At 33.8% G+C, this 144,179-nt stretch overlaps 3 protein-coding genes across 6 annotated transcripts; 2 read left to right on the top strand and 1 right to left on the bottom strand.

Moving 5' to 3' along the window:
- Positions 1 to 26,990: 26,990 nt before the first annotated feature.
- Positions 26,991 to 56,737, top strand: LOC143232221 (UPF0598 protein CG30010). The gene is made up of 3 exons (XM_076467382.1): positions 26,991 to 27,425; positions 32,854 to 32,902; positions 54,207 to 56,737. The coding sequence occupies exons 1-3, from the start codon at positions 27,252 to 27,254 to the stop codon at positions 54,683 to 54,685; spliced, it is 702 nt and encodes a 233-aa protein (XP_076323497.1). The 5' UTR covers positions 26,991 to 27,251; the 3' UTR covers positions 54,686 to 56,737.
- Positions 56,738 to 70,475: 13,738 nt separating this feature from the next.
- On the top strand, positions 70,476 to 89,867 carry LOC143232220 (synaptic vesicle membrane protein VAT-1 homolog-like). 3 transcript variants are annotated; one of them, XM_076467379.1, is made up of 10 exons: positions 70,476 to 70,749; positions 74,468 to 74,597; positions 75,810 to 76,025; positions 77,258 to 77,400; positions 78,978 to 79,081; positions 79,893 to 79,948; positions 82,956 to 83,150; positions 84,340 to 84,435; positions 85,527 to 85,644; positions 88,709 to 89,867. In XM_076467379.1, the coding sequence occupies exons 1-10, from the start codon at positions 70,529 to 70,531 to the stop codon at positions 88,717 to 88,719; spliced, it is 1,290 nt and encodes a 429-aa protein (XP_076323494.1). In that variant the 5' UTR covers positions 70,476 to 70,528; the 3' UTR covers positions 88,720 to 89,867. The 3 variants fall into 3 exon arrangements, with proteins under 3 accessions (XP_076323494.1, XP_076323495.1, XP_076323496.1); XM_076467380.1 differs by lacking the exon at positions 79,893 to 79,948 and adding an exon at positions 79,780 to 79,835 and having other exon boundaries at positions 70,478 to 70,749; XM_076467381.1 differs by lacking the exon at positions 82,956 to 83,150 and having other exon boundaries at positions 70,478 to 70,749.
- Positions 89,868 to 101,806: 11,939 nt separating this feature from the next.
- LOC143232219 (cytochrome b5-like) lies at positions 101,807 to 130,091 on the bottom strand. 2 transcript variants are annotated; one of them, XM_076467377.1, is made up of 6 exons: positions 129,851 to 130,087; positions 127,035 to 127,071; positions 122,071 to 122,162; positions 119,517 to 119,546; positions 117,441 to 117,484; positions 101,807 to 102,390 (listed from the first exon to the last, which is right to left on the bottom strand). In XM_076467377.1, the coding sequence occupies exons 1-6, from the start codon at positions 129,971 to 129,973 to the stop codon at positions 102,303 to 102,305; spliced, it is 414 nt and encodes a 137-aa protein (XP_076323492.1). In that variant the 5' UTR covers positions 129,974 to 130,087; the 3' UTR covers positions 101,807 to 102,302. The 2 variants fall into 2 exon arrangements, with proteins under 2 accessions (XP_076323492.1, XP_076323493.1); XM_076467378.1 differs by lacking the exon at positions 101,807 to 102,390 and adding an exon at positions 102,439 to 102,526 and having other exon boundaries at positions 129,851 to 130,091.
- Between the last annotated feature and the right edge of the window lie 14,088 nt (positions 130,092 to 144,179).

Genomic DNA, 144,179 nt, shown 5'->3' with positions numbered 1-144,179 from the left:
TGTGTTATTATTATAAGATGTTACTAAGAATAGTGTTACTTCAGGTGAACAATGTTTCTATAGTTCCATAGCATTTTAACACATCTGCTATGTCGTTTTTACGATAGTAACCATTATTTCAACCAGACAGATATTATAGCCAATAAATTACTTTACATACATTCAAAATTATCCACTACATTACGTATAAAATGCTTTACTAATTTATTATTTCTATAGGTTATGTTTCTATTTTATCTTACATGGCTTACTTTTTACATTTTTTGACGTTTCATATGTAACATGCTTGTCAATAGTTCATTTCTATATTTGTTTTTGTTTTTTTAGAATTAAGCACAAAGCTACACAATGGGCTATCTGTGCTCTGCCCACCACGGGTATCGAAATCCAGTTTTTAGCGGTGTAAGTCTTCAGACATACCACTGTGCCACTGGGTGGGGGCTCATTTCTATAATTAACATATAACATCTGTTTGCCCTGTAAAGTTTATTTATAGCTCATGTTTAGCTCTATAAGTTATTTTGTTCCACTAAAATTTAAACAATGTGTGTAAATAACTGTGCTTAATCATTATTATTGCAAAGAAAAAAACAAAAACCTATATTTTTACTTTTTGTAAATACTTTCAAGGATCCTTGTTTGAAACTTGTTTCTTGTTGACTGAAACTGTTTACATGTAAAGCTCGATAAACTCTGTTTGCCAAAAATTATTATATACCACTCTCTGTAAATAATTCTCTTACCATTGTTTTTGCTATGCATTTGCTACCAAACAATTGTTAAATACTTAATGGTCAGTGTCATTAACACATATACAAACAGTACAGACTATTTCATTCTATTCCTGATACATTCCAGCTGTTAGCAAATTACCTTGACCATCATGTAAAACCAAGTAACGTGTTTGCCTAAGATTAAAACAAGTCATGCTTTCGTTTCTATAAATTGACAGACAAACCTGAAATTATATTCGCATCTTTCAAAACTTAGTTTTGTTACACTATAACATTTAATCTTACTAGTTAACAAAAGTAATAAATATATTTTTTGCAAATGATCATAATTTATAACCGAAAAAAAGACTTCACAGTCATAATCTTAAAAGGACCATTACTTATAAAACAAACAATTATGCTTTCACGTTTTATAAAGTATCAACTTGGTATATGTTTAACTTACTGATTATAGGTTTTGTTTCTAAACCTAATTTGCATGACATGCTTTTTACATTTTCTGAAATTTAATAAGTAAAACACTTATCACTAATTCATTCGTTCTGTTTCATTTCTATAACTAACATATTATACAACATCAATCAACCTGAAAAGGACGTTTATTTAAATCTCTAAATAATATGCCATAATAATTTTATGTTTGTTTTTATAAATTGATCTGTTCCACTAAAGTTTAATTTTAGAGGATATATGTACATAACTATATTTAGTCAATACTATTGTAAAAAATATGTTATTATTTTGTGTAGATATTTTCATTTTGATCATTAAATGAACTACTACAAATAGGTGCTCTTTCCACTTCCATCTGAGGTCATTAACATTGAACACAAACGACAGAAAGGTCAACATGTACAATTACGAAATGACGTGGACGCTTCTTCTATTTTAGATATTTAGTCTCACTCACAGTTCGCGATACGTCGACCTTTTAGCAATAGGCTGATAAGATTCGAAGTTCATTATGGTAGAAAATATTTTATGAAAATAAAGTTTGAACAAGTATTTGTAATACATTGTATATGTCACTAATTATGATTATACATTCATCACTAAGGTATAAATCTCGTATATTTACATTATATTTAATATTGAAAATAAATTGTTAAAAAACTACATAATGATATATTTTGTTTATACTTTGAGGTTACAGTGCAGAGCTGTTACTGCTGCAAAGCAACTATGTTATGCGGGAAAGCTTACTTATCATTATACAATTATTGAACTAGCATGTACTTAAAGTCCCCTCCCCGTTGGTCAACGGTAAGTTGTAGGACGGATAAGCTAAAACCTTGGCTTAAAATCCCCGTTGGGAACAGATCAGAAACAGACCCAAAAAACGTTTTGCACTAAAAAAAATCAATGAAGTTGTTCTGAACGAAATTTGAATGAGTTAATATTAGGATTCATTTTTTCAATATGTTCTTAATGCCACATACAAATACCTGTTCGTCAATATTATGCTCTCTCTTTTTGTTTTGTTTTTTGACTTGCTCTTATAATCCTTTATTGATCAAGTTATACACGTACACAGTGTACACATAATCTATCTTCTATTTTGTTGTCAAGGGTCAACAGAAACACACTTAGTTGTACATGATCACTCTAGCAACATTCCATTTGGAGAGTTAATAGAATAATGTTGCAATATAATTAATCAACCCCATAGCTATCAAGTACTTCAGACATACGTGGCTACATAAGAGGTCATGCAAAATGTCGATAACAAACACATTATTGTGCGATTGAAGGGTGTTTTCCTAACTCATGCATGTCGTTTCCTGATTCTCAGGCTACAGCGCAGAATAACAGCTGGGATTTACTGCGACACAAAAGAGTTCGTGCAGTTCTAGCGAAAAAGGAAAACCGCAAGCTTTAGAATTCAAAAAACACCAAAAAGCTCAACCATGAGACACACCTTGTTGTGACGTCAAAATCGGTAGGAGGCAGAGCTAAGAAGACTGCAATCCGACGCTGAGTATTTTCCCGTTCTGCCTGCTTCTCGCGTCATACGCTTCTTTCTTCGAGCATAAGATCGCATACGAGCAAATCCCCGTCCTCTTAATTATCTAATTTTGGTCAATAAATAATTTCAGATTGTTCTGACTGGTCAAAGATATCACTGATATTAATTAGATTGTTTTAGTTCTAAATATAGCGAAGTTTACATCTTTGATTTAGAGATGCTGTTGTATTACAGGTTTTATATTCAAATATGAAAATCTAACAGTTTTTATAGGTCACACATTGAAACACGATTTAATATCTTGAGATAAAATAAAAATAATTAACAAATAAGGAACCATTTTCTTCACTGAATTGCTGCAAATAGACAAATTAAAAAAATTATTCGAAGAAACCATATTACAAATTGTGTTTAATCATGCTCATAATTTTATTTTGTATTAAATAATTGTTCACTATCAATAAAACACTGCTTTAACATCTTACTTAACATCCTTTTTATTCTCTTTATTCTGAGACATTAAAATGCTTTGACGTTCACAATCCTTCTAATTACCTCCGCCATTTAAGGTGGACGAAGATTGTGCTTTCGCCCTGTGTGTGTTTCTCAGCAAGATTTCTCAAAAATGCTTGAATGGATCTTGACGAAAGTTGGTGCACATTTCGACTATGCAACAGCTTAAAAGTAATTGATTTGTGAGGATCAAGGCCTAGAAATCCACAAAATTCTTATCTGTTAACCTAAGGACTACTTTTTCATACTATTTTTGCTCTATATTTCAGTTAAAAACAGTCATAATTTGATCAGACTTGATGGACTTATATAGAATGTTATTCCGCATTGTCCTGCCAAAAGTGATTCGTGTCCTTTAATAACGATGGACATACGGGTTCACGTTCGTATTTTTTGAAATCCAAATATGATCAATGCTGCCTGATGGAGGTATGCACTATACTGAGTGCCCCTCCCGTTTAAAATATATCACAATTAATTGATATAATATGTTTAGTTGAATTTTAGCAAAAACAAAAGAGTCTCAGCCAAGATTTAAAATATGAATAAAGATCACCATCATGAATCAAGTCCTGAAACGCAATTTATGGACAAAAACCAGTGAGCCATCTTTGCTTTTGATACGATCAAATATTCATAGTTAGAGTATTATCTGATTGGATAAATACTGATAAACGAAACCAGCAACAATGCGTACAAATGATAATTAAGTAACATAAAAAATTAGATAAATTTATGAAGACATAGATGAGATTGCGGAAGCCAGCATGTTTGAATGCATGAACAAACAAACACAAATCAGCCTACAGCCTGACATGGCCAGGTGGTTAGGGTGCTCGACTCGCAATCTGAAGGTTGCGAGATCAAATCCCCGTCACACTAAACTTGCTCGCCCTTTCAGCCTTAGAGGCGTTATTATGGTAGGTCAATCCCACTATTCGTAGGTAACAGAACAGCCGAAGAGTTGGCGGTGGCTGTTGATGACTAGTTGCCTTACCTCTAGTCTTACACTGCTAAATTATTGACGGCTAACGCAGATAGTCCTCGTGTAGCTTTGCGTGAAATTCATAAAAACAAACAAACAAAACAAATCTGCTTTATGAAAGACCTATTCATGCAGAAACTGTTAAAGAAATACATTTTACACTATCATGGTTTAGTAGCTATATTACTTTTGTTTGTAATAAGGAATACTCTAAAAGTTAATATATTCAGAGTATGTTTTCATGAGATAATAATAATTAATTTTGTCGGTTACATTATCAGTAAAATTTTTTATTCTTGTTTGTTTGTTTGTTTTGAATTTCGCGCAAAGCTACAGGAGGACTATCTGCGCTAGCCGTCCCTAATTTATCAGTGTAAGACTAAAGGGAAGGAAGCTGGTCATACAACCCACCACCAACTCTTGAGATACTCTTTTACCAACGAATAGTGGGATTGAACGTCTCATTATAACGCTCCTACGGCTGAAAGGGCAAACATGTTTGGTGTGACGGGGATTCAAACCCACGACCCTCAGTACCGTTTACTTTATGGGAAGTTTGCATCTATGTTTTGACAACATGATACAACACTAATAAATAATAAAGGCTATTGTTAAATTACTCTAAACAAATAATATGTTTATAGTGCATTTTGTTCAGGACGAAACAAGATTCTGTTGCTTTTTACATATGAAAATAGCTTTTACCAGCGAAACCATGGTTGTATTAAAGTAAATATTTGTAAAACGTACACTTGTTTTTGTTATCCTCAATTTTTTAATTAAGAAGTTCCATCAAGTTTCGCTGGTTTTACTGAGAATATTTAGTGCTGAATGTTTTAGTTATGTACATTTTGTTAGAATCTTTAGTGTGACTATGTAGAGACCTCTTTGATTACATGTGTTACTGATATCATTCCACTCTCAACTTCGACGTAGTGACAGTAAATAAAAATGATTGATCATTTTGTATTCAAATGGCTTGCAGTATAAAATATTCGATTCAGCTGAAGATCTTGCGTTATAAAGTAAGATCAGATTTCAGTGTTGTAGTTAGAAGTTAAGCACAAAACTATACAATGGGCTAATTATGCTTTGCCTACCACGGGTTTCCAAACCCGATTTCTAGAGTTGTAATTCCTCAGATGTACCGCTGTGCGACTGGGGAGTCAGAATTCAGTGTATTTCTTAAATAAATCTATTATTGAGGTAAATTACCAGATGATATCATAGTTTCTAAAAAGCAGGAATACAATTTCATAATTTTAGTAGATGGAGACCATAAAAAGTTAACTAGTGCATAGGTTTACATACTGTCTTAATGTTGTTGGAGTTTTTGTTTTTTTCTAATTTACGAAAACAAATTTAAAAGATAAAACATACAATTTTAAAAGTATTTACATTACACATCATTTTTAATTCTACTCATTAGTTGTCCTGTCATTGTGGATATAGATGATTAATTACTTATTCTCTTTAACCAGTTTTTCGTGATCTCAGAACATGATGACATTTTGGTTGCAAGATTTCATCTAATAATAAATTCTTATTCTACCTGCTTACCAATCATTATAATTATGTGATGTGTCTAACATAGATTTTACATATTTTCAGCTACGACGTATTTTTTAATAAGATTATCTGTACCACAATATTTATTATATATTTATTCTGTGCATAAAAAAAGGTTTGTTGGTTAAGGTACTCGACTCACAATATGCGAGTTGAAGATTCGAATCCACACTCCAATCATGCTCGCCCTTTCAGCCGTGAAGGCGTTATAATGTACGGTCAATCCCACTTTTCTTTGGGAAAGGGTAGCTCAAAGATTGTCGATGAGTGGTGTTAACTAGCTGCCTTGTCTTTAGTCTGTCAATTCATAATTAAGAAGGCTAGTGCATATAGCTCTCGAGTAAGTTTGTATGAAACTCAGCAACATAAACTGTGTGTAAAACGTGTTTATATAACAATAAAGTTGTTAATTGGTTTTTATGTGATAATGAATTTAAAATCATTAAATATACTTCATCTCATTTGTTGCTTGATATACGTTATGGTTTTGGTTTGGTTTTGAATTTCGCGCAAATTTATATGAGGGCTATCTGCGCTAGATGTCACTAATTTAGCAGTGTAAGACTAGAAGGAAGGCAACAAGTCACCACCACCCACCGCCAACTATTGGGATACTCTTGTACCAACGAATAGTGAGATTGGCCGTCATATTATAACGCGCCCATGGCTGAAAGGGCGAGCATGTTTGATGCGACTGGATTCGAATCCGCGTCCCTCAGATTACGAGTCGAGTGTCTTAATCACCTGGCCATGCCAAGCTCACACATTATGATATTTAATTTATGAAATCATAAGAAAATAGCGGTCGAAGAACTGAAAATTGCATCTAAATCCGTTCAAACGTGATCATTTATTCACATATACTTCTACGTGTATCAAGTTATGTACCTGTATAATTACAACTTGCTAGTTTGAGTCACTGTAAACTATAATTAATTCTTATAAATGTTAGTAACTCAAGCAGTTCATCTTATCTGTATCTATGCGCATACGAACGTGTAAATAAAAACATTTCAAGGTTGTCTACGCAATTATGGAGAACACGTAGTTACGGTCTTTTTGTAATTACACTGGAGCTCTATCATTTACGCAATAAGCACATGAAGTTATATTTTGAAGGAAAGAACCGAGTAGCTATAATATATGATTCAGTTCAAATTATCTTTTAACTTTTTTCATCTACTAATGTAGTAGCTGTTAATGTTTTGGCAACTGCACTTGAACTTATTTATTGTTAACTTGAACATTATAGATGAAATATTATGGTTACACTTTATTTTACAAGCACACCTATTTTTTGTAACTTGTAAAATGCGTTAAAAGATAACATGAGAAACAAAATGACTGGTGCTCCCTCGGAAAAATGTTGTTATGAATATTCCTATTAAATGCTATAAAAATCATCCATTGCAAAACGTTTAATGTTTTTGTTGCTTTTTGTTTCTGTTTCTAGGTGAAGGGTGTAAGATAGAGTGATTTAAGTGAAACTTGGAAACAAGATAATTTACTATATCACACTTGCTCTTAAAGTGATGTACGTAAAAAAAGTTATCATAAGAGGTAATAAAAAATCAATATTTTTTCCTTTAGATTTATTATACAAAGACGATTTTTTAAAAGCATAAACTACGTGTTTAGTTTCTGTTTAGTTTGTTATTATGCACAAAGAGCTATCTGTGTTATGGCCACCACGGGTATCGAAACCCGGTTTCAACCAGTATAAGTCCGCAGACATATCACTATCCCACTAAAAGACGTTTAATTTTTAAACATGATTGAGTTTGAACTTTTCTGGAAGTATTTATTGTGTATAATTTAAAAAAGCATTATTGTAAACGAAGATTTACGCGTATTTTTAATACTTACAATTGTTGTTATGTTAAGACTAAACATTGATTGTAAAAAAAATACATACGTAACTAAATTTGAAAGCAATAAACTGAACTTTGCAAGCGCAACTCACACGGGAAAGAAATGATCCAATAACGTAATGAACCTTTATTTTTATTGTTATACGACCAAGTTTTCAAACTTGAGCTACATCGATTAATGTATTTCATTTTCAAAATGTCAGAAGTTCTAGTTAAAAACCAATATGCAATAAAATGGAGAGTTTAAAATATTTTGAACTTTCACAGTTAAAGTGATCTGTAGATCATACAAGGAAAACTCGTAACATTTTAATAACATTATCAAAACATTAGTGAGCTTTTGTTAACATCAAATTATCCTTCTAAATTATTATTTTTACATCTCTCACATTTTGCACTCTCTCACTACATTATTATGTACAAATACATGTATATCTCCAGAGATCAAAAGACAGCACAACCAGAATGCAAAACATGCTAATGCTCGAGGGTCTGGGGACATGCGACTATTTTCAAGACAAAAATGTTAAAAAAACAACATTAAATATCATAACTAACTGTATTATAACTATGTAAATTTTTTATACATAGCAAAAATATGAGGTTCGACAGAATCCCTTCCTCTACTCACGTGTCATCCAATCCAGGTTTGAATTTGCATTTTCTAGAGTGTTTCAGTGATAACAAAAGTCATCAATGACACAGAATAAAAATATGAAATTTAATGAATAAAATGAGAGCATAACAGGCATAGAAAGGTATTGTTTTTCAACAATTATTGGACTTGTGTATAACTAAGGACTATTTTCTTATTACATAATTACGTAATGGGCTACTTGCACTCTACCCCAGCGCGGAGAATATTATCTCTTATTTTAGCCTAGTACCCTTAAACTGATTCACCGAGGGACATTACTCGCACAAAATATTAGTTACTCTTCTGACACCATAAAATGTAATACTGTTATATCATTTCGAGTGGATGAAGTGTGGTGATTACACTGGAAAGCTGTACAATATCTTGATAAACAATACGATTTCAAGCCTTACCATTCAGTGCTTTGAAATGACCAATGTACCGACAGTTTTTACATGTTTTACATGAACAATTTCATTCTTCAAACATTCCATTACACTTTTCTCCAAGACTGAAAACGATGTTTTTTTTAAATAAATATTATCGATAATTATCATTTATATCTTTTGTTGTAAAGCACAATGCTACAGAATGATTTATCCCTGTTGTTCCACTATTACAGAATCAATAAAGTAAAATATAAATATCTAGAATATACTTATTAGATTATTTATGCTACAATTTCAAAACCACGAAGATTTTCAACAATAATTAAGGATAATGTTTGTTCGTTTATTTTGACAGGTAATAGAATTATCACATGTGTTATTATTCTTTAGATCAAAGTTTTTTCAACCCACGGGTAGTCAGAATATATCAAAATGTCGTTAACAGATTTTGAAAGTAGGTTATAGTTCGTTTATTTGATTAATAAATATGTCGCAGACCAAATGTTTTTGCATTGAAACACTTTACTGAGTCCCTAAAGGTCATTGATGTTTTAAAATGGGTTCTGAGTCAAAAGGTTTAAGAAAATCGCGTAGACCCGATATGGTCAGATGGTTAGGGTGCTCGACGCATAAACTGAGGGTCTTGAGTTCGAATCCCTGTCACATCAAACATGCTCGCCCTTTCAGACGTGGGAGTTGTAATGTGATGGTCAATCCCACTATTCCTTGAGAAAACAGTAACCCAAGAGTTGATGATGAGTGGTTATGACTAACTATCTTCTCTCTATTCTTGCATTGCTAAATTAGGGACGGCTAGTGCAGATAGCCCTCGAGTAGATTTGCACGAAATTCAAAAACAAACAAACTAAATCGCTAGCGTTTGAGTTGAGGCATGCTAATATTATTACCTATTCCAGTAAAAAGATACATGTCAATCTAGATTTCGAAAATTCTGGTTGAACTCGGTGTAAACTTCATAAGGCACTCTTCCCATATGACTTCCCTGTTACTCTACCGTATATATTTGTTCTCTTAGTGTCCAAACGGTCGAATGTGTTTGAATGACACCCATAGATACTTTTCACTGTTACCTAGTAATGTTTGCTATGTACTGTAATAATCTATACAATATTTCCGTGTTATCTATACACATGCACACAAGTATATAGATAAATCAACTTAAGTTTTACTTCAGTTTACTTAGCCGTTCACAATATATTATTCATGAAGCTATGTGAAAACCTCTTAACGATAGAAAATATATCGACAATTAATTTATTGTTCAATCACTTTAACTAAGGTTTCCAAGTGGGTCACACAAAAATAGAAACATTTAAATTGTTTACTTCCACATATGACTTTTACAAACATGTTTCACTACCACTTGAAAACTCAAATGCCTACAACAATATTCATAAACTATTGTAAAGGCATAAAAGGATGTAACTAACATTTATAGCTAGAATATAAACGATACAACTGTAGAAAAACGTAATAAAAGACGTATTTTTGAATTCATTCCTTATGAATTGCTCTCTTATGTGGTATTAGTTATACATAAGCTCCTTTTTTGTAGACAAAGTCTAAATCTCTAAACTTCCCTAATGCCTTTTCTTTCTTGTGGCTATTCTTTCGTCTCGAATACAAAACAGGAAAATACTGTTATATGGACGTCTGAATAAATAAACGTAAAACATATGATTTATATAAGACAAGGTGTTTAGAAATATGTAAGCCAAAACTGTAAAAACAAAACAAAAAAAACAAGGAGGTAGAAATTCCTCAAAAGAGAAACTTCTGAGGAATCATACGAATTATCTTTATTTCAACAAGTCGTGCAAAAGAATTTCCAAACAAAAAAGGAAAAATATTCATCCGGTTCCCACGCCGTTCATTCCTCCAAAACTGCATGAAGTTTACATTCCATACATGCTTCTCATTCATATAATAAAGAAAATCAGCCATGTTCAGTCCTGCTGATTTGAGGTTGGCATTCCTCGGTTTTCATACAAGCTTCGGCGACCAACTGCAACAGTATTTGACTTTTCGGCTAGAAAATTATATTGTTAATAACTTGCATCCCTAGATCTCATAATCAAAGTAGATAACCAAGTAAAAAAAAAATTGTTCCTATGTAATAACATCAAAAAAAGAACACTACTGGACGAGCTGCTAAGCTTGAGTAACCCGACAAACAAGATAACAACTTGGGTCGTGCAGGTCAGATGCGGATAAAATTTTCTAAAGGCTGTTCTCACGTTTTTCTGATATGGCCCTCCAGCAAACTGAGCACTTGTTCATAATGTGCTAAAAACCTAACTCTGGCAGAAGAAGGTCACTGGTCAAAATGTCGATCTCTGAATGAAGTCACATGAACCATTGCGCTTTTCATTTGATAACTTCGTTCGTTAAATATTTAAGCCTTTATTTCTGGTATACACTGATCACAGCAAATAACATGAAAAGAAAGTACTGGACTAGACTTTCAGATCAATTATATCAATAGTCTTACAAAGAAATTGTTAAGATACACAAGTAAAACGGTAGATGGACAGTGAGTTTACCTAAATAAGCAATTTAATGACACGAAATGACCATTACTCCAGAAATGATGTAATTTTTCTTCTAGTTAAGCAAAGATTTCCAGGTTAACCGAAGTTCATTACAATATGAATCAACTAGAGATGCACTAAGTGTAGCCCATACCTCCACCACGCAGTGATGACCATATGTGGCTCTCAAAAAAAAGGCAAAAATGTATCCATATGTCCATCGTTATCAACAGACGCAGACCACTTCTAGTGTGACAATGAGAAATAATATTCTACATAAGTTTCATAAAATTCCTATTGTTTTAGAATGAGTTATATAGCAAAAACAGTTTGAAAAAGCGGCCCTCATGTTAACAAATAAGAATTGTTTCTATTTTTGTGGCCTTACTGTGACGTTGACCCTCTAAAAATTATTCACTTTCAGGTTTTGTCACAACACCAACTTTCATCCTTATCCGTTTTCGAGAAATCATGCTAAAACACACACGCTCACACACAGATGGATAAAAAATATAACCTTCATCTACCTTCGGCGGTGGAGATAATTAATAAAAAAATTCTTGTCAGAGAAAGTAGTCTCTGTGTTTGTTTTAACTTTATATACAGAAGTAACAGTCAATCTACTTATTCGGATCATTTAGGCAATTTTGTTTATTTTTTGAATTTCGCTGGCCGTCCCTAATTTAGTAGTGTAAGACTAGAGAGAAAGAATTTAGTCATCGTTACCCACCGCCATCTCTTGGGTTACTCTTTTACCAACGAATAGTGGGATTGACCGTAATATAATAACGCCTCCACGGCTGAAAGGGCGAGCATAGTTTGGTGTGACGAGATTTCGAACCATTGTCCTTCAGATTACGAATCAAGCGCCCCTAAACATCTGGCCATGCCGAGCCGCAATTAGTCATGTAGTTGCGAGTGTTGTTTGCTGATTACTTTCCCTCCTAGTCATTAGCTAATAATTTTGGAAGGTTATACCTACAGCCTAAAGAATATCTGACTTGGCCGTTTAGTCCACGTATAGCTTGATAATTTTCATTCCAGTAATATTATGTTTTACCTATTGGCTTAGCAAATGTCTACTGCAATAGTAATTCATTGATTATGTATGTTATGTAAATTAAGCTATTAATATTTGGAGTAAAATTCCTTGAGTAACATTCAGCTTTTAATAGGTTTTCATTCACACCGTAATTGGTCTTTAAAGAACAAGTAGTTCGTTTCAAAGATATACTTTCCATAGAATCCTCTCTCTCGATATTTGGATATGATATGCTCGTACCCTAGAGGGTCAGGTTCTCTTTGACCTCTTCCTCCTTCCCGTACTTATGTGGTCTTGCAGTATTTGATATTGATAATTACCTTATTTTTGGGTCAGACAGAACTGAATATTTATATGGAATCCAATTTGTTTGTTTCTTTGTTTTCGAATTTTGCGCCAAGCTACACGAGGAATATCTGCGCTAGTCGTCCCTAATCTGCAGTGTAAGACTAGAAGGAAGGCAGCTAATTATCACCACCCACCGCCACCTTTTGGACTACTAGTTTGAATGACTGCACATTATAATGCCCTATGGCTGAAAGAGGAGCATGTTTAATGTGACGGGGATTCGAAGGCGCAACCCTCAGATTACGAGTCAAGCTCCATGACCAAATAATTGTCACGCAAATAAGTATATATGTATATATTATACGCTTTATTCGTTTGTCTGTATTTAAGTACAAAACTGTAGAAAGGGTTATCTGTGCTCTACTTACCACGGGTTTCTAGCATTGTAAATCCACAGACATACCGTTATGTCACTAGGAGCGAATTGACACAGATAAACTAAATGCTTCAAGGTGGTTACTTCTATGAATACTGCATGGCATAAAATTCTCGTAGTATATACGGTCATGTGAAAAAGTTAGGACACCCTACGAAAGCCTGCGTATTTTTGTAACATTTTTGGATATATAGATATTTAATCTCAATTTTAACAATATTGAGAGATTATAGGAATATAACTAAACAATTAAAACTGAAGAAAATACTTTTAAGATCTTCTGTAAATGTAATTCTACAAAAATGCAGGGCTGAGTGCTAGAAGTGTTACTGATGGTTGAACTAGCTCATCATAGCTCATCTTCTGTCACCGCAAAGGATATTCTAATTGATTGAATATAAACCTATTCCCTTCAGCCATAGTTAACAGCAACCATTCTACATATTTATATGCACACAGGGATACATATTTGTATGAAGGAAGTACAACGTATCAGTCAAATTTTAACAACATCAGAAAAGAGGCATTGAACTGTTATTTGATAACAAAATAATCCATTATTACATACATTAGTTGGCTATCCCATTCAGTCAGCTCAGGGCAGATAAACGTAACAAACATAAAGTTCACTGTCTGTACTGTCCTTTCAAGAAAATAGTCTCATTATGGACAGTATAGTGAAATCTCACGTCTTTACCAATACCTGACATAGCTCTGCAAGCAATTTAATTTTAAAGTTTATTTCCTGGTCGAAATTTTTTCTCACTGGATGGTGTGAAATTTGCATTTGACTGCTATAATACTTTTTCTGTGATTGCATGAACAGTGATTTTTGCTGTAGTATAACTATTACAAATCAGTTGTCATAGTTTGTAGACAGGAGTGGTCAAAAATGTTTACGGGCATCATATAAGGAAACAAACAAGGGTTTATGATCTCAGTTTGTCTTGGGTGATATTCTTTTTATGATAAATTGTAACACTTTATACAGTGTTGCTGCTCTAAGTATGCCACGACTTTGTTCAGTAAAAGCAGAAATGTATAGTAGTTGTATTAAGAAACTTACTATGATATATTTCTATTAAACTTTCATATAATACCTAAAGAGCGTATGACTGAAGAGAGGTTCAAAAATGCCAACTGCATAACAGTCGTGTTGAAAAATGTGTAAGAGTATACTATCTCGCACTTCCATCTGATCATACAAATAAATGTAGATGTTGTGTACATCAGTACTGTTTACTAGCCATGCTGAATGGTGGCCTTTCATCATTCTGTTATTATACCAATAGATGAGGTTTTGTTTCTTTAGCTACTCATTTTTAAGCTTTTCTACAGGTTTTACATTCCAGTACTTTTATCATGTCAGTTTGCACAAAAATAACAATGTTTATTTCTTAACATAAACTATTAATATACCGATATTTCTGTTTCACTATCGCTTACCAGCCTCCACGTTCCTTGAATAACAGGTTTAGCTGCTGGAGTAGTTAGAAGGAGCAATATCCTCACTTCACAAAACGTGGATAAACTGTGTTCTTTGTCAGTGAATGGCATTTAGATTGAGTCTATATCACATGTATTGCCGGGAAAAGAACTAATACCTCATAATTTAGATTATGCATATCAATGATCATTTCCAGTATGCATACTATACTTTCATTCTATACAAACTTGTACAAACCTTTATATCATTCGTGCACTTGGATATGACTCACGCTCCATTAAAACATTTTCAAAGAACCAAGTATTAATGTATTTTTAGAAGTGCTAAGCTGTACAACTTATTCTTCACGTACCTACTATGTTAACAACCATGGGGTATGTTCATAGATTTGTTGTTGTAATTACACTTTGCTTCCTATTGATATTATAGTATAGATATTCAGTACCGTACTAGAAACAGTACCGAAGTGGTACAACTCCATAATTACACCAACAAAATCAAAGAGTACTCTGGCAGTCCTACCATCAAACAAAAACGTACGTCATATTTGCACAAGAATACTGACACATACCAACTTTGATATTCAGATTGAAGTAACTTTTTCATCAACTAAGTCAGGTTTTTCCATGCTTTACCCATGCTAAGAACTATTTCTTTGATTAAACACAATCCTCATGATCTACCCTCGGTCCTCATTTTATTTGTCCTGACTCAAACATCCTATAGGCACACCACCAGATAGAAACAACTCCTCTCAAAGTGTCACAGTTGTAACAAACCCTTTATGCTTCATTTTTAGTAGGATCAGAAGACTCATGTATCTGGTGTGAAAACTTATTTCTGACAGTCTTTCTGGGATACAATGCAAAGAATTTTCTAATCTATCTCAGTTGCGCTTATAGTGTGGTTAAACAAGTGGCTGATTGTCATTTCAATGTCTTTACCGCCTGTAAAACTGATTTGCAGATGGTCCTGTCCTATTCTGGATTTATTCTACACTTTACGTGTACAGCCATAGTGTTTCACTTATTGCGCAGATCCTAGTAGAAGTACTTGGTGAAATCAAATGCAACCTCATTGACATTGAAAAGAAGACATCTTGAAAGTTTGCTTAGTTAAGACATATTCTGGGCTGACACCTGCCAATAATGATGTTCTCCTCAACCATTCTTGTTAAGGCCGTTTAGCTAATTTGTTTCATTTCATCCGTAGTGGGAAAAGTTAACTTATGTTCTATCTTACCATCACGAAGATATCACAGCCAGTGATTATTCAAAGCTCTTAACTCACCAAAACACATGTTTATGCTTCATCAGGGACTGCAGTATGGACAACGTAGCCAAGAAAACTCCCTATGCAGCTGTTAACATCAGCACTGAATGCACTGGAGCTAGTTATAGATATCAGATAATTTCAATAACTCCTTTCATATAGAATGCATTATATTTAATACTCTATATTTATCGAGTGCATACAGCCATGACACTGCAAATAACTCTCCCCAACTTGGATAAAAATTGATAGGATTCTTTAATTTGCTTTGGTAATCCATCGGTAAAATTCTCATACCAAGACTGCCACTCCTAAGTAGATCATGGGTAGAAGTTTCCTGGAAAGTTACTGCAATACATGCTGATTGACTGTTAATATAGCGCTCCACGTCAAATAAAAACTACTCTTTGCCTTTCTTAGCTTTTCTTTTTTAAAAGTGTCCTTCTAAAGTTAACGTAGGTGCATTTATCTTAACGAAATAGAGAAACAGGTAGAATAAAAGATGAGCATGGTGGAAACACAAAGCAGTTGATGAATAGGAGGTGGCAAATCAATATTCATTTTTCCAATTAAATCTACTTACAACACTAAAATATTTCTTTTCAACCTTTATTTTGGCATATTGTGCTTGAAAATCCTGCGTGTGAGGAAGTCCTGCAATAGCACGAAGAATGAGAATCGAACTGTTATTTAAAAATCTGTTAAAAAGAGTGGCGATATTTCAAGAATGTCTGAATAATTTTGGATGGTTTGTTTTTTTAATTTCGCGCAAAGCTACTCGAGGGCTATCTGCACTATCCGTCCCTAATTTAGCAGTGTACGACTAGAGGGAAGGCAGCTAGTCAGCACCACCCACCGCCAACTCTTAAGCTACTCTATTACCAACGAATAGTGGGTTTGACCGTACCATTATAACGCCCACACGGCTGAAAGGGCGAGCATGTTTGGTACGACGGGGAATCGAACCCGCGACCTTCGGATTACGAGTTGAACGCCTTAACCCACCTGGCCATGCCGGGCCCAATAATTATGAAATGTTTGTTCGTTTTCGAATTTCGCGCAACGATACACAAGTGATATCTGTGCTAACCGTCCCTAATTTAGCAGTGTAAGACTAAACGGAAAGCAGCTATTCATCAGCATCCACTCACAGCACTTGGGCTACTCTTTTACCAACGAATAGTGTGATTTACCGTCACCTTATAACGTTTCCACGGCTGAAAGTGACAGCATGTTTGGTGTGACAGGGATTCGAGCCCACGACCCTCAGATGGCCAGTCAAGGGCCTTAAACACCTGGCCATGTCAAAAAAATACATGTAACGAAATATTAAACAATTATTGTTTGTTTGTTTGGATTTAAGCATAAAGTTACACAATGCACTATAGGTGTTCTGCCCACCATGGGTACAGAAACACGGTTTCTAGCGGTTTGAGTCCGCAGATATGCCGCTGTGCCACAATCAATTGAGAGACAAGTTGTAATCATGAACGGTTCTGATGTTTCATTTGACAATAATTGTGAAACTAATTTATTCCGTACTTTTTACAAATTAAATTAAATTACTATTTTAATTATATCTTACTCAAAGGCAAATTACTTTAACTATTTTTATATCTTTTGTGTTAAAATACTGTTTAATTTTTATAATGACGTATCTGCGCAAAGTGGTGTTATTTAAAGAAATACTTGAAAAAACAAATTGCTTGCTTTGTTTCCACCTTATCTGAATCAGTTTATTTCAATTCGCCTGGGCCCTGCATGGCCAGGTGGTTATGGCACTCGACTCGTAATCAGAGGGTTGCAGGTTCGAATCCCTGTCACACTAAACATGCTTTCCTTTCAGCCGTAGGAGCATTATAATGTGACGGTCAATCCTACTACTCGTTGGTAAAAGAGTAGCCCAAGAGTTGGCGATAGGTGATTATGACTAGTTGCCTTCTCTCTAGTCTTATACGGCTAAATTAGGGACGGCTAGCGCAGATAGCTCTCGAGTAGCTTTGCGCGAAATTCAAAACAAACCAAACCAGTTCACCTACATGTTTTAGCTATACGCCTGCTCTCTATTGAGTGTTGTTTGGAACAAACTATACAAGGGGCAGTTCTTTTGGATGACAACTCCTTTTTTTAGTAATCGCTTCTTATACAAATAAAAAAATATAGGAAAACAGCTTTACATGTACAGATATATCAAGACATAACATCATATTGTGAAAGTGTTTTACATTTAAATATTTTAAGCCATTTTCCAATAAAAGAGACACCATGACAGTACCGAAATATAATCATTACAGTACTGACTACATCACTAATATAAAAGTGCTGAGGCTTTCTGAGTATAAGTAAAAGCAAGAGACGTAATTACCATCAGCAGTAATATTACGTCAAAAAAGTACAAGTCCTAATGATTTAGTTTTATTTGATAACTTATTACTTGTGATATACCAATGTATTTAACTAGCCTAGAACTAGATTTCTTTTTTTAATCAAGGTACTCCATCTCTTAACGACTCAAAAATGGAAAATTAAAGAAATCATTTGAAAGTAGTAAACAGTTAAACTGATGGTCACTATAAAGTATATTTTTCCTCTGTATATCTATTATAATGTTGAAATCGAAAGATATGTTAACAATGTACAATCCCTACAATCCCGTACCCGTTTATACTCTCGTCCCTAAGACATGTGTCCATTAACGGTCACATTCAAACTCTTTCTTTCTTAACCTGATAATGACATTGTTCTCTCCCTATCAATAAACGTGTTAATACAGATACCAGCCGTTCTGAGATACAATGTATAAATATGTCATATTGCAACTAGTCAATGATCCAGTTTACAGGTGAAGCCTATGTTCATTCCTGTACCTATTATATTGAAAAGGTCTCATGTATGTAACTAATTCTTCCTATTAGAACTCATATGCTATTACGAACATTTCTTCCAACTGATCAAACTAATATTCAGAAATGTATAGAAGCCAAACATAGTATACACGGGTCAAGCTAATATTTTGGAATGCATACAAGCGAACCATAATACCCACGGAAACATGAAAGTAGTAACAATAAAAACTAGTTGCAGCTAATAAACAACAGAGTCATATTATTAATCCTCAATATACAACGAGAAAGTTATGTTTCGTCGTGTGTAAAAATGTATGGATGTGTTGTTACATATTATAATTTATTCCGGACGAAGCTCCTATTTGCTATGTACGTTAAGTATTACTATTTCAAATAACCGGACGTTTGAATTTTAATTTAGAAGTTTGTTTGTTTGTTTCGAATTTCGTGTAAAGCTACACGAGGGCTATCTGCGCTAGCCGTCCCTAATTTAGCAGTGTAAGATTAGAGGGAAGGCAGCTAGTCATTACCACCCACCAACAACTCTTGGGCTACTCCTACACCAACGAATACTGGGATTTACTGCACATTATAACCAAGTTAGAAGTTAATTAACTGTTAGTATATATCAAATGTATGGTATTTTACACACAAAATTTACTTTTCTAACAAAATTAAGTTTAATATAAAACAAAAAATAATACAGTTTATAATAACGGTTATTACTAACAATTATTAAAAATAATTATTTATATACAACAGTTTTACAAAGTTACAGACAATACTGTCTTATATCCGCTCCAGAACTGAACAGTTTTTTTTACGATCCAGGTCCACGACAAGCAAATTAATTCTGAGTTGGTACTGTCACATCTCGCTTTAGCTGGCTAACTTGACTGGCCTCACATTGCTGACTTTTACCGATGATGATATTTAATATCCTCGTAGAAATTCTATCGTCCGAAGTAAGTCACTGAAGTTGCAAAGTTTGTAATGTTCGAAATCCATAAATCAAATGGTTCCTGGTCAAATTCTGTAGTTTTCTTATTAATAGGCGTTAATCACAATTATTGCTTCCTTGGCCTGTAGCACACTGACTGTGGTTGGACAATAATATTCTCTTCTTCTCTCGCTATCTGCTTTCTATACGAATCACGCGATACTATAGAACTTTCACCAAAATCGCTAGGCAGCAATACTGTCAATCACTAGTGTTACATACATATCTAATACATTGTTAATTCCTACTCTCAAGAATCTTCTACAAATTATACAAGAACAAGCGGAAAATGTGCAATACGCAGTCAAGAATATACGTCATATCCAAAAAAGAAACAAGCGTAGGTACTAAAATAAATGTACGCCAGTAAATCTGTTACAGTATGTAAATGTATATATATGTATATATTATGACAAAACTATGACTCATGTTATGTATATACATATATATATATATGTGTGTGTGTTTACATCTAAACGTATAATAATGAACGCATGCAAAATTATATGAATAATTTAAACTGATAAGTTATAATATAAGATGATAAAAGCCTTATAACTCGAACGCTTTTGAAAAGTGGACCTCTATTCTGCAAGGTCAAACTGAGATTACATTATTTTTCTTTATAATCATACTAGGTAGAAGTGCAAAACTCTTTGTAAGTGAAAGATCAGACCCGATCAATGCGATTGACGACAATATTAAACTGTCGATCTGGCTGCCATCTATGAGACTTTTACCTGAACTATAAGCCTCTGAGTATTTTCTTAAGGCATTATTTAGTCCACCTCTCTTACAAAAAAATTGTATTACTTAAAGATATTTATTATTTTAAGAATAAATCACAAACATAATTGAAGTGGTTAACCTTATAGATGTGAGCCTACTTACGATTGGTTTTATTTTATTACATCTTAAAATTACAATCAACGTGCATGTTAAACTTTTTTTAAAACTAAAAATATTACACAGGAAAAGGAGAATCAAAAGGATTAATCACTCATGTATGATGGTGAGTAACTATGTACAATAGATTGAATACTTTAACCACATGTGTTTTATGCATTCACTGAATTTGATGTAAAGAAAGGAACCTTATTAAAATTCATTAAATTTTATAATTGACCTAATGTCAACCTGTAATTAAATATTCATCCTGCCTAGCCAGGTGGGTTAAGGCGTTGGACTCATAATCTGAGGATCGCGGGTTCGAATCCTCGTCACACCAAACATGCTCACCCTTTCAGCTGTGGGGGCGTTTTAATGTGACGGTCAATCCCACTATTCGTTGGTAAAAAAAGTAGTCCAAGAGTTGTCGGTGGGTGGTAATGAATAGCTGCCTTCCCTCTAGTCTTACACTGCTAAATTAGGGAAGGCTATCGCAGATAGCCCTCGAGCAACTTTGCGCCAAATTAAAAAAAAAATTGTCCTGCCTTTTCCAGCTGTTATTTTTAGAACATTTTATTTACTACCCTTGAAAAAAACACATGGAACATCCTTCAAATACCTGTATAAATGTGAAGGAAAACCTTAAAATCCCACGAATGGCAATTTTTCTTCAATATAAAACATGATACCATCGTGCATATATCATAAAACATTCCGAAAAGTAACCCTACGTAAAATAATGGCGAAGTAGAATCAGCTCACGAAAGGACTAAGCTGAATGAGATAAGTTATTCTTTAACAATTTTTTTAAGTTTATGAAAATCGTATATTTATACCCCCCAGAAACACAGTATGTCTCTGGACTCACACTGCTAGAAACCGGGTTTCGATACCTGTGGTAGGCAAAGCACAGATAGCCCATTATGTAGCTTTGTGCTTAATTCCAAACAACCAACCAAACATATATTGATATTTTCAACTTAAATGATCAGCTCTAGAACTCAGTTATATCCGCTCGTGATTGCCTGACAGATAGTTTGTTTCTTTGTTTTTAATTTCGCGCAAAGCTACACAATGTCTATCTGTGCTAGCCGTCCCTAATTTAGCAGTGAAAGATAAGAGGGAAAGCAACTAGTCATCACCACCCACCGCCAACTCTTGAGCTACTCTTTTACCAACGAATAGTGGGATTGACCGTTACATTATAACGCTCCCACGGCTGAAAGGGCGAGCATGTTTGGTGCAACGGGGATTCGAACCCGCAACCCTCAGATTACAAGTCGAATGCCTTAACCCACCTGGCCATGCCGAGCCGCGTGACAGATAGAAGACAGCCAATTAGCAACAACCGCAGCCAGAGTAAATATAATTGTATCGTGATGTGAATCTTGGATCTTTCGATCGACAAGCTAATCCAAAAGTTCTACTCAAGCGAAAAGACAACATAGGTACATAACTGTGTATTTTACCGAAGTTTAAAATATATTTTTTACCTTCTCACTTGTGATGTACCTTTACATATTTGCATAGTAGTTCGTTTAATACACAATATTTTGTCACTAAGAAAATCTTACCAATATTTATTTTCATAACGATGTCATTATGAAAGAAAAGAAACAAAGCCATAAACAAGTTTGAAAACAAAGGGGAAAGTGTTGAACGCGCATAAAACTGGAAACAAATGTTAACAAAAAATTATTTAATAATTTCGTAATATTAAATGCAAAATCGGCCGCATTCAGATTTGCATACCCACATTATTTTTGTTTTGGCACAAATCTACACAGTGGAGTCTCTGTGCTTATCTAAAGCGTGTTTCTAGCAATGTGAGTCCGCAGACATTCCGCTGCGCCACTGGGAGACAACATTTATTTAAATTATAAATAGATGAAAGAAAATTATTGCTATATTATTGGTATTACCAACAGCAAATAGTACACTACATTAAAGTATATTACCACTATCCCAGAGCTGTGTTCGTATTTACATGGCCCTTCAGTGAGAACAAAAATAATGTTTCATTCAACCACACTGCATCTGCCATATCCATTGTCAAAAATATCTTTCACTCAATATCAAGGCTCATCAGGCTGAATGCGATTCTCATCACCTTATTATTAATATGTAAGTAAACTCACTTATTCTCAAACTTGTTACACAGGATTTGTAGCTTAATGAGCACTAGACATTCCTTAGAGTATTTACAATTTTCCATATAAATGGTACATTAGGCAATTAACATTTTAATCAAATATTAAAGTTTAACAATTATAGGTTGTAATGTTTCACGATGAAAGAATTAATTCAAAGATAACCAAAGAAATCACTAAATTGTAAAGAAACAAAAACATGAGTGCTTTCGAATGGTCGACTCTTCTTTTTCAGAAGTAAAAAGTTAATTAATCAAAAATGTTCAAGTTTCTTGGTCTTTCAAACTCTATCAAACTGATAAACAAACACACCGTGCTACATCACCTGACACACATTTACTTAATAGACATGAGCCCGCTGAATCTTCTCCAGAATGTCTAACGAATACTAAGTTTAATTTGTGAAATGACGTTTTTCTTTTCATTCATATTATTAAATTCAAAGGTTTTACAAGTTACACTGATAGAAAACCATTGACAAACTATATATGGATAATGAATTTAGTCTCTTAATTTAGTGAAATAAATGAACTGATTAATACCTTATATTTACTACTAGATGTGCTTTTGCACGGTCCCTAAAAGTGTTCTGTTTCAAAAGTAAATAAAACCAAAATTAAGAGTAAAAATACTTTTATTTCTTGCTTTTTAAGCTCATATGTTATGCATTCTTGTAGTCTACAGAATGTTTAATTCTTTGCGTGATTCATGGCATGCATACGTGTTACTGACATCGCAATAGTACAAACTGCAATAATAAACGTCCTTTATATGAAGTTATTTTAATCTCTAGCGACTGATTGGCAGACTACTGGTGCGGGTGGAAATAATGCATCACTGTGTCCTACAGTTTCTATATATATTTTAATCAGGAAAACCTTGGTATTTAGTAATCAATTATGATGAGAAAACCCACTTGTAGAGAAAAATACATATGTAAAACCGGCTGGTATGGACAGAGAAAAACTCTATGTAGAGGAGGGAACAACGTTTCGACCTTTTTCAGTCACAGTCAGGTTTACAAAGAAAAAAGAGGTAATTGACCGATAGCTGACCACATGTTTGTGTAATTGAGTGTAGGAACGTAGAGGGCGTGCTTAGATGTTTGATTATATTTATTAATACAGGTAAAAACTGTTCCTTTGTATTGGTTAATTTTGGGTTTGAGTTGTATAAGTAAGGCTTCTTTAATTTTGCGTTTGTTTATGTTTGTTTCTTTATTTAGTATTTGGGTGTTTTCTATGGTTATGTTATGTTTATTTGATTTGCAGTGTTCGAAAACGTGTGAAGGTGACTTTTTGTGTTCTTTGAATCTGGTTTCCATTTAGATACCCGTTTTGGGTACAGCAAAGATAGCACGTTGTCTAGCTTTGCGCTTAACTAGAAACAAACAGAACTTAGTAATTCAGTTTACCGTGTCGTATGAGCTGGTAACCTACTGAAGCCACCTCTTAAAATGTTGATTTTTTTTTCAATATTTTTTCAGTTGACTAGTGAGTTTCGCCCTCTAGGAACATAATTTTCATCTATTTAACTGAATATGTGTACATGTACATATAGTTTTTCTTCCTTTGATATACTAAACAGCTTACTTAAATACACATTATCCAAATTAACGCATTTACTATTATAAAATTACACTTTATTTATACTTCTGAAATTCGAATATCCATATTTTTGAAGCAAAAACTATTTTCACGGTACTGAAGTACTTAAATAACAAAATGTCTGACGGGAACATAAAAAGTAACTGAATGATGCATTGATTATTCATTAATAATTAAGTGCATAATAAACCCATTATAGAAACAATTCTAGCTATGGTAGTGTTTTTCTGTCTAAAAACAACAACAACAACAACAAAAAGCAAACTTGTAGAAGATCTAAATTAAAATCATAAAATACACAACAGCCTATCCAGGTATTTTTTCTAAATTCCTATGCAGTTGTAGTCTTGACATCCCTATAAACTGATTTTATAACAGAGCTACTAAAGGTATCTGTCACTCTTCATAAAAATGTTGTACTATTAACCAGAAAAAAGGCAGCCAGTCAATTGCACCCTATCACCCGCCATTTCCGAAGTCTTTAGAGTTCTTCTATCACATTGTCAAAACACGTCCATGACAGTGGCTATCTGATGGAGTTTTGTATCAGTTTTACCCTGTGCCTGTGTCCACTTCTTGAGGCAGGGCAAGCCTATTTCAAGAGGTAAAAAAGAACGACAAGAAACACTTGTAAAAGTTATATATGCTATTATATATAATATATATTATATTATATATGCGTGTGTGTGTGTATTATTTTTTTTAAAGTTTTTATAAGTTGCTGATGTAGCTAATCTAAAGATTGTGGGATAACACACTAATACTCTGGTCTGAGTTGATAGTGAACTGCTTTCTTACTCTTTCTTCCGTCTTTGTTCTTTGCAAATGTGATTATTCTTTGCTTTCTTTTTTGGTCTGTATGGACATTTTTGGAAACCCTGTCTTCAGTTTCACGAACCAATGTACATTCAAATAACTAGAAACTGGTCAACAAACTATACTGGTAAGTATTGTGACATAAAACTATTATTTTATTTACTTGTATCATTTGTCTTTTTTTAATTGTCCATTTTCATTATATTACTTTGTAAAACGTTGCTGGAAACTACGTTTTACAAATACTTGATTTATCATCAGTCATGCATCAGTGTACTTGAATATCATGTATGCAAACTAAAAAGAAAACTTTTTCCTTAAGATCTGAGAAACTACAGCAGTGGCACAACATCTTTTATGAGGTAATGTAATTAAAATCATGAATAGTTCGGGTATTAACAAAAGCCAGTGTTGAAATTAAGATTTGAGATCATATTTGAACAGATCTTGTCAAGTGCCTTCTAAAAATATATAGTTTTTATATATTTTTCTGTTATCCAATAAACGATATACCAAATTAACAACATTTTTAAAGGGGTCTTTTTTTCTTCTTGTATCTCTAATGTAGCAGGTTTCAGAAATGCTATACTGAATACAAATTAAGCATTAACAACAAAGGAAATACAACTGAACAAATTAAACAGATACTTTATTCTAAATAATGTAAATAATTTTCAATTTGAGAATGTTCAGCTTCTTACTTTTTTGTGACTTTTTACTAGCTGTTGAAAAAGGACAGGCTTTACAAATATATTCGCGCTTGGCAAGGACACCAAACATGGTGATATACCACACTTCCAATTACTACAGCTAGTATATAAATGGTTAACAGGCTGTATGACGTGTCGTTTCTGAATAGTACTTTTTGTACGTGCACTTTGACATTATTTATTAGTCGCTGTGGCAAGAAGTTGTGTAAATGACCCAAACATATTTTGTTATAGTTGTGGTAAATTTGTTGTAAGAGGTTTTTTTTTCTCTTCCCGATTTGTGAAAATTCCTTACGTGGCAGAAGGAAAAAAAAAAGGAAACAATACTGTTTTACGGAACCTGCGTATCTTAATTATGGCAAATTCATGAAGTTTAAATTCGCGAGCTTATGTAATTTGTGTATTCAGGTTTTAACATAACATGATTTTTTGAGATACAAGAAGGGATTCCTTAGCCCATGGTGGTTGTCTTATACACTTCATTAAAGACACATCTGCTTATATCTAACTTTGATTCCTCAATAACTCGGTAAGCTCTCTCTTGAACTTTCTCAATCCAATGGTGTCTACTACATCTGAAGTTAGTGTATTCCAAAGACTGATCACCTCATTCACAAAATAAAAATTACTAATCTCTAGATAAATAGCTTCTATCTACCATAGCTTTCATCTGTGTCCCCTGATCCTATCACTCTTAATTATCACTGAACACGAAAATATATGATACATTAATGCTATCTATCACTTTACAATTGAACTTTTCGTGTAGATCCACTCTAACTGAAGAGTAGGCCTGGCATGGCCTAGCGCGTAAGGCGTGCGACTCGTAATCCGAGGGTCGCGGGTTCGCGTCCGCGTCGCGCTAAACATGCTCGCCCTCCCAGCCGTGGGGGCGTTATAAAGTGACGGTCAATCCCACTATTCGTTGGTACAAGAGTTGGCGGTGGGTGGTGATGACTAGCTGCCTTCCCTCTAGTCTTACACTGCTAAATTCGGGACGGCTAGCACAGATAGCCCTCGAGTAGCTTTGTGCGAAATTCCAAAAAGAACAACTAACTGAAGAGAAAATAATAACTTTGCGAACAGTAACCTGATCTTACATAACATTTGTTTGTTTGTTTGTTTTTGAATTTCGCACAAAGCTACTCGAGGGCTATCTGTGCTAGCCGTCCCTAATTTAGCAGTGTAAGACTAGAGGGAAGGCAGCTAGTCATAATAACAGCTCCTCCACCTGATAACTAATTTTCTTAGCTTTCCTTGAAACCAAATGTCCTTTTTCTACTCTAAATGAGGCCTAGCAAGAACTATGTACAAACAAACGATAACTGTCTTTGATTTATATTCGAAAACTTTTATGCTTTAGGCAAATATTTTTATAACGACAAACAATATATTCAATTGACTGATTTTGTTTTTCATACCAATTATTATATAGAAATTAAGAATATAGAATATATTTGTTTACTCAATATTAAACTCGTGTGTAACGACGTAGGTAAGTTTTAAACTACTGTTTCTTCGGAAAAAAATACAATGATGTTCAAAACACTTAGAAGGCTGTCTATGAGCAATGTTTGTTCAAATTTCTTTTTGCATTGTAATAAAATGGTTGTGACAACGAATATTAGGGCAATATCATATGTACAAGGACAATCTCCAATGCCAAATACTCGAGAGTATTTTTACTATGTCGATCATCAAGGAATGGTGAGTAACTTGACATTTAAATTCGTGCCCTGCATATTTATGGCCTATATCCTATATTAACAGTAAATATTGATCCCCAAACACGTAGTTTGGATTGAAACTAGAATTGTAATACTGTGTGTTTTGTTTTGTTTTTTCATAACAAAGCCACATCGGGCTATCTGCTGTGTCTTGATTTTAAGGTTGTAAATCCGTAGACTTTCCGCTAAAGCAGCGGGGGACAACTGTAATACTACGTTTGCTTTACCTTGTAGAAATAATTATACTCCTCTGCTTAACGTATGTTAATCGAAAACCGTTTTGTTTATTACAATTTGCAACTGAATTTTATTTTAGGTGATTTTTGTGAATATTTCATAAAAAAATGAAATTTAAAATAACTTTTTTTAGAGTTTATCATTTCTTTTGAGTTATGCTTGATAGACTTCCTGAAAAAGTGGAAGCAGAAATATGAATAAAAATATATTTCAAACAGTTAACATTACACAAGTATAATGAACAATAGTTTTATCTCCCCTTGGTGGACTCAGCAGGTAGCCCAATGTGGCTTTGTAATAAGAAAACACACACATACAATAGTTTTATCCTGTTTATCACTGCTTAACAATTTGAGGGTTTGTCTTAGCCTGATGGCAGCTTTATTTCAATAGGTAATAATCCATCAACTCTTAAATGTACCTGTTTGAAATAGTATTTGAGAAGAAATATTCTGAAAAGCATTTAAAATTTAACTTGTTAAGTGAAATATTCATTTAGAAAGATTTATGAGTAAGTTTTCTGTATTAACATTTATTAGAGAAAGGAAATATGGGTATATATAATTTTTTTCTCCATTAACTTGTGTCATACCTGAAACACTCACTTTCAGAGTTCAAGCTTTGGCCTCCATATCCAGTGCATCTGCCTTATTATCCAAGGTGCAATAGGCATGAATTTTGTGCTTGCTTGAGTAATAAGTAACCACTCCTTAGTCTTTGTAACTAAAAATCTGAAACGTTTAATATAAATGAAAAATACACATATATTCTTATCATCAAATTATAATAAATAAACAAATCTTAATATCAACAAAGTCTACTACTTTACTGTTTCATTTAATAAGACTTTAGAATAGTTTTATTTTTGCATAAGATATAATGTCTAATTAATTTGTTGTGTTAAGTTTTTTACAGGGTCATTTCATTTTTGGATTACAGTATACAGGTTGATATTGTATGTTTTGATTTTCAGACAGCTTGAATTTTGATTTGATACTTTAGAAGAACTGATTGATAAAAGTTGATTGCTGTAGGATTGGTGGATAAGTCAAGAAGTATATTAAACATTTGAGTGGTAGAAATCAAACAATGACAAAATAAGCATTACTCTGTTAGGGAATATGCAATTATATTAATGGAAATCCTCTGTGTCTATTTTAAGACATTTATTGTTTATTATTTATATTAATAATTTAAATTATTTTTGAGTATTTCCAGTTCACTAATGATGTAGGTTAGGGAGGAGTTAGTTATTTTGTTAAATATTCTCTTATACAACATATCCTAAGCCATGAAATTCTTAGTAAATAGCCTATAGTATGAAAGGTGAGTGTTTTAAGAGGTATAAAATTATTCACAAGGTAGGCAGACTTTGAAACATTATTATGTGCAAGGAAGAAGATCTTAGTGTTACTTTTGATATAACCAACAGTATTTTACTAAATGATTGGATGAGGTAAAAGGAACAGGTAGAGTTTTGGCTGTTATTTAAAGGAACTTTGAATTTAAAAACAATAAGATTGTTTCAGCTTTGTACAAGATTTAGGTCTTATTTGGAACATTATTTTCTAGTTTTAAACATGTTACTACAAAGAGGATATAAGACTGTGAAAAATTATGAAACCTTGCAAATAACTGTAAATTTAAAGATCATGATAGTGAAATAAAGTTGCAAGTAATGCAAAATAAATTGTCACTTAAAGTTAAAAGTCATATCCTAGGGAAATTATTAAACCATCTAAGGATGTTAGTGACATCCCAAGCACAAGTATATGATACTGAAAATATAATAAGACCAGTAGTTCAAGTAATTACATTAAGTAACAGAAACTAGACAAGAGCAATATAAAAAATAGATTCACAATGAATCAGAACACTAAAACACAGTCACAGATGAACACTGCAACTGTGCAAGTCAATTTGTGCACCATTAAGAATGGTTCTTGCTGTCCTACACATGAATAAATATGGCAAGCAGTAAGCAAGTCTCACAAAGTTGTTATTGTGAAATAAAAGAAAAACATCCTTAATAAAAAGCATCAATTGTGTGAAGAATATGAACAAATGCAGAAGTTCCTGTTAAACACACCACATGAAGTTGGTTCACTGTTCCAAAAGTACTTATTCTGAGCTGAGATTAAAATGTACCATGTAGATCAACTGTACATACAGTGAATATCAAGTATTGTGAAAGTTCTGTTCAACTCTAGAGTATATATAAACATTTTAGATTGAAACACCTTTTCAAATGACAAATAAGCCATCACTCTGTGTCTAAGATTTACTGATATGGTGATAAAGAACCATTAGAATGTTTGACACCACTTTTGAATTTAGATACAAATCAATGAATACAAGATTTTATGTAACATCAGGAAAGAAGGGCTCTTTGTTAAGTTTTCAGAGACAAACAACATTGGTTTTATGACAGTTATCAGTGCTCATAAAAATGCCATATTTTTCAACTTAAAAATAACATAAAAATACAATAAACTTTTCAACTTTTCTGTCATCACTTATAACAAAAATAGTAAGTATCATATCTACAAAATAAACTTTGATATGATACAAAATTACAAGTGTCTAATGGCAAATTAATACATCAAGGTAAAGAAACAGCAAGGGTACCCATCTTATGGAACTGTGCATTTTGATCACTGTAACTAATATTGTTTGAATATGCTATTTAATTAGCTATGCTCATTGCTGTGTATATCTTGTCATAATGTTGTCCTTTAATAGGCAGGTTCTTCTAAAGCAAAAATCTAATCCATTGTTCAGTCCAAGTAGTAACAATAAATTAGTTTATTTCTTTTTTTTTAACATTTCCACAAGGTTAAACATTGTGGTAAGTTGTAGACAACACTTACAGCCACACTAACTGTAAAGAAAAAAAAATCAACTTACTTGAACAGAATAACTATGCATAATTGCTAATACAGATCATAATACTTTATGAAAAATGCACTGAGTGATTCTCTGTCAACTTTGTAGTTGCCTTTATCTGTCTTATTAACTATCTTCTCTGAACCTTTTATAATCTATCCTCAAAGATACTAAAAAATTGACTGAATCGTTGGAACTTTCTAAACTTGTATTACTAAACCTTTTAACCTTAATATCATCATTGCATTACAACAGCTCCCTTTAGCTAACAAACAAATTACAGCATTAAAAATATATAACTTACAGCAGTACAATTTGTGATGTCGAGAAAACCCACTTGTAGAGAAATATATATTTAAAAACAGCTCGTTTGGGTTGAGAAAATTTTTTACGAAGAAGGTCGAAACGTTGTTCACTCCTCTACGTAAAAAATTTTCTCAACCCAAACGAGCCATTTTTACATATATAACAGTAAAATTTGTTCTCATTTGTATAGGTAGTTTTTTTGGGTCAGTAGTTTTTGCTAATAAATAGTAAACATGTTTCATTTCATTTGAAATAGATCTATGAAGCTCATACCAACATATTTAATATTTAGTGTAGAATTAGCATATACAAATTAACAAGAACCAGCTGCAACACCCCTGCTTGACTTAAAATTAACCTAACATTGACAGTACTCAACTGTCACATACTATATTATTTAGTGATAAAAAATATTCAAAGGAAACTGTAAAAAAAACTTTATCAACTAAATAATTGGAGGACAAATTTCCCCCCATTTGGATCCTTAATGAACTTCCTTTCTAATTGAATATGAAGTAACAGATGTAGTATGTATTCCATTGTACCTCTGACCTACTCATTAAAACAGTGGTTGAAGCTCTTTAGAATAAAGAAATAAGTTTTTTTTTCCTTGAATCTTCTTATAGTCAGCAAGTCAAAAATATTTGTTTAAAGATCTGTCTCAGTTGATCACATATGTAATGAACAAATAAAAGCTTGGAGCATACATCTGAAAGCCATACTAGTGCAGTTTGAGCCATTTTCATTTTCTTTGTTACAGAATGTCTGTTTATCAAATCCTTTGTACAGGTTTGTCATCTACTCTGTAAATATCACACTTAGCTTAATAATTTGTGGAAAAGCTTATTGTGTCTTTCAGAATGTCATGATTCACAAAATCAGTTGGTATAATGCTTTTATTTGTACAAAAGGACAAACCCTGCTAGAAACTCAAACATGTTGGCAAGAAAATAAATTCCATGCTGAAATCTTGCTGAGGATCATGAGTTAGTGCTTTTAAATTTTTTTTCTAATAACAAGATTTCAAAACATTAATAAAATGTAATTCAAACTAAGAGGCTTATAATATCTGAATCTCTGATTATTTATGGAAATTTTTCTCCATCAACAGTTTTGAAATCTAATTGGGTTCTGTTTAATTTTTACAGTTTTTGCAACCCTAATATTTTGATTTTTAGTAATATGATATTCCTTTATACTGATATTTGCCCTAAAGGTAGCAGGTATCTACAAAATAGAGGCTCAGGAAAAACATGATATTGAAATTGGACAATAAATTAATTTGAAATACTGGAGTACAAATAGAGCAAATCTTTTTGTGCAAAATGCAATATGAATTTTAGTTTTTTGGTTAGCTTATAGTATTCTGAATAATTTCTACTGGCTTCTGGAACAATGAGCAGGTTGAACCCAAAACATTTTTGGACAGTGTAAGAACAGGATCAAGAATAATGAAATACTACCTTGAAGTCCTAATGCAGTATCTCATGCTCCAAAGACTATCTCCCTAAGTAGCATTTGTATAAAAATACTGAAAGAAAATAAATCACAATTTCATAATAACGTATACAATCTGTGTATCTTCCATTCAGGTAGTGCATAACACAAAGGGTCATGCAAGCATGAACCTATGGAACAAATACTGCAGTATATATCCTTTATATGAGGTAGTTGATTAGCACAAGTATGTGTCTTTCCCACATCTGGCTTGTAAGGATGCCATTAATTACATATAAAATATCTTCAAGAACATTTAGATTTTTTTTTCTCAATATGTTTCAGTGAAGATGTACTTTTCATTAGTTATTGAAAGATAAAATGTGATGTCTTCTATGAATAGGGTAACATTTGATATTTCCATTGAACATAATGCCTGTTATAGTTTTGTTGACTGAATTTATTTGAAACTAGAAATTCTAACAAAACATTTGATATGCCAGTTTTGTTTATATAAAATTAATTTGGCTTCTTCTCTGCAGCTCTTTTTAGATGATGCTAGAATAAAGAATTTCACATCATGTTTCAAAGGTATGTAATATGTATCTCTTTAGGATGGTGTTTTTCTTTTATAACTGAACTTGTAAAAAAGATTTTCCAAAAATTAATTATTAAGAACCTTAAAGTTTATAATAAAAATCATAATAATCCAGAAGATTATGATGCTTAAAGGAGTAAATTAACAGACCCTATAAATGAGAATTTCAAATACAGTACTGTATCTCTAATATGACCCCAATCCACACCTCATGTGTCTTCTAAGAATTACATATTATTTTTTGTTTTTTTCACTACTATCCATACTTCTTCTTTCTTTATCTATTTGCTTCCACTTGCAGTATGTAGTTTACTCAAATATTACTTTGTCTGATAATATAATGGATATAACCATGTTTCTCGTATCGTCTTGTTGCAGAATCTTAAGGGCAATTGTATTTTGTCACACAGTTCTATTTCTACTGGAAATTTGCCTTGCATTTTTCTAATTTTACACAAATACGGTCGCATTCTAATGACACATTAATCAGCTTATGCTGTTATTCATTACTTATGCTGGTACTGTGAAAGTATTTGGACCCTTTATTTCATGACTGTTATTACTCATTTAACTTTACATTTTTGTTTTTATTGTTATTATGTACATCTTAGAAACCCTACGTTAATGCATGACCCTTTTAGTATGAAAGTTTTAGAAATGTATAAATAGTTTTTCTCTAGATCAGTGGTTAGCTTGCATGGCTTTTACAGTGAAGATTTGGTTTTGAATCTTGACTGAGGAAAGGGAAGATAGTTAATTGCATAGCTTTATATTTAATATAAATACAAATTTATAAATAATAATGCAAATTTTATTTAATATATTCACATTCTTGAATTACAGTAATTAAACAGATTGGAAAGAAATAATGGCTAAACATGTTTACAGTATGTTACAGTACTATGAGTACTTGTAACCTACTTTCTTTCAATGCTTTGGTAAAACAAACTGATAATGCCAAGGTACAAGTTGTGAGTTATATTAGGTTCAGTGGTGGTGGTGGATAGATCACACAATTATTGGCATCTGATAATTTATTTTAGTTAATTTTTCAAATGTTTCATTGTGGAAAAGGAACTCTTAGAATTTCTCCCTCGGTGTGAATTCCTGTATGTGGTGAGGGAACATCCCAGGATAGGTTCTGTTCTTTTAGTTTACCTATTCTTGGATCTAAACATCCACCCACATTTGCCCTGCATGATGACCCGTGAAGGGGAGGAGAGGATCCTGGTGGTTGAGAGGTCCAACCCTACCGCTCCACTTTGACCTTGAATTCCTGTAGACTGGCAGCCTTGGGGTGCCCCCCATGGGTCAGTCGGCTGGTCCACTTGGGCTAGGGGTCAACCAAGTATTAATGTTGGATGTTCTTAACAGATGTTGTGGACAATTGTATCTGATGCTGGTGTTTGGATATAATGCTTATGAAATTCTGACGTTGCTGCAGTGTTCTTGTTTGACATTGCAGTGTGCCCCCTCATAGACCCCCATGGTGGGTGGGGTCAGTGGGTACTGAAATTTTCTTTTTTTATTATGAATCTTCCAAATAAAAACTTAAATGAAATAGTGAAAAAAAAACAGTCCATAGGTAAATGACCATGTCTTGAAGATTCTGAGCAACAATCTTCAACTTCTATAACACTTGTACTTCGTTTTCTTATACTATATTCTCTTTCAGACAAACTGTTAGAATAGATGTCTCCCTTTTTCAATCAGAAGGGATTAGATGGACTTGCTGACTCTCCAAAGTCAGTAAAGAAGCTTTGTTCTGGTGACTTATTGGTGGAAACATCCACATCTCAACACAGTGAACTCTTTTTGCATTCAAAAGCGATTGGGAATATACCTATTGAGGTTATGCCTCATGTTACTTTGAATACATCATGAGACGTTATTGTTAAGAGGGATTTGAAGAACATCCCCAGGTCAGAGATTCTTGCTGGTTTCTCCATCCAAGGAGTTTCTACGGTGAGATGTATCTCCACTTGCAAAGATAGAATTATGATTCCAAACAACGTCCTCATTCTGACATTTACATCACTACATCCATCTGCCACCATCAAGGTAGGTTATCTTAATTGCAAGGTATGGTCATACATTTCAAACCCTTTCAGATGTTTCCAGCGTCAGTGGTTCGGTCACTTGAAGACATCATGTCATAATTCCTTGATGTGTGATCATTGTGGTAGCAAGGGCCACAATGCCTATGAGTGTGAAACAGACCCTCATTGTCTCAATTGCAATGGCTCTCATCCATCCTACTTTTGTTCTTGCCCTAAATGGTTGGAAGGAAAAGAGGTGCAGTGTTTGAAAATGATTCAAAACATTACTTTCTCTGAGTCACGAAAGTTGCTGACAATCACTTCATCTTGAACATGCATGCTGCACTTCATTCCACTACTACTTTTTGTGCCTCCAAAAGAATTGTTTTCAAATCAAATGAAAAGTCTTTTGACCTCCATGGTTAAAAATGTTGATGAATTAACTTCAACACCCATCTCTGTCCCTAATATATTTTCCAGCAAACCCCAAGATCCACTTTCTTTTGGTTCTGGGCATGGACATTTCCTCGGGTACATCTTCTTCTTCCACCTTAAGATGCAAAAAACTCATTTGTTCATGTCCTCAGTCACTGGGAATTGTCTTTCAACAGCAAAGACTTGCCCAATCGACCCAAGACTGGATCCATGAAGGTCAACAGACCTCCCTCGAATAAAGACAATAAAGAAAAAATACGAGGTTTTAAACAGAAGGGCTCTCCACCCAATTCACCTACATTAAATAAAAATGGCCACCTTGTTACAATGAAACTGTGGAGGTTTACGATCTAATCTGGATGACATCAAAACACTGATTGCTTCCTACCATTCTGTTTGTCTTTCCTTACAGGAAACATTTCTGAAACTTGCTGATACAGTCACATTTTGGTAATTTTCTTTGTACAGAAATGACGAGCTGTGTGATGGACTAGTGCATGGAGGAGTGGTACTGTCAGTTGATCAGTATGTGCCCACCCTGTCTTTGCCACTGGACAGACCCTTGGAGGCTGTAGCCATCTGTGTTTCCTTGGGTCATATCATCACTGTTTGTTCTCTTTACTTGCTGCCTGGAGAGACCTATTATCAATCAGACCTTGATGCTTTCATTGGAAAATTGCTGTCTCCCTTTTTAATTCTGTGGGACTTTAATAGACATCATAACCACTGGGGAAATGCTGATATTGATGGGAGGGGTTGCTCCGTAGAACATATGCTCTCTGATCACAACCTTTCTCTTTTCAGTAGTGGTTCTTATACTTATTTTCATGCACCTAGTCAGTCCTTTACTGCTATTAATCTCACAGTTTGCTCCCCTTCACTATTCTCCCACTTTTCATGGAGGGTTGACAATAATCCACAAGGCAGTGATCATTTTTTTATAATTTTGAGAGTAACTGGCCATGGTTGATGCCACTTGACTTGCATGCTCTGATGGAAGCTGGATCAAGCAAACTGGCCCTCTTTCACTGCTATCACAGAACATGATCCTCCCATCATCTGTAAGCCATGAATAGATGACTCTGTGGTAGCAGTAACTAAATGTATTATACAGGTAGCTGCTTAATGTATTCCTAAAACCTCAACATGTTTTCCACAATATTGTCATCTGTGGTAGAATCCTGCCTGCCACATGGCACAGAAGGCTCAAAAACAAACCTGGGATACTTTTCATAGGTATCCCACACTCTCACACTGCATTTCTTTCCAGCAGGCCCGTGCACATGCTCAGCGGGTAAGACATCAAAGCCAGAACAACTTTTGGATTAAGTTCACAACCAGCATATCTTCTACCATTAGTTCCAAAGTCTTATGGGACAAGATTCAAAAGGTCAGTGGGCAATATAATTCTGTCTCCTTCTCAATCTTGCTCTGTAATGACTAGGGAGTAGCTGATACCCAGAGCATTGCCAATAATCCAGGTGAAAGCTTTTGTTGGCAATCCCCTAGGTGTGGATTCCTGTACGTGGTGAAGGGACCTCCCAGGGAAGGTTCTGTTCTATCTGGTTACCTTCTCTGGGATCTAAACATCCACCCACGTGTTTGCCGTGCGTGGCAACCCATGAAGGGGAGGAGAGGATCCTGGTGGTTGAGGGGTCCAGCCCTAACACACCACTTTGGCCTCGAATTCCTGTAGACGGGCGGCCTTTGGGTGGCCCCCCTTGGGTCAGTCGGCTGGTCCACTTGGGCTAGAGTCAACCAAGTACCAGTGTTGGAAGTTCTCAATGGGTGTTGTGGACATTGTGCCTGATGCTGGTGTTTGAGTATAGTGCTCACGAAACCCTGGCGTTGCTGCATTGTCCTTGCGAGACTTTGTAGTGCATCCCCTTGTAGGGCTTCATGGTGGGTGGGGTCAGTGGGTATCGAAAATTTTTCTTTTTCCTATGGATCCTCTAAACAATTTAAATAAAATTGTAAAAAAACAGTCAGTGGGTAAGCAACCACGTCTTAAATACTCAGAACGGCAATCTTCAACATCAGTAACACACATACCTCATTTTCTTATATTACATTCTCTTTTGGAAAAACCTTTAGGGCAAATGTCCCCTTTTTTTATTCAAAAGGGACTAGAGGGACTTGCTGGCTCTCCAAAGACAGTAAAGAAACTTCGATTTGGTGACATATTGGTTGAAACATCCACATCCCAACACAGTGAACTCCTCTTGAATTCAAAGGCAATTGGGGATATACCTATTGAGGTTACACTCCATGCTACCTTGAATTCTTCACGAGGAGTTATTGTTGAAAGGGATTTGAAGAACGTTCCAGAGTCAGAGATTCTCGCTGATCTCTCCACTCAAGGAGTTTCTGCAGTGAGGCGTATCTCCACTCGCAAAGATGGAGTTACACTGCCAACAAATACCCTTGTTTTAACATTTACTTCACCACGTGCACCTGCCACCATCAAGGCAGGTTATCTCATTTGCAGGGTTCGGCCATACATACCAAACCCTCTTCGATGTTTCCAATGTCAGAGATTCGGCCACTCAAAGATATCTTGTCGTGGTTCCCTGACATGTGCTCGTTGTGGAGGCAAGGACCACAATGCCTATTACTGTGACATGAACCCACATTGCGTAAACTGCAATGGTTCTCACCCCTCTTACTTTCATTCTTGCCCAAAATGGTTGGAGGAAAAAGAGGTGCAGCGTTTGAAAACGACACATAACATTAGTTATCCTGAGGCTCAGAAATTGCTGTCCACAACTCCATCTCAGACATATGCTGCTGCACTTCATTCCACAACTACAGTGGGAGTGCAGACAGATCTCTCTGTGTCTCCAAGAGAATCGTTTTCAAAAAAATGAAAAGCCTTTTGACCTCCGTGGTTAAAAAGGTTGATGAATCAACTTCCACACCCATCTCTGTTCCTCCCATACCTTCCAACAAACCTCAAGATCCACGTCCTTCAGTTTCAAATACAGGCATTTCTTCTGATACATCTTTTTCTCCCACCACAAGAGACAAAACAATTATTCGCTCAGCGTCCTCAGTCACTGGATTCCCTTCCACAACAAAACCTGCCCACCCGACCCAGAGCAGGATCCATGGAGGTTGATAGACCTCCTCCGACTAAAGACAGTAAAGCAAAAAGACGTGGTCATAAACCAAAGGGTTCTCCAGCCACTTCACCTACCCGTTCTTAAAAATGGCTACCTTGATACAATGGAACTGTCGAGGTTTACGTTCTAATCTGGATGATATCAAAACGCTGATTGCTTCCTACCATCCTGTTTGTCTTTCTTTACAAGAAACATTTCTCAAAACTGCTGATACTGTCTCCATTCGGCAGTTTTCTCTGTACAGAAATGACAGGTTGTGTGATGGTCGAGTACATGGAGGGGTGGCACTGTTGGTTGATCAACACGTGCCCACCCTGTCTTTGTCACTCAACACACCCTTGAAGGCTGTAGCCATCCGTGTTTCCTTGGGTCATACCATCACTGTTTGTTCTCTGTACCTGTCCCCTGGAGAGACATATGATAAATCAGATCTTGATGCTTTCGTTGAACAATTGCCATCTCCATTTCTAATCCTAGGGGATTTTAATGGACATCATCCCCTCTAGGGAAGTGCTATTATTGATGGGAGGGGCCGATCTGTAGAGCGGATGCTCTCTGATCACAATCTTTCTCTTTTCAATACTGGTTCTTCCACTTACTTTCATGCACCTAGTCAGTCCTTTACCACTATTGATCTCTCAGTTTGCTCCCCTTCATTATTCTCCCATTTTTCATGGAGGGTTGACAGTAATCCACTAGGCAGTGATCATTTTCCGATCCTTTTGCGAGAGACTGGCTGTGGTCGATGCCACCATACCCACGTGCCCCGGTGGAAGCTGGATCAGGCAGACTGGTCCACTTTCACTGCTCTCGCAGAACTTGATCCTGCGATCGTAAATCAGCCATCAATAGACGACTATGTAGCAGTAGTAACTGACTGTATTACACATGCAGCTGCTCAGTGTATTCCTAAAACCTGGACACGTTTTCCACGATATCCTCATCCGTGGTGGAATCCTGCTTGCCACTTAGCATGGAAGGCTCAAAAGCGGGCCTGGGATACTTTTCGTAGATATCCCACACTTTCAAACCGGTTGCTTTCCAACGGGCCGTGCACATGCCAGGTGGGTAAGACGTCAAAGCCAGAAGGAATCTTGGATTAAGTTCACAACCAGCATATCTTCTACCACCAGTTCCAAGATCATATGGGACAGGATTCAAAAGGTTAATGGACACTACAATTCTATCCCCCTCTCGATCTTACTCTCTGATGGTCAGGAGGTGACTGATGTTTGGAACATCGCCAACACTCTAGGTGAATGCTTTTGCCGGGTATCTAGCACTTCTGCTTGTTTCTCCACCTTCATGGCCATCAAGACTCAGGCAGAGCGATCACCTCATTCCTTTCAAAATGACTGTTTCTTTGACTATAATTGTCCCTTTACCCTGGTGGAACTAAAAATGGCCCTTCATCGGTCTGCCAGTACGTCTGTTGGACCTGATGATATTCATTATGACATGCTGCACCATCTATTTTCTGCTTCTCTTGATGTCCTTCTGTTTGTTTTCAACCGGATCTGGCAGGAGAATGTTTTTCCTGATGCCTGGCGCCAGGCTATTATTTTACCTTTCTCTAAGCCAGGGAAAGATCCCAAGATTCCTTCAAACTACAGTCCAGTTGCTTTGACGAGCTGTCTCTGTAAGACATTAGAAAGGATGCTTAATGCTCATCTTGTTTGGTTCCTTCAATCAAACAACCTCCTCTCGCCCACTCACTGTGGGTTCCGTCGACAGCACTCCACCACAGACCACCTAATTCGTCTTGAAACATCTATCAAAGAAGCCTTTCTCAACCGCCAACATCATGTATCAATATTCTTTGAAATAGAGAAGGCTTATGACACAACATGGAGGTATGGCGTTTTGCGAGACCTCCATACATATGGGTTACGTAGCCATCTACCCATGTTTATTAAAAAATTTTTAATGGACAGGAGATTCCAAGTTCGTGTGGGTTTGACACTTTACCGTTCTTTTGTACAGGAACTTGGAGTCCCTCAAGGCTGTGTATTGAGTGTTACACTCTTCAGTATAAAGATAAATGCCATCACTGAACAACTCCCTCTCACTGTTGTGAATGGGCTGTATGTCGACAACTTTCACATCTCATGTCAGTCGTCAAACATGAGATATATTGAGCGACAACTACAAACCGCCCTCAATTGTGTACGGAAGTGGACTCTGGCGAACAGCTTTAACTTCTCTCTCTCCAAAACTGTATGCATGCACTTTTGCCGTCCACGGGGTATTCACCCTGACCCTGAACTTCATATCGGTGAAGTTTTGCTGCCAGTGGTCCCGGAGACGAAGTTCTTGGGGCTTATCTTTGATCGTAAACTGACCTTTATACCACACTTAAAGCAGCTTCGGGTCAAATGCACAAGAGCACTGAACATCCTCCGTGTTCTCTCTTCTACTAGTTGGGGGCATATCGCTGTTCAATGTTAAAGGTATATTGTGCTCTTATTAGATCAAAACTCGATTATGGATCAATGGTCTATGGCTCTGCCAGACCCTCGGCCTTAAAGATGCTGGACCCCATTCATCACCAAGGACTTCAACTCTGCACTTGGGCTTTTTGTACCTCTCCAGTTCAATATACTGTATATACATTGAATCTCATGAACCTTCTCTACACCTTCGCCGTTTGCAACTATCTTTACAATATACTTCGAAACTTCATTTCTTACCAAAGCATCCCACCTGGAAATGTGTTTTCCTTCCTCGGTGGGCAGTACTTTTTCAGAACAGACGATCTGTCATTGCTCCGTTTGGCCTTCGCATCTGGGCACAATTGGATGAATTGGGTCTGTCCTTGGATAACATTGCAGATTCCACAGGTTGGCCCATCCCACCATGGCTTATTACAGCCCCCAAGTGTGACCTTTCTTTCAGTCACCTAAAAGAGGCAGATACTCCAGATTGGAAGTACCGTCTTTTATTCAATGAATATCTTTCAAACAATCATTCAGTTCCCATTTATACAGATGGTTCCAAATCAGGTAATTCAGTGGGCTCTGCTATGGTTTGCTATGGGTCAGTAGTTGCACGCAGAATCCCTTCTACAGCTTCTGTGTTCACTGCTGAACTGTATGCCATATCTCTTGCCCTGGATCATATTGCAGCTGAGCAGTACTCCAACTGCACTATTTATACTGATTCGCTTAGTTCTATACTTGCCTTGGAATCGCTACACGTTAGCTCACATCATATTCTCGCTGATATTCGAAACCGACTGGCCCATTTCTCATTAGCAGCTACTTCAGTCCAGTTTCTCTGGATACCAGGCCATGTTGGTATTCGCGGGAACGAGCTTGCAGACATGGCAGCTAAATATGTCTGCTTCAGCACCATCACTCCTATGCCTATTCCGTACATGGACTATGGTGTTGTCTTCAAGGCTCGGCTCCGTGCCAGCTGGCAGTCCACTTGGAGTGAGCAACGTGACAACCAACTTTTTCAAATCAAACCCAAAATTGGACTCTGGCCATCTAGCTTCCGTAAAGTTCGGGAGGAGGAAGTTGTTCTCACTAGGCTACGCATTGGTCACAGTTTTTTAACTCATCATTTTCTTTTATCTGGAACTGATGCACCAATGAGTAGTTTGTGTGACACTCAAATCACTATCAGCCACGTTTTACTTTCTTGCCATCGTTACAATTCTCAACGACGGCAATATTTTAAACATATTTTTTCCCAGGGTCAGTCTGTAAAATTGGACAGAGTTATTGGTGATGGTGAGTCTGTCCACCTTTATAATGTTTTTAATTTTTTAATGGCCATTAATCTTTTTAATCTCATTTAAGTGTTGCATATTTATTCATTACACCTTTTTAATTGTGGTTCCTTTTTTACAGTTTTAATCTCTCTCCTTCAATTTGTCATTGGACAATGGCCAGAATATTTAATAACTCGACACCAGGACTGGAAAGGCCAACTTCAGGTGACTAACGCTACTGTTTGAACTATCCGCTTGAACTACTCGCTAGTCGTCCCTGAAGTTGTTATTATACTTTTGCTGCATATCATTTCACACTTTTACTACTTAACTTTTTAGTACTTGCCATATTGAATCATAACCTGGAACCAGGACTGGAAAGACCAACTTCAGGTGACTGACGGTGGTTTTTATACTTACCTGTTGGTCTTCCTGGCGGGTTATGATCATTACCATTCTGCTACAGGTAGTTCTTTACAACTTTGTTGACTGGATGTCAACATTGGTTTTTACACCATTTTCTGTTTTAATTGCTGTTTTGTTTTTACCTTCATTTACTTTTACAAATTTTACTCCATTTACTTGACTTTATCTTTTTACTGGACATTTGGCTACTCATTGTTACAATTTTGCTATGTATCTTTTAAAACTTCTATTCTTTTACATTTTGATACTGGTTGCTATGACACATAACCCGGAACCAGGACTGGAAAGACCAACTTCAGGTGACTGACGGTGGTTCTTGAACTTACCTGTTTGTCTTCCCCATGGTTATGATCATTACCATTTTGCTAGAGTAAATACCTTACAACTTCTTATACTCTGCCTTCTATCTTAACATTGTAGACTAGGTGTCAACATTGGTTTTATACTTTTTTGTTTTACCTTCATTTCCATTTATGTCTATTACTACATTTATTTATTTTTTTCTTTTACATTTTTACCGAATGTCTGGCGCAGATAGCCTCGGTGCTTTGTGCCATAAAACACTTAAATCAATCAATCAATCAATTGTTGGGAATCTAGCACTTCTGCTTATTTCTCCACCTTCTTAGCCTTCAAGACTCAGGCAGAGCGACCACCTCTTTCCTTTCAAGCTGATTGTCTGTATGACTATAATCGTCCCTTTACACTGGTGGAACTCAAACTGGCCCTTCATCGATCTGGCAGTACATCAGTTGGACCAAATGATATACACTATGATATGCTGTGCCATCTATCTCCTGCTTCTCTTGCTGTTCTTCTGATTGTTTTTAACCAGATCTGGCAGGAGAATGTTTTTCCTTATGCCTGGTGCCAGGCTATTGTCCTACCTTTCTCTAAGCCTGGGAAGGATCCCAAGATTCCTTCAAACTACCTTCCAATTGCTTTGATGAACTGTCTCTGTAAGACTTTGGAAAAGATGGTTAATGCTGGTCTTGTTTGGTTCTTCGATTCAAACAACCTCTTTTTGCCCACCCAATGTGGATTCCAACTACAGCGCTTCGTCATGGACCACCTGATTTGACTTGAAACATCAATCAGAGAAGCCTTTCTCAAATGACAACATCTTGTATCAGTATTCTTTGACATTGAGAAGGCTTATGATACAACATGGAGGTATGGCACACCTCCATATATGTTGGTTACATTGCCATTTGCCCATGTTTATTGAAAATATTTTCTTGGACAAGCAATTCGAAGTTCATGTTGGTTTGACACTTTCCCATTCTTTTATTCAGGAACTTGGAGTCCCTCAGAGTTGCATTTTGAGTGTCACACTTTTCAGTATAAAGAGTAATGCCATTACTAAACAACTCCCTCTTACTGTTGCAAACGGGCTTTATGTCGACTACTTTCACATCTAATGTCAGTTGTTGAACATGAGGTAAATTGAGTGGCAGCTACAGACTGCCCTCAATTGTTTACTGAAGGGGACCACAGCAAATGGCTGTAGCTTCTCTCTTTTTAAAACCATTTGCATGCACTTTTGCCACAAACGGGATATTCACCCTGATCCTGAACTCCGTATCGGTGAAGTTTCGCTGCCTGTGGTCCCTGAGACCAAGTTCTTGGGGCTTATCTTTGAACGTAAGCTGACCTTTATACCACACACCAAGCAGCTACAGTTCAAATGTACAAGAGTACTGAACATCCTCTGTGTGCTGTCTTCCACCACTTGGAAAGCAGATCAATATTCTATGCTAAAGATTTATCATGCTCTTTTTCAGTCAGAACTCAACTATGCATCACTGGTCTATGACTCTGCCAGGACCTAAACATTAAAGATGCTAGACCCCATTCATCCATGCACCAGGGCTTTCTGCACTTCCCCAGTTCAGAGCTTATACACAGAGTCTCATGAACCTTCTTTGCACCTCCACCGTTTGCAACTGCCTTTACTATATGCTTCGAAACTTCGTTCTTTACCAAAGCATCCCACCTGTGATTGTGTTTTCCTTCCACACTGGGCCATACTTTTTCAGAACAGACGATGTGTTATTGCTCCTTTTGACCTTTGTATCCAGGAGCAGTTGGATGAATTGAGTCTGTCCTTGGATAACCTTGCTGTATCCACTGGTCATTCCATCCTACCATAGCTTATTACAGTCCCCAAATCTGCCCCCTCTTTAAGTCATCTGATGAAAGCAGACACTCCCCATTGGAAATACTGTCTGCTATTTGCTGAACATCTTTCAAACCATCCTTGCATTCCTTCTTATGCAGATGGTTCGAAATCAGGAGACTGTGTGGGCTCTGCCATTGTTTATGGTGGTTTGATGGTTGTGCACAGTATCCCCTCTACAGCTTCTGTGTTCACTACTGAACTGTACGCCATTTCTTTTGCCCTGGATCACATAGAAGCTAAGCAGTACTCAAATTTTGCTATTTATACTGACTCGCTTAGCTCTTCTACCAGACCTGGAATCACTTCACGTTAGTTCACACCCTGTTTTCACCAATATTCAAAACTGACTGGCCCATTTCTCTTTAACATCTACTTCTATCTAGTTTTTCTGGATACCAGGCCACATTGGTATTTGTGGGAATGAGCTCACTGACACTGCAGCTAAATCTGTCTGCTCTGACACTATCACTGCTGTGCTTTTTCCATACATGGACTATGGTCCTATATTCAAGGCTCGGCTCCATGCCAGTTGGCAGTCGACTTGGAGTGAACAATGTGAAAACAAGCTTTTCCATATAAAACTCTCTATTGGACTTTGGCCATCTTGTTTCCATCAAGATCAGAAAGAGGAAGTTGTTCTAACTAGACTACACATTGGTCACAGTTTTTCAACTCATCATTTTCTTTTATCTGGGACTGATGCACCAATATGTTGTCTGTGTAACATTCGGGTCACAATAAGCCACATTTTACTGTCTAAAGAATCAAAACAATGTCACCATTTTAAACATGTTCTGTCCCAAGGTTTATCCATAATATTAGACAGTGTTATTGACGATGGTGACACTGTCCACCTAAGAAATGTGTTAATTAATCTTTTTAATTCTATTTAAGTTTTTAATTTATAAATTAGACCTTTTTTAATGTTATTCACCATTTAAGAATCAAAGTACATCTAGTTTTATTTGAAATTAGAAAATGGCCATAACATCAAATAACTCGAAACCAGGACTAGAAAGGCCAACTTTGGGTGACTAACACTGCTGTTTGAACTACCCGTTAGTCATACTGGCAAGTTACAATAATTAAAATTTTCCTACAACTTTTTTAAAACTTGTTTTACTTTACTTTCTGAAACAGCCATAACATCAAATAACTCGAAACCAGGATTAGAAAGGCCAACTTTGGGTGATTAACGCTGCTGTTTGAACTACCCATTAGTCATACTGGCAAGTTACAATAATTAAAATTTTCCTGTAAGTTTTTTAAAACTTGTTTTACTTTACTTTCTGAAGCAGCCATAACATCAAATAACTTGAAACCAGGACTGGAAAGACCAACTTCAGGTGATTAATGGGGGCTTTTGAATTTGCCTGTTAGTCTTCCTGGCAAGTTATGATAATTACAATTATGCTACAGAAAGTCCTTTACAACTTGTATTACTGTAGTTATTCTCTTACTGCTGTAGACTAGATGTAAAAATTGGATTTAATGCTATTTATGTTTTTTTAAACTTTGTTTTGTTTTACCTTAATTTCCTTTTTATGAATTTTACTAATTTTACTTTAATTTTAACTTTTTATCGGATGCTTGGTGCAAATAACCTAATTGCTTTGCACTGTAAAACACCAAACCAACCACCTTAGAATTTCATTTAGAAGCAAATAATATTAACTAAGAATTACAATACAATTTTGAAAGAGCAAGCTTGTTTTGTCTTTGTTAAACTGGCAAAACTACAGGAATTAATCTTGAAGAATATGTTCAAAGTCATACTATAATTGTAAATACTCTTGATTTTATAATCAACTTCCACAGTTTCAGTGTTCATCATACTTGAAATTTCTGTGAAGTCCAAATTTTTCTTGAAAAGTAACATGTGCTTGTTGAAAATTCAAAAGAACATAAAAATGTTTCATTGTGAAACTTATCTTTAGTTGATTGATCAGTTTCTAAATAATCAATATTATCAAATAATATTCTTCTAACTCTTTGTCTTTCTGCTCTTGTTTAAGTCAGTAAGCTCCATTTTCATACACTTGTAGTCATCAAAGCTTTTTTTCTTATTCTATATGCTGTATTAATGAATTATAATTTTTTTTTATTTCTTGTATACTATTTATTAGTGACCCATGAAGTGAATGCATTTCACAATTTATGAAACTTTTACTAGTCATCTAATTTCTGCATGTTATAAATTTTAAGGGTCTTGAGTGTAATTTTTTTTGAAAAAGATAAAACTTTTTAGTACTTAGTAATGAAAAAATGGCAAATCTTTGGAAATTAATCATTTTCTTTTTCCATTTATTAAAGTTGTCAAGTGTTGCCATTTAAGTGAATCACACAGCTGAAAATCAGAATCGATAACCAGTGTTGTGGTGTAGCATTTTGCATAAAAAGTAATGTGATATACTTAAGTAAGTGTCAGTTTTTTTAAATTATGAACAAAATCTCAAATATGTGTTATTGTTTGATATTGAAGATGTTAACTTAAGTTTGAATCTGTGCTTATTCTAGGGTAGACATTGCAGCACAAACTGTTGCAATTAATCAGGTTTCAGGTACTTCGTATTTTGGAATTTGAATGTGTAATTAATGCTGTAATTTTTACAGATAGCTGTTTTATGGGAAACTAACATTTTATTTCATATGTTTCATTTGAATAGTCAGTTTGTTTTCCCATCCTTGGAAAGAAGGTCTGAATGGTGATAAGTTGCTTTTCAGTTGGTCTGTCAAGTTAATGTAGTGAATTTATTTCAGTACTTGTTGGACATGATCAGTAAACTAGGACTTGATCAAGTTACTTTGTACAATTTTCTGTTATATTTGGAATAGAATGTAGTTACCTGTATATTTTATACTCTCTCAAATATTCTATAGGCAAATATTTTTCAAAGTTCATTGCAGAATTCTAGGCATCTTTTTTTATTTCACAGTTGGAAGATTAACTCTCATTTCATCATCTTTAAAATCTTTTTGCCACTTATTTTTTTGTCATACAGTATTTGCAGCACTTAATGGCTACCTTGTATTTCATGAAGCTTATGTCATCAGATTTGTGTATTGGTGTTATTACTTGATGCTTATTTTGTTGCCATGTTGGTGTTATCTGGATATTCATTTTACAAGTGTTATTTCCTTCTTTATTCAAATCTGATGTTGAAATTTAACTTCAGATTTAAGTCTTTATCATCAGTGATAATCGACTTCATTTTTAGGAGTACTTCTTCATAAAACTTAGCTTGGCATGTAATTTTTTAATTTACCTGCAGGTGCATACTTTTATTTTTCAGGAGTATTGCCTCACACTTGAGTTCTAGCCTTTTGATCTTGTTATTAGCCATAACATAGTGGTTCATAGAATAGCTATGATTTTTTCTAGTACAAACTTTTAGCTTATGACTCTGTCATTTCTTTACAGATTTGGGATCTAGTTACAATTTTGGACTCATGTGGTAAAACCCTTTCAGTTGATATATTTGACCTTGCCAGTGTCTCAGACTAATTTCCTGTAATCTGCCTAAAAGAACTACAAGTGTTGCAACTATTGAGGATTCTCTCTTGTATTTTAAATTTTTAGTAAAAAAAAAGTTTTACAGATAGTTTTACTATTCCACATCCTTCTTTGAGAGTTATGCCTATCTTCATTTGTTAATATTTCTAGTAGATCTAATGTTCCTAATTTTTTAAGCCTTCCATAAAAATCTCCAAAAAATAAATATTATTTGTGGTAATCTTGGATGTTGGTCTTTTGATGATGTTAGCTTTGCTTTGTTTTATTAATGACTGGTGGCTTTAAGGAAAAAGATTGAGCAAAAAATAATTTATGCAAGGTTGTTGCTTTTTGTTTTATAGAATATTTCAAGAAAAACTTCAGATAACATTATAATCAACAATAGCATCTCCAGACAGATGTTAAATAATCCAGTTTTGTCATTAATTTCAAATCAGTCACTTGGAACAGGGAGGGATGTCACCTGTAAAGGTGGTCAATTAAAGTTGGGGTTTTAATCTTATCTTTTTATTTTATATACAAAAGATTAGTAAATAGTCATGAATTTTTCTTTCCTTATAACTTTTTGTAACCATTTTGGTGAAGAGTTTATTTGGCATGTATTTGTTCATAGAAGACTTTGGGGTGGCAAAGTTAAGTGTTGCAGAAATGTGCTGTAGTTAATTTTACCTTTATAAGAAAGCTGTTTCAAGTCCTATACTGACCTCAAAACACCTTCCTACATCACTGATTGTTTTCAGCTGAATTATCAACACCACTCACCATTTCTGATAAAGAACTTTCTCTTCTCACCACATTAGCTATCTTCATTCATTGCTACTCCCTATATGCAGACTATTCTTTTATGCAAGCTACAAGCTGTCTGCTTCCCCCTATTGAAGTGAAGTGATTCTGATGTGTGTCTCATGCAAATCATCATGCATCACCTTTCCACCAGTAGGAGTACAGTACATTCAAATGATTCATGACTTTCTTTATGTGTCTCTACCAAACTATCACATGCTCTTTTGTTTATTGATGTATGTTCGACTTTGTTTTCTTCATGAAATGGTCAATTTTCAACTTAATTTGATTTATTTAACCAGATTTTTATATTCGTATTTATCAGTTAAATCAAGTCATTTTATTTCTGCACTCAAGATTGGTTAAACATTATTGTACAATGTATTTTGAAGTTAGCCTTTCAACTTTGAGGATTACAACAGTGAATGGTATATTTTTTGGGCCTCAGTTGCAGGTGATAGGATGATGGATTTATCTTTCTTTAAATGTTTGGAAGATCAAATGCGACATGGTCTGACCTTTATTCTCAGACTTTACCCAAATTCCTACTGAAACTACTGAGCATTTGCTGGCTGATGAGGACTTTGATCATCTTTTACTGTCCCCCATAGTACAGTGGTAATTCTATGGATTTACAATGCTAAAATCAGGTGTTCGATTTCCCTCTGTGATCTCAGCAGATAGACCGAGGTGGCTTTGCTAAATGAAAACACACACACTCATCTTTTACTGCCTCCAGGATTTGTTGATCATTCCCATTCCCAACCTGGTAAAACTACTAGGTCTGATTTTGTCTTAATGAATTTTTTGTCTGAAGTTAGTGATGTTGTATCCCTCTCACTTATTTTTTATTCCCCTTATTCATTCTTACTATGTGTATGATATTCCCACCTTTTTTCTTTTTCCTCCCTCCCCAGTATTTGGGTTCTTGCTAATTCACTGATCTTGCAGTTACGTGGGAAACATTGCACATTTAGTGCCCCAAGGATTTCTAATTATTTCAGCTTTTCCCAATATTATGTTGTGTATTCAGTTTTAGATGAACAGTTGTTAGGCTACTTGTTACCTACTTGGGAGGTGGCTCTGTAATTTAATTATTACATGGATGGCTGGTTCATTCCAAAAAGGAATTAACCAATCCTACTAGGCATCTACTTTCTGTGGTGGCTGTGATGGGCTGGTTGCTCAAATTAGAAAATTCCTTTTTAAGACCCACTTCATATCTTGTCTATTTTGGGGTCATTTTTGACACAAATATCAGTTGAGCACTGCATTCTCATTTACAACTTAATTCAATGGAAGTTTTGGTTCACCACACCCTTTTGGCTTCTTCATTTACTGTTTATGAGGTTTTCTCACTTTTGGGGACGTGGTCTTCCATAAAACACTAATCCATCTCAGCCATACCCATGTGAGATCCCTTCAGTAGGTGTTTCACAAATGATGGAACTTTGATTGGGATCCTTTTCCCACCCCCAGTTTCCTTCCTCTTTTTGTGCAAGATAATTTGTATTGGTGGTTTAACTGAGCCCATATGTCAGCTGTTGTGCCTCTTTCTTGCCCATGTTTGGGTCTATGTCTTTCAGGATGGAGTTTATAAATCAATTACTGAGGAACTTTGGGCCATTGATCTGCAGATAAAAGTGATTTGCATATCACTGTTCTCAACCTTACATTTAGCCTTACATCATTTACTTCTTCTCACTCTACATTATCTGGGGATAATTCCTTCAGACACCTCTATGGCAGTGATACATATTGCCCACCAAGGGAGCATCTGATCCAAAGATTTATGTTTTGGGATTTTAGATATCTTATTCTGGACCCAGGCACATTATATTTGCCTTACAACATGTCGTGTGTGGAGTGTTTTCAGTCTAGTCACAAATCATCTTTTGCACCTCAACCAGATATATCTCATGATGTGGGGCATGAGATCTCCTTGTTTTTTAGGGATCTTCACCATTAGTGTGGTTCTCCCCATGGGGGTGTCTTTGATACAGGCCTCAGTATCAAGTTGCCTCTATTTTGGTTGCCTGTATATCATCCACTGACTCTAGCAATCAATACCTTCAGCTTGGATTGGTCACACATATATATATTTATATGTACCTATCCATCTGATTACTCATTGGGTGATTTCTCTTGTTAAATCTACCTGATTACTACCTCTTAGCCATTTCAGAGTTAATTTTAAAGTTCACAACAAGTGCTACTCCTCTAACCCATCCCTTGTCCACTTCTTCCTCCCTTCTTTATGAACCTCAATTACACATCCTACTTCCCAACCTTCACATTCTGCTTCTTCCTGCCTATGGTTCATCCAGTTCTTGGTGAGACTATCCAGTTTTATACATCTAGTAACTTCCTTGTTAGTTAGTTCCATTTATTCATCTTCCATGGAGGTGTACCTATGCAAGTGGAATGTATTTCAAGTTTACTACCAAGGGATTCTTCAATGACAAGCTTAATTTGGCTTGTGTGGAAGAAATTCCTCACCTGGCTCTTTGACAGTGGGTGGTTTTCAGCCTCCTCACGTTTTGAATATTGGATGACCTTTATCCAATACCAACATATGAACCACTTCCTCATGTTTCATGCTTCCCATAAAGCATATATTCCTTCTTTTAGTCCATGGGCATCAAAGGTCAGATTTGTTTGCCATTGACATTTCACTTATGCTTTAGTACTCTACATGTCTTCTTTTTTATCTGAATCATTCCTTTCTCCCCAAAACATTGGTAACTAAGGGGGGGGCTGTTTCTCATTTCTTTTCTTCCATTTTCCATCTCTACCCTTGACTGGATGCTGATAAGCTTTTGTGTCCACTCAGTGTTTTTCATTTTTATACAGCCACTTCTGGGGTACACAGTCATGATTCTTGATCCACTGGCAATCCTCCTTCCGTTGTGATCTTTCACCTTCTACCCTAACCAATTAAGTCCATCTTGTGGTTTACTTGGCCTATTTTCCTTACATTCTTTCTTATGGAGTGGAGTACGAAAGCCTTTTTTCAGTTGTCCTTCATCAGATCTGACACTTACTTCTTGTCTTTATTTTCAAATGGAAGAGATTCTTCAATCCAGCATGTGACCATTCTCAGCATGTTCAATCCTATTATCTCCATTATATCCCACATTCCTCTTCATCAAGATTTCATCTACCATCTTTAGCTGTGACTGTGTGAGCTTTGATGTGACTGTAAATGGTAAGGTTTCATTCATACTTTCTTTTTTTGTCAGGGACCCTTACTTACTTTTTATCATGTAGATCCCACTGCATGGTGAATAGTGTCTAACAAGTTATTCTTTAACTCTAACTTCACACTGTACAGTTATGTTAACTCACAGTTTATCTTCCATAGCTTCACAATACTCACTGTTGTTGATGGGGTGTTTAACAAGATTATTTGTGCTTGAATAACCTTATTTTATAAACTTTGCTTCATAAATTTGCCCATGAGTAAAGCAGAAGAGAATAGCTACCCATCCCTGCCAGACTATGATTGAATAATTTGGTATTGTCTGCTTTTCATGTTTACCTTTTGTCTTAAATAATGACATTCTTCTGGATTCTCCAATGCATTCTCATCCCCTTTTCTTCTAGTGGCTTATGAAAATCACTACTACTTACCAGTTTCAAGCTGCTGAGGTGGTAAACCATAGTGGTACCCTCCTGAATTGGTTCCATACAAAGAGGGCTACTGCCATTCAGTGCAGAGTAGGGTAGTTGGTGTAGATGACATAATATTCTTCATTTTACAATAATCAGTAAATCAGAGTGAGATGTCAGTATGCAGTTCATCCATTTGATTGGGAATCCTCATTTTACTTTTGCATTGATATCAGTACCCTGTGTGCAGGTTTTGGATTTAGAATGAACCAGTCAACATATGTCTTCACATAGCTTTCAGGTTGTCTATCCTCTTCTCTCAACTTCCTCCGTCCGTGTTGTGAGTCACAGTGGTGGTATGTGGTATTGTTTTGGCTCTTTTCTTGGCTATCCCATGTTCTCTCTTCTTATAGTGATGTTTTAGCCATTTGGATGGTGGTAACCGGTTTTATGTTTGGAAGAGTTGATTGCATGTAACAGGCATCCTTTCAATACAGGATGTAAAGTTCCTGGATTGATAGCTCAGAGCTAGTTCTTGTGTCATACCCAGGAATTAGAGTAATTCTCAATTTCCCTATTCTTAGGTTTGAGATGAAAACTGTACGATCCTTATCCTACCCTCATGTGGATCTCAGTACCCCATGAGGAGGTTTTTGATATAATTGACTTTGAATATAGATGTCTTATGCTTTCCACATGGACAAAGAATATACCTGATTCAGAAGTATTGCAGTTCCCCCTCTTCAAATCCTCCAGTCTAATTCTCTCATCTGTGAAGGTATCCTTTGTTCACTTTTGGTGGGGGTACATCTGTTTTCCCTTGTATTGATCTCTCCTCTTAGAATCATAAGTTACCACACTTTTGTTGTCAGTAGTGTGAACTTTTTCCATGTATCATGCAATAAATTATTTAAACCAGAAGAGTGTTTCAGGCTGCTTAACAGATTGTCTCCTTCCAAATAATCAAAATAACAATTTTATGATAGCTTGATACATGTCTCCTCTCTGTTCCTGTAGCCCTGGCTTCATTTCACTTTGGTAATTTTAGCTCGAGGTTATATTAGAGGTACAGTATATATTTAAGATTTACATTTTTAGTGGGAAATGTAATTAAAAAAAAACACTTTAATTTCCTTTGTTATAGCTGTTTTTGTTCTCCTCGCACATGTTTGAGAAGAAGTATGATACCATGTTACTTCAGTATAAACATTAAGGTACAGAAAATCATTGGCATAGAAACTCTGCCAACCTTGTGTTTTTATACAGAATGAGACTAGCATGGTAACACACATCATGGATGGCAGAAAAATAAATGAGAGGTTAAACCAAATGAACATAAATTATGAGGCAATTATTCTAGCAGTAACTTTGAATTATATTTTACTATTAAAGTTTAATTTATGGTGTAACTTTACATCATAAATATTTTTAACAGTCACTATAAAATGTTTTTGTTTTGTTTGCAGAGAAAAAATTTCTCCACTTCTTTTTTACAAGACTTAAACAGAATGATACTGGAAAATACAAAAAGGACTTTCCATATTTTTCTCCTTGTGGGCGTGAAAAAAACTATGTGAGATGCGATGATTTGCCAATAGTGTTTACACATGTACATGAAGTACTTGAAAAAAATGGAGAAACAAAAGATTACTTGTCATATAATCATGCAGGTAATCTGCTATTAATAAACTTTGAACCCAATAAATTGTTCATGCTTCCACAAACTGGCCGAGTTTACCATCCAGCAAATGAGCAGTATGGAGGTGTAGGATTAGTCAAATCTACCCTTGCTATTGAATTTAGCAAAAACATTGAATTTTGTGATGAAGAATCAGAAGAATATGGCAAGCCAACACACTTTACATGGAAGGGATTCAGATATGAACTATCAAGTGAAATACTTAAACTTCTCAGTGAAAAGCAATTTAGCCAACTTCATTATTGACTTTAAAAATAATTTGGAAAAATGTACCTTGTTACTTAGATGAAAAATTCTATGTTTAAAACATAAGGTAAGTGTAACATGTTTGATAATGTGGTTATGCATATTTAATGCATTATTTTCAAAACATTTGAAAAAGTGTAATTTTTAAAACCTTTTTGCATATAAACTGTATTGATGTGAGTTGGTTTCATTAATACAGTATCTTTTTCATTTAATTTGTCACTCATTAAAGTCATTTTAATGACTTACTGGCTTTGAAAGTTAATTTCTTAATTCTAATAACAGTTGTTGTTTTTTTTAAGTTAATGAAAGCCAAAACAATAATGGCCAAATTTAATGAACAAACCAGTTAGTTAGTGAAATAAAAACTAAAAGTAAAGAGAACATTTAAAAACTAAACATAACTGATGTGAAATTATAAAATTAAATGGTACTATCATTTCATAGAAGTTTAAAGAAAATTTCACAACCTAATCAATATGTTCTGTAATTTTTCAATCCATGTCCATAATGATTTTTTTTAATGTGTACTAGTATGAAGACAATGTGTACTACAAGTTTTTGTTATGTTATATTTTTGGACCTTATTGGATCATTAGGCTGCATTGCAGTGCTTCCACCTGGTTATTTGGGTTTTAGGCCTATCGACTGCTAGAATCATTAAGATTGTCAATGTGTAGAGAATCTTCACCATCACCGAGAATGTGTTCAGCTGGAACAATGAAGTGCACAATACTTGATTTGTTCTTGTGTGACCATGCAGCTTAGAAGGAACACTGATGTCCTGTATATCTTACTATTGTACTGTACAATTAGCTAACACTGACAACAAAAAATTGAGCTGAAGACTGACTTTTCCCTTCATCCCATATGTTGGTAATGAATTGGTCATCCTGTACATTTCTCAACTGGACAATATTTTTTTATTTTGCTGAGGCATTAATTCAAAATAATTTACAGGGGTTGCAGTTTGATGACTTAATTGTAGATCACATATGTGTTTTCATAAACAAGTAGCTAATGAAGAAAGCACTCAATATGGGATTGTTCTGGCTACATAACTGAATACAACAAGGGTGTGAATTAGTGTGTGTGTGCAGACCTGTCTGGGAAAAAAATACTGACTTAAAAACTCACTTGCAATATGTTCACAAGGAACAGATTTTATAATTTGAAAAGAAAAAAGCATAGAGACAAAAAATGTTGGAAAGTACTTCAACTTCTTTATTGCCATTATGGAAATGGAAGATAACCTCATCACTGAAGTTGACAAATCACAAAAAATGAATACTGATGTACATACAAGACTGGTTGATGATTATGGATTTGGAGAGCTTTTGTCAGATGCTTTATTCAAATTTTAAAGCATTTAATGATGGCTGTTATTATCTTTCATAGTCATAATAGTATTGTTGTAAAAAATGTTTTTTGTTGGGTTGGTTTTTAAATCTTTTGCACATAACAATAAAAAAATTACTTGATATCATGTTTATCATTTTTGCAAGCTGCCTTTACTTCTTTTAACATTGTAACTTGTAGGGGTAAGAAAATACCATGTTAATTGTACTACAAGTAATATAAAAAGATTTATTCATACATGTTTGTGGCTAAATGATCAAGTAACTAGATACACATAAATAACATAGGTCAAAATATTTTGCTGGACTAAAACTGACTGATTGACTGGCATTCTACCAAATTAATACATAATTTTTTCTATTCATTTACAGATTTAAGCCTATAAGTTTGCAGCTGAATAGAAAAAAAAATTACACATACTGTATGTGAATATTGATCTTTGTATGTATGTTAAGTAAAATTATTGTGTTGCTATATTTAATGATGTCTAACCTTGTATTTGTTCCATTTTTATTTAAGACAATAATTTAGTCAAAATTATGAAAATAATTCTGCAATTTCATCTGTACTGATTCTGTCAGTCCAAGTATAGAACAAGATAAAGGGAGTTTAACCATTCATGTGTTTTCACATAAACAATAAAGTCCTGTGTAAATGATTATTACAATAAAATAGTTCTGTTATATTCTTATACAACAGCAGTTGAAGAAAAATGAATTAGTGTAATTGCATTGTGTTTATAAATCACACTTATTGAGTCTAAGATTAAAAAAAAAAAAGCAATTGTTGTAGTGCAGATTACTAAATAAGCAACCTTTTATATATGCTTGTAGGATTTGCAAAAATTAACTTAATAATTGGAGACAAAATAGAGAAGGCCAAAGCTGTAGTCAAGAAGGTTATTGGTTCAGCACAGAAATTCATTATTGCTACAACACATGGTCAAAAAGGGGTTTCTCTTCATCACTCGTAAGAGTTTCTGCATGCTTCGTTGACCCTATTTAAAATCAAGCATGGCTTATCCTGATAGACTTGCATAGCCTTATTCATCTGTATCTGTAGTTGAGATCAGTGCAGAGAAACTTTAGTTCAGTTTAGATCAATGGGATATCAATCTCGAAGTAGTACTTCTCATTGTAGCAGACAGTGAGAATTATGTGGTCAAGGTTGTTAAATTCCTCTAATATAGTAGTGAAGATTATTCATCTGTTTTGTAATCTGTATACAGCAATGATGATGATGCAATTAATGAAGTGCTAAAAGAAATTCTGCAATTTCATATATTTCTGTGCTTTGCACACACTTTGTGGCTTGGTTTTGAAGAATGTGAGAAGAGTGCAAAATACTCGAGTATCTTGGACAAGGCTAAAGAGCTTGTGAAAAGGTTAGAATGTAGAGGAACATTGGTTACAAATTACTCCACCAAATGGATTATTTAATTGTAATTCAGGTCAATACTGAACCAAATGAAACTCTCAATACATTAGCCTGAGATTCCTGTATACCTCCAACAGAAAGAAAGTTCTTCAGACATTCTGCCAGCAATATTGTTGTTATAGTATAATTTGCATGACAGTAATCAAAACACATTGTTTGCTTAGAGTTTGCTGCTTGTGTGATGAACCAATCAGTGGCACTCTTAAACAAATAGAAAAGCTGCTGCATACTGCCAAAGCCTATATAAAGTGCCAGGCAGCTCTTAATATACCATGTGAAGCTGAAATGGCTACTAAAGAGCCACCATCATCGACTGCTTGCTTTACACTACCAACACTGAAGTGATTTAAATTTCTAGGCAAACAATAGCTAGGCATAGTCTAATGGTTTCACCATATCAAATGTTTCCACTGTAAGTACTAATAGATCAAAACAATGCAACCATAGATGTAATTCTGTAATTGTTTATAAGAGAAGAAATTCATTTTATGCTAATATCACACCTTCTTCTGGCTCCATCTATGAAATCAGTTTAATCATGTACCAACCAACTGAACATCTTTTCACTTGTTATTAAATTTTGCAATTTTCCATGCAGCCCTCCTTTGTTACCTTGAGCAGGAGAAAGAGAAATATCCATTTTTGAGTGCCTCTATTATCTCCCTAAGTTTCTAGTAAAATCTGAGCAATCTTACACCAGAAAACCTACCAAGGAGATAATTGTGATAATGATCACATCTAGCACCAGAGGTGGGTAGCTGTGAACTTACGTTAGAGATGTACCTTCTCAAATACAAAGATAGAAACTTCATTGACACAAATGCTGTGACTTTCAGGTAGAATACGAAGAATGTTCACTAATAAATATTCAAATCTGGCCAAGACTTGTGGAAAGCACCTGCTTTCCAGGTACATGGAGAGTAACTTTTTTAACTTTATGGTGATTTGACAATAAGAAAAAGAAATAGAAAAGGAGATATCCTTAAAATTAAGAGTTTTTCTTAAAACTGAAACACCTTGTTCTGAAGTTTCAGTGGACTTCACTTAAAGTATTGTGATATTGTTGCATATAGTACATGGAGGAATGTAGTTGAAATGTTAAACTTTGATCAGCAATCACCATCACTGCAAATCAGATGCTCAAAAGCAAGCCTGATGCTACCTTTTAAATTACAGCTTTAACATATCTGTTGTGGGAGACTAGCTGGTACAGTTCATGATGATTTACTGCAACTGTTGGCAAATAAGGGCATTATTTTGAGATGTGAACATTTAATCTGCAGCTGGAGATTGTCATGGAGATTTGTTTGAGAATATAGTGAGCATTTATAGTTTTTGTATAACTAAATTCTCTATAATTCATAGTAATGGGCATATATATATATATGAGTATGTGTATATATATATATATATATATATATATAAAAGACACAACTTCCACTAAGTGTGTATAAAATATTACCAGTAGAAAACCAGCCTTTTAAAATAAAACATGTTTGTCCAAAACACTGCTTTAAATAAACCTATGCATCTCTTAAAGTTATTATTCTACGAAGGTGAATAATAAAATCTAATGTAAAATATTATGTGTATTGTGTGTTTGGTTTTTACTCCTTCATGCAAATTACTCCACAAAATGGATCATTTGGTTGGCTCCCTAATGACACCAGTTGTATATTGTACAAAGATTTTAGTATGTACATGTTACAGTTACCTTTATATTGGGATTTGCTCTACAGTGACACAGACTGTGTAGTGTACAAAAATGTGTAGTTCCCATGCTTTCTATATGTTTAATTTGTGATATTTCTCTTTCCAGTAACATGTTAATGACCATTATAGCTTAAAACGAAATAATGTCTCCATAATTATAGATCAACACAACTGGTATATTAGGAGCTATCACCTCTCATTTCTCAATATGCACATTTGTAACTCACCATTTATAACCCAATTAGGTGTTTATTCATATAACTGTGGTTTTTCTGTTGCATGAGTAGAACTGCTTGACAAAAAACAGATTTTAAATTAATAACAGTGCAAAAATCTTCAGAAACATTTCTTTTGTCAAGTGTTATTATTTTGCTGAGCAAAGATGGTATTAAATGATGGAAGTGGTGACTTCACTCATTGTCTTATACATGGCAAAGTCAATTAATGTCCTAGATCCTCTATTATCCACTATAAACCTTACCTTCTCTCCATATATTCTGACAATCACATACCATGGGGTTATGATCCATCCACCAAAACAATGGATGGAAGCTGGCTATGCACCCACCCACCATTGATGGTCAAACCAAACTCAGGATTTACTAGTTTAAACTGGTTTGAGCATTTGCTGCAACACTGATCAGAATGAACTAGCATATATTACTCCTGGGTTACAACAGGATAAAGACAGTTCTTCATTAAATAACCAAGATAGCTACAGTTAAAACAGGGCATTCATTCCTTTTGTTTCTGGCATCTTTCAAGAGGTACGTCTTTTTAATGCAAAACATCCAGCCAACTGTGTTTGGGAAGCCCTGTTGATGCACATGAAGTCATGGCAGATGAACCATAACACCCTGTAATGTGAAGCTTGTGAAACTTTCTGCAGTCTTGGAGCTATCATGAACCCTTTATGTTGTTTCAGTGCAGATTTAGACTCTGTCTGTAGTAATAACTAATACTACTTATTCTGTTTTCCATTGATCCAGATAAATATGACTATATTAAACTATGTTTCCATAGGAAAATCTTCAGTCAGGAATGAGATGCCCCCTGAAATCTCTGTAATTTAGCATAGGTTTATTCAGCAACCTTTTATAAACATATCTGTGAGATACTAATCACGACCAAAAAAGTGGCATACTCAAGAACCAGTTACTATGCAAGTTCCTGATACCGAAATAAACAGCCAAATTCTTAATGTCCTACGTCTTCAAATGTTGTACTCAACCCTATGTTTGGTTGTTTTGAATTTTGCGCGAAGCTACACGAGGTCTATCTATGCTAGCCATTTCTAATTTAACAGCGTAAGACTATAGGGAAGGCAGCTAGTCATACCCATCCACTGCCAACTTTTGGGTTACAATTTTACCAATGAATAGTGGGATTGAATGTCACATTATAATGGCTGAAAGGGCGAACATGTTTGGTGTGACAGGGATACGAACCCGCAACTCTTGAATAACGAGTCAAGTGCCTTGACTGTTGGGCTGAACTGTTAAGAGCTTTGTTTTCTGTTAAAGCATTTGCTAACTTTTACATACACAGTTGCCTGCTGTAATGTACTGTGAGAGGGCCATTAAATATTTATGATTTGTGGATCTGTGTCTTGACTCATTCATTTCTTGATTTGCTAACTGCAACTCAAAGGGAAACTGATTTCAGAGTCTGAAATTTTCCTACTATTAGTGGACTTAATTTATAACTTTGCTAGTTAAACAGAAATATTTATAACATACCATTAAGTCAAAATCAAAATTTCTAATGAGGTAACCCACTATCTTATATTACCTACAGTACTGTGCAACAGTGTTAGGATAAAGTCAAAAATTAGATTTCATTAAACTTTCAAAGAATAATCAAAGGTAAATCACAGGTGAAACATCAACATTTTAGAAATTTTTATATTTCGTACAACAGAAAAATAGTGAAAGTGCTTGAGTTCAGCAAACAGTTAATAATTTGTGTGTCCCCTTTTGCTTTAATAACAACAGACAGTCTTTCAGCCATTGTTGCAACATATTTAATCAAAGTGTCCTTTAGGATTTTGACTCCTAATGTCTCCAGTACACTTACATAATTATTTTTTGAGTAACTTTTGTTTGTCAATTTTTTAATCTATCAAGTTTTACATCTACTCAGTTGGGTTTGGATTAGGGCTTTGTAGGAGCTATTGCGTCATTTTAATGACTCCAGCAGCTTCTATCTTAGCTTACTAATTTCTTCATAGGGTGAATAGGTATTTGCAACCATTATCTTCTTGGTAGTAGAATTATTTACCAATAACACACAAGCAACTGGATATACTATGACAGATCAGTATCCAATGGTTCTTATAGCAAAGCTACATCGGGCTATCTGCTGAGGGAAATCGAACCCATGATTTTAACGTTGTAAATCTGTAGACTCACTGCTGTACAAGTAGGGGACAGCCCTCATGTAGCTTTGCGCGAACTTCAAAAACCAAGCAAACAAACTTATTTTCAAATGTACCTTTCTCGGTCTCACGATCTATGGTGTGCTTGACAGTGTTTAGGGAGCATTTCAGGTCTGCAGCAATTTATCGAAGTGTTTAACCATCATCACATAATGATTAAATGTGAACTCTGCTCTGCTGACAATTCTCTACACTTTGTGGGCCGTGGTATGACAATAAAAATTAATATATAGCGTTAAACACTTTTTTTTTTTTAGGTTTATTTGAGGAGTACTATTAAACTGATTTCTTCTAGCATGTAACTGCACCATATGCTAGCTTCTTTCTATATAGTTAAGAGATGAGGTAACATGACAGTTATTTTAGACCTTGAATTTGATCAGTATGTTCATTCAAGGAAATCCTCATGGCATGACCTTTGTACAAGTATGTGAGAATTCTAAAAAAAAATAATAAGTATTCTTTCCTTGGTTCATTCAGTTGTCAACCGGGATCACTGAAACATTACCATAGTGTTGCAATTTACGTTCTATAATGACATGGAAGAATTAGCCCCATGAAATGGAAAGGATGACGAATATTTCTCTTGTTCCTACCCTTTTGCACGGTAGTGTATGTCACTGATCCTTCCAATTATATATATATATAGGAAATGAACTCAAATCATACTAAAAAGTTCTACTTTATGTAACACTTCTTAACTTCGACATGACCCACATACAAAAACAGGGTCACACAAGTATAAGCATTTAAAGTGATTGCAACGCCATGCAAGTTTCGTAAGCTAGAGAATTAACATAGGTCTATGATTTTCACATTATGTTTATAAAGTCTCCCGCTAGTACAGTGGTAAGTGTAGGGATTTACATCGCTAAAATCAGGGGGTTCGATTCCTCTCGGTGGGCTCAGCAGATAGCCCGATGTAGCTTTGCTATAAGAAAACACACTCTTTATAAAGAAATTAACTAGTTGCAGAACACAGCACTATACAATTCTTAAATATTTATTTCAATTAGGTAACAAGCTAAGAGATATTATTTTACTAGATATGAGATGAAATGTAGCAGATATACAATTGTTACAAAAGTATAGATTTTGAGGAATGACCTTTGAATGATATAGCATGATAAAATTAGAATGGACAACAATGTTACAATCTTCTTTTTAAGGTAGCCTGTTATTTTTCTGACGTAACAGTTCTTTTTAAACAGAACCAATGTAGCCTTGCTGACACATAGAATGAATGAAGTAAAGATTGAGTCTTTAAATCTTAAAAAGAAAATAAAAGGTTGGCGGCAATTAGTCTTGAAACATATTTCAAGTGTATCTCGGGATACATCCATCCTATAATAAGATTTTCAACAGTACTAATAAAAGATTTATTTTCCATATATAGTTGTCTTAAAAATACGATATTGTTGTGATATTTTTTTGCAAATTTTTTAAGTTGCCAAATGGAAATAATTCAGTGTCCAATTCACTTACATTGAATACAGTTTATTTCTTCACTTAACGTTATTACAAGATCTTTGTTATTAAGCACAAGGCTACACAATGAGCTATCTATGCTCTGCGCACCACGAGTATCGAAACCCGGTTTCTAGCGTTGTAAGTCCGCATAGGATTCGCTCTGTCACATTGATTGGTAGTTGTTACGGCTTTCAGCTTGAAGAATACTTTAATATTGTAAAACTGGTTATTTTACATGAACAGTAAATATAGCTTTATTTGTGAGTTCTTTCAGTTAACAGGTAAAAATAATTCAATATTCAATCAATTTGAACGAAAACAATTTAAATTTTCTGTTTTCAACGTTATTTGAAACTCAAAAATGTTAGATTTTGTGAGCCTACGTTTTCCGTGTCTCTAACTGTACTACACAAAGCAAAAGTCAAATTACTTGTACAAAGTAGTGCAATACATAACACTCTAACTGACGCTTCACGGAATGTCGTAATACATATAATCTACTTTAAATATACTTGATAAATATGTCACATCCCTAGAATTTTCTAAAAGTTCTAGACCTGTTATAACTTCTTCAATATAAATTTATCGTCGGCGGCTGTAGATTTTTCCGGGTAACAAACAAATTATAATGTTATAAGCATATAGTTTACAATGATACTCAGGATACTTTTAATATATGTGGTGTACCACTACTTCACTTGTTTAAACAATTATGAAGTATCCTAGCAACAACAAAGATTAGGATATCGTTTTTAAATAACAACGCTTTGATGTTATGAAATAATAAATGTAAATATATTTTAAATTCCTAAATTTCCCGTTTTTATCAATTGACCATCTGTGGTTAAATGCTTTTCAATAATTAAAAAATAAGTTTTAAAATATTAAACAGGTGTACCTGCAGATACAGTGGGACTATTTAAAGCTAATTCTTGCCTACTGTTGCTTGTGTTTACAGACTTAAGGACTGAATTCGTGATTCACAGTAATCATTTGTCCTTGCTGTCAACAAGGTTATGTTGGTTATAGTAAACGGAAATTATTAACACAGTTTAAAGAAATGCTAACCTGAGACCCCTAATTAAGTCAGGTGTACTTGAACACACTTTGCGAGAATGTAACGTTGTTGTTCATTTTAATTTGTTGAATATATAGCAAAGGCAAATGACGAATTGAGTTTTCGAATAATAGCAAAAGCTTGCTTATTCACGAGGTCAATGTTCTAGGAAAAGCAAATAAACTGTTTTCAAAACTATTTTGGAAGGCATAATATTACTAAATTATATATCTCACTTATCCAATTGCTATAAATGTTTATTTCAAATCGTCTTATCTGAGTTTGCTAGGCAAATAAAATTCATCGTTATATTAGCGTTTTATCTAAAAGTTAGACTTTAATCTCATAATTCTGTTACACCAAACTCTAAATTTATATTTATTCCTAACACATAATTTCTCAGATAATTTCGGAAGAGATTGAACAAACGTTTGTTGTGCATTTGATACCGACTTTTTTGTTTATGATTCACACGAATATATTATATTTTTAAAACGGAAAATTTTAGACCGCACTAATTTGTCTTATAACATCACATACTCCGTATAACAACTCATCCCATATACACAAAATAATTGGGATGTTCGAATTTGCAATAGGAGCAACCTAAAGAGTAAAATGTAGTCATCGTAACATTTACAACGACGACAATAAAATGAATACTCCATAATTTCCGAGGCACTCTAATAGTTTGTGGTGAAAACGATAGATTTTACTCTCTTATGATCTAACACCTGTCACTCGAACCAGTCCGGAATTTTTTCCAACTGAACCTAAAATGGTCATCAAGGGAATCATTCCTGAAACGATGATTTAAACTTATTTCGATAGATCTCGATGAAAGAATTTTGGCACAACTTCAAAAATGAAAAAACAATAAATAACTATTAATAGAAATCTAGCATGATAAAAATATATGCAGATTATACTATGGTTGTCCCATACTAGGTGATATACCATCCTTTTAATATTTATCTTCATTGCAGAAATGGTATTTTAAATTTGAGAATTGCATCTGTTCCAATTTCAATACTGCATCTTTGGGCTTTGCTGTGCCGTTAGTTCACAACATATTAAAATTAATTATTTATTAATGCTTTCAATCCCATTTTTTGAACCTAATGATACTATTGTGCCCCTTTTTTTACGTTTCACTGCCAATGCAGTAATTTTTTAATTGATAAATTTTTGATTCAGCTAGTATGTAAAATCGATTGGGATACCTTCTCTCATTCGATTTAGCTTAATCACTACACTTAACATTACATTCACACCAAAAAGTAAAACATTTCAGGCATGTTCATTGTTAGATTGTTTTGCTTTACATTTACAACGTAACTTCTCAATGCAGGTTTTTTATGGTTTTGGGTCATTCAAGGGTCTGGTCTAGCGACCTAGACCTTGAAAATAGTATCAAACGTTTTCTTTTTGTCGAATCAAAATAATACAAATATTTCTGGAATGACTTTTTTTCTGGATTTACATAAAAAAATCCGGGGTGGTTCATGTAGCAGATTTAAAAAAAAAATTCATAAATTTATAAAACACAGAAAAGCACAGTAACCTTTCATGAAATGGCTCATTTCTTTAATATTAATTAGCTCCAAAACAAACTCCCGACAAGTGTGAAATCTTCATAATATAATTTTTTACAATAACATTACGTTCCCCATGGAAAGGGTTTTACAAAAGGATTACTACTTTACGCTAACATAATCAATGTTACTGATACTCGCCGTTTACAAATAAAGACTTCTGGTGAGTCAGCGGTAAATGTGCATACTTATAGTGCTAAAATAGGGTTTCGATACATATCATAAACATACCATCGTGTAACTTTGCACTTAACAATAAACAAACAAAAATTATCAATAAAACTTTTAAAATATTGTAAACACATAAACTCAAGATAAATTATCAATCTACTCTGTTAAGAGTGGCATATTCAGGTTAACTGAATATTCTCTTGAGTTATTGGATAGATCCACTAAATAACATGAGAGTCGCTCAAGACATTAGTTACAGAGTGTTACTACATCTGTCAAGTAAAAAGAGTACATTCAAAGTGAAACTAAAAAAAAAACAATCCTTATTCAACACTAAAACAACGAAAGGCGTGTGCTTTTAATTTGTTAATGCTGAACCATCATTTTCACTAAATCACTGGACCGATTACTAACAACCAAGCTATATTTTACTGACTTCAGTGATGTTCCAAACCAGGCTACCAAATCCAAGGTTTATTAGTTTCACAGGAATCTTGCATTTACCCAGAGCGATATGTTTACCAATAACTGGTCATTCTCAGCACGACATCGATTGAGCTATAATCTCTAGGTATTAACTAAATAGCTGTTTAAGAATACTGCAATCGACGTCGTATTAACACAACATGATGTTTAGGAACAACAAGGAATCTATCAATCCATCTAGGTTGTCCCATCCTATAAAAAAACTAAAACATTTACAAAAATAATAAATAACTAAAAGAAAAAATACCTCAAGGTCAGTCCTTATCATTAATGTAGTTATCAATCTTTCTCTTAAACTCACTTAAATTCATTGCCTCCATAAAATTTGAAAGCAACCCGTTCCAAAGGACAACCACCCTTTTAGAAAATTAAAATTGTCTTAGCTGAAGTGAACTCCTACCTTGCCAAAATTTATAATTGTGTCCTCTAGTCCTACCATTCTCATCGTTAAGTTTTTATGCAGATATAATTTATATTAGACAAGTTTGCGATTTATTATGTTACGTTTTACGATTTCTAGTAGCCTGAAACCGAGTTAACTTCTAACTCAAATTTAAAAATTAATAAAATGTTGGTATGTATCATATTTATGATATTTGCCAACAAGATTAATACGTACATTTTTCTTTCTTAATGCCAATATATTTTAATATACAAACAGTACAATTTATAATAACGGCTATTGCAAATAATGATTTATGTGCAAAAAGTTTTACAAACTTACAAACAATACTAAGTTTTCTATCTGGTTTGAAACAGAATCTCTTATCGACGGTTCGCGGAGAGTAAATAGATTTTGTGTTGATACACAGGTATACGTCACTTTGCAGGAATACTAGCTAGCTCTATTCTTGTCTGGTCTCACATACGTTTTTCACAGCTGAATTTATACAATGTTTTTGCGGAAATACTAATGTTCAAAGTTAATTCTCTAAAGTTGAACGGTTCGCAATGTTCGAAATATATAAACGTTCTTGATCAAATATCTGTAGTTTTCCAAGTAATAAGCGTTTATCACATATCTTCCGAAGTTTATAGTATATTGACTATAGCGACCCAACAATATTAACCTGTCTCCCCGCGTTGTGTTAGTTACCTTTTATAAGCTTGAGAGGATATTTTTTAGAAATTTCAGCTATGACAACGATATTGGTATGTTACACACACATATCGTACATTGTTGATTCTTACGCTCGAAAATCCTCTACACATTTAGGGAACAGGTGGGACTTTTTCAGTACATATATGGATTTCTAAATATATATTAAAATGAAACAAGCATAGGTAATGAAATTAATAGTCATAGTAAATCCGTTACAAAGTATAAAAAATGATGCATCAACACTATCATTTTTCTTAATAATCTTAAGCACTTCAATCACATCCACTTCAGCTCTTTTTTTTTCCAAGAGAAATAATTTCCGAGGTCTTAACCTCTCCTCGTATGACAACCCCTCCATCCCATAGTAACTCTTCTCGGAACCCTTTTCATCAATTCAGTGTTCTTCCTGAGGTAAAAAGCTCAAGACTAAACATAATACTCCAAATGTAACCTAGTCAATGACTCATACAATGAAGGTAGAACTTCTTTAGACTTGTATTAAATATTTCTGTACATACAACCTAAAATTCTAGTTGACGTGCTACTAACAACAGCACACTGCTTGGATGGCTTATAAAACTGGTTAACTACGACACCAAGATTCCATTCTTTCGTAACATATAATTCAAATTATAATAACCCACACGCATTGCCTTGCATTTATTATAATTAAAATCCATCTGTCATTTATTCGCCAAACTCACTAAATGATCTAAATCCTTCTGTGAAACAGCAGTATTCTCACAACCAGTAATATCGTAAGTTTTAATATCATCAGGAAATTTAAATAATTTATAGACTATTCCTTTATCTATGTTATTAACATAAATCAAAAAGAGCAAAGATCCTAAGACTGAACCCTAAGGTACCCCACTTATGACATTAATCCAGTTTGACTGAGTTCCGATTATAACAAGTTTCTGCTTTCTACCATCCAGCCTTTCTCTACATGATTAATTAATTTATTCCTTAAAACTTTAGAAATAATTTCTTATAAGCCTTCTAAGTAGCATTTTGTCAAATACTTCTTGAAAATGCAGATATACTAAATCTACAAAAGCAGTAACCTTTTCAAAAAATATCAAAAGATTTTTAAGTCAAGATCTTCACTTAGTAAAATCATATTGACTATTCAATAAATTCTAAATCTTGTTACATTGCTTTGCAAATCATCTTTTATAAGGCTTTTCGAAAATTTTCCCACAACTGATGTAAGACTAATGGACCTATAATTGCTGAGATAATTTTTATCACTTCACTCAAATAGAGGAGTGATATTAGCTAACTTTCAATCCTCTGGTATATGCTCACTATTCAACAGTGATGGCGCCAGGATATTTTCTTTGGGGGGGGGGGGAGGCTGAGGTAAACTGTGGAGGGGCTTCCCAAAATGCCATCAATATGAAGTATAGATGGTGAATTATAATAATGTAAATACCAAGGTACATTTCAAAAAGGTGTGCTGTTTTCAACTGCATTTTCAATGCAGTTTTCATTAAAAACTCATACTCTGATTAATAATTCATTATTACAAATTAGAAATAATCTGTTTATGAAAATATGCGTATATGTAAAAGAGGAATCTCACCTAAATTCCACCCAAGGTAATACATAATAATAAAGAAAATCAAGATTAGTTTAGATTGAACATTTAATATACCATTAAGAGTAAAGCTACAAATCAAAAGAAATATAACATAAAGACATAGTTTACAAAGCAGAAACGAATTATCCCATGTGAAGTTAATACACTCTGAGGAAAAGTAAGGTCACTATCAGGCTAACTATCTTTCATCTTAATGAAGACGTTGAGTTCTACAGATCTATGTCTCTTTGATGTTAATTGTTAAGCAACAACGACGATTGTGTTTTCCATATTTTATGAATATATGTAGGTAACAATATTGGAGGGCTGAGGAGGGGCTTGGCTCATTTTGGGGGGGGTCTCAAGCCCTCCCCCTTGGCGCCGCCACTGCTGTTCAAGAACTTAGAAAAAATAAAAGCAAATTAATCATATATTCATATGAGCGATGATCACATATCCAATCCTTAAACTCCTCCAAAATCCTTGAGGAAATTTTATCTGGGGAAGGAAATCCATCGTTCCTTAAACTTCCAAGTTTTTAATTAAGAAACACATAATTAATGTGGTAATTTTGTTTGCATCCATAAACAAGATAAGTAATATTTATTAATTTTTTGTTAGTAAAACTGAAGGAAAAGCTGAATTTAATAGCCTAACCATTTCATAATTATCAGATACCAGGTGGATAAGGCACTCGATTCGTAATCCGAGGGTCGTGGATTCGAATCCTCGTCACACCAAACATGCTCGCCTTTTCAGGTATTATAATGTGAAAATCAATCCCACTATTCGTTGGTAAAAGAGTAGCCTAAGAGTTGGCGTTGGGCAATGATGACTAGCTGCTTTCCCTCTAGTCTTACACTGCTAAATTAGGGACGGCTAGCGCAGATAGCCCTCATGTAGCTTTAAGTGAAATTAAAAAAAAACTACACAAATCTCGCACTGGTAAGAAATTGCGTCTTTAAGTGTTTCCGCTATAAGTTTTTTGTCACGAGAATTAGTGAAAAACACTTTACAAATTGTGTAAAGGTAAGTGAGAATAAATTTTTGGTGACATATTATTATATAGACAGTTAATATTATCTTTTAAAAATAAGGAGATTTATAGATCAGAACCAAAGACAATTGTAAATTATCGATTTATATCAGAGAAAGGCAATGTCATTACGCAAGAAAACTATAACATATAGTAATTAAAATACATTGAAAGGTCAGTTGGATTCTGTTGTATGTAATTATGATTAAAGCCATAAAATATATTAATAAAGATTTATTACAGATTTTAGTTATGTTTCATCGCATTTTCAGAGTATAGAACAATATTTTTAAAACTATTATAAATTACCCAGAAACGACAGAGGGCATTATGAATTGTATAAATATTTTGTCGTGAAAGAGAGTAGGTGAGGTAAGTTTCAGGATAGAGTAAAGATGTCTGAAGTAGAGGCTGCCGGTGATAATGTTAATAATGAAGAAAGTAACCCGCCTGAAAATAAAACAGAGAATAAAAACGAAGAAGAACAACTTGAACCACCTAAAGAAATGAAAGCTGTAGTACTTGCTGGTTTTGGTGGGTTAAAGTCAGTTAAAGTAATGAAAAAATCTCAACCATCTGTTGGAGAGGGCGAGATTTTGATACGAGTAAAGGCATGGTGAGTTTGTTATAAGACTGTGACTTACATTTTGTAAGTTACAATGTTTTGAGGTTATAAATATAGTTTAGTGTTATATTTTTGTTACTGTACGTTTAAGTATTACGGCAACAAACGAGACTGGCAGACCATACTACTTAATATTAATGATAGTAACAGATGGTTATTTTATTGTACACCACATACTAAATTTGCAAGACTAACTCTTGTACGGTTGTTTTTAATATAGTATGAGAGGTCGTTCGTATAGTATGCTTTGCAATTTAGTGGAAGCTTTAAATAAATTATGAATATTTCATGTTTAAAGATGTAATTCCTGCATATTAAGTAAACAAGGAAAAGTACATGAAATGAAGAATAAATGATTTTGATCTCTTGGACTTGGAAAGGCCCTTAATATTTATTTCAGTTTTTTAATTTGTAAATCATAAATAATAATAATTGTTTGCCACAAATGAGTGTGGCAGTGTTTGAAATGTTTATTGGCATTTCACCTATCCTTATTGAACCTTCATTGGCTATGGTTGAATTGGTGAGTAAATATGAAGTAAATTGAGCCATTTTGGCAAGAAATTAAGTAGATATGCAACTTGACTAATTTGTTTTGAAAAACAAATTGCATATCCAGCTCTGCCCTTATTGAAAGTTTGACAGATCTTGTGAAAGTCCAGAAGTAAAAGAGAACTCAGTCCACAATGGCCTTTATCTTTTTCAATTTCTTGTAATGCACTTTAAATGTCTTACTTTTTTTAAATGATTAACAGGTCCTTTCAAGGAGACTGCACTTTTTCTTTTGTTTTTCTTGTACACATATGGAGATATTGGCTAAAAGTAAAACATTTGAGAATTGTGTAAGGCTATTCTTAGTCTTATATATGTGAGAAATTTTAACATGCACTTGGTTTCCCTTTGTAAACTACTAAGTTAGCATACAAAGTTTTGTCTAGATTGGTGAAGCATGTAGACACTTTTTTTTTTCTTTATTGGATATTTGCTGCACTGGTATGGTCTTAATATGTATAGGGGATACAAGACCTTTTATCTAAGTATTTTTTTTAACTTTCTGTTAAACAAAGCACATTATAGTTCAGATGAAAGGGTTTGGTGTTGTTTTTTTCTTAAATTTGGGTCAAAGGGAACATTATGATCCCTGTTTCTAGAGAATCAGTGCTTATAATAATCTATCTTGTTTTCTTATTGTAGTTTTGTATAAATAGAATGTTTTCATAGATCTTGTTCTTCTGCTTTTTGAAAAAGTAAATAATTCAAAAAATGTATCAAGCACTGGCAAACTAGGCCTTGCAAACATTTAACTAGAATCCTGGTAAATATTTCATATCTGATAATTGAGGTTTGTTAAACTTGCAACTTATAAAGGGCACTATCTGTTACCAACCTAGGCCTTGCAAACATTTAACTGGTTAGTATAACATTGTCATATAACCTTGACATTCTGATCATTACTTTTGTTATAGAAAAACTACAATATATTTTTCACTTAAATTGAATCCTAAAGTCAATTTATTCTGACCTTTAAAGATGCTATGAACCTTTCATTTAGCATTAGGTTAAATTATTTTCTTAAATCTTTTTAAAACTACTGTTTGTATTTTAATGATTTGATGAAACCCAAAATATTGTTGAGACAACAAGGAACAGGGTGAGCCACAAAAAAGGTAATTTATGGTAGTTCAGCAGTACTAGCAGAAAATAGGATAAGCTAGATTAGCCAAATGCTTATTAGAAGTTTAAATAATTCCTTATTCTGACTCCTATCAATGATCTTTGTTAATACTTGCACAATGTGAGATTAGAAAATCAAACGTTCATTTTTTTTCTTAGGAAACTAAAATATTTCTTTGTCATCCAATGCAGAAACACTTGTTAGACTTAATAATCATGTTGGATGTTTTTTATGCAAAAGTGTGTTGCTATAATTAGGCAAGATCAGTATAATGAATAGAGCAAAACGTAATGTTTCAAACTGCCTTTTTAGAGGAAGTGTTCATAAAATCTTTTATGAACTAGCTTTGTAAGGGCAACTATACAAATTTAAAATGAGATAAATGGGGATAAAACTTAAGTTTTTACAAGGATATCTTGTGATTAACTGGATAAAAACTACTTGATTTTAATTTTTGTTTTATTATTGAGATAAAAGGATACAGCATTGATATGAAAGGCAGGTTAGGTTTTTCTTAGCATTGATTAGTTTACTGTCATTGTCAGGGGGTGAAGGGTGGCACCTTCCAAGGCTTTAACAGAGTAATTATTTTGAATAAATGATTGGTTTAAATTAAGCTTCTCTTGGGGGTGGACAACCTTGAAAAACTCTGTAATCCTTGTTGTCTTTAATGTTATGTTTTTGCATCAAGTTTCAAACCATCAAGTATGTCCGTGGTTAGGATGGGCTTTCATAGATATTTGTGGCATGATATAGATTGTATGATTAACATAGTGTTCTTGTACAGCACCACCCTTGAAGTATTTACATGATATGCTTGGGTCATCAAGGTTCTTACAACTCTACTGTTTAAATGTGTTTATTTTTCATGGTTAGTTCTATTTTGAATTCCAACAGATCTTTGACACAACTAACAAGAAGAAAATGGTAGTTACTTGGATTTCTAATGTCCAAGAGTTTGACTTGAAGCATACTTCAATATTGTAAATGTTTTTTACAACACTTTGTACATAAGAAATATCTTTCCAAAAGTGCTTTTTCTGTTTTCTTAAAGCTTGTGCTAAATTGATCATTCTGTTCCATATTTGGTGTTATGCACAGTATGCAATAACATTACAAATACAGTACTACTCCATTCTAATTTTTATGGGATTTTATCATGGTTTATTTTTGTCATTAATACATTGCATCACTCCTGTATTACTTTTTGTAGATCTGATCCTTATGACAGGAGAAAACTATTAGTGATATTTTTTAAACACAAGTAATGAAATGGATGAGGAATTTCTACAATTAGAAATTAAACAAATATTAAACTCAATTTTTATAACTGAGACCAACTTAGTATTGGAGAAATTGATGGGTAAAGGTTTTTTGTACGTAAAATTAGGTAATTTTTTGTTTATGACAAAGTTTGTCTTAGCATAAGATCTATCCTAATTCATAAGATGTATCTTGAAGTTCCATTTCCCCAAGGACTTTCTGAAACTTGTGTAACTTCAAACAGGATGCCCACTTTTGAGGAAACAGTAAGATAATTCTTTTCTAAAACATTTCTGAGGTTAAGTTAAATGTGATCTTAGCTACAGATTTCACCAGTAGTGAAACTTAGGTTTGCAAGTTTCTAAATCCTCCCCATAATATAAATAATTTTCTGCTTATCAGAAATTTCCCTGGCTTCAAGATTTGTTAAATAAATAACAGTAAATGTCTCTAACATTGTATGAAATCTTGCACATGCTAAGAACTATCCACAAACAAATTGACTTTTCTAAATAGCTACTTTTTCATTGTAAATAAAATGTAAAGAATTGTTCCTGTGTTTTTAAAGAAATTTTCAAATGATTCAGTAATCTTTTTTACTGTCCTATTTTTAGTGTTGACTTATTTTTAATTTTTAAAAAAATTAAAGAAAACTGCAATTAAACAAATTTAGTGCATAATGTGAAAAAAAAGCATGGTTTTTTATTAAAAGCAAACTGTTTTCATTATTCCAATGAGTGAAATATCATCAGTTGTTGTGTACGCTTTCAGTGGATTGAACTTTCTAGATGTCATGGTTCGACAAGGGGTAATTGATAGTCCTCCCAAAACCCCATTTATTTTGGGATTTGAATGTGCTGGAGAGGTAGAAAGTGTGGGAGAAGGAGTCACAGATGTAAAGGTAAGATATTCAATTATTTTGGTGGGCATTTACCACAATCTGGCTTCAGTACCTCTATTTACATTAAAAATCACTAAGCTTGACTGTTTTAGATCCATTTCATTCAATAAAGTTTGAAATTCATTTAAGTTTATCCTGAGAAATATTCTAACTTTCTGATTGCCAACATGGGTACAATATGTGCATCTATACTCAGTTTTTTATTAGGTTACATTTTCTTAACACGATTGTTTTTTCCAATAGCTTAACTTAAAATGTAATCGTTGATTTCTTTTTATTCCTTCCCCCACCCTGCACTTCGTAGATTCATTACGTAAAATATTCAAGAGGAACATGTATAAATGCTGACTATGGTCTATCAAATGTTTGTCATTTAGGAGCCAGAATAGTAGCTTAATCAATAGGAGGAAATGAGTGACAACCATTCCTCCTTTGTCTGAAGTAAATTTCTGAACCAGTTTTCAATATTATGAAAGTTGCATGTGTTTTAGAATAAAGGTGAACCAATGATTCAAGCATTTAAGATGTAGAATTATGTGAAACTTGGAACTGATCGTACTTCAGCAACTTGATCAGTTTGTATTTATGGGCTGGTGGTAAATTTGTTAGGTATCTAAAAATCATTGCAGAATTAGGCCAATCTCAACTTTTTGTCTTAATGATCAACAGAACAATGACAATAATGAACGTTGTCTGTACAGAAACAAACATTTAACTTTGGAATATACGTATTCCACCTTTGGCAAGTTATATTGAACAGGGTAAATTATTAGGTACCAAAAATATAGTTTAAATACTTTATAGAAGTAAATAAAGTAGACTAAAAATAATGAAAAATTAAGACAACCAAATAAACAAATAAGGTAATGCAACAATTGTAAGAATATTCTGAAAGTATTCAGAACAGATTTAATTGTAGTGAAGCTGTTAGCATTTAAAATTGGAAGTTTTATTTATACTTTTTTAACTATTTAGGTTTTTAAATTAAATTTTTAGTTTTTAAAAATGTTTTAAAATTTTGATATTCTATTACACCTTGTCTTTCTACAGTAAAACAAAGTATTATAGTTATGTATGACTTCTATGAAAGTATGTAAATTTTCTTGTACATTACATAAGACAGTAATTTATTGGCTTTTTGGTTGACTGTAGCAATCTGATGCTGCAAGTTCTCTAAATATACAAGAACATCTAATTCCTTTTATTTAATAGGTGGGAGATAGGGTAGCTGCTCTGACTGAATACAAGGCTTGGGCTGAATTTGTTTCTGTTCCAGCCAAGTATGTATACACACTGCCTCAAGGAATGGAGTTTCAAAATGCTGCTTCCCTGCTGATGAATTATGTAGTTGCTTACATCCTTGTGTTTGATATTGGAAATATCCGAAGTGGTCAGAGTGTCCTTGTACATTCAGCAGGTGGAGGAGTGGTATGTTTATGGTAGTTTGTGTTGTGGCATGAGTTTGGAACAAGGGTCATTAATTGGGATTCACCCCCATTATTCCTGTTGTTTTATTGTATTTGAGAAGTTAACATCATCAACATCCATAGATGGTGCATTGTCCTTAAGCACATGCATACACTACAATGTATGCATGCTTATTTCATTGATAAAACAACCACTTATATTTTTAAACAAGTACAGGTTTGAAGCTTCTCATAAACAAGGACCAATATTTTCCACAGCATTAGGTAGAATGTTTTGGTACTATTTTTAGATTCATATAAACTGCTCAATATGTTGAGTAAAGCATAATTTGTAATATCAGTTTTTTATTTTTTAATATACATTTGAAGGATGCACTCTTGAACTCACTTTATAAAGGTTATGAGTTTTGAAGGAAAATCTTAGTATGAAGGATATCAGATTTAGTTAACTAAAAATGTTAGGTTTGCTTTAAGTTTGTATTAAGCAATAGTTTCCAGTGATCATATATTAAGGTTTTAAATTTAGTTGTGAAAATCTTAGATTTGAAAAGCTAGCATAAAGGAAGTTTAAAATGTGCAGGTTAATTGCACATGTAGTTTGTCTCTAACAACAATGGTATAATGGCTGCAAAATGAACATGTAGTATTTGATATTACTATTACTTTTTAGCTACAAAATTTATGATCATGTTAATGGGATATTCATGTCTAAAAATAAATCATTGGTCATTAGCAACATGTGGAAATGGATTAATCTTAATTGTATAACAAGCTACACAGATAATTTTCACTTCCTTTTTTACTTTTTGAAACATTAATCAAATCAAACATATTTCTGCTGCATACAATCATTTTATTGACCTAAGAAAAACATTCATTAAATGTAAACCATCTTGTTATACATAGTACTCGTTACAATGCAACTTCTCATGCAAGAAATGTTTTCAGAAACTTGCAGTTTTGTTAAAGATTTTGTACAAAATATTTAGTTTTATTAAACTACAATGTTTAGATAACATTGGCAATACTGTCAACAATCGGTAAAGGGACTTATTTTTAATTTCTAATATTTTAAATTATTTCATTACTTATGACTTCATATATTGTAAAGCATTAGCTAGTGTTAAAGTTTTATGAAATGTGTATTGTAAGTAATAACATGTTTTGATTACTTAAAGATTGTATACAATTCATGTAACATCAGATTCTAACACACAGATTTATCATTTGCAGGGTCAAGCTGTTTCTCAACTGTGCAAAACTGTCTCAGATGTAACTCTTATTGGAACAGCCTCTAAGCATAAACATGAATCAATTAAAGATAGCTTTACTCACCTTCTAGACCATGGTGTTGACTATGTGCAAGAAATCAAAAAGTATGTTTGTTTGAGAATATTCATCAGTTGTCAACTTGAACTTGTATGTAATTGAAAGCATAAGTTTTTCAATTTAAGCATTGTAGAAAGATGTTATTGAGTCCTTACAAAAAATTAACATTAACCTTCAGTTAAAGCATAGCAGAGCTTGTGGCAGGGATTTTGATGTCAATTTATCTGAACCCAAATTGAAGCTTAGGGGCAGATATAACCAGGAGAACTTGAACTTTCTTCATTCTGCTCACAATCTAAATGTCTTGGTGGGCTTAATGTTAAACAATATGGGAAGGGGGGGGGATGAAAAAAACACTTAAGTGAAGGAGACTAAGATGGCTTAGTCTTAACTTAATGAGACTGTAGATGTTTCATTGGTGTGAGTATTACAATGGTTGGGTGGGGATTTAAAAATTCAGATACCCATAATTTGAATGTGAGAGAAGTGTGAGTACTGCAAGAAAAACTTTTACTACTTGGATACAAATAATCTATCTGAATAGTGCCTAAGCTTAAAACTGCATTTATATATGGGTTATATCCTTGTCATAATCACAACTTTATTGAATATATTCAGAGCAGGTTACCTACCTGTACTTGTATCAAAACTGAAAATCAACTTGGTAAGGAGCATATTTAATTATGCTTTCCTTTTGTTCTTACAAATGTTAAATGCCTATTTCATCAGTTGGGTGCTCTTCCTATTAGTAATGTTTTCAACCTTAAATCCAATAATCTAACATTTGACAATTATAGATCTGGGTTAGTTCTAAATCTGTATACAACACTAACAATGTGAAATCTATACAGTAGGTAATATTTTTAACTTGCATTCTTAGAGCTTATTACTGCATGTAATTAAGTTTTGTCAGCATTTGAAATTTTTATCAGTAGTTAAACTGAATTACATGTATACATTTTTTTTCTCTATTTCAATTGCTTATGTAAAAATGTCACCTTCACCACCACTTAATTTGTGTATTAACTAAAAATGACTGGCATTTTGTTGATATTTTTGTATAAAAATACAAGACTTAGTTTGAAAATACTACATTTGTAACTGAATACAGAAGTTTATTCCAAAACTGATGTTTTAATTTCTTTTTAAATTTGAAGTCATTTTGTTTGTCATTTTTATGTACAGTATAGATTTATATAAAATCTAATTTTATTTTGGACAACTTAAATACCTTACTTATAATAGAAAGTCTTCATTAAAGGCTTCTATAGCTGTAGTGTGTTTTAGAGAAATAATTTTAAATATGGAATACTTTAATATACAGTTTCTATAATTATCTTATGATAACCTTTAAGTTATATTTAGCAACTGGTATACTTAATCAATCTACATTCCAAATGACCTGAACTTCTTTTAAAAGGTTAAAGGGAAGTTCAATAAAATTAATTCATTTTTCTGTTTCTAACTTGGATGTTACTTATGATGATATGACTTTGTAAAGAGAAAGTTATCCTTGGCTGAGTTGTGTTCCTTATTGTAATTGGAACTATTTGTACAATCTTAAAACAACTAAACACTAAAATTTTCAAGGAAATGATTTTATAGTGATGTCTTCTATGTTTAGATTATCTCCTGAAGGTGTGGACATTGTGTTGGATTGCTTGTATGGAGACGATGCAAATAAAGGATATAACCTTTTGAAACCTCTTGGGCGCTACATTCTGTATGGTAAACTTGAATTTTAGATTTCTTACAATGAAATTGAGAAAATGCATGAACCTAAGTCATGGAGAAAATTGTTTTGTCAAGAGGTAACCATATTATAGCACTTTATGCATAAATTTAATGTCATGTTACATTAACTGTTCTGTTGCTTTGCATTTTGGTGCCTATACCTTAATTTTCTGCATTGTACCATAAAATCTTGCTTTCAATACTAAATGTCTATAAATACTTTATTGCTAATTTTGTAAAGGATTTTGCTATATGTGAATTAGATAAATATTTCATGATGGGGGAACAAATACAAGCACACCAAAGCTTGCTAGGTGTGGCTCTTTAATATTTGCTTCTAGTCTGTAGTTATTGGTATTAATATATCTACTAGATGTGCTGCACTTTTAGTAACCTTATTCAATGCAATATTCTAATGAAACTGGTTATTTTTATATTATTCATGTGAAATTTCAAAACGTCTCACCTTGTAATTCCGAAACAGCTCTTATATTTACAGCTTGTGTAACTAAAACTTTAAAGTCCATCTCAAATATCCTTTTTGAAAATTTTGACTTTAAAAGTACAAGCTACAAGAAGACCTCAAATTTGTGATGTCTATTGTACTTTCATGCATGAATCCATTGTTATCTAAGATTAACCTTTGTAAAAGTGCTAACATATTGACTAATTCAATATTGTTTATTACATAGGAACTTCAAGTATTGTAACAGGAGAAACCAAAAGCTTCTTTAGTTTTGCAAAATCTGTGAGTATATACACTATTTGTAACAAACATAGTAACGATTTCTTTATCCCTTTCTAGGATCAGCAAATATTGTTACTGGAGAGACTAAAAGTTTCTTTAGTTTAGCAAAGTCTGTGAGTATATTTTGTTTGGTGTTTTACTTTAATTTTCTCTGAGTTTGAAATATATTCTAATTAACTATAATTTTGTTTTGTTTTTATTTTCAAAGTTCATTTCTAATTTTATTTTTGTTCTTTCATTTGTCTACATATTTTACAATGAAAATGTGGGGGTGAAGTTGTAATACTTCTAACAGTAGAATTCTATTGGTCTGACCTAAAAGTTGGTAAGTTAGGAAGTTTGGTAACTTTTGTGTCTGTTTGTTAGGTTTTATAAAACTAAATTAAGTTAGATAAACTTTTGTCAAAATTATAAAATCACAGGAAAAATTAAGGTTTTTGCAAATGCCATTCATATGGCATCCTATTAAATTTTAAAACCAAATTTAGCTTCAAAAAATATAGAATTAAGTTATGAACTCATGTACATGTAAATCCAGTTCTTTCTCATGCTTTCTTTTCATTGATAGAAATGTTTTTAAAATATGCACTTAATTCCTGTTGTGTAGGTTTTTTCTAAACTCTTATTAGTTTGGATATTCTCCACTAGGTTTCTTTTAGGTTTTCAGCAGGACAATGTGACTGTAAAATGCTTTTTACATAATTAGTTCTTCATGCAACTTTCATTTAAAATTCCATTCTTAAATGATTTTTGGGTAAGAGATTAAGTCATTTGGATGGCTTTAACATTTTGTTGTAAATTGACATTTAAAATATGAAAAACATCTGACAGATGTATTGCTTTGAGAGCAAAATTTGAGAGATGTAGCTACTTCGGGCATGTATAATGTATTTCTGCATATTTCTTTTTACAAGTGAATGAGTTTACATGTCTGTAAATTCAAGCTTTGTCATGCAATTGATGTTGTACAGAATGTGAAACAATTTCATGTTCTTTATTACTTGATCATCTGAAATATTTGTATCTTAATTGTACTTGGAGATTTAAGAAGCCCTGACTTTGACAGCGAAGGTCACCCAAAGGTAAAACTTTCAGATGCTGGTCATGTATAATACTTCTTGGTTCTTTGTACTAAAGGTCATTGTACACTTAATTGTAATATTACTGGCCCTACTTGTGGCTATGTAATTTCAAATTAAGTCATACAGGCTGTACTCGCATTTTTACATACTTGACGTGGACCTATCAAGATAAGTTTTTCTTTGGTAACAGGTCAAAAGCCACTCCTATTATATTTGTAGATTTGTATTAAAAATTTCTTTAACTACTGTTTAAGTATATCATTAAGTTTTGATATCAAATTTTAAATTGTAATTAAAATTTTAGTATGATCTTAATATTTACTTTATTTGGAAATAAACATCTAATCTGAACCAGTTTTTTTTATGTACTTATTTTCAAAATCTATTTTTTATAAATTAAGTGCTCAAATTACCTATATTGACTCGCAAGAATCTAAAATGTCTCCTATATGCTGAGATATTGCTAAACTTGCAGAATAAAATAGTGGTCCTGTCCACTTCTTTCAATTACTTGCAACACTTGCTTACATGTACCTACTTATTTGACATGTGACTAGCCAATCAAAAGCTCAAAATGTCACTCGCATGGTTCTCTGAGCCTTTACAAACTATTGAGAAAACCCTTTTCATGGCAAATTTCAAATAGTCTGTAGTGAGCTGGATTTCAGTGATGTCGAGAAAACCCACTTGTAGAGAAATATATAATTGAAGAAGGTTGAAACGTTGTTCACTCCTATGTAAAAAAATTTTTCTCAACCCAACAGCCATTTTTACATGAGCTGGATTTCATGTTTCTGATTTTATACCCAAATACTAAGCTTAATAAATTAGTGCAATTCTATATTGATATTGCAATTTATGATTTTTGGTTATGTCAAAATGTGTATATAAAAGCTAAAAGTTCCTTTCACATCCTCCATGTGCTAAATTTGAAGCTTGGCAAACTATGGTAAGCAGTAAATAACTGAAGTTCATAACTAGAAAATTTTCTAATTCTTTATTTATTATTCTATGTTTTAAGAAATTTATGAACTTTTATATAGCTTTATACATTATTACAATTAAAATAATGCACTAAAAGTGAAATATGACTATTTTACAAAATAATTTTCTACTAAAAGAGTTAAGACTGGTCATTTTGTAGAGGCTAACGAGACAGGCATGACTGAAAGGTCAGTATAACCACGTGTAAACGTATGTTATAAAATTTAGACTAAACGTTTGTTACAATTGTAGTCATTATAGAATGGGAAAAGCATTTTATTTCCTAAATTTTTTTTTTTTTTTTTTTTTATTGATGTTATGAATTCAAACAAACCTGTACAGAAATACAGTAGTAAAAATGAATTTTTCTAGAGAATTTTATAATTATCTGGAGGTTATAATAATTCTGTGAAATTTGAAAATATTCTAATGCATAAGTATTTTTAATATTAAAATTGAAATTACTCTGACGATAATGTACGATAAACAACATTCTGAAAGAAAAAAAAAATTAATCTTTAATCAAAGGATTTTAATACTTAATTTAAACTTTATCTAGTGTATGAAAACCTTATTTACCAATGATCTGAAATGTTTTAAACAATATTTGTACATTTATCAAAAAATCATAGTATAGTTACTGTCATGGTTATGAGTAATTTCTTGCATGTTTATGAGCTGGGTGGATTTCACACAAACTACAGTGGAAGGGTTAACCAAGTTATTGGCTATGAAGACTGTCCTGTTAGATATGCAAACTTCTCTTTAAATTGAAATCGAAGTTTATATACAGTTTTCTTTGCTGCTTTCATGTGTAGCTATTGGAAGAATTATGGATAACTGAAACTAATGCTTATCAAATTCTTATCCATAGGACAGATTATATAAAGCTGTGGACAGTATGAAAGTAGTATTAAGGTAATAACCAGTAAAGCTGAATTTAACTGAAATGTTAAAAGGAGTGAGTGAATAGTTATCAACAAAACTGTTTCACACTGTCAGTGTATATTAAACAAACTTATTCCTCAGAACTAATACTTTTAAAAATATTCAGTGGTGGCAGGTTGATAAAATCAACCCTATGAAGCTTTTTGATGAAAACCGTTCTGTGTCAGGATTCCAACTACGTCACCTCCTTTATCAGCAAGGAGCTCATGATTATGTTCGTGGAGTTGTGAATAAGGTTTTTAAAATGTGGGAAGATGGTCATATCAAACCTGTTGTGGATTCCACTTGGGCATTTGAAGATGTAAGGAGAAAACTTATTTCCAAATTGCAAAGTTACAAATCAGATTTTTTTTCTTTTTATTAACTGTCTTGTTTAATACTTTTTAATACTAGGTTTCACTTATCTTATTGTGTAAAGTGGTATAGTGCATTACTATTTCAGACATAATATAAGGTGTGTATGTGTGTACGTATAATGACTCAAAAGAATGACATTTAAGTGTTCATTGTTAAAATAAATTGTATGTCTGAAATGGTAATGCACTATATACCACTTTACACAATAAAAGATGCATTAAATCCTTAATAGGAATGTGATTGTGCTATTTCAGTATTTCATCTGAACAAATGGAAGTTAACAGTATTTTAATTGTTTTTAAGAGTTTTTTCATAATTGGTTTTCATTAAGTTTACAAAAACAATTAACTATTTTAAAGCTAATATTTTACTCTTGTTTATGGTAATTAGAATTATACTGCCATTAATTAAACCACAACTCCAAACATCAATTGAAATAAGTTTCCATTAAGTTTTATATTGCTATTCTTTTTCCAAACCTGTGCCAAAATATTCTATTAAAATGTTACATATGTTACCATCCAGCTTTTTGTTGCCACACTTAAGTTTCTATTCTTAATTATTTTACAAACAGCTTTTTGTTTTTAACTAATTTATACAGGTGGTTCTGTAAACTAAAGCTCTTTTAGTATTTAAATTTCATAAATACAAATGTCTTAAACAACATTGGCTGGACACTACAAATGTTTTTGTATAAAATTGTTTTTATGAATTCATTGAGTGATTTCATAAATTTTGAATGTTTAGTTTTTGTGGTGCAAGAAATTTTGGGCTATTTAAGGCAATTGCAAGTACGTCTTTATTCCCTTTATGCATTAGTTTCATTGTGTTTTCAGTGATTTGTTACCACATTATAAGACTGAGATTTTAAGTTTTTCATACAAAGATCAATGTTAACCATGTAAAATTTACCATGTTTTAATTTAGCTCATTAAAATAATTACCTTTTAGTTTAAAATTTCTTTTTTGAAGCAACTTTGCAAAATATATTTTAATGATACATTACTTTTATGTGACACTTTAAGCCATGTATTTGAGTAAATAGGTAGATTCTGTGAAAAGGTAACATGTATGGTTTTCATAAATAGTTTTGTGGTATCTCCAGTTTTAATGGAATAAACTCATCTCTATAGGTTCCAGAAGCCATGCAAAAGTTGCATGACCGAAAGAATGTTGGAAAAATCATTCTTGATCCCAGTATGGAACCAAAACCTAAACCTAAACTTCAGGTAACAAGAACTTAACTGTTCACTTTTAATTTTTTGAATATGCTGTTTCTATATCAAACTTGAACTGTACATTTTGTAACTTAAAACAATCTCTCTCTCTCATCTCAAACACAAAATAATTATCAACTTTACTTTTTGTATGTCTAATGAAATAGTAAAATGTACATTTTAATTCTGTTTTGTCAAAATTGGGAATGCTCTTAAACCACTATTAAAATGCAACTTTGATAATGATTTGTGATGTGAGAAACAATTATAACAATGAATAGGGAGAGTTGTTTTGGTTTGGGCCACAATGGAAACAGTGAAAAAGTCTTTAAAAAAAAAAACAAAAAACTTGCACCTGGTTCAGCTGGCATGTTAGATTGTGAGTTATCTTGTTACATTTTCACCTGTCCAGTTGTGTATTTCACAAGCCTATTTAAAAACTTGCAACTACTCAATTTCCAACAGTGACAATTTTCTGCTTCCACCTGTATAACTAAATTTTTCTAAATAAAAGAAGCATCTACCTTTTTAAGTTTCTTTCTGGTGACTGAATGTTTGATAGAATGTTATTTAAATTTATTGTACTTGAGAAATTAAAAGAATTAACAAAATAGTTTAATATTGAATAAATTGTTATTGTTTTAATTTATAATGCAACAGGTTTTAGTTTTGCAATAATTTATCAATTTTTAGTACTTCAAGACTGCATTATTAATGCTGAATGTTCATTGTGGAACCTGTTTCAAAATTTATTTACAAAAATGGGTTAGCTTAATGATACCTTGTACTTGTAATTTCTGTAACACTTAATACAGTAAAAACAACGGCGTGAAAATATTAATTTAAGATTAAGCCTTATTGCTGCAAAAGTTTTTCATTTAGTCTTAACTATATCGGAGCAAACACAATCTGCCTATTTATTCTTGAGGTTTATTTTACTGTAGGTTTAAATTTTCTTAATGTTTTTAATACACGTGCATATTCAAGTTTTATGATGTTGCTAAAAATACAAGGGTTATAATAAATCCAAATAAAGCTTCAAACATGTTACTGTAACAATGTAGTAATTGCATCACTGATTGGTATTAAATTTTTTTCAACAGACAAAAGGTAGTAAAGATAAAGAAAAGGATAAAGATGGTAAAGTTGCAGGTGAAACAGCTGCAGGAGAGAGTACAGATGCTGAAAAAGAAAAGGAAGGTGATTCATCTGCTCCATCTTGTAAGCATTGAACTTTACCTGATGGCTCATCTGCTTGTTTTTAGTTTTATTAGAAATAAACGTAACCCTACTTTGCCTATAGTCCAGCAATTTAACAATGCAAAATAGAACAGTAATTAATTGTATTTCCATTATTTGAAAGTTTTTGTTTTGTTTTGTTTTTAATACAGCACTTATAATATTCATGTAGTCTTTCATTTATTTTTGTCAGGTAAATTGAATATACATTTATCTACCTGTAAGTAATATTGCATGGAACATGACAATCCTGTAAGTAGGTATTTTTTTCATGAGTGAGTGTAGTTTGGGTGAAAAGAGAAGCAACAAATATCACTAGACATTAAGAACATATTTTAAATAACTTGAATTCAAGCAGCATCTATAATCTAAGGCTTGTTGGTGCTTTTGGGTATTACAAGTTGGTGTTGAAATAATTTGTTTGGGCTTTCAAGTTTCAAAATCCTGCTCAACATTTTGCTTTCAACAAGAAAAGATTTCCAGTGAAATAATTAATTTGTCCTTAGTTTCATTACACCTTTTTATTATTCAATTTACAAATACTCAGGTTTTTGTAGTTACTTGGGAAATAAAAATTGATACCTTGACAGATTTCATGGAGAATACCAATTTTTATGGGTCTTCATTCTATACAATGCACACAGAATACAGTGCAGTGCAAAGGGTTGCAATCCAATACACCATCACAGATTGGTCAAGTAGTAATCTGTGTGGGGTTTAAATGGGAAGTGTAAAAACAGCTGGAACTACCAAATTTTTAAGGACAAAGGCTTAATGATAACCCATATTGTCTTCCTTGCCTCTCAACAAAAATCTCTCATGGTCTGACTTTTTTTTAAATGTTAAACTTGCTTTTGACATAAGAAAATGGTGATTGGTGCCTATTTACATCAGTTGACTGATGGCGTGAAGATCATAGACAAGCCCATCTGCAACTACTGCCCAATTTTGAGAACATTAATTATTTGGTGTGCTAATTAAAAAGCATCTTATTCATTATTCCTATAAGAGAATTGAACAAAGGAGTGCATAATCTCCACTTGGCCCCATTTAGCAGTTAGAAATGTGCTTGAACAATGTTGTTTCATTCTTGAACTGCAGAGATTTTGTGAACTCTTAAAAGGAATGGGTGAAATATGCAGTACACACCAACATTACACACTTAAAAACAATTTTTATCATGACACTGAATTGAGGCCTACATCACTAGTGATAATGATCATGAAATATTAAAGTATTAGACTTTGCTAAACTTTGTACATAATGACTACTTCAATATCCTAATTTCTCATCATTTGTCTAGTTTTAACAAGACACCTTTTATCTAAAGTGTCCTTTAGAAGTTTTAAACTTCTAAATAAACATCTGGTACAATAACTTCAACTTCATTTTGATTTATGAAAAGTTTCAGTATGGAAACCATTTTTATACCTTGTTTGTGAATATTAATCCCCCTTTTGATAGCCGAATTCACTAAGTGTTGCCTCTATGAACCATATTTGCCATCCATAATAGGCATGTTGGCATTTTTAACACATGCCTGTCAATGTCATTTAATTCGTTATTACTTTTAAATTGTGCATGTTAGTGTGTGCACCAATAACTTAATCCTTTTTTTTTTTTTATTCATCAACAAGGTTCAAACAGCTTGTAATAAGCTAAGCACCAAATAAAATAACCAGTTTCAGTTCCTTTATCTTTAACCTGCTGTATCCAAGATCAATTGCTATCATGTAGTCACCAGATTAAGTTTATTTTCTGTCTGATAGTTTAAAGACCAATGTAGTAAAATATTCCTTTTGGTTAAAAAGAAAATACTTTCAAATATACTTCTTTCATGCTTCAAGCAAACTGAAAGATCAAAGCTCATTTTAGCCAAACAGAGGCTGTAAAATAGTCATTCTACTCTGATTGTATAAGTCACAAGCATCTGAATGTGTCATTTTTTTAATCTTTAAAATATTTTCCCAAGTGGTTGTATGCACTGTAAACTAACATGTTCAGATGATCAACTGTAGGTTATCAAATCTACAGTTTTCCAAAATTATCTAACAAATTCCATATTAGAAAATGCATCTTTTTAAAGGAAATATTAAATTGTTTTACAACTTTTATAGTAATTTAACTATGTATTTTTCACTCTAATTTTTAGAAATATTACAAAGCTGAAATTAAATTTAGTTTCTGTAATGGATAGTTTCAAGAAGTTTACCCACATTATGGATATTTTCTATAATGTAAGTTGTGGAAATATATTTAATTTTGTGACTATTCCCAGCAACATAACACTAGCCTACAACTTGCATTGTGGGAAGATACATAAAATGTACCCTAGTTTCAGAGGTGACTGAAGTACCACCTACACAGTGGTGGGGATGCCCAATCTGACAAACCTCCCATTTTATGCCCAGCATGTTTGTAAAATAAAAGGTAGAAGTAGATGAGAGTGCTTGCCATTTTGTGCTGTCTGCTGTAGTAAAAACAAAGTGGGAGTGATAAGTAAACATCTAATTCTGGCTTTCTAACCTCTGCTTTAGTATTGTAAGACTTAACTAATTAAACCCCTCTCATCCCATTTCTTCTACTTTCAGTTAATTTGCTAAGCATGGTGAGTTTAAGTAAATAGGCATGATGTGCATTTACTTTCACACATGCATTATGTGTATACTTGTGTATAGGTGGTTGCTCGCAGCAAATAAGAGTACACTGAGGTATTCTAATTATCTTTCTTACTATTACACACCTTACCTTTTGGAACATTATGTAAAACATTTTCAAAACAAATGTTTTGGTGCTACTTTAAATACATAGGGGTAATAGAGCAGCACTAAAAGTAAAAATATATACTGGATAAACTTTAACCACTCTTGATTCTGAACATTTTCTAATATACCTAACTTGTGTAAGAAGTGTATTACATGTTCATTTGTTAAATATTTGAAGTTGGCTTTTTAACTAGTCAAACAATATTAATAAAGGATGGAAACACTTTTAGTTAACCAAAATTCAAATTTCACTCAATGATGCACATGTTTTTAAATTTCAGCTGCAAATTGATAATATTTGAAATACCAAAGAATGAAAAGGAAGATAAAATATCAACTTGAAATTGATGTCTTCATTCCTAGAAGTGCTTCAGTTGGTCACATATTCCTTCTGGCCCATATAAATGCTTTTGTATAATTATATTGATGTTTTGCTTCTGTGGTATATCTTTACATTCTTTAATTACCTGTAAACTTTTCTGTGTTTTTATTCTAACTCAAGTGAAAATTTGAAAGTTCTAAAGTGCAACAAATTTACCTATTTTATATTTTTGAATTACCCCATTATAGTTCAAAACATGTTTTAATTTTATTGATATTTTTTGTAATAACTGTTAAATGGATACATCTACTTTTTGTCTCAGTTAATGTATTTTATTATTGTGAGTGACAAAAATGCTCTAAAACATTCCTTTCCTTATTTTGGTAATTCTTATCACTTAGTATTTTCCAAAATTTTGAAAGTTTTTTCATCTTTCAGTTTGTGATTTTCATCTATTGTCATTTTGTGACTTTGGTTTTTGCTTAATTGCTTGTGTGAACTGGAAGATTTTTAGTTAGTCAATTAGTCAACATGTACTTGATTTCTAAAGTAAATACTTCCTGTATAACACTAACAACTAAAATAATAAAGACAAACTTGGTTCTGTTTTTTAACTGCATATTTTTAATACCTAAATTTCAAATGGTAGCTTTAACATATATTTGTTTTCCTTAATCTGAGTAGAATAAATTGGTATTTTACATTTGTTCCAAAATTTGACTTTTGTAATTACTAGGGGTTTGTATATAGGTATTCATGGAGATAGTCAGTTTTCATAGGTGCTTTTTTCCGTTATAAGTAAAGAACTAGGTCACTTGTTTTGCATTTAAATGGCTTACTGCTCAATTTACTTTGAATTTTACATGTTTTATCTTTGTTCATGTGTAGTACTAGATGCATAATACTTTAAGATGGAAAAATGCAACATTTGCCTTGCATGCCCGCATTGGTCACCAAACTCTTTTGAGGCTTAATCAGTGAATCACTACTCCATCACATAACTGTTTGTGCAATTACCTAACATAAATACGTAAGCTGTGATGTTGCCACTTATTGTGATAATGTGTTTGTGTAGTGAAATTTCAGCATAAAAATAAAGTTTATGAATGGTCTTGCAATCTGTTAATTAAGTAGCATTATTTCCTATTACAGTAATACACAATATACAAATCTTTCTGTAAAATGAAAAACTTTACATTAAATAATTTGTTAAATCAAACTGTGGAATCTAAGTACAGAACTGGAAACAAACTAATCTTGAAATACAAAATATTCCCTAAAAGTAAATTAATATTTTACAAATGCATAATTTATTCCAATTTTGTTTCACTGCATCTTGATAGTCCAGTTTACGTAATAGTTGTACCAAAACTGTTTGTTTAAAACAACTCTGCTCTGCATTTTTTGACTTCAATATTCTCATATTATCCTAACATATTTTTCCTCACTCAACATGAATTTTATTTTCTGGTGGGAGATTTTCCAAACAACAAAGTGCAGATACTTGGGGGTATGCCACAAAATTTTTGTTACATGTTTTTCTAGTAAACTACACTACAAATTACAAACATTCAACATTAGTGTTGTAAAAAAACAAAACAAACGCATGCATATAACATGGCACAAAGCTGATCTTTTCTGTGAAATAAGCAACTAAATTTATAAAACTTGGATGTTTTATATTTGCCTCCCATTTGATTGAATTATGAGAAAACAATAAATGTAGGCTACTATCAGGGAAGTGTTTAAATTAATTGCATGCAGTGGTCTGGGTACTTTTATCCTAGCCCAATTACAAAAGGAACTACAAGGGCAAAAAGAATGGTAAAGTATATATATACATGCATATAACAGCAAGTGGGGAAAATGAGTCCAGAGAGCAAAAACATCTGCTTGAAATTAAATATGGACCTGAACAAAAGCATGAAAAACCACAAAGATCTTTAGGTAAGAAGTAGGAGGGAGCAGTGGGTAAGGAAGGAATGGAGAGAATGGAGAAGAGAAACTACATCGGGAAAGGTTTACAGTGGAGAAAAGGTTACACCAAAACCTGAAATTGAAGAGACGTCCAGATGATGCAAGAATCAATGTTATAATTTGAAGTCAAAATAAATGGTACAATGATCCCAAGATGGAAGTAATCACATATGTAAGAAACATGAAAAAGATAAAAGAAACAGGAGCAAAACGAAAGGAAAGCTACATTACACTATGTAACAAAATTTTTACTTTTTATTGTTCCTGGGCAGAAAGGGTTTTCCCAATTGCTTATGCCTGAAATAAATGGTGAAAACTATTTTTCTCTTCAAACTTTACTTTTGTGACCTGGCAGTGTATAATGAAAGTATGATGGGAGGCTATATTTGGAAGCTGATACATGAAAGTGATTTAAATTAGTTACAAATCTCAAAACTATTCACTTCTAAACATTTTTGTATAACTAGTATGAAATCAAGATTTACATGTATTTATGTTTTATTCAGACCTTCATGTAGATAAAAATGTGCAAATTTGCCCATTTTTACATAGAAAATAGGTTAATTTCAAAATTGTTATCCATGGCACAGCAGCAAAGTTGGAAGGAAATAATAGTCATTTTCTGTACTTTTACAAGCAATTAAAAAGTAACCCATATTATCCAGGAACAAAATTTGTTTCATAGTGTAGGTAGTGGTGGATCTTATATTCCAAGGAAAGAGTAAGGTATGAGGATGAATCATTAGGAATGGAAAGTTTGGAAGGGGAGGAAAGGGTTGAAACTTGAAGTAACAAAGTTGGAATAGAATGTGTGAAGCCACCAGTCATTAAGGAGTATTCTCAGAATTTAAAAGGCCTCAAGAAGAACAGGGAAAGGAAGACATGGATTGTAAAAATGGGAAAGACCAGAAGAGATTGACAGCTAGAGCTGGTGACTGAGGCATAGGAGACAAGATAAAAGAAAGTTAAGATGGGTGTGAAAAAGTAATAACATAACCACTAAAGACTAGTAGGTGAAAAACTAATTCTTGTGTAGGGCATGATAATGCAGAAAACTGTCCACAATGTGCACTGGCCCCAGAACCGTTAATACATTTCAAATGGTATAGGCTCAAAATCAAGCTTAAACCCTATTCTAAATGTAACACAGAAAGGAAAGAAAGTTAAATATTATCAACTAGGAGTACCTGTAGCAAAGTAACATCTACACACAATGTGAGGCAATAATTACTTTGACCCAATTGTTCTATGTTGACATGTAAAAGAGTAAAGAACTAGAAGGAAATACGACCTACAATCTGTCCATGCAAAATAATTAACTAAAACAAAACAGTATGGTCTAGGTGAGGCTTTTCAAAAGGTAATGACAAGAATTTTACTATCTATAGGTACAAATTATGCAATAAAACTTATGACAAAACAATCTTTAAATAAACATGTTAAGGAATAATGCATGGTTGATTGATTGATTGATTTAGTGTTTTATGGCACAAAGCAGCAAGGCTATCTGCACCAAACATTTGGTAAAAATGTAAAATAAAAAAAAAAATAAATGTAGTAATAGACATAAATGGAAATGAAGGTAAAAAAAAGTATAAAACCACTGTTGACACCTAGTCTACAATGTTAAGATAGAAGGCAGAGTATAAGAAGTTGTAAGGTATTTTACTCTAGCAAAAAGGTAATGATCATAACCCGCCAGGAAGACTAACAGGTAAGTATAAAAACCACCGTCAGTCACCTGAAGTTGGTCTTTCCAGTCCTGGTTCCGGGTTATGAGTCAATATGGCCAGTACTAAAAATTTAAGTAGTAAAAGTGTGAAATGATATGCAGCAAAAGTATAATAACAACTCGCCAGGACAACTAACGAGTAGTTCAAACAGTAGCGTTAGTCACCTGAAGTTGGCCTTTCCAGTCCTGGTGTCGAGTTATTTAATGTTCTGGCCATTGTCCAATGTCAAATTGAAGGAGAGAGATTAAAACTGTAAAAAAGGAACCACAATTAAAAAGGTGTAATGAATAAATATGCAACACTTAAATGAGATTAAAAAGATTAATGGCCATTAAAAAATTAAAAACATTATCAAGGTGGACAGACTCACCATCACCAATAACTCTGTCCAATGTTACAGACTGACCCTGGGAAAAAATATTTTAAAATATTGCCGTCGTTGAGAATTGTAATGATGGCAAGAAAGTAAAACGTGGCTGATTGTGATTTGAGTGTTACACAAACTACACATTGGTGCATCAGTTCCAGATAAAAGAAAATGATGAGTTAAAAAACTGTGACCAATGCCTAGCCTAGTGAGAACAACTTCCTCCTTCCGAACTTTATGGAAGCTAGATGGCCAGAGTCCAATTTTGGGTTTGATTTGAAAAAGTTTGTTGTCACGTTGCTCACTCCAAGTGGACTGCCAGCGGCCACGGAGCCGAGCCTTGAAGACAACACCATAGTCCATGTACGGAATAAGTATAGGAGTGATGGTGCTGAAGCAGACATATTTAGCTGCCATGTCTGCAAGCTCGTTCCCGTGAATACCAACATGGCCTGGTATCCAGAAAAACTGGATTGAAGTAGTTGCTAATGAGAAATGGGCAAGTCGGTTTCGAATATCAGCGAGAATAGGATGTGAGCTAAGGTGTAGCGATTCCAAGGCAAGTATAGAACTAAGCGAATCAGTATAAATAGTGCAGTTGGAGTACTGCTCAGCTGCAATATGATCCAGGGCAAGAGATATGGCATACAGTTCAGCAGTGAACACAGAAGCTGTAGAAGGGATTCTGCACGCAACTACTGACCCATAGCAAACCATAGCAGAGCCCACTGAATTACCTGATTTGGAACCATCTGTATAAATGGGAACTGAATGATTGTTTGAAAGATTCATTGAATAAAAGACGGAACTTCCAATCTGGAGTATCTGCCTTTTTCAGGTGACTGAAAGAAAGGTCACATTTGGGGGCTGTAATAAGCCATGGTGGGATGGGCCAACCTGTGGAATCTGCAATGTTATCCAAGGACAGACCCAATTCATCCAATTGTGCCCGGATGCGAAGGCCAAACGGAGCAAAGACAGATCGTCTGTTCTGAAAACGTACTGCCCACTGAGGAAGAAAACACATTTCCAGGTGGGATGCTTTGGTAAGGAATGAAGTTTGAAGTATATTGTAAAGATAGTTGCAAACGGCGAAGGTGTAGAGAAGGTTCATGAGATTCAATGTATATACTTTGAAATGGAGAGGTACGGAAAGCCCAAGTGCAGAGTTGAAGTCCTTGGTGATGAATGGGGTCCAGCATCTTTAAGGCCGAGGGTCTGGCAGAGCCATAGACCATTGATCCATAATCGAGTTTCGATCTAATAAGAGCACGATATAGCTTTAACATTGAACAGCGATCTGCCCCTCAACTGGTAGAAGAGAGAACACGGAGGATGTTCAGTGCTCTTGTGCATTTGACCCGAAGCTGCCTTAAGTGTGGTATAAAGGTCAGTTTATGATCAAAGATAAGCCCCAAGAACTTGGTCTCCGGGACCACTGGCAGCAAAACTTCACCGATATGAAGTTCAGGATCAGGGTGAATACCCCGTCAACGGCAAAAGTGCATGCATACAGTTTTGGAGAGAGAGAAATTAAAGTCGTTCGCCAGAGTCCACTTCCGTACACAATTGAGGGCGGTTTGTAGTTGCCGCTCAATATATCTCATGTTCGACGACTGACATGAGATGTGAAAGTCGTCGACATACAGCCCATTCGCAACAGTGAGAGGGAGTTGTTCAGTGATGGCATTTATCTTTATACTGAAGAGTGTAACACTCAATACACAGCCTTAAGGGACTCCAAGTTCCTGTACAAAAGAACGGGAAAGTGTCGAACCCACACGAACTTGGAATCTCCTGTCCATTAAAAAATTTTTAATAAACATGGGTAGATGGCCACGTAACCCATATGTATGGAGGTCTCGCAAAACGCCATACCTCCATGTTGTGTCGTAAGCCTTCTCTATATCAAAGAATATTGATACAAGATGTTGGCGATTGAGAAAGGTTTCTCTGATAGATGTTTCAAGACGAATTAGGTGGTCTGTGGTGGAGTGCTGTCGACGGAACCCACACTGGGTGGGCGAGAGGAGGTTGTTTGATTCAAAAAACCAAACAAGACGAACATTAACCATCCTTTCTAATGTCTTACAGAGACAGCTCGTCAAAGCAATTGGACAGTAGTTTGAAGGAATCTTGGGATCTTTCCCTGGCTTAGAGAAAGGTAAAATAATAGCCTGGCGCCAGGCATCAGGAAAAACATTCTCCTGCCAGATCCGGTTGAAAACAATCAGAAGGACATCAAGAGAAGCAGGAGATAGATGATGCAGCGTGACATAATGAATATCATCAGGTCCAACAGACGTACTGGCAGACCGATGAAGGGCCATTTTTTAGTTCCACCAAGGTAAAGGGACAATTATAGTCAAAGAAACAGTCATTTTGAAAGGAATGAGGTGATCGCTCTGCCTGAGTCTTGATGGCCATGAAGGTGGAGAAACAAGCAGAAGTGCTAGATACCCGGCAAAAGCTTTCACCTAGAGTGTTAGCGATGTTCCGAACATCAGTCACCTCCTGACCATCAGAGAGTAAGATCGAGAGGGGGCAGAATTGTAGTGCCCATTAACCTTTCGAATCCTGTCCCATATGATCTTGGAACTGGTGGTAGAAGATATGCTGGTTGTGAACTTAATCCAAGATTCCTTCTGGCTTTGACGTCTTACCCACCTAGCATGTGCACGGGCCAGTTGGAAAGCAACCTGGTTTGAAAGTGTTGGATATTTACGAAAAGTATCCCAGGCCCGCTTTTGAGCCTTCTGTGCTAAGTGGCAAGCAGGATTCCACCACGAACGAGGATATCGTGGAAAACGTGTCGAGGTTTTAGGGATACACTGAGCAGCTGCATGTGTAATACAGTCAGTTACCGCTGCTACACAGTCGTCTATTGATGGCTGATTTACGATGGCAGGATCAAGTTCTGCGAGAGCAGTGAAAGTGGACCAGTCAGCCTGATCCAGCTTTCACCGGGGAACGCGGGTAGGGTGGCATCGACCACGGCCAGTCTCTCACAAAAGGATCGGAAAATGATCACTGCCTAGTGGATTACTGTCAACCCTCCATGAAAAATGGGAGAATAATGAAGGGGAGCAAACTGAGAGATCAATAGCGGTAAAGGACTGACTAGGTGCATGAAAGTATGTGGAAGAACCAGTATTGAAAAGAGAAAGATTGTGATCAGAGAGCATCCGCTCTACAGATCGGCCTCTCCCATCAATAATAGCACTTCCCCAGAGGGGATGATGTCCATTAAAATCCCCTAGGATTAGAAATGGAGATGGCAATTGTTCAACGAGAGCATCAAGATCTCATTGATCATATGTCTCTCCTGGGGAGAGGTACAGAGAACAAACAGTGATGGTATGACCCAAGGAAACACGGATGGCTACAGCCTCCAAGGGTGTGCTGAGTGACAAAGACAGGGTGGAGACAGTATCAGCAGTTTTGAGAAATGTTTCTTGTAAAGAAAGACAAACAGGATGGTAGGAAGCAATCAGCGATATCATCCAGTTGATCAACCAACAGTGCCACCCTCCATGTACCCTTCGGTTTACGACCACGACCATCACACAACCTGTCATTTCTGTACAGATGTATCAGAAAACTGCCTGTATTTGAAATGGAGACAGTATCAGCATGTGGAAGTCGATTCATCAACCTTTTTAACCACGGAGGTCAAAAAACTTTTCATTTGTTTTGAAAACGATTCTCTTGGAGACACAGAGAGATCTGTCTGCACTCCCACTGTAGTTGTGGAATAAAGTGCAGCAGCATATGTCCGAGATGGAGTTGTGGACAGCAATTTACAAGCCTCAGGATAACTAATGTTATGTGTCGTTTTCAAACGTTGCACCTCTTTTTCCTCCAACCATTTTGGGCAAGAATGAAAGTAAGAGGGGTGAGAACCATTGCAGTTTACGCAATGTGGGTTCATGTCACAGTCATAGGCATCGTGGTCCTTGCCTCCACAACGAGCACATGTCAGGGAACCACGACAAGATGTCTTTGAGTGGCCAAAACTCTGACATTGGAAACATCGAAAAGGGTTTGGTATGTATGGCCGAACCCTGCAAATGAGATAACCTGCCTTGATGGTGGCAGGTGCATGTGGTGAAGTAAATGTTAAAACGAGGATATTTGTTGGCAGTGTAACTCCATCTTTGCGAGTGGAGATGCGCCTCACTGCAGAAACTCCTTGAGTGGAGAGATCAACGAGAATCTCTGACTCGGGAACGTTCTTCAAATCCCTTTCAACAATAACTCCTCGTGAAGAATTCAAGGTAGCATGGGGTGTAACCTCAATAGGTATATCCCCAATTGCCTTTGAATTCAAGAGGAGTTCACTGTGTTGGGATGTGGATGTTTCAACCAATATGTGACCAGATCGAAGTTTCTTTACTGACTTTGGAGAGCCAGCAAGTCCCTTTTGAATAAAAAAAGGAGACATTTGCCCTAAAGGTTTTTCCGAAAGAGAATGTAATATAAGAAAATGAGGTACGTGTGTTACTGATGTTGAAGATTGCTGTTCTGAGTATTCAAGACGAGGTCGCTTACCTATTGACTGTTTTTTTACAATTTTATTTAAATTTTTAGAGGATCCATAAGAAAAGAAAAAATTTCAGTACCCACTGACCCCACCCGCCATGGAGCCCTACAAGGGGACGCACTACAAAGTCACGCAAGGACAATGCAGCAACGCCAGGGTTTCGTGAGCACTATACCTAAACACCAGCATCAGGCACAATGTCCACAACACCCGTTGAGAACTTCCAACAATGGTACTTGGTTGACTCTAGCCCAAGTGGGCCAGCCGACTGACCCAAGGGGGGCCGCCCGTCTACAGGAATTCGAGGCCAAAGTCATGTGTTAGGGTTGGACCCCTCAACCTCCAGGATCCTCTCCTCCCCTTCACGGGTCGCCACGCACGGCAAACACGTGAGTGAATGTTTAGATCCCAGAGAAGGTAACCAGATAGAACAGAATCTTCCCTGGGAGGTCCCCTCACCACGTACAGGAATCCACACCGAGGGGAATAATGCATGGAGTCCATACATTATTGAAGTATTGTAAGTTAAGGAAAAATGATGTTGAAATGTCTGTCACTCCACAGGAGATGCAAGTATGTGTTATGACAATGAACAAAATTAAAGCATCATGTACTGTATGTACATATTAAGAAGTAATTAACTATGTCTAAACAGTATCTACTAATCACATGTTTTAAGATACAATGAAATGATGAAACATTACCTTCAAAGTGACATGAGAATTAGGGAATTATATACTCTTCAAAAAAAGAAACGCAAAAGGCAAAATATGAGACAAATTGTTAACAACTTTATTCCAGGTAGTTCTGTATGACATGTTTGAAACTTTGCACATTCACTGCTGAACATCCAAAGTCTGCAAAGGCGAAATCCACGCTCACTAGGTGAAGTTTAACGTCACTCAACGTCAATAACGAGTATGCCCCCCTGTGAACATCAATAACTGCTTGGCATCTCCTGCCCATGGAAGCGATGAGATGACAAATCACATCCTGTAGAATGGCTGTCCACTCAGCCGGCAAAGCTGCTGCAAGCTGAGGTAGAGTCTGTGGTTGAGATTGTCGCAGACGTCGGTCCAACTCGTCCCAAAGATGTTCGATGGGGTTTAAATCTGGTGATCTGGAGGGCCAGGGAAGAACGTTGATGTTGTGGTGTCTCAAGAAGACAGTGGTGAGTCGGGCTGTGTGAGGATGGGCATTGTCATGTTGAAAAACGTCATTGACGTTCACCATGATGGGTTGCACATGGGGCCTAAGAATCTCGTCGACGTATCGTTGAGCCGTAAGATTCCCTCGAATGTGCAAAAGGTCTGTTCTGGCATTGTAGGCAATGGCAGCCCATATCATGACGCTGCCACCACCAAATCTGTCAACATTCTGCACACAGTTTGCTGCAAAACGTTCACCTCGGCAACGGTAAACACGGGTCCTTCCATCCTGCCTACGAAGCATAAAACGTGATTCATCACTGAACCAAACATGCCCCATCGTCGATGAGGCCATACCCGATGTGCCCGAGTCCACTGCAGCCGTGCTTGACAATGTTGCTGGGTGAGGATGACGCCTCTGACTGGACGTCGAGGTCAGATTCCTGTATCTCGTAGACGGTTGCTTACGGTCTGATCGGAAATCATACGCAGCCCTGGTATGGTTGAGGCAGTAGACATCGCAGTGGTGGTCCTATCCCGAAGGTGACGTAACCGGATGTTGCGATCTTGTGCGGGCGTGGTCACACGAGGTCTGCCAGATCGTGGACAGTCACGAGTTGATCCACGTTGTTGGTGACGATTCCAAAGCCTTGTGATGGTGTTTGGATGGACATTCGCCTGCTTCCAAGCGATCAATGGCGTTGTTGAATTGTGCTTCAGTCAGTCTTGGCGTAACTGTATTGCGTGTCGGTGGCTTAACGCTGAGCTATGGAAACCGTGAACCCGTCACTTTTATAGGGATTTTGCACATGTTGCACTTGCAGAACATGCAGATCTCTCAAACAAATTTATTGGACACGCATGCGTTTTGGCGAAAAATCCGATGTTTTCCTCCGTTTTCAAAGTGCACAACTTTTATTGTCATTTTGGTCTGACAATCAGTGCCTTAACACGTGTAACATCACATACTCTGAGCTTGTAACGTTATTACATATATTTCTCTTTAAAATAACAAAAATATCCCTTTTGTGTTTCTTGTTTTGAAGAGTATATTAAAAGTTAGGGAGTGATGAATTAGTATTAAATGATATATTGTATGCAAATGTGTTACGGACCAACAAACAATATCTACACCTTAAAGTTACATATTTATAATGAATAAACTATAACTAAAAACTTGTACATGTTACTTTGTAAAGCAGGAAGAACAAAGCATAAAATAGCAGGAGCAAACCAAACCCCACAGTAAATGTAGATGTAGCACAAGCAGAGTAAATGAAATGAAACAACAGGCAGAAGGCATACATAAAGCAAGAAAGGTCAAGAGATATTCACTAAATAGAGAAGTACTGGGAGGAATATTTACTCAGTTGTCTTCCTCAACTATAAAATCAGTTAGAGGAAGTGTGTAGTACAAATGGGAGAGGATCCAGCCAGTAACATGTTGAACAATATTAAACTACTCTTCTTTCTACTTTTTTTCTCAACCTGAGCAGCACAATATATGATGGTTGTCATAATTTCAACTGGTAAAAGCTTCATACGTTGTTGGCAACTAGGAGTAATATTTATACTCAGAACAGAATTCAAATTAATCTGTAAATTGATATATAAAGGTTAAACATACAAACACAAGGTTGTTGAAATATTCTTTTTAGAAAGTCTTAGCAAAAAATAAACGTGTCTAAGCACAATTGTGCTGGGGAAGAGAATGAGAATTTCTATGTTAATTTAGAGGGAGTACTTATGCAGGGACGTATGTCACATCCCTACTGGTGGAGGATTTTGCTACATGGCACACATACAGTTGCATAAATCACATGAATTTTTCAGTGGGAGTTTCACAAGATTAATTGGCATGCAAACCCATAAGGCAGAATAGTGCAACTTCCAGAGGAAATTAGCTAATCTTTGCACAGAGGTGAGTCACTGTATCAAATAGTTCTTTACAAACTACTGTACTTTTTTCAATGTATGAATTTCTGATAAAATTTAAATATTCTTAATTGAGCACTAAAGTACTATATTGCAGCTTTTAATGGTTAATTCGTATACAACACTAATTCAAGAAATATTGCTGTCAAAACATCACATTTTTTAAAAATAATTTCATGTATTTTCAACCTTTAATGTTGAAGTTATTACTTGGAACCATTATTTATGTTTTGGAAATAATCCTTATTGATACAGGCATGTATTCTTTTCTTCAGCTTTATTGTATTCTTGCTATAGAATTGCAGTTTCATGTGATTTTATGTTCTAGCTTTGTTTGTTTAGTAAGCATTCATACAAGACACATAAATCAATTTTTCATAATTTCTGATGACTATTATTTTGTAATGACATTGTATGGAGTGTTTTGTTCTCATTGAGCAATGATTTTTCACTTATTTTATATGCTTGTATAAATTAGTTTTATTAAAAAATGCTAAATTTGTCTCTAGATAAATTAATTTTTCATTTCACACTAAGTCACATATTCTATATATATGTGAATTTCCATCCTTGTAAGTTTATTTTTATATGCATTAAATACTGTAAAGTATTTTACCTATTTTTGCAATAAAAACAGAAGTTTACATTACATAATATTACACTTGTAGAAGCACATTGCTGCTTTTATGTAATTGTGGAAAGCCAAAACTTCACTATATTTCTTTGACAAATTTCTACAAAGTGTATCATACTATAATAGTTACATAAGCTACTGTATTATACAAAATAATAATTCAACAAAACCAAACCAAACCTTTCTTTTATTATAAGGTTTTCACTATAATGTGTCTGCAGCTTTGTTATGGTATTGATATGCTATACCATGGTTTACCAGAACATAATTATGGAGGTTATATACCATTTTTTTTTGTAATAGAATGGTGAGGGTATTCTCTTTACCAATATGGAAGATGCATGTTTTGATCTGGTTGTTTATCAAACTAACTGTTAAAAATAACTGAATGTAAAAAGCATACTGTGAAGATAACAAATAGGTATAACAATAATCCCAGAAAAATATATTCTGTAATCTGAAAAACATTTAGTTATAATGGACAGAATATGGAAGTATGTTCCATATATACCAATCAAACAAATACAAGGCCTTTGTCTCAAATCAAGCATCCTTCAAAATTATTGATAACTGCAGAGAAATTAAGACATTCTTGTGAAATATTATTTTCTTTTACAGTATTTCAACAAATGCAGACAATCCTAATATTGTTACTTCTTGCATTATGTCTTCAGTGCCGAGTCAATTTATAAACTAAATAATATATTAAATGCAGAAGTGTTTCAGGTGGCAATAAACATTTATTTCACAAAAGTCTATTCACACTTTACATTTTATTACCAGCATTGATTTCACACAGTAAATATATCTAACCAAGCCAATGGCTATTTCAGAATTGTATGTCACTAATGAAAAGCTCAGTAATACAAGGTATTTTGAAAATAACAGTTAAAAATTAATTTCAAAGCTAAAACTTTTGAAACTTCTATTGTTCAATGGATATAAAATGATCAAAATAATCTATTTTTTAATGTCACTTGGAAAAATTACTTTGTTGTTTCTGACATTTGGAAAACTATCAAGTTCAAAGTGAGAACTAATGTTTTTCTTCTGATAACAAAATTAAACATTAAATCATATTCTTGATTATTCAATAATTAACAATAAAGCAACACTTTGAACTTCTATCTCTGTACTAATTAAAACATTCATTTAAACTTTTGATTAAAAAACTGTACTTGTTCACTGAATGATTCTAGAATTCTTCTTTATTCAACTAGTGAGAAGAGGCATACCAGCGATAAGCAAAGGAAGCCAGAAGGGCAGCACCAACTGGAAACAACCAACTGAGCCACGAGCTGAAACTTACAATCCATAAAAAATTTTTTTTAATTTGTTGATGTTATGCAATGGGATAAAATAATAAAAAAAATGTGGAAAAGTTAAATATAGAAGCCCATCTTATAAACATAACGGTGCAGCTCTGTTCGGTATTTATAACTGCAAATTCAAAGAAATAAACAAACATACAGTACAATTTCTTAGTTGTAATCATTAACTTACACTAATGAAATTTCATATTAATTTATTGATAACTGCAATATCAAACAAACATACAAGGGGGCAAAACATATATTTAGGGCATCAGCTGAGTTGAGTAAGTCAACAGACTAAACGAATAAGTGGTATATGTGCTTAAGTGGAAACATGAATTTACAGTTTTAATAAAAATTACTAAAATGTTTAGTTTAACTACAATATTAAGTTTACATAATATGTGCAAATTGTTTTATGAAATGTAACAGGGCAAATGCCCCTTTGTGCAGCAAACACATAAAACTTACATTATTATTTTTTACCATAAATACTTAATTAAACTAATACACAGCAATTAAAATTTCATTTATTAACTATTTCTTTTTTATTTAATCAAATACAAATGTTAATATCACTTCTTGATTGAATATTACTATAAAATACAGCAGATAGTATAAAATAATTAAACCTCCATCACTGAAAAATTAAAATTCTCTGCTGTGATTAGAACAGTTAAATGATGAATAATCATTTAAAAAACTAATCAGTCCTAATTCAACTGCATCTAACCACTTTGCGACAGCCCTCACATAGCTTTGTGCAAAATTAAAAACAAACAAACTTCTGATGTTATTGCAATAATTGTTCCATATGCTTATGACACCGAATTCAATATAATCTGCTTAAAAAGTGTTTTCTGTGTTACATAATGAAAATTACATACAGTTAATAATTATATTTCACAACAATTACTCTTTTCTTAACAAAGTAAAAAATTATAACTTAGGCCTAATAGCTATGTTACGAAACACAAACAATCATCACTTATATTACTGTACAACATTATCACACTTTACACGTTGATATGAAAAATATTATGAATGCAAGAGTACTGTGAAAGTATAAATGTTTGAGGGAAAATTATAACCTTTGTATTCATGCAAGCACCAAATCTTCCAACCTTGCACTTCTGAGTCTATGATAAGCATTACTATTCATATATTTTACTAGCTACTAATTAGCTAGCTCTGAATATAGGTCTTCTATGGCTAGATTACTTCTCAAAAGACAATGGACTTACAAATAAATTTTAAATAAAAATTTCTCTGCAAGAAGTGAAATGATGAGCATAAAAATGTTATTGTTTGAAAAATTTAAAACTAAACTGTGACTGAGAAGCTATTTAATGCTTTTTTCACACATCCTGAGATTACTAATTTCTTAAGACTGACTTCTAATTTTAAACAATAACAAAATTAAAATAAATTAGAAGGTTGGTGTAAAACAAAATGACAAAAAATACTTTTTTTTCAAAAAAATTAGAACTTAAATAAAAATGTTCTACAGCCTCTAAATAATTAAAAAACTGTCAAGCTAAACAGTTCCATTATTTCCAATGACAATGTTTAGAATTAAAACAAAACTCAAGAATTAAACTGTCAAAAATAGTGCCACTGCTGAGAGTCACACTAATTTAGAAGTGTAAGACTAGAGGGAAGGCAGCTATTCATCACCACCCACTGCCAACTCTTGGGCTACTCTTTTACCAACAAATAGTGGGATTGAGAGAACTGTTGGAGTAGCTTCCTCTCTATGATCACTATACAAACTAGACAGCCATTTCTTGACAGTAAACTTGATTTGGAAAAGCTTATTATATTGTTATTCATCTCAAATTGCCTGTCAGCTGGTATGTAGGCATTCTCTGTTGGCAGACTTCATTTCAAGACATTAAATGATGTTTCACAGTACCAGTGGTGATTGATCGACTTAAATGTCATACAGCTCACTTCGTTCAGAATCCCACATAACCAGGAATCCAGTAAAACTGAACTGGTAAATTGGCTTTTTTGTTTATGAAATTCCAAGAATGGAGAATGAGAGTTAATGTTAAAGAATTCTAGGGCTTCCAAGGAACTAAGCTAAGAAAAAACAGCATTGGTGTAATATGCAATCTAGAAAAAAATGATGTTGCATATACTCTGCTATGAACATAGAAACCTGATAAAAGATTCTGTGAGCAACAACCAAGTTGAAGCTAATCCTGGCAGCAATAATTGAATCACCTTACTTTGATCCATCAGCAAAGACTTGTGTGGAATAACTGCTCAAGGTGTGAACAGAAGTTGGTAATTCTAGTCAGGAGTATTTAACTTAAGATGATTCAGTGAAAGACATTATACATGGTAAACTCAGATATGCTGAATTTTAAGTTAGCAACTGGAATCAATATTAAGCTCATTTCTTTCAACTGTGCTCACATACAAAGTCCAAAATAGGTATTTGCTGATGACAAGAGATCTACATGAAGTAAAAATGTATCTCAGAACAGTTGGTATGAGTATTAACACTTTTACCAAAATAAAGCAAAGAACGACGTTTCGATCTTCTAGGTCATCTTCAGGTTAAAAGTATAAATATCCATAACAGCTGTCCCGAGATACATTTGCTATTTTCATTTAAATTACTTACCACGTTTCACCAAGGCAAAATCACTTCTTTTTCATTACTCAGTTGCATTTTTATTTTATGTTATTATAAATTTCAAATTACTACTTGTCTGTCCAACAGAATTTAAACCACAATAATGTGAAACTTTATACATTCTACATTTATCTTTCAATTCATTAGTAATATTAGTTAATTTTAATTAAGAATACAATTATATGACACTTTGTTTTTCTAAAAACAATGCTCATTTTTTTTTTTGGCCATGATGGAACATATGTAAAATGTATTCTTGCCATTTACCCTTTTTTGGTTGTCTGTAACTTAGTATACTCAAATACATGTAATTTATTTCAATCTATCTATATTGTTAGGTTTATACCTTCTATGAAATTCTGTATAGTTTAAACACTTTAATTCTAATATTACCTCTTCCTTATATGAACATACATTAACAGTCACATGTTGAGAAAACAAAAAATGAGGACATTTATTGTGATAATGAGTAATTCAATCTTGAATATAGTTGCATGGCAACTCAGAATGGCCTTCTGCATCAAGAAGTAGATGGAAAGCTACTATCTGTTTACACAAACATATACAAAATTAAAACAGCTCTTCTCTAACTTCTAAAGTGAACTGTTTAGTAGGCATAATCAAGTTGTTTCAGAAAAATATGCATATACAGTTGAAAGTTCTGGATTTCTAAACAATATTAATATTGAAACAAGTGATTGACTAGTTTCTTTATATATAGTATTGCTGTTCATAAATGTACCAGTGGAGAAAGCATAATGTTATTCTGAAAATACAATGCTGGCCAATAAATTTTTTCACATTTAGAAATATATAATGCTTTAAATTTAATAAGGGTGGGTGTAAAAAGTAGTTATTTTAATAAAATAAAGGTTTGTCTGTGCAACCAGCTTTATCATCACTTTTAGCAGTAGTATTTATGTTTAATTTTAAAATTTCGTTTTATAAATATCAGTAAAAAGATATGTCGATGATATGTTTCTGGTGTGGTGACAGTTTATATTATACTGAGCAAATGAGTAGAAATTTGAAACTTAAAATATCATAAAAATACAGTTGATAAATTAAAAATTAAGACTGTGTGGCTTGACCTTGGAAGGATACGTGGTAAACTCCAAAACTGTCACTGACTAGGGAACAGTGAAACTACTTAAATAAGTAAAGATAAACAATAAATTACATACAAAAGAACCTTTAGAAATTTTTAAAGCTAAGATGATGAATTTGAATACTGATTTGACTTTAGATGCCACAAAAGTGGATGTTATTATTACTTTCCTACACTGAAAGTTTATTTGTGATAGGTACTTTTCTCCAATCACATGTATAGCTAGATAGCTAGTCTCATTCATATATGCAAAAATATTTTTGTACATTACGAGCCTTGAACTTTCACATACCCCATAGTTAATGTGGTTCAAATGCACCTTGCATGCAAATCATCATGTAATATCCTTTCACCAATAGGAACAGGACACACTATGCTGATGTACGTGACTTCCTTCATTTGAATCTACACAACTATCACATTTAACATTTGGTAGGAAAGGAAGCACCAGTTCTCAGTGGGAAGAATGAGAAGACATAAGTATATTTTCAGTGTAGGAAAGTAGTTTCTAATATAGTACATTACCTCATCTCACACTTATAGGTAGAATGAGTAAGCACAACTAACATCTGTGAAGATTTATGTTGATTGGTCCAGTTCCATTCCAAAACCAACTCACTGAAAATCAACATTCAGGTGATGATGCAACAATCTTAATCACAGGGGTGAACTGAAATTTGATGGATGTACTCCAAAGCAACATCATCCTCCTGACAGGACACAAACAACATCAACATCTGGGTCCCACTGTACAGAAGTGGATCACATCTGTAAAAGGTATGTAACTTCACCCTCCAGAAGTTAGATGCAGAATCAGCCTCCAGGACCCACCATATGGATGTAAAACATTTATTCTGAAATATGTGCAACATCATTTCCTGGATAAGATCACACAGAAGTTAAGTGCAATGCCAACTGCCAGGCCACACTGCACAAAGTGGATTGTCCCTAGAATATTTCTGTCCATCCAGATAGAACTGCACAGAAACTAGGCTCAACATCAACCAAATTTCACTCTAAGGAGGTAAAGCATATTTACTTTGAAGCACTTGCAATGTCATCCCTCAGATCAGACTGCAAAGAAGTTAAAGCACAATGCCAGCTTAGAGGTCCCATCACACAAAAGTGGATCACCTCTAGACTATGTATATGCAGCCTTAGCCTGTGGAAAGAATTACAAAAAAGCTGAATGCAGTATCAATTACTCTTTACTGAATGGAATTGACCACATTCAGGAGGCCTTTTCACAGTTTACCAGCCCAGCAACTTGGAACTGGATAGGTGCAAGGACTGTCATTCTCCACTAGAAAAAAAAAGAAAAAGGGGGGGATGATAAAATGCAGTGGAAAGTCTGGAGGAATGCCAGAACAGAATAAAGTGCAATGGATGACTACAAAAACATGTTTGAAAAATTAGACCAAACCTGATTTATTCAACTGAAGAGATAGCAGATGCAGGCAGCTCTCCCCTTCTGCTTCACCCATGTAAATCCATGTGTCAGTACAGTCTAAAACAGGCATATTTATGAAGCAAATAAATCTTGAAACAACTGACAAAAGGCAGTAGTACCCCAAAGAGGAAAAAACTACCACCCAATGAAGACAGTGGGAGATGAGCATATGAGATATAGTCCACAAGCCTGATTAATAAACTTCTTTCACTGGATGGTTGAGGAGGTGAGATGCCAGGAAAAAAGTCAGATCCTTGATCTGATATGACAGCACCTGGAACATAATCCAGGAACAGACAAGGAAGAATAGACCAATTGAACCAGTTGATGAACCGAACTTGGAAGGGTAGAAGGAAAAAGGTCACATACAGATAAATGGTGCCAGGGAATGAAAAGGTTCCCAAGGGAACAACTAAAGGAAGGTCATGTGGGCAATGTAACAATGAAGAGCACATGCTGGACATAGAAGTCTATCTGAATCACACTGGGAATAAAGGTTCAAACAGAGATAGTGGAAGACAGTAAAGAACAATAGTGACATTACAGTTTGGAAAATCATTATCTATGAAACCAGAAGGAATGCAAAAGGTACCAGCTGGACCAGGGCTGCCTGAGAACATCCACTAACCAGGGCCTGAAACCAAAAAAAAAAAAAAAAGGTAACTTAGTGTTTAAGTAAAATGGAAAAGCATCAAGATAAGGTTGGTTGGTTGGTTGATTTAGTGTTTTATGGTACCAAACGTCCAGTTAAAAGGTAAAACTAAAGTAAATGTAGTAAAATTCACAAAAGGAAAAACAAAACAGCATTTAAAAACATAAATAGCATAAAACCAATGTTGACATCCAGTCTACAATGTTAAGAGAGAAACAACAGTAAGATAAGTTGTAAAGGACTTTCTGTAGCATAATGGTAATTATCATAATCCACCAGGAAGACTAACAGGTAAGTACAAGAACCACTGTCAGTAACCTAAAGTTGGCTTTTCCAGTCCTGGTTCCTAGTTATGTGTCAGTATGGCCATTATCAAAAAGTAAAGTAATAAAAGTTTTAAAAGACATGTAGCAAAACTGTAAAAATAACTTGCCAGGACGACTAAAGGGTAGTTCAAACAGCAGCGTTAGTCACCTGAAGTTGGTCTTTCCTGTCCTGGTGTTGAGTTATTTAATGTTATGGCTATTTTCTAATTTCAAATCGAAGTAGAGAGATTGTGATTCTTAAAAGTAAACCACAATAAAAAAAGTTTAATGAATAAATATAAAACATTTAAATGACATTAAAAAGATTAATGGCCTTTAAAAAACTAAAAACTTTATCGAGGTGGACAGTGTCACCATCATCAATAACACTGTATAATGTTATGGACAAATCTTGGAACAAAACATGTTCAAAATGGTAACATCTTTGAGAGTCGTAACGATGGCAAGAAAGTAAAATGTGGCTTATAGTGATTTGAGTGTTACATAGACTACACACTGGTGCATCAGTTTCAGATAAAAGAAAACGATGAGTTAAAAACTATGACCAATGTGTAGTCTAGTTAGAACAACTTCTTCATTCTGATCCTTATGGAAGCAAGATGGCCAAAGTCCAATATAGGGTTTTATTTAGAAAAACTTGTTTACGAGTTGCTCACTCCAAGTCGATTACCAGCTGGCACGGAGCCGAGCCTTGAATACAGGACCATAGTCCATGTATGGAATAGGCACTGCGGTGATAGTGCCAGAGCAGATAGATTTAGCTGCCGTGTCTGCAAGTTTGTTCCTGCGAAAACCAATGTGGCCTGGTATCCAGAAAAACTGGATAGAAGCAGATGTTAATGAGAAATGGGCTGGTCAGTTTTGAATATCAGCAAGGAAAGGGTGTGAACCAACATAAAGCAAATCCAGAGCTAGTAGAGAACTAAGCTAGTCAGTATAAATAGTGCATTTGGAGTACTGCTTAGCTTCAATATGATCCAGGACAAAAGAAATGGCATACAGTTCAGTAGTGAACACAAACCGTGGCAGAGCCCACAGTCACCTGATTTCGAACCATCCGTATAAATTGAAATGGAAAGATTGTTCGAAAGATGTTCAGTAAATAAAAGATGGTACTTCCAATCAGGAGCATCTGCTATTCTCACATGACTTAGAGAAAGGTCACATTTGGGGACTGTAATAAGCCATGGTGGGATGGGCTAACCAGTGGATACTGAAATGTTATCCAAGGACAGACCCAATTCATCCAACTGTACCTGGATGCAAAGGCCAAAAGGAGCAATGGCAGATTGTCTGTTCTGAAAATGTATGGCCCACCGAGGATGAAAAACACAACCCCAGGTGGGATGCTTTGGTAAGGAATGAAGTTTTGAAGAATAGAGTAAAGACAGTTGCAGATAGCAAAGGTGCAAAGAAGGTTCATGAGACTCTACATATAAGTTCTGAACTGGGAAAGTGTGGATGAATGGGGTCCAGCATCTTTAAGGCCAAGGGTCTAGCAGAGCCACAGACCAGTGATCCATAGTCAAGTTTCAATCGAATAAGAGCACAATATATCTTTAACATAAAACATTGATCCACTCCCCAATTGGTGGTAAAGAGGACATGGAGGATGTTTAGTCCTCTTGTACATTTGACAAGTAGCTGCTTTATGTGTGGTATAAAGGTCAGCTTACGTTCAAAGATAAGCCCCAAGAACTTGGTCTCAGGGACCACAGGCAGCGAAACTTCACCGATACGGAGTTCAGGATCAAAATGAATACCCTGTTGGTGGCAAAAGTGCATGCAAATGGTTTTAGAGAGAGAGAAATTAAAGCTGTTTGCTGTGGACTACTTCAGTACACAATCGAGGGCAGTTTGTAGTTGCCACTCAATATATCTTATGTTTGACGACTGACATGAGATGTGAAAGTCGTCAACATAGAGCCCGTTTGCAACAGTGAGAGGGAGATATTCAGTGATAGCATTAATCTTTATACTAGAAAGTGTGACACTCAAAACACAGCCCTGAGGGACTCCAAGTTCCTGTAGAAAAGTACGGGAAAGGGTTGAACCCACACAAACTTGGAATCTCCTTCGATTATAAATTTTTTCATAAAAATGGGTAAATGGCCACGTAACACATATATGGAGGTCTCACAAAATGCCATACCATACCTCCATGTTGTGTCATAAGCCTTCTCAACGTCAAAGAATATTGATACAAGATGTCATTTGAGAAAGGCTTCTCTGATCGACGTTTCAAGTCAAATCAGTTGGTCCATGATGGAGTGCTGTTGTCAGAACCCATATTGGGTGGCGAGAGGAGGTTGTATGATTGGAGGAACCAAACAAGATAAGCTTTAACCATCCTCTCTAAGGTCTTACAGAGACAGCTCATCAAAGCAATTGGATGGTAGTTTGAAGGAATCTTGGGATCTTTCCCAGGCTGAGAGAAAGGTAAGATAATAGCCTGGTGCCAGGCATTAGAAAAAACGTTCTCCTGCCAGATCTGGTTAAAAGCAATTAAAAGAATATCAAGAGAAGCAGGAGATAGATGGTGCAGCATGTCATAGTGTATATCATCTGGTCCAACAAATGTAATGCCAGACTGATGAAAGGCCAGTTTCAGTTCCACCAGTGTAAAGGGATGATTATAGTCATAAAGACAATCAGTTCGAAAGGAAAGAGGTGATCGCTCTGCCTGAGTCTTGATGGCTAAGAAGGTGGAGGAAGAAGCAGAAGTGCTAGATACCCAGCAAAAGCTTTCACCTAGAGTATTGGTGATGCTCCGGCCATCAGCTACTTCTTGGCCACCAGAGATTAAGATTGAGAGGGGACAGAAGTGTAGTACCTTTCAAACCCTGTCCCATATGACTTTGGAACTGTTGGTAGAAGATATGCCAGTTGTGAACTTAATCCAAGAATTCTTCTGGCTTTGACATCTTACTCCTCCTAGCACGTGCATGGACCCACTGGAAAGCGATGTGGTTTGAAAGTGTGGGATATCTATGGAAAGTATCCCAGACCAGTTTTTCAGCCTTCCATGCCATGTGGCAGGCAAGATTCCACCATGGACAAGGATATAGTGGAAAATGTGTCAAGGTTTTAGAAATACATTGAGCAGCTGCTTGTATAATACAGTCAGTTACTGTTGCCAAACAGTTGTCTATTGATGGCTGACAGATAATGGCAGGATCAAGTTCTGTGAGAGCAGTGAATGTGGACCAGTCTACCTGATCCAGCTTCCACCAGGGCACGAGGGTTGGGTGGCATCGACCACGGCCAGCCTCTCTCAATGGGAGAATAATGAAGGGGAGCAAACTGAGAAATCAATAGCAATAAAGGACTGACTAGGTGCATGGAAATAAATGGAAAAACCAGTATTGAAAAGAGAAAGGTTGTGATTAGAGAGCATACACCCTACAGAGTGACCCCTCCTATCAATAACAGCACTTCCCCATTGGTTATGATGTCCATTAAAGTCCCCCAGGATTAGAAAGGGAGACAGCAACAGTGTATGAGAGCATCAAGGTCTGATTGATCAAATGTCTCTTCAGGTGACAGGTAGAGAGAACAAACAGTGATGGTATGACACAAGGAAACATGGATGGCTACAGCCTCCAAGGGTGTGTTGAGTGACAAAGATAGGGTGGGCACATGCTGATTAACCAACAGTGCCACCCCTCCATGTAACTGCCCATCACACAGCCTGTCATTTCTGTACAGAGAAAATTGCTGAAAGGCGACTGTATCAGCAGGTTTCAGAAATGTTTCCTGTAAGGAAAGACATACAAGATGGTAGGAAGCAATCGGTGATTTGATGTCATCCAGTTTAGATCATAAACCTCAACAGTTCCATTGTATTAAGGAGACCATTTTTAATGATGTGTTGGTGAATTGGCTGTAGAACCCTTCTGTTTATGACCACGTCTTTTTTCTTTACTGTCTTTATTCGAGGGAGGTCTATCTACCTCCATGGATCCTGTCCTGGGTCAACTGAGCAGGTCTTTGTTGTTGAAAGGTAATTCCAGTGACTGAGGATGTGAACAAATGACTGTTTTGCATTTTGGGGTGAGAGAAAAAGATGTATCTGAAGAAGTGCCTGTACCTGGAACAAAAAATATGGATCTTGGGGTTTGTTGGAATGTGTGGGAGGAACAGAGTTGGGTGTAGAAGTTGATTCATCAACTTTTTTAACCATGAGGTCAAAAGGCTTTTCATTTGTTTTGAGAACGATTCTCTTGGAGGCACAGAGAGATCTGTCTGCACTCCCACTGTAGTTGTGGAACAAAGTGCAGCAGCATATGTCCGAGATGAAGTGGTGGACAGCAATTTACAAGCCTCAGGATAAGTAATGTTATGAGTTGTTTTCAAATGATGTACCTCTTTTTCCTCCAACCATTTAGGGCAAGAACGGAAGTAGAAAGGGTGAGAACTATTGCAATTGACACAATGTGCGTCCGTTTCACACTTTTAGGCATCGTAGTCCTTGCCACTACAACGAGCACATGTCAAGGAACCACGACATGATGTCTTTGAGTGACTGAACCTCTGATACTGGAAACATTGGAGAGGGTTTAGAATGTATGGCTACATCCTGCAATTAAGATAACCTACCTTCATGGTGGCAGGAACACGTGGTGATGTAAATGTCAAAATGAGGATATTTGTCGGCAGTGTAACTCCATCTTTGCGAGTGGAGATGCACCTCACTGCAGAAACTGCTTCAGTGGAGAAATCAGCAAGAATCTCTGACTCGGGGATGTTCTTCAAATCCCTCTCCACAATAACTCCTCATGATGAATTCAAAGTAGCATGAGGTGTAACCTCAATAGGTATATCCCCAATTGCCTTTGAATTCAAGAGGAGTTCACTGTGTTGGGATGTGGATGTTTCAACCAATTTTTCTCCAGATCGAAGCTTCTTTACCGACTTTGGAGAGCCAGCAAGTCTCTCCAGTCCCTTCTGAATAAAAATGGGGGACAGGTTTCTCTGAAAGAGAATGTAGGATGAGAAAATTAGGTACAACTGGTGGTACAGATGTTGAAGATTGCTGATCAGTCTTCAAGATGTGGTCGTTTTCCCATTGACTGTTTTTTCACTATTTTATTTAAATTTTTATTAGGAGGATCCATAGGAAAAAAGAAATTTTGGCTGCCCATCTACAGGAATTCAAGGCCAAAGTGGTGTTTTAGAGTTTGACCCTCAACCACCAGGATCCTCTCCTCCCCTTCACGGGTCACCATGCACAGCAAACACATGGGTGGATGTTTAGATCCCAGGGGAGGTTACCTGAAAGAACACAACCTTCCCTGGCAGGTTCCCTCACAAGGAACAGGAATCCACACCAAAGGATCCAGATAAGGAGTACTCCCACTTTACACATCCACCCAAAACTTGAGGATCAAGAGTAAATTTGGCCAGATGCACCTGGCTGGGTCTTGAAAAACAATTTGCTCCAAGATGTAAAGGCAACCAGAACATGGCACACAAGGAGACTTATTTTCAGTGTGTGGGTCCAATAATGGAGTTCTAATGTTCAATCACAAAGGAAAGAGGTACCTCTTTAGCAATTGATATAAGCCAGAACAGTGGAATTGTCAGAATGAAGCATGATGTCAGTTCAGTACCAGAGGAAGAACAAGGACCAAAGCATGTATCCATCAGAAGCATGGGTCCATCAGCAGGAGGCTTTAGAAATGTCTTACTTATCAACATTTAGGAACTTCTGATGGACCCATGCTTCTCACCTCAGATAGAAGCATATGTGAGCAGATACAAACCTGGACAATGTGGAGGAAGCAGTACACCCAATGGTGCATTATCCCCGTTCAATCATCAATGCAGATTTTCGGTAAAAAAAGGAAAAAGGGTAAGTTGTGAGGCCAAGGAATCTTCAGCAAAAGTCCATTGGATATGCAGAGTTAACTGAAGGGAACGCATATGTGCTTAGTTCAAAGAAATAACGGCTTTCATAGATGCCAAAGTCTCCAAAAGTGACAGAACCTCTTACATTGAAATATAGGGAGCAGTAGGTGAATTTAGAACTGAAAGCTCCATTGAACAGAGATGAAGTGGAGAATGTTGGTCCTACAAATAGGTATTGAAAAATACACACAAGTGGACAAGATATTTAGTAAGCAAAAGGATATATTTCTCCAACTGGAGAATTCAATCCACTTGAGCTGCTTTTGTCAGTAGTAGATAGGCATCTATTGTGAAAACTTCAGTTATTAAGTAGCTAGCAGAAGCTAGTCATGCATGTAATTGTAATAGTTTAAGCACACAACCACATAATGAACAAACTGAATACAGCATTTGTACTGATAACAAAAAGTAACATGAAGATAAGCATTTGAGATATCTATCTTGGTCATCCACAACTTTGGAGAAAAACCCACTACAGTAAGAGAAAGGACTTCATAATAAAGTGGGAAAGATCCAAAAAGTGGTTGTGACAAGACAGATTGATCACAGTCCTTGGTTTTATTGGATGCTACAAAAAGCCTGGAGTAAAAATCTGTAGAAGGTTGGCCAACAGGCTCAATAATTCTCTGTGATATAAAACTCAGCAGTCTTGAATAGGCATTGATTGGTAGCAAGTTCCTGAGGTAATGGGAAAAATATCGATACAAGAGACAATAAAAGTGTAGAAAGGAAATGGATTAAAAGCCCTTCCAAAAATTAGTCTTCAATTCCTACCACAGGGGAGCAAAATCAGTCGAATACACCCCCACTGGAGCAGAACTGTTGGCAATAATGAATCCATTGTCAGGAAACACAACGACCTGTAGAACCCCTAGCAACTGGTAAAGGATGGGAAACAGTAACACTATTGGGTATGGGTTCAGAATGAGACATATGAGCAACTAAAGATAAAATAGGAAAATGTTGTCTTACAGATTCCACACGATTCCAAAGACTCAAGAATATCTCTAAAAAAATAAACCAATAGAGAAAGACAGCCATCTGTAAGTCAGGAAGAAAAGTGGAAAGTGGATGAACCTGTGACAAGTCACCTCCCCTCCCTCTAAGATCCAAACTGCAAAGAAATAATGTGTAAAGGGATATGACTGAAAAGGGCAATCATGCCAACATAAAAGTAATGAGGGAAAATATATACCCTGAAATCCTTTAGAGGTATTAGCAGAGTGCATTAGAAAAGTTTATGGTGGACCAGTACAATTGGAGAGGTTTAAGGATAAAATGAATGTAGGAAAACTGAGCATTGGATAAATGAACAGGATTTTCAGGGTTAACCCACACATACAGGCACAAGGACTCCAACTGTTGAAAGTCTAGAAAAAGTTAAGTAGCCTGATAAGACAAGAAATGATTATTAGAGGCCTGTGGTGAGTGAGGCATGGTAGCACCTGCTCTCAGCTGAGAAACAAAATGCTCAGAAAGGACCCTGATGATAGGAAGAGGAGTCAAAAACAAGGTACTTTAAGGAAGGGGTATGATGAAACAAGAAAGGCACAGATTATATGAAATTAGGGAAATAGATGAAATGGAATACATTTGAGAAATCATATCCAAACAAACTGTCAGGCCTAACATATTCTGCAGGAGAAGCTTGAGAAGGACTAATTAGATGGACTCCTCTTCACTAACAGATTCAGAAGATTCAAGAGAGAGTCAAACACTATCAGCAGAAGGCTGATTCATATAACACTCAATTTCCTGAAGCATAATAGCTTATAAGTCCTCAGTCAAGACACCACACACACACCCAAATGTAACCTGGGTAATGGCACTCATAGTAATGGTAAAAATGAGAAGAAAAAAAAACAATAAACAAAGGTAAGTTATTGCAGCAAACTACTACAGAGAACTAACTGTAGTAAACATAAATCAAGTAAACCACTACTTTGAAAAAAAATTAAATAAACATATGAAAAGAGCATAACTGAAAAACATTTCTGCACTTGATCACTGTCTAATAGTAGAATCAAACAGAGGTAATCATGTGTCAGGAGGGTGTGTTGTACTCCTGGTGGTGAAGGGGTGTCACATGATGATTTACATGTAAGATGCAGTTGAATGACAGTGGTTGTGAGGTATGTGACAGTTCAAGACTTGTGGCATGCAAGACATATTTTACATATAGAGGATAGTACTGATCAAGAATAGCTATACGCGAGAAAAGAGGTAATGCATGAAATTAAAACTCTGGAGTTTGATTTTGTAAATGGTACCATATATGTCAACTATATATTAACTTGAGTACATAAACAAATGTCACGTGTCCTTTTTTGTATTCTTTAGATGATGGATCATATTGTCCTCAGAAATATGTAGAGCATGTTTCTTTTAATCTTACACAAATAAAATTATTCTGCATGTTGAAATACTGGTGTAATCCTTTGTTTTATTTTTATTGAAAATATGCACAAGGGTTGTCAGTTTAATATATCAATTGAATTAAACTTACAGTTTTATATATATATACACACATTTGCAAAACAATTTTTAAAAATGTAACAAAATTACTTTTTTATTTGCCATCTCTTTTTTTAATAATTAACCTTAAAATTTTGCCGTAGATAAAATCATGTACAAACCTAAGGTATGCAAAAAATAAGCTAATGTACTCTAATACAAAGTAAGTAGCATGTATTGTTGAAATTCCTGATTATTAGAAATTTTAAAGTCATTTAAATAAGATGCAAGAACGAGAAAAACTAGTCATAAACAAAACTATTTATAGATAAATTTAAATGAAAAAAAGATTAAAATAACAGAATTCTAGAGCATTTTCACAGATAAATCATAGTTTATAAATAGAGTTAAATGTGAAAGAAAGGGTAAACCATCATAAAATACAATCTTTACTATTGCTATACTTGTAAAGTTCCAGAATTTGTATCACATACCTTTTATTATTGTTGCTGGAAGAATTATACCAGTAGTTCTTTTCCTAAAATGAGTAAAAAAAATATGTAATTTACATAAATGTTTCATGAAATTACTGAAGACAATCCTGTAAAAGTATGACAACAGAAAACTAAAATCTATAACAGAATGAATGAAATCATCAGTTGTATTGATACAAAAAGACAAAAAACTAAGCAGTTTTGAAAGGTGGACTTTTCTTCTTTAAAGACAAGCTAGATGGAGTCATGTAATCAACTAAGTTGAGTGATGTCATGAAGGTCATCTGGTTTTCCAGGAAATGCTTAATATATTTTTCCATTTACTGTTGTAAATGTCTCATTTCTGATCCAACATAGCCAGCAATGAGAGTGTTATGTTAAAAAGTGTTAGAGATATTTTGCTTTGGCAAAAAAAAAACATACATTCATATCTAATAATTGTTTTATAAAAATAAAGGTGACAACTGGAGGCTGATTGAAAAAAAAAGATGTTAAGCTAATCAATTTATACAAACAAGTATGGAAAATTATCTTAAATAAACAGTAAGTTTTAGAACAGTTAGAGTTCACATTACATGAAGAAAATGAACAAAGAATATAAATTTGTTTGATTGAGATGAAACCAATGATCTGTGATCACCGATTACCAGATCCAGACTGATTCTATAAGACTGAACAGTGTTTAAATTAGCTATCCAATAAGCTTCTTTTATCCCTCTATCAGATTTAGTTTTGAATCCTGTTTCAATACCAATGAGAATAACATCATTAACATAATGATTGAGTTGGTTAGATTGTTAAGCAACAGGGAGATCTTTTCTGGTGTTAATAGAGAATTTATAGTTCTTGAAACATTCTTTAGAAACTGTTTCTGTAAGTCCTATATATTAGTGATTGCAGTTTTTACATTGTTTAAGATAAATGATGTTTTCTGTTATACAAGTGATTTTAAATATTTTACATTTTCTTTGGTTGAGCTCGTGAAAAATAGGTTAGCAATGTTTATGAACTTACAGGTTTTACAATGAGTTCTATTGCAGATGACAACCATTTTTTTGGGAGGATGTAATTCACTTTTCTGTGAACAAGAATATCTTTTAGAGTTCTGCTTTTTTGGAAGGAAACAACAGAAACAAGAAGATTAAGAAACTACAGAAGGTGCATGACAATTTTTATGAGGAAATGTAACAAAAATCATGAAAAGTTCAAGTATTTACAAAAGCCAGTGTTAAAATTACAATTTGATATCCTAATTGAACAGATCTCATCATGTGCATTCTAAAGACATAGTTTTACATATTCACCCTGTTATATAATAAAAGACTCAATAAATTAACATTTTCATGGAATGCCACTTTTTTTTGTTCACCCCTGTATGTGTGTGTCTATATACTAGAATCATGACAAGAAAGTAAACAAAATAAAACTGATCTGAAAAAAAAAAAATTATCCTCAGCCTGACAAAGTCTGAAAGACAACACCCCACATGTTAAAGAGTTCATAACCTCTACACCTGAAGACTGAGCTTCTGTATAACTAGATGTATCATATCAGATCAACTTGAAGATGATCTAAGAAGGCTGAAATGTTTATTTTAATTAGAGTGTTAATATCCTTACCAGCTGTCTTTAGAATACATTTTTACTTCAAGTGCATTTCCTGTCATCATGAATTTTGCTTTTTAATATTTCTTAGAACTACCAAACGTATCTACTCAATGTAGAAATTGAGATTCATCGTATTAAAATTCAGTAAGCACAACATAAGTTATTAGGAAGCATCCCATATGTTTTAAAGTATATACTGTGGCAAATATGTATATTCAAATAAAACATATTGCACTATGAAATGTGTATTTGCATGTAACAGCAATGAATATACAAGGTGTACATGAATACATAGGATATCCCAAAAAAACACACATTTTAATGTAACCCCCCAAAAAAGGATAAAATCTAATGATTCCCAAACAAAAGATAAATTTATTTTAAGACTAATGATGAAAATTTATGTACCCATAAAGTGTGCTGCTTCTTAAACAGTAATCAAACAATAAGAAAAAATATATAAACTTACTTGGATAGCTTTCACTTTTTTGCAATCCTCCTGAAATTAAAAATTAAAAGTGTTAACAATTTACAAGTACCTCAGCAATAAGGCAATTTTTCTTTACTTATAGTACTAGGAACAAGAGTATAATACCTAGAAATAGAAATTACCATGCACAGAATTTTTAATGTTGTTTAAAAGTTTTACTGATTTTTCAAAATAGTAGGTTATTTCCTTAGAATTATTTTCTTTATGGTTTAACAGTATTTGTGTAATAACAAAAGTGAAATGACACTTTTCTGTAAATGAAGTCATATAAAAAAATTCAATAACTTTGGAAACAAAAATTCTACATTTCTACTTACATATAAACAAATAAATAATGCACATGTTGATATGCATGTCAAAACAAAAATTTGAAGTGAAAATACATATGCATATATAGTAAAAATGCACAGACAAATGTTTCAAATCTAAGTAATTGTCATAAAGAATAAAGTTTATTAAAACATTACAAATTCAAAACAATACTTTTGTAACACTCTTTACATATGAATGTTCTTTGTTGTAAAACCACTTAAAATATTGGTATAATGGTACTAGCACATAATCTTATATTGTCTTCTTTCAAATCTCTGACATCAAGATCTACTCTGTATGTGAAAATTCTGTTTTTTAAAGTAAAGTAAGTGCAGAAATTGCTGTGGCTTGGAAACTGAACATAATTGAAGAAATGTTATTATAAAAACAATTATACATATTGTTACTAATACATTTATATAGTTGAGGCAAAAACTTATAGAAGTAAAAACTATTCTAACAGCAACAATTTACATGTATAGAGAACATTTTAAGTCTCCATACTTAAAACAATAATTAAATGAATAATTTCAATTTTAAACAGATGCTCCTGTAACACCTTGTAATTAAATACTGAAATATTTTCAACAGAATTGTGGTGACATATACCATGATCTATTTGTATAACTCCAAAAGCACTGACTTGATTTGCAAGAATAATTTACACATCTATAATCATCTATAATTACATAGCTATACTAACATTAACACTAAAACTAGCAGTTTTTACTTAATAAAAAACAACACTAGAATAATGATATCTCAGCTTATCAAGCATGCTTCATGGTAAATTCAATGGTTTCAATGCCAATATTAATGAAGCATAATCCAATATATTAAAATCAAATAAGATACACAAATCCAATATCTTTACACACACACATTACCTTTTGAGAAAAATCTTGCTTTACAAGTGTACAAATGAATATTACTGCCTTACAAGTTTTGTACATAGTAATTAAATGTCTCAAAACTAGATTTCTGTTCATGAATGAACTTTCTCATATTGCATTTGTGAAATTATCAAAAGGGAATTATGAAATCTACTTACATGCAAATCAGCTTATGTGTCACTAACTTTTTATTTTAAAATGCATTTATGGTAATTATCTCCTCATTTATAGAAATAAAAGTATATGCCTGTGTGTGACTGATTAACTCCAACAAAAAACCTAGACACCTGTAATTGTGCATGCTCATGAACATGTCTGTGCAACTCCCCACAGCTCCAAGAGGAAAGAACCTAGAAACCTGAAATTTTGCACCCATAATAAGTGGACCCTGATGGTTTGCATCTGGGTATTATTACTTGTCTAGATGTGTGCATGTATATACATCTTTTTAATGAAGAAAGCTAGAATTCCTTATATTAAAAATAGAAATCACAGACGTGTGTATGTGTGTAATTGCCATAATTCCAAGAAGAAAGAACCTAAAAACCCAAAATTTTGCACCCATACTAAGTGGACTCTGAGAGTGTGCACCTGAATATTATTAGTCATGTGCATGTATGTGCATCTTCTTAATGAGGCAATATAGTAAAAAATACACAGAAAAGAAGTGGTTCCTTATATTACAAATTACAGATATAAATCACAAACAGACACATGTGCATGCATTTCTTTTGTATGGCAATTTAGCAAAAGAACCACATCACATAGAAATGAAGTGGTTCCTTATATAACAATAACTAACTTGTAGAAAAGCCAGTACAGTTTGTTAACAATGTTTTCCAGCATTGGCTTTTATATCATGTTGCCTAACAACAGAAATATAACCTAATGCTGTTGTTAAGAATCTATGCACTGAAAGTATAAAATGAAATGTATATGCTACAAAATTGAAAAAGAAACATTTATTTTCTAATTTAGAGTCTCCACTGACTAAAGAGATTTGTTTTCTTATCAAAAACATTTGTGATATAACAAAAAATACCTTAATTCAGAAACAGTTTAAGTCTAATATCAAGCATGATGTGATTTACATACTACATCTAGAACAAAGAGACATTTGATATTAACCAAATAATCCAAGCAAAGCCAGGTATTTTCATCAGTTAATGATAAATTTGCAAATGTATATAATTTACTTCTAAATGTCACAATATTGTAAGATAAGAAAATTACTAATGTAAGACCTGCAAAATTGCATTAATGTAAGAATATACACTGACAAAACAACTGATATACAATCAATGGTATTTTTTTACATTCTGACATACCTCACACAATTCCCCAATTTTGAATTGTTTCATTAACTCACGAGCATCAGTTGAATGGCCTACATCTTCAAAAGCTTCTGAAGCATCTTTTCCTAAAAATGTGAATTATTGGGTGTGTTGAATAATGCTCATAAAATAACTGACAGGAAAAGCATATTTTTAAGTATATTCTTTAAACATAACTAATTGGTATAAATTAATTAAGTAATCCATTCCACAGTGGTAGTATATCACAAGGTTTGATCAATATTCATACTAATAATTTGCTAGAAAAGAAAAAATGGAGATGAAAAATAAAAAGTTAGAGAAAGTTCTTGTAAAGTGTTTTTTATGAAGTTTTATATTATCAAAGGTTGGTAAAGTTATCTTTACCATTTTTAAATATTACAAGTTTCTCAGCTTTTAGTATATCTCACAATAAATATGTTTTACAGTTAAACATCACTAAGATCAACAGATTTCACTTTTGTAATATTAATACATCAAGCATGAAGTTTATTTACCAAGACAAAATACTTAAAAGCCTGTATTTTAATTTTTCAAAGTTGCAACTAATTTTATTCACAATATTAAAATGACATGGTCGTTTACCCACAGACTGTTTTTTCACTATTTTATTTAAGATTTTATTTGGAGGATCCATAATAAAAAATAAGAATATTTTGGTATCCACCATGGAGTCCTATGAGAGGACGCACTACAATGTCAAGCATGGACACTGCAGCAATGCCAGGGTTTCGTGAGCACTACATCCAAACACCAGCATCAGATACAATGTCCACAACACCTGTTGAAAACATCCAACACTGCTACTTGGTTGACCCTAGCTCAAGTGGACCACCCAATTGACCCAAGTGAAACCACCCCAAGACTGCCCATCTACAGAAAGTCAAGGCCAAAGTAGCATGTTAGGGTTGGACCCCTCAATCACCAGGATCCTCTTCTCCCCTTCACAGGTCACCACGCATGGCAAACACGTGGGTGGATGTTTAGATCCTAGAGGAGGTAAACTGAAAGAACAGAACCTTCCCTGGGAGGTCCCCTCACTGCAAGTAAGTAATTAAAAATCATGAATTCATATCCTACATGGAGCACCAAAACAAAAAAACATCTTAACATGAGTACTGCCAAATGAAAAGTGACACTTCAGCAGAATAGAAAAGTGGAAGTCGCATGTGTCAAGAAAATATGTCTCACTCATTGGTGAAGATTTATCACAAGAAGATTTGTACGTGAGGTACATTGGAACCGATCAATTCCAAATGGGTTGGAGATTCAAGGTTTGTGGTACGTAATAGAAAAACTGCATATAGATGGCAACACTGAACAAAAATAGCTATTTACATAAGAGAAGGTGATGTACTGTATTGGAAAAACAAATCGTAAAATCTCATTACTGTTTTACAAGAGGGTGGCAATTCATTCCTTCAAATGTATAGATGGGCTATTTAATCAAATAATCCATGTAACCAATAAACTATGAGCAGTGATTATACAAGTGTCATGTAAACTAATTAATTAATTACAACTAGGATTTTCAATTATTATTATTATTATTATTGTTTTCATTATTTCAGATATCCAAGCAATCAAAACATTGCTTTTTTGTTGTTGTTGTTATTATTATTTTTAAGCAGAAAACTAAATAAAGGGCTGTACTCTGCCCAGTTCTTGTCTTTACTTTTAGTTTATATTTCCACCAAACTTGCTCACCCTGGCTTTGTTATGGTAAAGCTGTCAAGATTATATGGTACTACCACTTTTCTTTTTCTTCTTAAACTTCTGGCAAGAATGAAAGCAACTGGCTTATTTTATCATTTTTTACTTGTATTTACCATGGTTTAGAGAACATTGTATAATTGAATCACTCAGTTGTAATTAATTACTGCAGCCAATAATTGCAAAATTAAAAACATTAATTTCTATTAACCCCTTCACATACTTACGTACATGCTCTTCAAGGGATGATCATTAAATGTTTTATTGCTATTAATTGTCCTTGACCTTTAGAAACAATCAACAACTTTTTGTTTTTTTAACTAAATTTGGCTTAAGAAGTGACTGTTCATTCTGAAAACCTTTTAAAAAAAAAATTGTCTTTTGATTCTTCTCTTAGTACAACACTTATATATACCACATCAAGACCCATCATTTTGATTCATATTAAAATGGAATGTGCAATTACAATGTTTATTAAAATATCTGTGCCACAGCTCTTCTTGTTTTTAGAATATGCAAACAAACAAAAAGAATACAGGCAAAATTAACAGTATGCACTTACAGTTATTTTGAAAAAGACTTAAATGTTTCATTGTTACATTCCAAAATCATAACATTAATATCTTTTAAAATTATGACTCAACATTATTAAATTTAATTGAATGTCTTTAAAGATACATGCATATGTATGTCTACATTAGGTTTAGATAACATTTTTTGTCCAGTAAATTCCAGTACACACTGTTAGGGAGGAGGAGATAAATATCAATTACTTTTCCTTTCAGCAAGTTAAAAAAATAAGTGCATTATAATAACCTTAACTTGCTGATATGATTGCACAAACACAAACACTTTGGTGATATCAAACAAGTGTATCACTGTTTCCAACTGGAAACATTTGACCTTGGAAAAAACTACATATACAAAGTAATAAATCAAATATATTTTACTCTTAAAACCATATAAGAAAGGTGGGTGATTATTCTACTTTTAAATTATACATTAGTCATATGTACATAATGTGCATGCAATTATTTTTCAACAAATTTTACTCTTATAAATTTCTAGACACACGTACACTTTCAGCATTTGACCTCCATAATATTTACATTTAAAAAAATGTAAATCGTAAAAGTTTTTGATTTATTGTTATTATTATTATTATTGAAATTGAAAACAAAATGATATTGTAATAAAATTCTTATGAGAACCTGCCAGGCATTAGAGTAAATAAAATAAAGTATCAAGTGAATAAAACCTATAAAAGGCACACATCCAGTTAGACTAGTGGAACCAGTACACTTCTAAATATATTCATTATTTTAAACTTTCCAGTCCTGGAAGAATTAACATTTACCAATATAATAAAGGTACATGACAAGACATAAGACCCATAGAAATGCTCTACAATCATCAAGGACTGCTTGAACAAAGTTCTTGCCCAGTAATATGCAAAGTTAACAAATGTTGATGGAAAACACAGATAGCAAGAGCTCTAGTGGTCTTTAAAGTGATACAATCACAGTGTGTACATACTTGTGAACCAGTACATTTTCAGAAATCTATCCATTACACAGCTTGTCTTTCCTATACAAGGAAAAATGCTGAATGGTGACCATATCACCTGCAAGAAAATACACACAGGACAGAAACTATCAGTCAAGGCCTTAATGTCATCTAAATTAGAGCATAAACCTCTACAGTTCCATTGTATACAAACTGCCATTTTTATCTAAAATGTGGTGAAAATTGAGGTTGAGAGCCTCTTTTGTTTTGGTTTACAACTACTTCCTTTGTTTTTTTATTTGTAAGAGGTTAAGAGGTTCATGGATCTTATCCTAGATTGAAGGAATAGGTTTCCATAAGGTTAATGTGATTCCTGTGAATGAGGATACAACTACATAATGGTTCTTCATCATAGCAGCAGTAAAGATGAAATCAACTGTTCACTGCTATAAGTGGTTGGAATGGATATAAGAATAAATGAGTAGTTGTCCATTAGCTTATCCATGAAGGGCAGAAAATTATTAACATGAGGGAATGATTCTGTCATGAGAACAGAGAGATCTGTCTGCACTTCCATTGTTACAACAGAACAAAGAGTAGCAGAATATCTTTGTTTTGGAAAATGGGTCACCATATTTGAGCCTCAGTATAAGAGATGTTAAAGTTTTACTTCCATGTACCTCTTTCTCTTCAATTTATTTAGAACCTAATCAAGAACAGCAAAGATGGAAACTGAAGTAGTTGAAAAAGTGAAAATATGACTATCACTTGTTGATGTAGTGTTGCTTGCCTGCACAACAGGCACAAGTTAAATGACCACAGCAAAATGTTTTTGAATGCCAAAGCTAGTGACAGTAAAAACAATGGAAAAGGTTAGGAATATATGGTAAATCTATACAGGTAGAACATCTTTTAAGAGGTCCAGTCACCATGCAGAGGTATCAACATTCAGAGGCCTACCTTTAGAATGGCTATAACTTCCTTCAAAAATGAAATGACACATATGACCACAGATAAAGAAGCACTACAATTTGCTTATAGAAGGGCTATGTCTTGTCTTAAAAACTATACTCATATATAAAAGGTATACAGACTGATATGAAGTGGTTAAAATCATCATAAATAAAGAATAGGTATTATTGTTGTTTGAATAAAAGAACTACACAGTTTCATAAGGTGAAACTTAGAATTAACATTTAGTTAAGTTCTCACATATTTAGGACTGCTCATATTTCTGTTGATCAGTATCAGTCAAACTATAAATATGTTGCATACACCAACAAAATGAATCTTTGAAACCATGCAGGATTCTGCAGAACTTCTATAACCAGTTAAAATACAATGCTCAACAACTTTAATATAATGATTACATTCTCATAGAAATATGACTAATTTACATAATATTTCAGTAACCTTATCACTTAATCACTTGAATTCTATATTTTAATATCTCATCCAGTGTAGCTAGTGATACAGTTTACCTAGCTATAATTGCATTAAAAAAGTAAATTATAATATATCATATAATCTACAGTGGTGGTTCCCAACCTTTTTTATGCTCTGCACCCCTAAAAAATTTTAATGTTTTCACACCCCTCACAGTAATTATTTATTTAAGAATAAAGGTGAAGGTGGCCAAAACAAATGTTATCTCGCACCCCTGGTTGGGAACCACTGATCTACAGTGATACAAGTTTAAAAAGTATAAGTTAAATACAAGTTAATATAATATATCTTACCTGCTTGTTCCAACAAAATTTCTTCACCACCAGGGTGCTGAAAAACAATATTTATTTTAAGTTATAATGTAGTTTAGTTCAAAATGCATTAACTACAACTATGAAAATTTCTGCCCTACAATGAAAAAAAGAATCCATTTATCATTCTGATCAGCTGCATTTATCACTTATCTACTAACTTAACAATAGCTTATATAATTATAATTAAAACCTGTGTAACATATCTGTTTAAGATATGGTGTGGCTGAGATTAAGGATCCAACGTCAACAGCTCATTACTAAGATAAGAAGCCTGGAAGTACAAGTAGTTCAAGGTTGATTTCGAAAGCAATAGACATATTCCTAGTTCAAATTTGAACTTTCACCTTTGTCAGTGTGCTTAAAAGTACTATAGCTTCCTCTGCTCTGATAGTAAGGGAGGCACACATAAATTATTTGGACACCATATAAATTACTATTTAAAAAAAAAAGATATTTAATACTTTCTTTTCTTCAAATATATATAAACATTAAAACTTGTGAGCATTGAAAATTGTTTTATACATAACTATAAAAAGAGGAAATATCTATACAGAGATTATATTTTCCAAATGAAAATTTTGTTGCAAGCATTTTATGTAAGATGTCACAGTTTCTCCCATTCTCCCCAAATCCAATAAATATCCTACCTGAATTATCACAGAAATTTTATGCTTGTGCAATTGATTATTAGAAATAATATAATGATTTACTCTTGTATTTAGTCAATATGAAATCAACAATTACAAACTACAAATAAAAATGCACATGGAGTATTTAAGTCTAATCATCCATCTCCACTTAAGCCATGTTTGTTTTAGCAAACAAAATAAAACTGTAATAAAGTCAGTCAAGAAAAAGACACTCAGATGTGATTATATTACAACAATTATTAGTAAAAAAGTCACAACTTTTAACTTGTACTTTTAAGCAACTCTGCCAAGAAAAACAAAACACACATGACTGTATTAAAATAATTACTAGTTGAATGTCCCAGCTTTTAACTTATACTTTCAAGCAACTCTGTGTAGGTGTACAATTTGTAATCTTATTTTTGGTATTTCTGCCAAATGAAAATCAAAGTATACAGGAAAAAAAGTTACTAAATATTATATTTGTACTCCATGTATAACAGTGTTTATTAATTTAACCACTACTACAACCTTATTGATAAAAGAAAAAGGAAGTTAAAGTTGTTTTAAAGTGCTGAAAGAATGATGTTTATTCTCTAAACAATAATACTATTATTAATATGGATTATGTCATCTCTCCTTTTACTAAATTTTTGTCATTGTAAATGTCTCCAAAATGATAATTAAATACACAAGCACAGAAAATATCTGCAGCAACATTAGATTTTATACATATGAGAACTTGTTGTTAATATAGAAATATGCTAGTTACTTCATTAGGAAATATTTTCATTAAAATATTTCTACAGTACATTTCATTTGAGTATTTACAAAGTAACTATACAAGCAACTACAAGATTATGATATTCATGTTTCTTTTTATATTTTGATACCTGTAAAATTCTATTCAGTTTTAATATTTTTTTCAGAATTTTTAAATAATATGTAAACAAAGTGTATATTTAAAGTAACAACTTGATGAACAACTTAAGCCACATTCATCAGGGGTATGAAATTCAGATCATAAAAGACACACACATATTCACTTTTTATGGGGAAGGAGGTTTTGAAAGTATCGAACTCTTCTGCTGTATTTGGCATTCTTGAAAGTTAATACAGCAAAAAATTATGTACTCAGCTGGTCAATATATAGGATTTATTATCCAATATAACCAAATATGTTTCTTGTTTTAAACATCTCACAAAATTATTAAATAAAACATAAGTACAAAATCTAGTTATTCTACAAAAACTCTTCAGAAAAAATACTGATTCTGTGATTATACGATTAAGCAAAGTACATGCTAAGCTGTTTCCACAGCCTATGAGAAATTTGAATAGCATTCTTCAGAATCAATATTGCTGATCTAATGAGCTGGTATTCATCATCAGTTGTTCATGGTAAATGATTTGTTATCCAAAGTGAACAAATATGTTCCATATTCAAAACTGGTACAACAATAGTATTTCCTTGTTCATATTACAAGTGAAAAAATATGACATCAGAAATCATAACAGCCACATAAATACCTCTTAACATGCTTTAACTGGTAGTTTATTAGAATATACATATATGTACCTTTATAGTCTTAATTTCTCAAACATATAAAGATACAAATACTGAAAGCTGTTTCACACACACATAAGGAAACTTAAAAATTACCTTATACATAAATATGCCATGTTTTCAAATAAAATTTTTCACAACACTGCTTTATAAAACATGTTTGAAACATAACATTTGAAATATTAAATTTAAGTAGAGAACAATTAAACTTTTTAGCTACAACTACATTGAAATCAAATATCAGGATCCAGAAAAAATAATACTAACATATCAAAATCGCTGGAAGTCTAGCCCTAGACCACATTATTTTTATTGTAAATGAAAACAGTTATGAATGTGAAAAGAAAAAAACATATATGATGTAGTTGATCAAAGTGGTACATAAGATTTTTTTTTCTTTTCTTTATTGTATTGGTAATGTAGTATTACTATGAGTTCAATTTTATCATTTTGAGCTCCCGGTATGATGATGAAAAGCTTACTATTTATATATGTATATTTGAACTCATAGTAATACTACATTACCAATACAATTTGTAATTCTAACAGTTATGGTTTAATGTTATAAAGGTCAAGTGTAAATCTTCATCTGAACTCACCTCTTCAATGAACTTAGTAACATCGTAAATATTGTAATGAATCAAAACCCATGTTGAGTTCTTATCATTGTGCTTTGCTATTTCTTCAAGAGTAAGTATTTTACAGCTCTGCGACTCTGACATGTCTAACACAATTTCTAACCAACACAAACAAATCTTCGAACCTCTAATTCAGAAACAGGAAGTGATGATTAAAGCGACCTCCTTTAACACTAAGTCCTACTACACCATCACTTCTACGATGTACAATGGCTCACGTGCGCTTATATCTATCTGCCTTATCTAGGATAACGTTAGATATGCCCCTATTGTTTCGTAGAAAGTTCAATACGCATTCGGAAGAGAATTAGCATTTATTTAATTTATCACTTCTGTCCAAAGAGCTAGGGTTTTGTCTTTTTTTTTTTTAATATGAAGCATGTTAATCGCCTTATTACTCAGACTAATGCTACTAAAACATGATCAACAACACTGCGAGAAAATATTTCCAGTTCATAGAATTTTGATCAAACCTATATAAATATACACACAGATAGATATATAGATGCTTCAATAGTATTTGTAATAGTTCTACCACTGTATCTTCAGTTTCTTACTTAGAAAAGTGCACTAATCGCAAATAACACGAAGTTAGACAAAATGTATTAATAAGAGCAAATTATGATTTATGTGACTTTTACTGAATCGCAACAAGGAAGGAGCTTTAAACGTAATGTAAACAAGGAGAAAAATCAATATTTATTCACTGCTTGAGAATAATTAAAGTAAATGGTGCACTTTTCAATTAATGGTACCTTTTGGTCATAGAATGAAAGTAATGTTGTATGTTATGTGTGTAATGTTATAATTTGTTAGTTAGCTATAGGAGCTAAAAGTCATGATGGTGTTGGATTTGGCCTACAAGATTTGACGTCGGATTTTCTCGTACATTCACGGATATATAGTATAAATACACGATAACTAAAAACACAATAACATTGTTTCTGGTTGATAGAGATAATTAGTCTGAGTATTTTCGTTTTATCAATGAAGTGGTGAAGAAAGTGAATCCTTTGTACTTATGAAGCGTAAATGTCATTATTTATAAATATGGCTACAAGTTTCGTAGTGCTCAGCTCGTAAGAAACGTTAAAGGAGAAATAAATCGATTTCTAATCACAATTTGAGCTGAAAGTTGCATTTTTATCACCAGATAATTTAAAAGAACCTGCCAATGAAAGAACAACATTATAACAAAGATGAAAAGGGTGGGATTATCATGGTAAAAATATAGAAAGACATCAAAGAAACCAAAACATTGGTGACAGAATAAAACATCTGAAAAATGAATTGTTAAATGTAAGTAATGAGCCAGACACACCTCTTTTTGCACAAGCTCAGGCGTTCCAGCAAGAAATTCCATTTGCTACAAAATGCAAAATAGAATAACTTATTTGATGTACAGAGTGAATAGGTGTAGTAATGGACGATAAGCCATCTGTTTTGCTGCCCATTTGAAGAATCCAGTTTTGGAACATTAATTAAGCAACCTTACAACTTAGAGCTACAAGAACTATCGAGCATTTTTAACTACCTTATTTTATATATTCAGTGAGTCGTACTAGAATGAAGTATCCAAAACAGTCTTTGAAGGAAAGAAGAGGTCTTAGTCGAATTTGCAGATTACTTGTAAAAGCTTACCCAGTTATCTTACCCCGACACTCCTCGTGAAGAAGCATGGATTCATAGGCAAGTATTAGATATTCGTGGTTGTTTAAGTTTAATGCAAGAGTTATGATTTAGATAATATAGATACTGTGTGTTAAATTTAGTTATTTTTAGAAGGGATAGCTTATTGCAAGTTTATTTACTTAACTGTTTATGAATCATACAGTGTGTAATTCAATAGTTATGAGTTGGTATTTGTTGTCTGTATTATTGTATCATGTTATTACAACCTTCTGAGTTTTACTAGTTGTTTTATTTTAATATTATTGTATCATAATATCCAGTAATGTGTGGAACATTCTAAACCTCTGCTTTAGTATAAATACATATCAAAAATTTAGTTTAAAAGATATATCTCGACTATGTTCAGCCATAAAGAGCATATAGTGGTGATTTTTAAAGTGAAATTATCACAATCTGCATTGTAATAAAAGAGTGCAGATGGAAGAATAATTCTTCTTGTCAGTTGTGTTCCAAAGAAATTGAATCAGCCTGTGTGGACTCTGATGAATAAGAAACAACTGTGTAAAACTGTGGATACAACAATGATAACCAACAGTGTAACGAACATTATATATGTTTGACTTGTTTTACTATATGATATTTTAAAGCAGGTGAGCTCTGTGTTATTTGTTTATTGTTGAAATTTATTGCCAATAAGTCTCAGACACCTAATGTAAAGAATTCAGCTCTGTCAGCAAGAGATGTACTTATAGACACCATAATAAATGAGATTATGAGAATTACCAATGATTCGTTCTAACTATATTTATGAACTATTATGTTTAAGCTCGACGTAGGTTTTTTTATTTAGCAGATAGACTATGAGGTTACATCTCGTGTGACTAGCTAATTTACAGGCTTTCAGAACATTAATATTTTACACTACATTTAGAGAAACGTTTTGTCAGTTTCATAATACAGATATATTCAAATTCCATGCGTTATAACTAGAAAGTCAGTTAGTGCTTCAGTACAACTGAAAACTTATAGTTGAACTAAACGATAGAAGGAAGAATGTATAAACTGTAAACAAAACTATGATAAAATAAAAGTATAATTTGCTATTTGAAACTCCTTTCCATTTAGAAAAATGAAGTGGTGACATTAAATCAGTTTGTATCCAATTTTTCATATCATGACTTTCATCTCTCTTCGTACACTAATACAAAAATTCCTTTAGTTTAAATACAGATGCCTTACAAGGAAATAAATTCATGTTTTGGAATATTCTGTTTGATTTTAACTAGCTTTCACCTCCAGTTCAACTTGTTTATTGACAATTTAAATACCAGTTAACTGCGATAATCTGTAACGTAACCATAATGTTCTTTAAGTAGGCTAAGAAGGTAAAATAGTTAAGTCACTAGTCTTCTGCAATTGACATTTTTGTTTTGCTACAACTGCATAAGATGACTACCATCTTCTAAGATGTTCAGAGAAATTTCCATGGAGAAATATACATTACTGTGCATAAGTGTTAAGACACAAGGACATTTTGTTATTCTTTCCATTTTTACTGTTAAATCTTCTATGGCATTACAGAATGTAAATTTTAATACTATGGTAAAGTTTTAATGAGCCAGGGTGATCATCATTAACTTTCTTTAGAATTCTTACATGGTTGTACCAAGAGCATGCCATAAGGATTCTGTTTTAAAGAACTTACTGATCAAATTTAAAGTCTGAACTAAGTGTAATGGTACCTCATGCAGTGTATTAATGGTATATAAAGAAGCTAGCAAGAGGCTAAAATATGGTACTATTATATGTAATAAAATCATTTAATAGCACTCCACAGATAAACCTTAATGAAAACAGTGTTCAACACTATAGATTAAGTTTTATTCTTATGCTACAGCTGAGAAAGCATAGGAGTATTGTCAGAAGAGCAAAGAATTCACAAAAACCTTACACGATGCTGGTTAGGCTCCCTGACAAATTGCTGCAAATGTAAAATGCTCTCTAAACACTGTAAAGTAACCCTAGATCGTGAGACCAAAATATGTAAATTTGAAAATAGAAAAGTAAGAGGTAAAACACTTAAATTTAATGATACTGGTGTAAAGTATCTTCATTTATACAGCTTTTGGGACAGAAGAATGACTGCCACTGATTTCAAGCATGACATGGACGAAAATCACTGAAAAGTGTACAGATAAACAGTATCAAGAAGACTCAACTAGAATGGAATATTTGGTTGTGTAGCTGTGAAAAAAACTTTTCTTCATTTCCAAATATGGTCAAGAGACTGAAATTTGCCAATAAGTACAAAACTGGACTGTTGGTTATTGGGAAGTAGTGTTATGGAAGGATGAGTACTAATTTAAAATAGTTAGTTCAAAGCATAGGTTGTATTTCAGGCATTGAAAAAGGTAAAAGATATTTCTCTCAATACAAAGCTCATGCCATGAAACACGATGGAGGTAATCTCATGATTTATGAGGGTCTACTGAGATGACAAGAGATATTTGGACTAGTGTAAGTACTATCATCATGGTATTTCCAGTGTTTTGCATATTATTGGCAAAGAATTCTACTTCCAAGAATATAATGATTTCTCCAATTTCGTTCCCTTGGCTATGGTTTCGCATGATAGTAAATAGGGACAGTGGGAATCTCGTTAATCCTTTCATGCGCGCCACTATTTCGATGACAAGACATTTGGTTACCTTAATAAATTATATGCAGTGTTTTGAATATTATTGGTAAAAGATTTTACTTTCAAGAATATAATAAACCTAAATACTCATCTAACCTATGCAGAAATTACGTAGCTAAGAAAAAATCTGCTGGAGTCGTTCATATAATACAATGGTTTCCATAGGACCCTAATCTGAATCCAATTGAGTGGAGAAAGATCATATGCTGTACTGAAATAAATCAATGACATGATTTTAGAATCCAGAGGGATGGATAATTTAAGCCGAAAATCATCCATTATGATGATTTTTGAAATTACTTTTCTCAAAAAACAACCAACCGGATAACTTCAGAAAAGAGTTTCATATTAGAAATTCAGCTTGCTAAGAAATAGAAAGCTTCTGTCTAGATCACTTTTAGGGGATCAACAAGGATGGAGTCATCAGCAGAAACACTTCACTACTTTCTCAAGACAAACTTCTTCAGCAACAAAATGCTCTCTGGCGACAAAGAAAAGACACTATTCTATATGTATACTATAGGCCCGAAAGAAAACAAACCACCAGAGTTTACTGTAATATTTTATTTTTGCATTAGAATAGTTTAAGAAACTTTAAAATCCAGGAACGGAATGGTGTTGTAAGCTAACTTTATAATTTTGCAATTTGTTAAACACTTAAATATAACCGTGGGTCATAATGACGATGTTGAATTAAGTATAGAAAGTTCTAAAAATTTGGTTCTTGTTTCAGTACATTCAAGGATAGATTATAAACACAACCTAGTTAAGAAGATAGTAGCATTGTTTCTAATCAATAGAGTGGATTAATAATATATATGTAAAAACGACTCGTTTGGGTTGAGAAAATTGTTATGTAGAGGAGCGAACAACGTTTCGACCTTCTTCGGTCATCGTCAGGTCGAAACGTTGTTCGTCCTTTTCATAATTTTTTTTAAACCCAAAAAGCCGTTTTTACATATATAGTTTTCTCTACAAGTGGGTTTTTTCGTCATCACTGAATAGAGTGGATTATTGGTAAATTTGATTTCGTTTTGGCTATAAAGTTGGCCTGGCATGGCCAAGCGCGTAAGGCGTGCGACTCGTAATCCGAGGGTCGCGGGTTCGCGCCCGCGTCGCGCTAAACATGCTCGCCCTCCCAGCCGTGGGGTGTATAATGTGACGGTCAATCCCACTATTCGTTGGTAAAAGAGTAGCCCAAGAGTTGGCGGTGGGTGGTGATGACTAGCTGCTTTCCCTCTAGTCTTACACTGCTAAATTAGGGACGGCTAGCACAGATAGCCCTCGAGTAGCTTTGTGCGAAATTCCAAAATAAACAAACAAGCTATAAAGTTGTACAAGTAAATTTATTCTTTAAGTTGTTGTAGTGCACTTTGCATCATTTGTAAACGTGACCTATAAGTTCCACAGTGCTTATGTTTGGGTAACACTGAATTCTCTCATTTATTTGGGATGAGCACATACAAGATCACCCTTCAATGTCCCTCGTGTAACGACAGGATCATTAACAATCACTTACTGAATTCCAGTTCCCTTATCAAGATCATCTTTAATCTTGGGTGGTGGTTAGATTGGAACATTCCCATGATAACTGTTCCTTTGACATCACCTCAGCAAGAGATCAATCTCTTCAGAGATGCCTTGCTTCGGGAACATGTTGCATATATCAACAGTCAGAAATTCCAGGGCCAAAAGACAAACAATGAGGCTTCCTTGCAAAATGTTTTGAAACTTCTTGCTGTTCAAAGGGTAATGTTTCATGGTCTGAACTTATTAAAAGGAAAACTGCCAGGTTTCAATTCAAAGATTCCATGGTAACATTTTACATTTCCCATAAAAAAGTATTTATCCAGGTCTTTGTTTTCGAACCTTGGATCTTCTTTCTTGGGATCTCTATCATATCACCCTACTAGCTTTTTACGTTCCAGTTGTGATAAATTTGGTGATAGCTCAATGGTCTTGACTCAAACAGTTTCTCCCAACAGAATGGCTGTTGCGTCATAAGGATTTCTGTTGGTTTTGCTCTCAGTTCAAAACACTGATTGTGTTGACTACTCATTGGAACACCCAATTACTGGCATTTTTTATATCCAATACCTCGCCCCTGGGCACTATCAATAGATGCATTCAGTTAAAATAGGATTACAAATCTATGCCTTTCCATGGATTCATATTTTACCCAAGATACTAGCCCTGATTCATTCCAACCCATTGACAGGTCCTCTTGATAGCACCAGATTAACAACTAAACACTGATTTTCAATATAGTACATTGCCTTTTTTCACACAAATAGTTATTATCGGTCAGTGTTGCCCTCTATATGCAGAAAAATGTTGTGTGCGTGCACAAGCCTCAAATCTCCCACATCTGTAATTAACTGATTCTAATGCATCTCGTCAACAAATCATCATGCCACAACCCTTCACCAATAAGACTTTCAACATACTCATTTGACACATGTGAGTTCTTCTATTCAATTCTACCAAACTATCATTCTTATTTGCCAGCACTTGTGTTTTAATGTTTAGTTTGTGGTCTCTTCAAGTGTATTTTTAATTTTTCCCATATCTTTGCATTCATTTTCCTCGACAAGTTTACTCTTTGTTATACAATAGTCATATTTATAACTTGTTGAGTTATCTTAAAATGAAAATATTTTATATTTCTACGCGCTTGCGGGTTTGTTTCTGACAACACAGTTATGTTTGGTTATCCATTTTTGTTATGAATTCTACATTACCACTTCAGAGGGTATATTGTTATATTTGCACATTTACACTGGCTTCAAGTTGTGGTACTCCACGGAAAAATTTTCATCTTTACTTCATCTGGAGATTGACTGACCGTTGAAGGAGATGTTATTCGTCTCCTTCATCACCTCAACTTTGGGGTATACGCATTTTGACATACAGCCTGACAAATTGGCAAAGATAAAACATTATATTTTTATGGTTTTTGAAAACTTTTAATATTATTATCTGTAGTCATTTGAGTTTTATAACTAATTTCGTTAGTTTATTCAATATTTAGTCTAATTCAGTTCAGAGATTATGTCTAGTTCTTTCCTTTTCCACTGTTGGTGTTACTAGGGGTCTTTGTTATTTTAGGATTTTCTGTGATTTTTCTACCTGTGATATCAATCATTTATTTAACTATATTGATTTTCTTCCATACATAACATTTTATATTTAGATACATACTATTTCATTTTATAAATTCCCATTTATTACATTTGCGTCATTATACTTATGGTTTGGTTAATATTTAATTTTAGAGGTCAGCGATATCCTTTGTCCTGCACTATTTGATTAGGATTAATATGTGTTTGTCATCTTCAGTTTACATTAAATATCTTGTTAGCTTATGCTTAATAAGTGTCTGTTAATTTCATACCATTCATTTTTTAAATTTATACTTTATGCATCTTATCCTTAGTTTCGTCTGTGTGGACTCCAGTAACCTGGGATCCACCTGCCTGCTGCTATTACTTTTCTTCCTCTATAATGGTTGAAACAATTTAAAATGGCCTAGATTTTGAGTTTCTCACCTTATGGATTGCATTCTAGCCCTCTAATGCCTAATATGCTTGGCCTATCTCAGTTTTTAATTGTTTGTTTTATATGCGTATCAAAGTATATTCCTTTTTCCTGACATTGTTTCTTTATAATTTTCTTGTCTCTCTAGAGATTGGATACTTGCAAGAATCGCAATATACATGCTCTACTTTTTCTACCTTAGTTTACCACTAGGCAGATTTTCTTCTTAGTTTTGTGCCCTTTGGATCTCTGTTAATCCTTTCAATTTTTCCCTCCCTAGTTTTTCAATTTCGTTTTACTTTACCTATTTTCTTACAGGTAATATTTATCTTCTGCTTCCTTTCTTATGTTTTGGAATTTTTGTCGAATAACTCCTTCTTTTTTCTTCCATATTGGGGTTTGCCAACCTCCATTCTTTCCCTCCATACATAACTTCTTTCCTTTTGGGAACTTCTTGGACAGTATGCTACTATAAGTTTTCCCTATACTGCTAGTAGGAATTTATGGTCAGATGTTTCTCCACTGTGTTACGAATTATAACTTATCCTGGGCGGTTCTCCGATTTATTATATTATGTTAGATACGTTAACGTATTACGATTTAGAGTAGCCGTAAATTTTATTTTAATTCAGAAGTTAATTGAATGTCGATATCTATTAAATTTATAATATTTGCCAACAAGATTCATACACACTATTTTCTTTCTTAACACAAATATATCTTAATATGCATACAATAATACAATTTATAATAACGGCTATTACAAACAGTTATTACAAACAATGATTTATATGCAAAAGCTTTACAACCTTACAAACAATACTGAGTCTTCCATCCGATCTGGAACTGAATATTTTATTGACGATTTACGAAGAGTGAATTAATTCTGTGTTAATACACAGGTTTACTTTATTTGATATGGAGCCAAATAGTTTATTCACACGTGAGCTTTTTCGAAGTTCTCGACAGTTCAGTTGACAACAGTATTTCACTTACATACATAGAACAGTGTCGATTCTTACACTCGAAAATATTCTACAAATTTAGAGAATAGACAAAACTTTTGCAATACACATTTAGACATTTATAAACCTATAATTAACGAAAACAAACATCAACATTAAATGTATACTAGTAAATCCGTTACAACTGATACATTTTTGTGGCTCCATTTGTACCTTTAGCATCATGCAAAGTAACAGATTTACCGTTATATGTTTATTTTAAGTATCTACGTTTTTTTCAGTTCAAAGCATATGATTTATATTGTTCGATGTACATTGCGTAAGTCCTGCCTCTTCTCTAAATTCATAGAAGATTCTTGAGAGTAAGAATCAACAATAATTGTTTTGCAAAAACGCTAGCATGTTTTCGAACATTGTTGAGCATTCGAGAATCTCGCCTTAAACTATATAAATCAACGTGTCATGAGAAATAATATTATTGGTCAGCTTCAGTGTATATACTATAAGCTTCGGAAGCTATAATTTTGATTAACGCTTGTTAAGTGGGAAACAACAGAATTTGACGAGGAATGTTCATAGATTTCGAACATTATAAACTATTCATCTTCAGTGAATTACTTCGGACGTCATTATTTCTACGAGGACATTAAATACCTTATTTATAAGCGGTGTGAAGCCAGGTACGAAAGACACTTAACTAGCTTAAGCGAGGTGTAATAATATCAACTCAACTTTGGGGAAAATTTTGCCTACACTATTCATTGGATGTATAGCATTAGTTAGCTACTTATAAAAGGTGGTAGTCTTATATCCAGTTTTAGACCTGATAGAAGACTCAGTATAGTTTGCAAGTTTGTAAAGCCAATATTATTTACAACTATTTATAATAGCAATTATTATAAATTGTATTGCTGTTTGTATATTAAAATATATATCTGTGAGAAATAAAGTTGTGTGTATAAGTCGTGTTGGCAAATATCATGAATTTGATATATATCGAAATTCAGTTAACTTCTAAATTAAAATTCCCGGCTATTGAAATCATAATAGGCAACAATTGTAACATAATAAATTGGAAACTCGTCAGAGATATATTATATTACGTAACAGTAGGGTGTCTGTCATGCTTTATTCTATTTTGTTTGTTTTGTTTTGAGATATTGTCATTTTTATTCTTTTACACGTCTGGCAATTTCCTTCCTTTACTTCTCTTCCACTTGTCCTGTATCCTCAATGCTGTGTGTGGTTCTGGATCAACTGGTCTCACCTCAGTAACTTTTTTGTCTTCTCCACTTTCATACGTTGTCTTTGATCACACTGAGTTTGCTATTTCGGCTTGTCCACATTACCCATTCTAATTTTCTATGTTTTAGGATGTTATTTTTTGGTTATTTCACAATGTGATTCAGTCCCTGTTTCGTGCCTTGCCTTTTGGACTTATTTAGTACCATATGTCTTTTGTGTAAAATTCGGTATTTTATCCAACTCTACCTTTTGGGGGAAATTTTGCCTACACTATTCATTGGATGTATAGCATTAGTTAGTTATTTCCAAATGGTGGTAGTCTTCACATATTCATATAGCCCTTCCATAGTCAGCTCAGATTTTCCAATTGGTTATGTTTTTCCTGTTCCATACCTTACATTCTTGTCTTTTCGGGGTTGGCACTTTTTTACACACCACTCTATTGGAACCATCCATTCATTTTGCTTAATTTTCTTCCTTCCCTCTTCTTCTATAAGAATTGACAGACTTTTATATACCCTATGATGTTGGATTATTTGCTGATTAGAGCTTGAAAGTTTCACTGCTTTAATCAATCATAAAGGTGTTGTGTTACACCAGGATAATGCACGACCCCATACAGCAAGGATCACATCTGCAAAGATTGAGGAGCTAGACTGGGAAAATTTCCACATCCTCCTTATTCTCAAGACCTTGCCCCATCTGATTATTCCGAAGTTTGCAGAACTATCTTGATGGAAAATAGCTTGTAACACATGAAGATGTCAAAACTACTCTATCTACATTCTTTTCCTCCAAACCCCAAGAATTTTATAGAAGTGGTATTCAGAAGCTTATGAATTGTTGGCAGGAAGTATTTAATAATAATGAAACATATATTATGGATTAAATAACATTAAAAGCATTTGAAATCCTTTCTCTTTTTCTGAAACTAAAACCGGACATTACTTAAGTAATGACCTGATAGAATCCATTGGTTCCCAATAGGTAAGGTGTAATAATTTTGATTCATTTATTCATTCTTCTGATAACAGAAACGCTGAACTCACGTATAAACTTAGGCTCACGGATGAATCTAAGTAATATGAATTTTTACCGCTATATTTGATCAAAATATAATGAGTTAAATTGTGTGAGAAACAAACACATATTATGAGTTTTGTAAATCCTTGAATTCCTAAGAGAGTAAAAGTAACACTCCCTCTACATCAAGAAGTAAGAAATGGGTAGATACAACTATTGAGGAAATGTGCATTTTTTTTTTACTCTGATGATGTTTATGCCACATGTAATAATGCATGCGTTGACTGATTATTGGAAGAATCGTTTTTTTATAGGAACTCCAAATTTTTCAAAATACATCACTCTAGATCATTTCAGGGAGATACTTAGATATTTGCCATTTGCAAGTAATGAAGAAACGAATGATTATGGAAAGTTCGAGAAGTGTTTACAATGGTGAAGAATAAAGCTAAGGAGTCTTCTTCTCTATTTCAAAAAGTAGTTACTGATGAATCTTTGATTCTTTTCAAAGGTTGCATTGTTTTCAAACAGTACATTCCAAGCAAGCGCCATAGATTTGGAATAAAGACCTTTGTATTATGTGATTTGAGCCAGTAATTGTAACAGATATGATTATCTATTCTACAAGTGATGTAGATCTCCTCAAAGATCACCAATTAGGATTTTCAGGATCGGCTATCAAGCAGTTGATGAAAGACTACTTTGGAAAAAAGTCATATTTTATATACTGATAATTATTATACAAGTCCAGAATTATGCAGTTTTCTTTTTAAAAATAAGACTGATTTTTATGGAACAGTTAAAACTAATTGGAGGAACATGCCTAAATTTGCTCCTCTGAAGAAGGGAGATGTTGAGACCAAGAAGCAGGGGAATATTTTAGCACTTCAATGGAAAGACAAACGCCCTGTTACTTTGCTTAGTATAGTGCATAAAGGTGAAATGAAATACAGTAGAAAATATTATTACAAAACTAAACAGCCAATTATCAAACCCAATGTGTTTTTAGATTACACTGTCAACATGAGACTAATTAACAAAAGTGACATGCAAATTGGACAAATTGATTGCCTTCATAAATGTGTAAGTGGTTCAAGAAGCTCTTTTTTTGCCTAATTGATATCTCAATTTTAAATTTTTATATCATGTATCTAGTGGAAACTGGCAAGAAGCCATCATTGAGGCAGTTTAGTTACAATGTAATTTACCAGTTGTTGGAAAGGTATGGAAGGGTGACAAGGCCTTTCTCTGGAAGACATAGCCTTAAGTGTTCCTGATAGACTTATTAGAAAATAAGCATTTTCTTGGTACCTTTTATAAAACATTCAGTTTTCAGGAGCTAGAACAGTGGACAAAGACAATATCACGCATGTATGCATACAGCAAGAAAATAAAAGAAGTGAAAGATGGTGACAACCTGGTGTAAAGAATGTAAAGTAGCACTTTGTATTGGAGAATGTTTTCTTTATTTTCATACCCTAAAAAGCATTTGAACTTGTAATAAATAAGTCTTTATTATGCTTTTATTTTCATTTTCTTTCATATTTTGTTCAAAATGCATAATAAAAATGCTAAAGATTATTTAAAAGATTTTTTCCCAATTTTTTATGTTTGTGGTGAGCTGCCACCTGCAATATTCCTGCTGTTTAATGAATTAAAACTTTTGGAAAAATAATTTTTTATTGAATATCAGGCAATTTCTAAATAATTAAGCTTTCACTTGTTGATGTAGTAAATTCCATACAATTTAAATAATTACTTTTTAAGTCTATTCAATTTTTTTTGCCAGCTATAGCATGTAAACATCTATTTTGAATTGTTATGTCTTTGAAGTGACATAATATATAGTGACTCTTATTTTGAATTAAGCACAAAGCTACACAATGGGCTATCTGTGCTCTGCCCACCACGGGTATCGAAACCCAGTTTTTAGCATGGTAAGTCTGCAGACATACTGCTGAGCCACTGGGGGGCAATATATAGTGAATCAGTATCGTTCTTTATATCAAAACTCATTTATCTTTATCATGTTTAGCAACTAAACCTGAAGTATAAAATGGGCTTGTGTTAATTACCAAATGATAAATTGAAATTGTTATGGCTATTTTTTTTGTAACATTTTATTTCCAAGATAAGGATAAGATATTTCTGAATGTGTATGTTCAGGTTAGTTGCTTACTTTGTATTGTTATAGGTTTTTCAAAAATTCAAGGTACTATATAGAATTTTAGTTTGAAACAAGCATTAACCAAAGAAGTATTACTTGTTTTGAAACATTATTGTAATACTAAAAATACTGCTCTTAGTATGGTAAAATATTATTTGGCTGATAAAATCTGCTGTCACCAATTATTATTACACTGTAAAGTTGTAGTATTAAAAAAAAAAATTCTTGTTTATATCATAATATTCCACTCATGCAGATGCCAGTTATAAAACTGTTCAAAATTAACATTAAAAAAAAGTACAAAATTAAAATTCAAGTTACGGCTTACAGTTTATTTTATTTGTTTATGAATTGTTTTATTAAAACTCAAGTTGTTGGAAAGAAATGTTGATCAGAATAAGGAATTGAATATTATGTCATTCAGTGTGTTGCTGTTAAAGTACAAACAGGTTAATTCAACTTTGAAATGGAGCCATATCATGCATGTTTTGTATGATAAAATATGTCATATCCATTAACTAACTACCAGATGTAAGTGTATTTTTAATAAGTCTTAGTATAAATACTTCTCTATGATACAGTAACTGCTCTCCTGACTGTTTCAGGAAGTCCATTTTCTTGAAAATAATTGCCAAATAGTTTACAGATTTTTCATTGTTGTAGAAAGTATTATGCCATTTGAAACTAGCATAACCTTTCATCCATGTCTCCACTTGTAATTGGTTCCCAATATGCATTCTTCCTTGTTGTCGGTTGCCCTTACACCATGAGGTCTAGAGATATTTCATATAGTAAGGATAACTTCTAATTAATCTTTTGAAATCTTATGTCCACTTGTTGTTTACAACATTTCCTCTTCTTTCTTCATATTTGGAGACAGTTTCACACCTTTCATTAACAAACTGGGTTGAACTGTTAAAACTGTACAATCAGTTTTAATCAATTAAGGAACATGTCCATGAGTTCACAAGTTTATTTATGGACATGTTCCTTAATTCATTTAAGAAAATGGGACATTCTCAA

Source organism: Tachypleus tridentatus, chromosome 11, assembly GCF_004210375.1.
Source record: "Tachypleus tridentatus isolate NWPU-2018 chromosome 11, ASM421037v1, whole genome shotgun sequence".
NCBI lineage: Eukaryota > Metazoa > Arthropoda > Merostomata > Xiphosura > Limulidae > Tachypleus > Tachypleus tridentatus.
The sequence above is the reverse complement of the archived record's forward strand: the minus strand, read 5'-3'. Positions and strand labels throughout refer to the sequence as shown.

Bases quoted from the DNA above. Each gene is read 5' to 3' on its own strand.
- LOC143232221 (XM_076467382.1), top strand. From the start codon at position 27,252: ATGATGTTCAAAACACTTAGAAGGCTGTCTATGAGCAATGTTTGTTCA. The intron at 27,426-32,853 runs GTGAGTAACTTG...TCTTCTCTGCAG, and splicing joins ATGTCGATCATCAAGGAATG to CTCTTTTTAGATGATGCTAG. The intron at 32,903-54,206 runs GTATGTAATATG...TTTTGTTTGCAG, and splicing joins TTTCACATCATGTTTCAAAG to AGAAAAAATTTCTCCACTTC.
- LOC143232220 (XM_076467379.1), top strand. From the start codon at position 70,529: ATGTCTGAAGTAGAGGCTGCCGGTGATAATGTTAATAATGAAGAAAGT. The intron at 76,026-77,257 runs GTATGTTTATGG...TATCATTTGCAG, and splicing joins ATTCAGCAGGTGGAGGAGTG to GGTCAAGCTGTTTCTCAACT. The intron at 77,401-78,977 runs GTATGTTTGTTT...TTCTATGTTTAG, and splicing joins TATGTGCAAGAAATCAAAAA to ATTATCTCCTGAAGGTGTGG.
- LOC143232219 (XM_076467377.1), bottom strand. From the start codon at position 129,973: ATGTCAGAGTCGCAGAGCTGTAAAATACTTACTCTTGAAGAAATAGCA. The intron at 122,163-127,034 runs GTAAGATATATT...TCACATTTTTAG, and splicing joins AATTTTGTTGGAACAAGCAG to GAAAAGATGCTTCAGAAGCT. The intron at 117,485-119,516 runs GTAAGTTTATAT...TACTCATTTTAG, and splicing joins AAAAAGTGAAAGCTATCCAA to GAAAAGAACTACTGGTATAA.